The sequence below is a fragment of the Labrus bergylta genome, chromosome 6, assembly GCF_963930695.1.
Source record: "Labrus bergylta chromosome 6, fLabBer1.1, whole genome shotgun sequence".
In the NCBI taxonomy this organism is placed as follows: domain Eukaryota; kingdom Metazoa; phylum Chordata; class Actinopteri; order Labriformes; family Labridae; genus Labrus; species Labrus bergylta.
In genome coordinates, this window is record NC_089200.1 from 18306802 (window position 1) to 18450980 (window position 144179).

At 39.7% G+C, this 144179-nt stretch overlaps 5 protein-coding genes across 6 annotated transcripts; 4 read left to right on the top strand and 1 right to left on the bottom strand.

The window, feature by feature from the left end:
- Positions 1 to 2438: 2438 nt before the first annotated feature.
- On the top strand, positions 2439 to 50788 carry yjefn3 (YjeF N-terminal domain containing 3). Its single transcript, XM_020632138.3, has 6 exons — positions 2439 to 2827; positions 34247 to 34355; positions 42421 to 42531; positions 48048 to 48161; positions 49554 to 49704; positions 49988 to 50788. Exons 1-6 carry the CDS (start codon positions 2760 to 2762, stop codon positions 50182 to 50184), a joined length of 750 nt encoding a protein of 249 aa, XP_020487794.1. The 5' UTR covers positions 2439 to 2759; the 3' UTR covers positions 50185 to 50788.
- Positions 50789 to 53688: 2900 nt separating this feature from the next.
- cilp2 (cartilage intermediate layer protein 2) lies at positions 53689 to 72432 on the top strand. 2 transcript variants are annotated; one of them, XM_020632177.2, is made up of 9 exons: positions 53689 to 54464; positions 62000 to 62077; positions 63061 to 63330; positions 63537 to 63719; positions 64175 to 64330; positions 64410 to 64727; positions 65043 to 65151; positions 65400 to 65557; positions 67274 to 72432. In XM_020632177.2, exons 1-9 carry the CDS (start codon positions 54401 to 54403, stop codon positions 69679 to 69681), a joined length of 3744 nt encoding a protein of 1247 aa, XP_020487833.1. In that variant the 5' UTR covers positions 53689 to 54400; the 3' UTR covers positions 69682 to 72432. The 2 variants fall into 2 exon arrangements, with proteins under 2 accessions (XP_020487833.1, XP_065811979.1); XM_065955907.1 differs by lacking the exon at positions 53689 to 54464 and having other exon boundaries at positions 57839 to 63330.
- Positions 72433 to 73883: 1451 nt separating this feature from the next.
- si:ch211-212d10.2 (uncharacterized protein LOC557710 homolog) lies at positions 73884 to 78433 on the bottom strand. Its single transcript, XM_020632179.3, has 4 exons — positions 77689 to 78433; positions 77343 to 77458; positions 76489 to 76635; positions 73884 to 75398 (listed from the first exon to the last, which is right to left on the bottom strand). Exons 1-3 carry the CDS (start codon positions 77876 to 77878, stop codon positions 76537 to 76539), a joined length of 405 nt encoding a protein of 134 aa, XP_020487835.1. The 5' UTR covers positions 77879 to 78433; the 3' UTR covers positions 73884 to 75398; positions 76489 to 76536.
- Positions 78434 to 103741: 25308 nt separating this feature from the next.
- On the top strand, positions 103742 to 106179 carry LOC136179489 (granzyme E-like). Its single transcript, XM_065956347.1, has 5 exons — positions 103742 to 103878; positions 104495 to 104642; positions 104909 to 105041; positions 105138 to 105371; positions 105459 to 106179. The coding sequence occupies exons 1-5, from the start codon at positions 103821 to 103823 to the stop codon at positions 105609 to 105611; spliced, it is 726 nt and encodes a 241-aa protein (XP_065812419.1). The 5' UTR covers positions 103742 to 103820; the 3' UTR covers positions 105612 to 106179.
- Positions 106180 to 110755: 4576 nt separating this feature from the next.
- LOC109982729 (granzyme E) lies at positions 110756 to 112608 on the top strand. Its single transcript, XM_029277016.2, has 5 exons — positions 110756 to 110908; positions 111081 to 111240; positions 111405 to 111540; positions 111735 to 111962; positions 112045 to 112608. Exons 1-5 carry the CDS (start codon positions 110806 to 110808, stop codon positions 112210 to 112212), a joined length of 795 nt encoding a protein of 264 aa, XP_029132849.2. The 5' UTR covers positions 110756 to 110805; the 3' UTR covers positions 112213 to 112608.
- Positions 112609 to 144179: the final 31571 nt, after the last annotated feature.

Genomic DNA, 144179 nt, shown 5'->3' on the forward strand with positions numbered 1-144179 from the left:
TACTGGATTTATGTCAAGTAGTTGCCTTTGTTGCGTCTATCTGCTGCACACAGGCCTCTCGAAGTCAGAGTAGATTGATATTGATATTTTTCCAGGTCAGGGATCAAGCAAAGGAACTCAGGTGGAGTGGATTAAAACCACAAACAGCTCTTGACTCACACAATCTTGGATTCATTGCTAGGTTTACAATTCTCAAGTCTATTTTAAAACAAGTCTTGCTCACCAATATGTCCATAATATCCTTATACAAAATATTTCAGCATCCCAAATGTTCAAAGTAAAACATTCATAGGTCAACAGCTGCTTTGAGCTGTTGATAATTGGCAAGCTTAATTTTGCTTCTAGTGCTGCAACATGTTTGTCAAGCCTGAGTGTTTATTAGTCATAATTATTAGTTCTCAATGGATTGCTTGTTTTGAATTGCAACCGTTTATTAAATCCCCTAGGTGGCAGCATACACCAACAAAAAAACCCATTTTCCTTAAGTTTGTCCTACAGTTTTTCTCATTTACTTTGGCTCAGTTCTCAAATGAGAATTACTCTTTTCAAAACATTAAGTTCAAATCTTTGAACAGTTGGTTTGTTTTTCCACAATAGATCAGAATTTCTCATTCATTCAGGCAAATTTCACATGTTTTGGTACATGAGTGCTAAATATTTAGTACAATTGTCTACACATTTTCACAATAACCACTCCTACCTGCCTACTGATCAACACTGCTTGTTGATTCTCAGTGAAACTTTTAAACTCTTTACAACTATAAAACTTTATTTCATCTTTTGAGCCGTCACAAGCAAAATGGTTCATTAAGTTTTCAAAATGAGTCAGACATTTACTTTAACATTTTTAAAGGGAAATTCTGGTTTACAATCTGTTATTGGGATACATGCCAGAGCTGTTGGGGGGGGGGGGGGGGGGTGCTCAATGGCACATCTGCAGTACTCTGGAAGTGGCCTGTCACCTCTCCAGCTACCAGACCAACTTCCATATTTCAGTCTGCAACTGGGTATTGAGCTGTCGACCCTCAGGTTACCATCCCAAGTCCCTACAGACTCAGCTACTGCCGTCCCAGACATACATGTATATTTCATAAATGTCATAAGCGTAGAAATATCCAAACATGGGATGTTTGTGGTGTTTGCTAAATGAGCAAATAAGCAGCCAGCTAAAATACTTAACTAGGACATTCTTGGGTGTCACATAACTTTACATGAAAGACCAAAGGTAAATTTTCTGTATACAGTGTAACACAAGGTTACATTCCCAGTAAACTTTTACCTTATATTAAAATCTGATTCTAAAAAGCTCAGTATAATTGCACAGAGCAGTACGCAGTCAGTGTCATAAAAAATGAAGAAACAAATAGAGATTTTAATCATTTTTTGTCAAGGTTGACTAAAAAGAAGAAGAAAAGGCAGAAACATTTCAATATGGCTCAAACAATGAGAAAACTACTTTTCATTTTGGTGGCATTGACCAATTTACTGACACAACGACTCAGTTTTGAAACAGATGAAATGTTCTGAGTGACTTGTGACTTTTCACAAACAGCTGAGACAAATGTTCTTACAGTTAAGAGCACTTTAAGAATGTATTTGAAAAATGAGTCAAAATGATGGAGGAACAACTGTAAATTGTTTTTCAGGAATCGAATCTTCAATCTTTGTACATCTGTTTACAGGAATCTACATCCTTATCTATAATATAAGACCACAGACCTGTTCCTGTTAATTGAGTTGTAAGAAGTGGTCAGGAACTTTGTAGTCGAAGCCAACTGGAACAAAGACTAGAAAAGAGAGAGACCTTTAGAGAAGAAAGTGACTTATTGTTTCTCACCATGACCCACTTCTGAGCATTCTTTGGCTCCTGCAGGTGCTCCCCTGCTCTACATATCCGCCCTCTTTGTATGTGCATTATATTTACATTTTAATGATTGAGTGCTTTTCTCCCCCTATGCTTGCCCTAAATCCATATGGTGAGTATGCATGACTTCAACTCCTTTTTGGTGTCACTTTGGTTCTGTTCCATCTATTTGTGCTGGAGCTACAAATTGCTGCTGCAATGTAGCACCACTCAGCTCCTGTAGTGTTATTATCTCAGCTGTGGTCTTCAATTTACCTCCCACCATCATGTGAGAGGTGTTTTCAGAGGTTTGTGATTCAGAGAGCAGTCAAGTGTTTCACCATTGTAATGCATGCTCCAGATTCTACATCAAGCGATTTTTCTTTGTGCCACCAAGGATTATACGTGTGAATATGTGTGAATTTTAGAGGGGTGGTCGTGGTGGGGGTGCACCGTGAATGACTGAACAGCTCTGATCGCAGCAGCCTCAGCCAATCAGCCGGCAAGCACCCTGCCTGCTGATTCTTAATTGGCTGTCTTTCCTGGTGAGCTGCAGCTGATCCACGGAGCCAGATGGTTTTATCAGAGAGAGAGAGAGAGAGAGAGAGAGAGACGGCTCCACAGTGGGAGAGAGACATAGACGAGAGGCAGAGATACAGAGTGTGTAGCATCCAGTAATTACCTTCCACTATCTGAACCAATCAAGAGCCACAGACAGAGAGAGAGAGAGAGAGAGAGAGAGCAAGAGACATAGGGAGGAAGCCCATTTAGATTCTCAGTTTATTCCGAGGCACTGAGGTAGACAGTGTGCTTATTGAATCAGAGTGACACACAAGGAGCGGAAGTGCTTTCTTTCAAGCGGCACAGCTCATCCTTTCTCGTATTTGCCGAGTCCCGCTGGGTGAAAAAAATAAAGATGGACAAGATGAACCACAGCTCGGCTGAGGCAGAGGCTGAAACCATAGAACCACTGCGTTACCTCAGGTAGGCAACTGCTCACTCCTGTTGCATGTCATGCCCTCACTTCTATTCTATTAGATCTGTCTTCTGTTTCTTCTTCTTCATCCCAGCTGTCAGGCTCTTTAGCTTGTATTTTGATTAACAGCCTCACAAATTCACATAATCCTCTCAAAGTGAAGAACAGGGCAGGAAAGAGAGTCAGGCAGGAACATCTAGATCTTCTTGTAGGACCCAAGAGAAGTCCTCTCAAGGGGACTTGTAGTTTACATTCATCTCGCAGCCTGGTTGAATCTGAGCAAGCTGTTGGGAAAAAGACTCAGGGGAGGGAATGATAAGAGCTATTAATTGTTTAAGTCAACTTTCTTGCCAAATGCTCAATTCACACAAGTGATTATGACGATGGTAGTTAGGATGATGTCCTCAGATATACCTTGACCAACCCAGAGAAACTCCCTCTCTGCTTTGCCAGCCAGATCATTTGTCATTGCCCCTTAGACGCTTATGACTGAACTACAAATAAGAGTGTTTATTGAATTTCATGGCCCGAGTTAAATTAGGCTCTACGTATAACTTATCAAGCCAAGCATGTTAGGATTTTAAATCTCTGTGAATGAGATGTTTTATAATTTCGCTCTGTCGTGTGTGTGTGTGACCATGACTGCCTCTGTATCCCCAGACATTAAAATGTGAATTTAAAGGAAGAAAGAGGGTGGTACTTGTTAAGTGCCTGACGTAATATAAGTAAGCTGTTCTGAGAGCATCCAACCTTTTACACAGACACACACATCAACACAGCACATGTGCATATTGGTTACTTTATTTGGAACCACATTTGGTTTAAAATGACTGTGTCTGTTTTCCTGACATGCACACAGAATCAACAGCTTCTATCCACCGTGATGTAATTGTGACACATAAAATGCTGCGAAAAAGAGAACGTATCAAAAACACTCCAAGAGATAGCAGCTGCATACCTGTATTTCGCTAACTCAAGGTGCAAGGCTTCTTAAATGAGCGGTTTTATCACAGAACTAGAATCTCCGAATGAACCGTGGGAGGATGAGTTACATTTTGGGTATTACAGACACCGTGGCTCTAAGAAGGGACTACATGACATACATCTCTAATTCTGCAGCATCCACTTTTATCCCTTTCTTTTTTTTTTTTTTTCTTTTTTTTTTTAACCATCAGTCATGAGTTATGAGTGCAATGCTAAATCAGTCGAGTGCTGTAACATTTTGAGTAAGTCACATGTTACCTTTTATTTCTGTGAAGCACTAAATAATATGAAGGCTGGCACAGAGATACATATAGCCACAGGCTCATACAGTGGTACACAAAACAAACCCTTTAAAGACAGCATTCCATGTTCAAAAGAAAATCATGTGAATGCATAAACTATTTATGACTTGCTGACCTCGTCTCTGAGTATTTTGATGTACATTTGTTTTGTTGTCATTTAGAAGGAAACATTGCTGTTGGCTTTCTTCATTTAGAGCCGTTTAAACAGGATGATGCACTTAAATTAAACCAAACAGATGGTTATTGTTAATCAATGTCTGAGCCTGGCAGGGACTTAAGCATGTGGGAGTTCATATGGTGCCTTGAACTGAGCCAAAGATATATGAATGATAATGCATACTGTAGCTCTTCTAGTACTCCCCTGTGTCTACAATAACACACACTGATATTTATTTAAATGCAAGAACATGTGTTACTGCCTTTGCACTGGCTGCATTTACATTATTCTCCATGTGTGCTGAAATGTGAGCAGCAGAGGCGGGCAGATAAACCACCACCTGAGAGGCTTCACCCCGATCCTCCCACTCTCAGATCTGCAGCTTGATTGGCGCCAGTCAATTAAGGCAGTCAATTATATCCCCTATATACTGCTACATGGGTAACTGATTATACAACCACCATCAATACCAGAGCACATGTATATATGCATGTGTGCATGCATGTAAACACAAGTTACCTGTGTGACCTTGTGTGTAATTCATTTATGATTTATTCACTCTTTGAATTAACCTTGTGTTCATAATTATTTTAATATGATAGAATCCTGTGTATCATGTGACAATTAGATACATTTCTAACAACAAAAGTTTGCTGGGGATTTTGTGCACACAAAAAAAACTGTAAGAGAAAATTACAGTCTAGAAGAGTAAAATGATAAATACAAAAAAAACCAAACAGATAGATAGATAACATGAGCCCAGAGACACCCCCTGTGAAAAAGCTGTTCAATAATGTAACGAAGCAAAACATTTAAGAAATGGATTTGCTTGAGGCAAGAAGAAACCTCTTTAGCTGATGCTTGCAATTCTCATTATGTGAAAATCCTGTTGTTATAATACAATATGACAAAAACAGATGCTAAACACAACTTATGTCATACACTGCTGCAGATTAAACAAATAAGATGCATAAAATGCAATAAAGGAAATGAATAACTAATTCCTTATCAAAAAAAAAACATGCAACCCATACCTGGAAAACAAAAATTATTTCCACCATAACCTCGTAAATGTTAAGGCAGCCAAAAGAAGCTGATTAAAGTGCAGATGTTGTACAGCGGATGAAATGCCCGAGGAGGTTGATAACCTGTAAATGGTGAAATAGATTTTATAGGCGGGGGATGACTTGACCTTGTGTCAAGCATCATCCTTGCCTATTGCTTTTTAAATGTAAGATTATGCTCTAAAGGCTTGTCTGTATGATCTAGAAAGTTTACCCTCTCTGTTTCTAAAATATCAATGTTCCCTCTTGCCTTTATCACTTTTCTTTTGTTGTATTCACACCATTCTTTCAAATAACAGCAAATAAAGTCCTCCAACCTGCAAGAGAGGACTGAAAATATCTTCAAAGCCTGATTCATTTCAGAGACACTCTGAATTTAGAAACTGTACTTGGGGGCATTTTTTTCAGGAGTGACTCAACAAATAGTGTAACACCTGCCTGCACATTGTGTCACTTTTTGGAGTAAATCTTTTCAACCTTATACCTTCTTTCATGCTGTGTTGAATATAATTCGACACTTCACTCCATCTGCATCTTTCTTTCTGACATTGATCAATGTTTCGATTTCACTACTCTTTTCCACTGTTGCCCTGACACCTGAGTCCCCACCCAGCTGCACACAGAAATATTCCACTGCTGTGACATAGTTCAGTCTGTCATCTTTCCACCTGCTGGTCTGCCTTACCTGTCGATCTGACTTGCTACCAGAGTGTCAGGCTGTCTGACTTGAACTGCTCAGCCTTCATGTCTCTCCTGCCTTGGCAACGATGCATATTGGGCTTATTGTTATTCATTTGGCTTGCTTCCCTCCTTTCACTTCCCTGCCACCAATTCCCAAGTCTACAGCCCCCATTTTCCTGTGTGACAGCTCAGGCATTTATTTATAGGCCGAATTTAATGATCGGGGCAGAGAGGTGGACACAGAAACGGAGGATGGAGGGGGGAGATGATTCGCTAGCAGTGCAATGTTTGGCCATAATTTTTCTCCCTTAAAGTCAGACTACTTGTAAGAGTTCTCAATTTTGCTCAGTTTGAAAGGGGTGAGTGTGGGGGAGAGTGGGTGAGAAGGGAGGCAAAACAGGTTGAAGATTAAAACTGAGTTTCACGTTTCATGAAAAGACAAGAAAACTAGAGACAAGTTACTTTATGATGATAAATTGATAAATTATCAGGTGAGGTTGTGATTTATTTTACCTGAGATTTTATTGTTAATGAAGAACACAATTGCTCCCTCTCCCTCTTCCTGCATCTTATCCCATCTCTCCCCCTATCCCTTTCCAAACCCGGCGCAGTCTAGGCCTGTGAAGGCTGTTTCGTCATGAGCCGGGGATCCGGCCGAAGATTTCTGCCTTTTAATAAGGCAGTTTTTTCTTACCACTGTAACTTTTGCTGCTTTGCTAAAGTGCTCATGATGGATAGGCCGGATCTTTGTAACATAGCAATGAGTAAGGTCTTTTACCTGCTTTTTGTAACATAACAATGAGTAAGGTCTTTTTACCTGCTCTTTCGTAATGTTAACAGACAAAGAGTAAGGTATTTTACCTGCTTTTTGTAAAGTGTCTTGAGATAACACTTGTTATGAGTTGATGCTATACAAAAATAAATTGAATTGAATTGAATTGAATTGAATAGAATAGAGCCATCTGAGAAAGGCTGAGCCAAGACTGTGTCCTCCTCATTATGGCCTATTGAGAATTCTTTAAGGGGCTTCAGATGATATTAGAGGACATGAGAGAGAAAATGCTCCCTTAGATGCCACCATTTCACTTACAGAGGAGGAAACAAATATCCTAGCTTTGGCACAAGTTGGTTTTTAGAAGATTTTAATGAAACGATTCAGTTAAAATGTGTAAACTTTGATGGTTAATGTAATGTAAACTGTAAACTTCTCCATTGTTTATCATTTATTTTCAACTGTGCAATCTAACTCTAAACCGATCCACAATTTGTTCAATAATCCATGTGTGCACTGCTGATACTGAACTGGATAAGACTGTCTTTTATTGATCTTAATGTGAAATGATCTGTGCATGACTCTATGTGAGGGATTATGTTCAGTGAGCAGGTTGTAATCGTGGAATGGAACCTGACGGGGTGAGCAGGTTATGTCTCACACTCGTTATGTGTTTACTTCACGTGCCATCTTCAGTTTTGTAGATTTCTGTCGTGGCGTACAGTTTTAGCGTCTTCTTTCCTTTTTTCGTCCGTTGTAACACACCTTTCTATTCCTCCCACAGTGAAAAGACCATTAACATCAAATTAAAGAGGCTTCTTTCTGTGGACTGATATGATTACAGTTCATCAGCCGAGTCCCGAGCTAACTGTCTTCTCTTAGTAATGGTTTGTTCTTCTGTGATCTATCGAGGGATAGCACACTGTTGCTATGCGTTATTGGCCAATCACAATCAAGTTTGCTTTGTTATTTTGCTGTATGTCAAAGCACTTTGTACCTATACTTTTTAAGGTGCCAATGAAATATGGATGTCATCATTATTACTGTAATTGTTAAGTATTAAAAACAGTCAAGTAATAATGTTCTATACTGCACATTAAATTGTTGATTCTACATTACTCTGTGTGTAGTAATGACAGAACCCTCCACCTGATTCTAATTCTGTTTTAAGTAGATATTATAAATGGAGACACCCCAGTCAAAGAAAATTGGTTATGCTCCTGGAGCACAGTAAAAGGTTATTGCAGATTGCAATTGGGGGATAGAAGCTCAATACTGTCACAGAGCAGCAGTTTTAACAAGTTTGTGAGGTGTGTTTGTGTGTAGCCACATGCATGAAGGCGAATGAGAAGCAGAGAGAGACCATCTAGGATTCCATCTTGCAGAGCCAATTTGTGCTTTTCGAAGACAAGATGAAATAGGTACAGAACGTGTCAGTTATTAAGCTTCACCAATAGTTGTGTGTTGGTATGTGTGCTTGAGTGTGTTGTTGAGGGACACAGTAGAAGACTTTGATGTTGCAAGAGTAAGTGCTGTCTCCTGTCTTCTAAAAAGACAGCTTGGTTCGTCTTGTCCTTGAAAAATTGACCTTCCAGAAAATGTCCAAGCCCTCCCAGTCCTCCTTATACCTCGTCTTCAAGTGCCCCCTTCCCCCCTCCTCATCTCTTCTCTGTGACTAATCAGGCTACTATTGTTATTTAATGCACACACACACAAAAGGTGTTCAAAGTGCAGGGCTGCTCGGAGGGGTCCGTACTCCTTTCAGGTGTCTTAATGTAGACACAGAGCTAGAGCAGTATTCTTCATTGCTTTCAAAATGAAGCACAAATTGTGATTGAGACAGAATAACACACTTAGGTAAAGTGAGTATAAATGTTCTTTGGTGGGACTTGTCTGTTGGACAGTAACGGTGCTGTGAAAAATAATTTCCCCTCGGGGACAATAAAGTCTAAAGTCTATATGCAGAAAGGAGCAATTTCTGGACTCCAAAATGTGTTCGTTTTGAGATGCTCTTTGGAAAGGGACGAATGCTGTCATTAAACGTAACACAAATTCATAGGCAATCTCTGTTTAAACAGTTAACCCTGCCTGGCTTAACAATGTCATTATCAGTTAAAAACCTTGACTACCTGATGCAAGCTTGAAGCTGAAATCGAGAAGGAGTCTGTTTTTATGGTCTACACACAACCATATCATCACAATTAAGGCATTCCCACTGATTAAAAGAGAGGGCCTTGGAGGTTTTCTAGTGTGAGAGTTTGTCACTTTACACAGAAATGTGTGTAAGACCAATTCAATTAAGTATCAGATTGAACGGATGGCAGCTGAATACACAAGAAAAATCTGTTGAGAAAATTTGATCGGTTTTAAAATTCAATACTCTGCAAAATGTGAAGCTGGCTCATTGTACTTAGTGAGAAAGGTGATTCAATTTCTACGTTCAGAGCCCTTAGCCATTTCCAAAGTATGAGAAACTTGCAGTTATGACTCACAACACCATTATTACCATCATTATTATCACCATTATTAGAGACAGACCGTTATTTCATTTGGCAGCTCCACACTGTGCCTCAATCAACATTAATTAAACTGTTGTGCTGATTAAAATTGACCTTTTTAATTGATATCTTTACTATTTTGATTTATCGTTCTGCCCCTTCTCTGCTCTTTTTTTTTTCCAGTTTCATTTATGGCAAATCATTGTCTGTCACCTTTAAAAATAATATATTTATAAAAAACACACAAAAAAAAGCGCATACCATACCGATTTCATTGAAATCGTCAATTTAACTTCTTCAGCATAAATCAGTGGTTCTGTTCTGACCCCTTTTTTTTGCAAGACATCTCTCAGAACAACTGAAGTATTACACATCTGCATCATTCGATCATCTGTCTGCTCGTGTTGCTTGGGATTGATGTTGTTTACTCCTAAGCTCTCAGCAATGAAATTAGTGAAGGAAATGAACAATTAATGGCAGTATGAATGATGTGCACGAGGATCAAAATAAGATGTGCTTTTGAAAATGCGCAAGTAGCCTTATCCTTACAGCTCATTGTGGCGGCCATTTTAAATTCTTTAAAGTAATCAAGACAAATGGAACCAGAAAAACTAACACTGATTTTAAACTGTTGTTAGTCCACACACATGAAATATACTTTTGACAGTATCAAATAGAATAAACAGAAAGAGCAGAAAGTTACAGGTATTGCAGATTTGTAAGAAGTGCATGATGTAGGGAAGTGTGCGAGTTTGTTTAATAGGTGTAGATGATATTATTACCCAACTTAAATGCATGCAGACAGACCTTCTTGTCATGTTGTGATGGCATGTCACAGTTTGTTAAGCAAACATCATTTAGAAAGAAGGCAAGCACAAGAGAGCAGAGAGAAGAACTGCTGTTTTGTATGGCGCTTCTGTTGCTCTTGCTTTTCTGTTATCTTAACAATAAGATTCATCACTTGAACAACGTCCACTGTTATAAATTCTCCAGATATTACAGGCTTCATAAAAGTCTTCTATATGCTATTATCCAAGCAAAGTGACGGGCCTTTTGAATGAACGATTCCTTTCCATTTTCATGTCATTGTATTCACTTCAGCATGTGGTGTCCTATTCTGTGTGTCCTTTTGTCCCTATGTCATGAAAATAAATCAAGATCTCAAACACCTGGCTGGTGTGTCGCGGCAGCTATATGTATGCAGCATCGGAGTCCAAGACAAGTTTCCCTTAGGGGACAATAAAGTGTATCATGTTGTATTTAACATCTCTTAATAATATCTTCACTGTCATGCTTCTCAGAAAGTCATTAGTGTCCCATATCCAGCATGAGCTCCAGTCTTAATTTTGCAGAACTGATTATTCTAATGACACATTCAGTCATTCTTGTGAGTGGCTTAAGCACACAGGAATAATCTATCAGATCTTGTCAGGAGAGAGCGGACATAACCGTCAATCAGGAAGACTTATGTAGCTCAAACATTCCTTCATTCTGAGATTGTGGGGCAGCTTTAATCATCTTATATTCATCCGCTGTCAATTTGGTTTCATGAGTCCTTGAAAAAGGTCACAAGGAGCCATTATATGTAGAGCCATAGAGCGTACATTTATCTCGAGCTAATGTTTGCCGCTCATCCATCAGCACACCGTGTTTTGGCATCTTGGTTTTCAATATTTTTTCTTTTTTTTTTTTTTTTTTTTAGCCTCAAGTCAATAATTGACCTGTCATCACAGACTTGTCAATTTCAGTCATACTAGCATGTTGCCCTCTGTGTGCCCTACCAATTTCAGTTACTTGATCCCAACACCCTTCTGGACGCATGCTCCTCATTCCCCAATCATGCTTCTAATATGAACAGAGCATTCACAGCCTATACATTTGGGTTATATGTTGGTATAAAATAGCTTCATGCCAATAGTGCCAAATTCATTTTACAACCATAAGTCTCCTCTCAATTTCTCCTAAATGACCAGACGTGAAGACATGATACATTTCACGATTTTGCAAAGAAAGAAAATACCACGTTAATTTAAGTATTTAGACCCTTTAATATTTACCAAGTTGAAGCATCTTTGGCAATAATTATACTACCTATGCTTCTTCTCTGATACAACAGCAGAAGATTTACTCATGTGGTTCAGAGAAAATGTTGCTATCCACCTGCTGGAAAATGTGAAAAATAGTGTCTATTTTAATAATGCCCAAGAGAAAAACGAGGACTGCTTTGACCTGTAAGGAGGGAGTTTCAATACTTAAGCTATAGGCAACAAAAGTAACCTAGAGCTAGTTGACCAGTGGTGTTTCTTTAATGCTAATAACTGTTATGTAAATCAGTGGTTCTCAACTCGTCTAGACTCAGGAGCCACCACCAACTCCTCCTGAGTTTGAACCTCAGTCGGTACAAAACACATGACAGAAGCAAGAAACTGAACAAAACAAACATGTTTAAAAAGCGATTCACAGACTTTTTTACTCAAGCTTTTTTCCAGGCACACATTCACGGCCCACTGAACATTGATACACTGTATATGTGCATGATCTATAGTCTGATAGCAACTTTAGAAGTATACTAACTGTCTAAAGCTTGGCCCACGTTAAAATATTTAAAAATTGGAAAATATGTTTGTAATGTAGGAGACCACACACGTTTTGGTCCTATAGTGTGTGGCCCAAGTCAGCAAAATGCACTGACAGATTCCATTCACCAAAGTACAGACTCTCAAAACTGGAAATCTCTCAAAATTTCTCAAGATCGAATGCAACTTTAGGTTACCCACACACAATGGCTTATTAGATCTTAAATATGAATCATGTTTTGAATTTTGATTCAAACTCGGTGCAGCCATGGCAGCCTTCAGAGCAGATTGGATCAGTCTTCACAAACCGCACACCACAAGGAAATCTGACAAGATCTTAAGAACCATCCAAAAATTGCGACATTGCCGTCCCTCTTGCTTTCCACACATAAGACTGTTTTCCATACAGACAAACCCTGCTGATAGGTGACTCGTCAATACTACTTGGACTGCAAACACATAACAGAACACTTCTGGGACCAAAATCCAGTTCTATGCAGATTCTGCATTTTTATGTAAATCTGTGGGCCATAGGATTGATATCATTCTGGTGGTTAAAATGCTCATGTGTCTGTTAACAACAAATTAATAAACGTCTGGTAGAGCCCTCCAGTTCCGTTTGGCCTTGCGTGTTCTTCTTGTGGGTGACGCTTGGAAGAACGCCTAAAGAAGCTGATGAGGGGAGATTCTTGGCCAATAATTTTTCTCTTCTATTCAATTTCAGCTTCACCCTGAGCTGATGTAAATACAGAAATCATCAGAGTTTTGAAGTCTGAATAATTTTCAACAAGGCTCTTACTTTAGTGCAATCTGCTCCTTTACAATCGACGAGATCCTCAAATGACAGATACTGTATCTTCTCACACAACAGACTCTTCAGTTTAATTTCTCCTCCTCTAGGGGTTTGTTCTCTTTATCCTGGTGGGCGACTTGCTCACAGGGGTCACTGCTATTCTGAGATCGGAGGAATATTAGTAGAGAAAGTAGTGTTCTCATGGTGACAGAATGGGAGCGATGCCCATTAGCAACTCCCATTGCTCCCTTTTCTCAACTGGAAAATCGATGCAGGGAGTCGGAGAAAATCACCAAAATAAAAGGAGGAAAGGAGAAGAGAGAAGGAGGGGAGTAAAAAATAATATGGAGTGATTATAAGATCCAGAGGGGGTTGTTGTCCAGCTTTCACTTGTCTCTCAGTTATTACCACTTGTCACTCACATCTGTTCTGTGTCAGTTGTCATAGAAACGAAACCAAGTTACACCCTCAGAAAGGTGTCTGTCTGACTGAGACGCAGACAAGTGATCAGTTAAATACCTTTGGTGGAGGGGCGATGTAAAATTGTGGTTTTATATTCATCAAACTTTCATCGCAAGACACACTATTGGGCCATTTTTGTGATACAATTGTGCTATATCTATCTTTTGGGCAGTTCCTGTTTTGCATGGTTGAGAACGAAATTTGGCAGTAAAAAGCAAAAAAGCCAGAAGAAGCCTGCACTTGAAGGAAATCTCCTGTTCTGTTAATGCAATCCTGTTTTCTGATCTTAACAAAGGGACATTCTGTATTTGTCTGCTCATGTGTGTATTGTCTCCATGGGTGTGTTTTTTTTTAATTTTTTTTTTTTTTTTTTTATAAAGCCTGCAGCCAAGAAGGCTTTCCCAACTCTCAGTAATTGGGTTCACTGTCTCGCTCTGCAGAATCCTGATTGTGCCTCTGTTTTGTTTCCCATCCAAGGAACACTGTCACTAAATTCTGATTATGCAAATGACTCAGCTTGTCTTTTTAAATAGCTCTGTGTTGTTGTTTACCACGTCCTCCCTGTTCACTGATGGATTACAAAATCAAAATTGGCTTTAGAGAGATGAGACTGAGGCCAGCAAGTTTATTAGCTTCATGCTATTTTTAGCACATTTATTATATAAGGTACATGAAAAGAGTATCATCAAAAAATAGATTATTTGGTTATATAAGGCAAAGCTGCCCCCAAATCCTCCCTTTACTCACACCTGAACACAAGCCTCTACTGAGCATTTTGTCTTCTTTCCCTAACAACCAAGATTGTCTCTCAGCCCAGGCTTCCTATTTCAGGAGCTATTTTTCTTCCTCTTGTACTTATAATGAGACAATGAGTGGAGGTGCGGGAAGATTCTTCCCTCCTGGATGCTTTGATGGACAGACTCCCTGGTGGCCTGTGAGGCAGCAGGTTAATGGCGATGCTGAGAGAGGCATGCAGTGAAAGAGACAGCTACCTAGAGAGCTAAAGGAATCCACAGACAATTAGAGATATGTTTACACAGAGAGAGATGATCAAACACATCGAGGGGAAGGGGAGAGGGGAGAGGAAATGAGAGAAGCTAAGGTACTAAAAGTTGGACAGTATATGTTTTTTTGCCTTTTGTTTTTTTAAAGTTTGGTCCTTTACAGCTGTTTTCTCAGCTTAAACCCATCCAGTCTGCCTTTTCTCACTCTCAGTCTAAAATGAATGTCTGCTTTTTTTTCTGATTATTTCTGCAATGGTAACCAGGCAGAAACAGAGAGAGGCACAAGATCGATTTTTCTGTCAGCTCACTGTAATTAGTAAATAAAAACCCCAAAGGTCTGCCATTGTTGGAAAAGATAAACAGAGTGGGATGCTCTAAAATTGACTGAAGACTGAAGATGATTTCTAAAGACGCTTTGTGCAGAGCCAAGATGCCATTATTGTTTGACTTTCAGAATTGAATGAGGGGGAGGGAGAGAGGGGACAGATTTTGACACATTGTTAAGGGTACCATCGAAATATAATGGAAAGTCCGATCAAACTTTTACAACATAACAGAAATGAATGAATGCACATTACAATCCTTAAAGAAATATAATGAATTGGCCCCAGTGTGAAAGAAAATTGGCTTCACAAAAGGCACAGTCACCCAATTGGAAGTGAATGTTCATCCACTGTTCAGGCTTATTATTTATCATCTCATGCAGCGTGTGCACAGTGTGAAGTGAGGTCACAGACCAGGGACCCTGAAAGACAGTTTCAGTTGGGGCTGCTGAGAGAAGCCTATGATAATGTCATACTTTCTGCTGGGCAAATTTGTCTTTTGTTAATTCATTTGAATGTTGAGGATTATTAACAGTTAGAACAGCCTACAGCAGCTCAGACAGATCAGAAAAGATTGATTGAAAATGTATTGCCTTGACCATTATAGTTTTCGATAAACAGAACAGTAACTGACAATTTCCAAATAGTTTTTCCTAAGTCAGACGGGCACAAGCTTGACATGTGCTTGCAGTGAGCTCGGTCGAAAATAGACTCGCAGAAACGTAGTGGAGCGTAGTGGAGCTGCTCGCATGTGCCGGAGACGGTCAGCAGTGAAAACATAAGCATTGACAGAGGGTCAGTAAACGTCGACAGACTGTGGCGCTCAGGAAGTATGTGAAAATTAGTAGTTAGGATGAATAGCAAATGTTCTGACATATAAGCGCACTCAACAACGTTGAAGCTGTTAGGATAACATTAGCCTGAACCGAACAGAAATGTCTGCGTTCCGTCAGCCCTACTGTTGTGTTCAGTCATACGGCGAACGCATTACACCGTTTTATTTTTAATTTGAAAAAATCCATCCATCCATTTTCTTCCTCTTATCCGAAGTCGGTCGCAGTGGCAGCAGGCCCTCCCCTCTCCCCAGCAACACTTTCCAGCTCCTCCTGTGGGATTCCGAGGCATTCCCAGGCCAGACAGGATATATAATCCCTCCAGCGTATTCTGGGTCTGCTCCGGGGTCTCCTCCCAGTTGGGCATGCCTGGAAAACCTCTAAAGGGAGACGTCCAGGAGGCATCCCTTAACAGATGCCCAAACCACCTCAACTGGCTCCTTTTGATGCAAATGAGCAGCGGCTGTTTTGAAAACATCTTTGAGACAACTCACAAAGTAGAGATGCCTTAAATATAGAGCAGAGCCCTACCAACAAAACCTTTATCTCTTAAGAGCCACTGTTGCTCAAAGCAATTAAACACACTCTCAGTCTTACTGACCCTTTAGTGATATCAAGAACAGCAGTATTATTAATTTTCTTTTGCGTGACTTAATAAACTATCTTTATTAAATCCCACAACACTGGCTTATCTTATTACCATGACCTTGAAAGTGTCATGGAGGAAATTAAATTTTTCAGATGAAATTCATTAAATAAGAGCAAGGGGTCAGGAACTCTTCCTCCATCCTTCCTCATTGCTCCTCCGCTTTTAATTGAGCAATGCAACACGGGGAGCAATTACTGCTCATTGTAGCTTTTGTAAAATCTGAGTTCTGGGAAGTGAAGGCAGCAGGCAGTTACAGATTATGGTCACTAGGTGACCACATTAAATAACAGCAGTGTTACCCCACCAAATGCATTATGGTCTTTCTTCCTATGTATGCAGTAGCTACACGATCCAACTAGGGATTTACCAGAGTTGAGTGCACTGCTATCTGTGTGTAAAGTAGTAAAAAGCAGTAAGTAAACATAGACATCTTGTTAAATATTACTGTAGAATTACTTTAGACGTTTTGTCCAAATTTTGTTACGAAATGTTTTTTTTTAAAGCATTGCTGTTTGATGTTGTGGGATTTTAGGCGCCAGCCACCGAGTAACAGCATTTATGATAATTTGTAAAGGATGAAAAAAATTTGGAGAACGGGGTTTTCTAAGGGTTAGGTTTTCACACTGGTTTTATCTCAATCACCAGAGGGCGTCATCTAAAATTCTAATGGTTAAATGTCCAATGCACAGTTCTGACGTCTATGTTGCTGTTGACATGCAGCACATGTCACTGAAATCTGAAGTGAGAACAATTTTGTTACATTTCTTACATAAAAGTAAAAAAAAACAAAAAAAAAACAGCTGTACGTTTTATTTAATAAAACTTAGCCTTACTATGTTCAATTTTGTATATTTTGCAAAGAAAAGAAGAGAGAAAAGGTTCATTTTGACCAAAGTCCTGTGGTAAAGCTAGCTTGCGGTATAGCTAGCAATAGCACACATGTCACTCTGGGGCAAGTTGTCTTAGTGCTTTTGGGGCAAGTCGCCACATGTAATAATTTGCCCCAGTATACATAGAGCAACATTATCTCGCTGCAGCCCTGCAGAAGCGAACATTTCTAGCTGCTGAAGTTGATGGTTGCTATGCAATACATAAAGAACAATGTGCGTTGTTTTACTGCTTCACAAAGTATTATTAGTCGTGATTCAATTGGCCACAAAATGGTCAAAATAGTAAGGAGGGTGCTTAATAAGAATTGAATTAAAAAAAACATTATAATAAAATATCTTTTTGTGTGCAAACAGAGGGAAGAAAATGAATTAAGACGGAAGGGGAGCCAATTAAAATGGTCTGACAATGGCAGCACACCACCTGACATACTGTTAAGAGCAGTGAGTCAGATAAAGCTGGAAATGAAATTCATAAGAACTAGCAAAGACTTTAACATCAATTACAGAACTCTTACTCGCTACTGTCAAATTAGCAGAAATCGAAGCTCAGATGACAGTGCCAACATCAGTGGTAGTCTATGATCAGTCCAGGCAACTATTCCCTGCTGACTTTGAGATGCAACTGGTTCAGTATATCACTGAGTCAGCAGACTCTAAGAGAGGTCAAGAAACTGGCAGTTTGCTGTGGCGTGCCAATTAAAACTTCCTCCAAACTGGGCAGAATTGCCTATGACTCAGATTAGACACTGTTGCACTGTGTCACATGTCACTGACATTTAAACTATGAGGAGCAAGTTGGTTTGCTTCATTCATGTTGCAATTGATTATATTCATAGTTCAAGATGGGGTTCTTTGTGTGTAGTTTGGAACTTTTTTTTAGAGTGCATGTTGTTCTGCATCGATTTATCAATCGGCCTTGTCCAGGGTGGATTATTTGTTCATTCTTTATTTACTTACAGACATTGTTTTCACGCACTGACACTGATGAAGCCCTGTTATTGGAAACACATCATGCCCACCTGTCAATCATGTCAGCTACGCGCCTAACTATGAATAACGAGTATCGTTTTCAAAATCAAAATTTAGTCGTTTAATATTCACCCCCCGTACAGTGTGTTCCAGTGATGACAATAACTAATCAGAACTATTTGGTTTTTTGTACCAGGCTGTAAACATGTTCATTTAAAAAAACACTTTTTTGCCAGTCATTTGTATGTGACTTCTGGTGTTCCTGGAGCCAGCATCAAGCGGATATTCGAGGAACTGCAGGATTTTGCACTTTCAAGACCAGAGATTGCTGCTTGTTTGGAACATAGTCCCAACGATCCACAGACGACCGGGGGTGTTAACGACTCTTATGTGAGCATCCTTAATCATGATCCACAGAGTTCTAAATTTGCAGCTCCCTCAACCTTTTGGAGGAGAGTTGAAACGTCTTCAAGAACTTCAACTAAGTCCAGTTGCCTGTGGATCAAGCTTTGAAATTCAGACACACACGCTCACACACAGGGATGGATGCGAAATAATTCAGAAAATGGAACCTATTCCGGAAAAACAACATCTCGTATGAAAGTTTCGGAGTCAGTGTGCAAACATGATTGACACAATGAGATATTTTTATTTTTAAACGTGTGTAAATCTTTGGATGAAAAAAAGGACTTAAGTGTGTGACGGCCTTTCAAGAATAATAAATGATCAGGTGCAAACAGAATTCATGTATTTGATGGTAAGAGAGAAAGAGTATGTCTTCAGGCTTGTAAATCAGTGTTTGAGTGGGTGGAAATACATGCAGTGATGCATAAATATCCCTTATAATGAGTCTGTGTTTTTAGTGAGAGGAAATGGCCATATTAGATACATCTTAAAGCTTTGGTTGAAGCTCCCAATCACTGTTGAACATACCTTTTCCTGAACATTACCTTTAGCATAGTTTTGTTGAAGACGGAAAAGCAGATAAAACTAACCTTTATATAATATACTATAATGTTTATATCATGGAATTACCAGTTAAAATAAACATTTTGTTTTCATTTACATTTCCTTTTTCAAACTTGACATCAGCAGGTCTGTGCTCTGTTTAGGTGAGCCAGAGCTGTAGGAGAAGTTTTGTTTTGAATAATGATAATAATGAGTTTGGGCTTGATAGATTTGGTGAGGACATGGTTTTCTTCGATGATTTTTCCAGAAAAGTGGTACATAGGCAGAAACTAAAAATGCTTGTTTCTGGAAATAATAAGACTTTCAGAGTTTGCATGAATTCCTGATATAAATGTTGTCAGATTTCCTTTGGTGCTATACATTAAATGACTGTGTTACTTATCCTTCCCTTGAATCAAAAGTAAACATTACACCGACTGCTTATCATGGCGACACTGTCATTGGTCCACTTGATTTGGGTTAGAGTGGCCTTGCTGTAACTAAAAGTCTCCAGTGATACATTTTTGCTCATTGTTGGCTTTGCTCTCTTTAAGCGACTCCGCTTTTGCCTTTTCACTGTGTAAGCCTTTTTTTTGCTTCTTTCTTAAAAGATGAATAACTATATGCCATGATTTCCTCTGTTTTGTAAAAAGAGCACAGATCTACTGATGCTAGAATGCTGATACATTGGGATGGAAAAGCCCTTGGATGTTGCAGAAGAACACAGAGTTGATCACCATCTTGATCTTTGCTGCATTGCCCTATGCAACACCAAACTCACACCTATAACATTTAAATCTTCTTAGGTTTGCATTGTATAAAAAATGACTATGATTAAATTATTATTTACTGTATCATTACATAATTTAAACTCTTTTAGCGAGAATAATGCCCCATTAACCACTTTCTGATGTTACTGGTTGCATCTGCAGCCAATCAGAAGCTGTGTTCTTAACTTAGGCCTCTGGCGCACGCACACTAACCTCTAGGCTGCTAGCACCTAATATCAATAGGATTTAAAGCTAACGCTGTAAGCAATTTTTCAGCATCTCATGGCTGTTTACTGAAGTATTATTTACTTAAATATTTCATTTACCATTAAAAATTGGCCTTTTAGATCATATCCCTCTTTATCTAATTAATGCAGTTTGAAGCCTTTTTCCATGATTTAATATGCTGTACTGACATGAATTAAAATCTATTATTGAAATTCTATGGCTGAATGTCGCTGCAATTTTTGCCAGGTGGTTACGCAGGTATAAGCTGATGGAGTAAAGCTGGGTGGATGAAGGTTCCTGTGTGGGCAGCGATGACATAAGCTGACTCTGTGTGACACTCCTCCTCCACATCACACCTCTGCAGCAGGAGGCTCACACATCAGTGCCTCCCTCTCCTTCCCTGCTGCTCCCTTTTCACCTCCCAGTCATTTTAGGGATGGTGAGGAAGCCTGATCGTACGTGCACATGTGCAACTCCACACATTCAGAATATTTATGTCTCTAGATTGACACTGACACACACACACATACACACACAAGCAAATTCAACAAATCTCATACACTGCACCCTGCCAGGATCCCCAGGCTGCACAGCTTGTGTGACATTCTCTTAATGTATGGGAAATGCCACATGTGCATACATTACAGCAGTACATGTCAGTGTAAAAGCCGTTAGCAGCCTGAGGTAAATGCATGGACCTTTACCAGACAAACTTGTCAGTCAAGAAGGGATGACACCTGAGGCAAAAATATTAGCAGCTGGAAATTGAATAAACGTATTTGTAAATCGTGAAGCTGTCACTTGTGTAGGAGGGTTGTGTGTCAATAACACAACATCTCCATGCCACAGGAGCTGGCTAATTGTTGGTGTTAAATGGCACTTTACTGCAATTTAAAAGCTCCACGTTTGTTCTCCAGGTTTATCACAATGCCTGGCTGCTCTGCTCTCATTAAAAGGCATCTGGAGTATCGATCTCGCTCCACCGCCTTATTCACATCTCTCATCAAATTTTTCATTCAAAGAGTCTCTGAAGAATACTGTCTTCTACTACTCTGGACCTAGCCTTGACCTCTTTGTACACTTTACAACACCGCCAGCCACGTAAACACACCCTCACTTGTGTCAACTTAATTGCAAATATGAATGCATGCATACACACATGCCAGAGTAGCTGCGACAGGTCGGCCAAATGCCAGTTTAGGTATCTTGGCTCTTTGGTCCCTCTCATGCTTCCCCCCACTGCTATGCTCATGAATTATACACAGCCCACACATACAGTAATATGTGTTTTGGTCATGCAGGTGCTCTTTTGTGTGGATGCTGTTGTATCAGAAACTTAGTGCTTAGTGTCAAGCAAAGAGAAGGGTGGGAGAAACAGAGAGACAGTGACATTGTGTGTTTGACGCTCTCATTAATATGCCGTGTATGTACTGTGTGTGTTCTATATCTAATTGCCTTTCAGTTGACCCAATGGCCTTTTCCTTATGAAACTGTCTGCATAGTTTGGTGAGTGAATGAGAAATGAATCAGGAGATACACACACACACACGTGCACACACAAACAAGGATAATTTGGTACGGAGTGTGTGAACAATTTTACGTGAAGGGAGTTAAAAGGAAGGCTTGTAGAGTTTTCAGCATCACAGGAGCATTATTTCCTTTTTGTTCTTACTTCATCTCTACCTGAGTGTTTCCTTAACTTTGCCTGTGTTTACACAAAAAGAAATAGAGAAATATCATTTTTATTTCAATCAATAGGACCTTTTTGAGATATTTCCTGTGCTTGTAAATTTGCTAACAGACATCCAAACTGAGCCGAAAAAGTACCTTTTAGGGTCATGTATAAGAGGCCATAAACATATACAAAGTATATTTTTGAGGTTGATGGTGGAATATAAAAGAATTAAACAGAATCACTAGTCAATGATGTAGTTTTCAGAATGTTATAAGACAGCCCGACCTCTTTGTGAGTCCCCAGGGACTTTGTGTTGTCCTGTAGCGCTGAGGGAGAATGTGTCAGGGGAGAAGATGCAGAGTGGGAACAGACATGTCCTGCAGCTTCATAACATCTCAACATCACCCTAAGCTCTCTATTATTCCCTTCAGTACAAAAACAACATACAGTAGCAAACAGCTTATGAGCAACATGTTCTCCTCAAGATCAAATTTTCACTTCTGGTCTACTTCTCAATCAATACATTGCACTAAGACTAGTCTGGTGTTCTGGTTTGGATTTAGAGTTCTGCCTCTCATATGATCGTCTTACTTTAAAGGCCCTCACGTGGTTTACCTCGTATTTTTCTTACACACTTTCTAAGTGTGAATATTTTTTAATTAAAAGCAGTTCTGCTCTTGATGTCAACGATCAAAACTCTCCAAGAAGAAATGTGATTGGTCACCTTAGATAATGTTATTGTCCAATACTCAACCTTTTTAGCTCTGATGGTCTCTATCAACTCATGAGATCTTTTCAGCTACTAAGTACTCCTCTGTGTTTACAAAGCAGTTGGAAAAGGCTTGAAGTGTTGTGTGCAGTTAGTTAAGCAGAGCTGGTTTGACAGCACAGTATTTTTCAATATTGATTAAACAAAGTATTTTTTTAATGGAATATTGTAAGAACTCAGCCTTTGCTTTCGTTTCCCCATACACTGATAAGAATTCAAATTTAATTAATAATGAAAACCCTTGTGTAAAAAATTATAATTAAAAGGAGCTCTCATTAAAAACAAATCGAGAGCAAGGTTCAGACCTGATCAGCGGCAACTTCAGTGTTGTCATGTTGTGACCTGTTCTATGCCGTACCATTGCGGGTTACGATGTAAAACAGAGTTTAGAAAATCCTCCTGAAAGATGGTACTGGAAGCGCCTTATTTTTTTATTTCAAAGTAAAAGCAGGTTGGTATCCAAACATGAAGTAAAGTACCCTCAGCCTTAGACAGAACAAGTCTACAATTCACTTAGCAGAACAAAATACAAAGTGAAAAATGACAATGCTGTGGCATTAACCAGAGATCTTTAGACATCAGTGAGTCATTTTGTACAGGCCCTCCTATTGTTTCTCAGTGTGTTAAGAGTGTTATCCTTTCAAAACATAGAAATAAACACTGTATGTTTTAGAACAGGCACTTTAAAGCTGTCTCCTGCCTCTTAGTCATTGTTTGAGACCACACAATTTTAAAATATAAATCTTTATAAATCAAGATCATAAAGAACATTTCTTTACATTTATTTGATTCTCAATGCCATGACACTGGTAATAATTACTTCACATTGTTAAAATGGACTTAAAACTGATTTGAAATGCAATATACTATAATTATTTAACTATAATAACTATTTAAAGGTGCACTATGGAGTTTTGGTAGAGAAATGTGAAAGTTGAGGAAATTTACAGATTCTGTGGTAACTTCTACACACAAAAACTGTCCACAGAGGAAAATTTGGTCCCTGGAACAGTGTTTAAAGATAAAATGATACGCGAGAAGTTACAGTGGTGGGCCGCAACAGTGAAACTGTAACTCTCCTGCTTTTAAGCTCCAAACAGTGTTCAAGGGACCCATTTTTTACTTTGGATAAAGTTTGTGAATTTAGTTCAGAAAATATAGCAGATAATTGTTTATCTTCTCCAACTTTCAAATTTCACGACCAAATCTAGTGCACCTTAAATAAATTATAATAACTATTTAAATTCTGGATTTAAAACAAATATTGTTTGACAGCCCCAATATAAATATCAGACATTTTTCTCCAATATACAAATGTTTTATGGGGTTATGTACTTTTTAAACTGTTTAGTCAGGGTTGGCCTACTTTTGTGCAAAATGAGTACTGATTTTGGCAGTCCTAATATCCATTCTATCAATGCAAATAAATAGTTCAATGTGTATTCTGTGTCCTTTTCACATTTAATAATTTACTTTGAAAGCATTTTTCTTCCCCTCCCTTACATGTTGTCCTGTAACTAACCCGCTGTGACAGCTGGAGCCAAATGGGTATAATAGCAGAAGACAAAAGGCTTAATGGGATTCCCACCCTGAAATACAGCAAACATCATGTTATTCGCTTACAGCTGGATTCAGTGATCCTATCAATTTTGAGTTAATACTAGCCACATAATGATAGGTTATTGACTGGGATAAAACCCAGGGTCATGCTGCCATAGGAAAGCTTTGGGTTTAAAGGGATACTTCACCCGTTGAAACATGAATCTGTATTGACATTGGGTCATATATGTAGTAGAAATGTGAAATACATTTTGAAGTTGGTGCCTTCTTTGCCAAGAAAAGGCAGAAAGTGTCTTTTTGGCTCATGTGGATGAGAGACACCAAGTCCCAGAATGCACAGCACCGCAGGCCACTCCCACTAAGGTCAGGTTTACACACATATTTACTTCAACACATAAGGCCGTTTCCTCAACTGATTCCGAGATTTCTTCCAGAAGGAATTAGCATCTTGGAAATTCCTGGCAGAAATCAGACTCTATGTCTGTGTTCATAGGCAAACAGTGAGAGCACCGACACTACCAGTCCGCCCCAGCTTGAGCCGGCCCCGGCTCCTCATCCTCACAGCCGCAGACAGGCAGGCGGCCAGCTATATAGCCCTGAGACGATTGCTGCCGACAGGCCGATTTTGTTTCTCGGCTGCTGCGGACAGTGGCGGCCAGCGGCCAAAGCAGCCAAAGCACAAGGACGGCCTGTCGGCAGCAGCCATCTCGTCGCTATATGTATATTTTTTTGCCATTATCAGCTTTCTCCATAGAGCCTGTTAGCATAGCTTCCAAGCAATATGGCGGACGTTAAGTTTCGATTCTGGGAGTGAGTTCCCACCTACTGATCTGTGATTGGTCTGTAGCTTCAGTGTCGAAAATATGAGGAACTAACTGAGGAACTATGAGGAACCGCTAACCACAACAGCTTCCGATGACGCAAAAATCGTAATTTTGCGTCACTGGAAGCTCCTTTCAGACTCAAAAATACAAAGATTTCCCATCTCAGGGGAAAATGAGGAGGGGATGCACGACCATTCAAAAATACTACCAGGTTGTATGACTTAAAGGTGAAGTATCCCTTTAAGTCAACAGTCTAAGAGAAAAGTATTCATTAAGACGCATATTGTAGAGAAGGCTGGAGGGAGACTGTGCCCCTCATGGCAGGGTTTTATTAGTCTGACACAAGTGTTGCCAATGGCGGCACTGTAATTATGCTGTGTCACTTTCTCCTCCTCTGTTCTCCTTGTCTGCAACCTCTCCACCTCCCAATCTATCCTTTACTGTTTCGTTGAACTCTTTGTGTTTACAAAAGCTTGCGGTACTCTGTTAAAGAGTTCACATACTGGGTCGTTATTCCTTGTGGAACATTTTAAGTTCATCTTCTGTTTGCAAACCAAGCATTCGTTATCAGTTGTTTAAAACTGAACATGTCTACGATGGACAATTTAGTTCTAAAGCTTACCTTTGAGTTTGGGGTAAGTACCTGGAGGGTAAAGTAAAAACAAAGAGAAATGGATGCAATGGTTACTTTTGCTGTGGCTATAATTTTGCTACCAACATAGTTGGCAGTTATTACCAGTCAGAGGCCTGTGAGGGTTATACCCATGTCAGTATGCTTTAAATTTGTAGCTGGTATCGTGAGCCCTCTCCATAAAACTTGTAAACTGTCAAACAAGAAAGATGGGAAGTCAGGCTGGTGGTTAGCCACATCCAATTTAATCTCTGATCAATGTAGCACTCCTGCTCTGGCAAAATATGAAATCATACAAAATGTTCTGATAACCAAACAAAACAGACCTTTAAATATGTTTTAAGTGAATCTGATACACTCATGTGGCTTTAGGGATGATGTATATCCATTTAAGACCAAATAAATTCCAACAAATACAAAATATGTTGTTCTCAATGTACAGGATCTAAAGTGCTGATTCTTTGAATATATATAATCTAGTATACTTATCTATACCAGCACAGAACAATTATCTTCTGTCACATAGCAACAATAACACAAACCATCTCTACATTTATAATCTTTTTGTTATTTGTTTTTTAAATAAGTCACACATCAACTGTTTGGTTGCCTTGGTAACTGACTGCTTTTTCGCTGCTAATGGATGCTAAACAGCTTTTCAGGCTCTGGTTCTAAACTTCGTCTTGCTATAAAAGTAATTATAATAAGGAAAACAAAGATACAAAACTACATATAAAACAAGAACTGAATGACTTACAGAACAGTGAATCCAGCTTGTTCTGACAACAATAATGCATGTTCCCACATTCAATAATTGGCTATATTAGTGATTCAATTGATTGAAGCAACTCATGGACGGCACGAAACACTGGGATTTTTTTGATAACTTGTTTTTGTCAGTTGCTGTTCATTATATGTGATTAAGCTGCTGATAGAAAATTGCCTAATTCCTGTATTGAATGTATGATGATAGGGTTATTTCTAAAAAAGACAACAAGAGCGGTATTAAAACCATAACTCTGCCCCTTTCATTGAGTAATGGGTAAATATGTGCTCCACTTTCTCCTTGCCTGGGTGCCTACAGGCGATCACATGACAACTGAAACTCTGTTGCTATGGCTACAGGGTTGTCCATAAGGGGCACAGCATGGAAGGAAATTAGGTGACCTTTTTCTTGTATATGTTGAAATACTATCTGTTGGATCCAAAGAAACGTTATGGAGTTTTCATACTGAGCACAAAAGAAAACCATCATCATGAAGTGTAATCACTGCAGACAGATTTTAAAGTGTGTTATTATGCTGTCGAAGCAGCCATTCTTGGCATGATATGGGGTATACAGTATGTAGGCAGGCCTGGACAGTGTCAGAGCAGAGACACTGACTGATATACAACAAAAGCCAAGCCAAGCCCCTCTCTCCAAAGAACAACTAACTCTTAAAGCACATGGCAGCTGATACATGGTTATTATTAAACCTAAGGTCACTGAGTAGCACAGACAGGAGATCATGGCTGGCCAGCAGCCTTATATATTGCATTAGCCATGTTAGGTTGCCTGCAGTATACCTGGAGGACAAGACCCTGTCTCAGTGAAAAAGAATTGAATGTGACAACCTATGCCTCATTATGTGTTATGCTGCTGGAGTTAAAGCAGAGGTAGAGGTTGAAACTGGGTATGCTGGATTAAGGGCGCAACGACAAAAGATCACTGGGGGGAGAAAAGTAATGATATGACCTATTTTAATATCATACTGTATCCTTACCTTTAAAAGATATGTTAGAATTGTTTTAAATATCACACGTAATTATGTTTATAAAGTATATGTTCTATAATATTGCACATACCTACATCCATTATGGTCCTTTTATATACGTATATATTACTGCTATATAAATTTGACTATATTTTATATTCTAAATTATACATATATATGGCTACAATGTAGTTTTAGCAAAAGTGACTGTTATTGTCAGAACCATAAGACTAAACTTTGGACCAGTTTGGACCCAGTATGGCTGCAATCAATCAATCAATCAATCAATCAATCAATCAATCAATCAATCAGTCCATCAATCAGTCAGTCAGTCAGTCAGGGCGGGTAGTCTTGTGCATGACATTTGTTTGTGCTGTAATGCATGTGTGTGTTTTGTGTGCATATGCTCCTTCATCTTTTTTCTTCATCAATCCTTTTCCTTTTGTGATAACATGACATCTTAAATCGAGCAATATATAGACATGACTCAGGGATGGACATTTTCAGCTCACAAAAGCACTCACTCACAGGAAATAGAGACGAGCCGGTGAACCCCTGTGGATCAGATAAATATGATCCATGTTTCTTTGTAATGCCCGGGTACATGGCTTCTGTGGACAACATGAATGAGGGGCGCCAGTGATTTGGATCATCTGAAGAATGTCTGTCTCATTGTACCGGATATGAGGAACATGAGCGAACAGCTAAACCGATTAATCTTGATTTGAAAGAATGACGCTACCTGAGACCTTTGTATGGGTCTGAATGTGTCTCTGCGTACACACTTCATACAGCAAGCCCCAAATCATTTCCTGACGAGACTTGAAACAAAGTGAATCATGCCATCCTGATTTGATGAGAACTGAGCAGCATACGGAGGCTCACGCTGGGCAGTTAGATTGGAAGCATATGGAGGCACAGGGCCAGCTCCTCTCTGCCAGCTGAGCCTGTTTATGAGTCCATCCTGCTGCTGTGGCACCTGAGCCTCCTGCCCATCATCTAATTAAGCTGAGGGAAACATAATAGGTGTCTTTATGCTTCCTATCTGCCATCTATAAATGTGAGTCTGAATATTATCAGACATGTACAAACACCTTGTAAGGATTCAGGTGTGCTTGGGTTTTTTGGATTGCTTCGATAAGAAAATGCTGCTGCACATCTAGCCGGATGCAGCCAAAAATACATCATAACAAGAGCACTTCTACAGTCTCCCAAAAACCAGACTCACTTATCTACCAGACACTCAGACACAGTCTTATGGACTGTAAGGCTTTGGTTTTTCATTTAAAACACAACGGCTGGATTCTTGTGTTGTTTTGTTGATGTTATTGCATGCTCTTTTCTTCTGAAGACAAAAACAGCCTCGCAGTTTAATACTTTTCTTATCGAAAAATCCTCACCTGACGACTCCCTTGCTCTGCAGGAATTCCCATTGAAGTTATTTTAAATTTCACTCTCAATTTTACTAACAATAAAAACATCTCTCTTATCTTTTCTTTGAGCTTTTGGGGTCTGACCCAACTTGCTTCTTTCTGTTGCCCTCTCCCCTTGATTTTTCCCCTTTACATCATCTCTCAGCTGGATCCTGCAGGACTTCCCAGGCACACAGCAGGAGGTGTAACTAATGGCTGGAGGTGTCATCACATGTCACATGTTAAATTAGATGCAATCACTCACACAACATGGGAACGCCCATAGAAATCATGTCTTAATGGTAGGGGGGGCTATCACTAATCAACAACCAGATGAAAACATGTCCATCCTTCTCATGATTCTAGAATTTTGACAAAAAAACATTTTAGCTGGAACAAGACTGAGTATATATAATAATGCAATTTTCCCAGGGTAATAATGAAAAGTGATGTATGGAATGAAATAAATGACATTTATTGTTGTATAAAGCCACATGTCAGTCCTGTGATTTTTCTTTAAAGGACATTTCTTGAATCAAAACATGTGGTAAAAACAACAACTTAAAAAAACATCAGCTAAAAAACTAAAGAGATCAAATGAACCAGGGTGACTCATCTCCCATGGGCTCGCTCAGTGTCTGTTTCTCTCTCTCTCTCTTTCTCTCTCTGAGTGTCTCTTGTTGTCACCCTGCCTTCTGCCATCCCTCTGGTTCAGTGAAGTGCGAACCTTTATCAGAGCAGCGGTGATAGGAGGAGACAGAGGGTCGTGAAATTGGAGGGCAATGGCAACAAAGGGAGACAAAGGAAGAAAATGAAAAATGGTAAACTGGGTTGAATGATAAGGCCAGATCAGTGAAGTTTGGGATCACAGGGCCGAGCAGAGAAGCTGCACTGTGGCACAACAGAACCTCAAACACATCTCGGCATTGATGTTTCACAATGAAGCATCTTGTAGTTTGAGCCTGAGTGCAGTGATCCTGTGTGTTTGCATTTGTGATCCTTTATTTGTGATTAAACCGACACCGATAGAATTCACATTGCTGCTTTGTAATTGATATGAACTATTTTACATACGACACTGTAGTTTACATAACACTTAAAGCTGTCTTATAAGTTGTTACCTTATTTCAAGAATGTTTTTAATATGAATTAATGATGTATGTAGATAAACCAGACTTGCAGTGATGGTTTTTCAAATGAGATGTTAATGGAAACATTGATCTGATACATTGTAGTCTTGAATATCATGTTAAAGAAAATGTTCCACTCATTATGCTATTTACCCCTTTCTAAAACTAAAATAAAAAAATGAATTACTCTATGCTGCAGAGAGGCTTGCTTCACACGTTGATAGTTGGTACTAGAACAATAAATCAAGCAAACACAAAAGCTTTCAGTGCAGTTTATTTGGGCTGAATCAACACTGTCTTCCATTAACAACGACCGGCTGCAACCTAACAGGATTTAATATGCATGGAGGTATCACTAAACTGTATGAAAAGAGGACAACAGAAGAAAAATACTGGCCTCCTTCTTATTGACATAGCATTGGATTAAATACTTTATTTTTTCTTTATCATTAATAACTGCAGAGTGCTAGATGAGAGATGGTCTAGATAATGGAAACAAGACAAGAGAGAGGGGGGAAAGAGAAAAGGCCTGGGGAGCTAATAAACACTGTGAGGTTTTTCTCTCTCCCTCATGCACTCTCCAAGGCAAGAATCTGTTTTATTTCAATCAGTCTTTTATCTTACCATGCAATCACAATGGAAAGGTGGGGAAATAGGCAAAGTGAGGGGGGGGGAGGGGTAGGAAATGTGTCTATTTCCGTCTTTCAGTGTTAGAGGAATAGAAGCTCTCCTCTTTTTCTGTGGAGTATTCTTCGCTTACATATAACAAGGGTGTGTTATGCCTGCAGACTATACACAGTAACACATGGTGTAAACATGTATCATTGGAAAGCATTGCAGGCTAAAATGATCCTCTATTTGTCCTACACTCCTTTTAATTGCTTAATGTTGTATATCATATAAGAAATGGTTTGGTGTTCGTTGTTCGATTTTCTGCATTTGAGTTGTTGCATCCAGAATGTTCCTGTTAACTCTTGATAAATTGCGTTACTTTTTTTCAACAACATGCTGGTATAGAAACATTAAGGAACTGAAGAGGTAGTATTGATCATATTTTCATTCATCTGTGTTGAAATATGCATTTTAATGTATTCATAATGGCCATCTTCCTCAATATATCTTTTTTTTTTTTTATCCATGCTGTATCCTCTTGCATTATTTGCTACTGCAATGTCCCTGTATTCCCACTGGGGCCATTAAAGTTTCATTTTTACCATATCTCATGTGAAAGGTAAACAGACTAATTACGCAAGTTGATCACAGCTGAGCAGTGATACAGTGTAGGGGACATGCCACAGGAGCACATCAAAACCCAGCATGGGGAAATCAGCTCTCTCTCTGGGGAGAGGGTGCTGGCTTCTGCAAGTCTGTGGCTACAGGTGCAACAGAAGCAAATATTCATAAGGCCCTGTTTTCTCTGCAGATGCACTACATATGCTCCCACACTCACTCATTTGAAACAAGGACAGTAAATCTGTATATCTGTTTATATTTAAGATTCAAACTTTGACGCCTTACTGCACATTTATTCTTTATTTTTACTTACTCGTTTTTATTATTATCTTACTTTATCATTGATTTTATTGCTCGGGACTGGAGAACTGCATTTCGTTCCTTTCTCATGTACCCATGTTTCTGGAATGACAATAAATGAACCTTGAACCTTGAATCAAAACATCAATCTTTTTTTATTCCAGCTCTCACTGCCCACCATACCCACATGTAGGACTTCTTTATGGTTCCTGCTCTACCACATGGCCATTACAGCACAAACAGTTGCGACCTTCAACAGACCGAGGCTACACACTGTACATGTGAGCTCCAGGTACTGATAACGCTGATACTGCCTGTACCCTGCCACATGGCCCCTAATGACCACATCCAGAACATGAAGACAAATGGACACTGAAAACTAGATCGTCAACAGGGTTATCAAGTGGGTGCCTTCCTTTAACAGTTAGGCCCAAGACACCCTGGGGAGGCTTATCAGTATGCTCCTGTGTCCGGGAACCAGCCCACGTCATGCCACGTCCTTACTGAGCATCCTACCCACACGAGAAAGGAGGGAAGAGAAAAACTGAAAAAAAGAAATGAGACCGAAAGACGACAGGGAGGGCATAGTCAGGACCTGATTGGGCGAGCGGTCACCCCCACTGGGTTAAGTGCATGCTCTACCTTCTGCCAACAAGAGAGGAGAGAGAGAAAAAAAAGGTGATGACTGGCAAGTGGGCAGCCATCTGCCACAATCTGATCGACCCTTGAAGGATAAAGGGACACACAGAAAGACAGATATTTAATAAATGACTGCTTACAAAGAGTTTATTGATACATTATAATAGTTTATGTACCCACATGTTTGATTAAAACGTATATTAAACACCATTAGAGTTGTTGAACAGACATTATGGGAGTCTGTCCTGAAGGCTGTGTGCTGCTTCCGTGTGGTGAAGCCTTCTGGCAGCTGTCGAGAGCTGTACACCCACAACACTTTGTTCTGTCAGTACTGTTAAGGATCAATAGTAACAAGCTGTTCAGTAGAAGTGCTGTTACTGATAGTATTAGCCCGGGGCTCAGGGTTTATCCACTTTCTAGCGTTGTTGTTAGGAAGTGGATGAACTAGATCGTCAACAGGGTTATCAGGCAGATTTGGTATTTGAAATATATGAGATTGTCTTTCTCTTATCAAGGCAATGCTATAGATCGTTGTTATCTCGAAACAATTCTGTCAAAAAAGAAAGTCTTAAAGATGCTCTGGTGCTGCCATAAACCCTGTAGATGGCGTTGAACTTTCTAAAGATCACTTGTCACAGTGCTGCAGGAAACTTCCCTGAGGTGAGCCGTGGGTGACAGCTGCTGCCTCTCCACTGGCTCAGGTAAATGCCAATATGCCCCACTTGGATACAGAGGCTTGCTGAAACACAAACGCGCGCACACACACACACACACACACACACACACACACACACACACACACACACACACACACACACACACACACACACACACACACACACACACAGCAGCCTCTTAAAAGAGCCTAAAAGGGACCAAAGTAGGCAAAGCGGTAGTCTAACTGTCCCCACAGAGAATAGAAACAAATGACACAGAATTAATTTATGCTCGCATACATACAAAGACACCGGATAACACAATGATTAGGACAAAGTCATCCTCTGATTGTTCAGTTGAAACAGACCAATAAAAAACGTGGTGATTGTGTTTCTTCCAAGAAAATGGATAGAGCAAAAAAAACAATTGTGAGACAATGGCATAAAGCAGCATTATCACAACATAAAAGATGAAAATTCTTTGTTTTGTTTTTGTTTGTCTGTTCGTCTCTTTGCATGTCTAAATATGAAGTATTATTATTGAGTGTTTTTTTTCTTTCTGTGACACAGGAACAAAACAATCAATGCAACAAAAAGATCATGAAAAATGCGCACGCACACACACACACACACACACACACACACACACACACACACACACACACACACACACACACGTTCATTAAAACAGTTCGTGATCTTTTTGTAGAAGGTTTGCAGCTCAGCAGAGTGACCCTGTTGAGTCAGTGTTGATTAGAGGCACAATATTGAATTTGTGCATCGATCCTCTCTCATTGCTTTGATTGGTTTGCAATAGATCTATGCTCTAATTAAGAGGACACAAATATTGAATCCCATTTGAATAACTCCTTAACAGTAATTTTCCTCTGCTCAAGGGTCTTCTAGCATCTCTTAGAGATCTGTTCTTATTTCATCTGAAAATCATCTGGTTTCTTATTGAGCTGCACTACTGACTAGGACCACCAGGGGTCTGTAGAGTTAAAGGGATGTATTCCATGTTTCAAAACCAGAACCCAAATAAAGACGGCACCTCCTGTTTTCTGCTCTTTTCTTTGTTACAGGAAGTACATATGTGGCTCTTGCCATGGTCACTAAACCTCTAATGTGCTGTCCCATTGTCAACCCCACACACACACACACACACACACACACACACACACACACACACACGCGCGCTAAAGCAGCACCAACAGGCTCCTAAACAGCAGCTTTAGTTACACTGTCACCATGCAGAGAGCAGCCAGAGGACGCAAAGAGACATCATTTCAGAACAAAAGAAAATGAACATTATATCACTAATACATTTCTTAATGCAGAAAATAAGAAAGTATACATGCAGGCATAACCCAGTTTAGCAACTGTAAAGGTCACAGGTCAGTTCATCACCCACCTGTTGTGTTTTGAGTTTCATGAACATGCTTCCCAGAAGCTGTAAAGGTTTGTTATGAGTAGTCGTTGGCATGTAGAAAGTCTTTAAAATCAGGGGACACTCTTTCTACTTTAACAGACATGTGACAGCCACTTAAACACGTATGCACGTTAGCAGACCAATTTAGCAGTGTTGTAAATACCTCGTTGGCATTATAGGTCACCGGGTACCTCGAACAACTACTCTATTTTGTGTCATTTCTAGCTTAAAACCCCACTTTTACCTTGTGAATGCCTGCTGCATCCATAAGTGTAGGTCTGCTGTCAGTGTTGCATTTATGCATTACACTCAGACTGCAATAACATATTGATCAATGCATGAAAAGCTTTTAATTCTACTGGAGGGATAAATTATGAGTGAAGGCATTTAATGAGGCTTGGAGGATTTCTTTAATCATGCTCCATGAAAAGCTATTCTCATCCTGTTTTTTTCATTGGTGATGATAATATGATACCTCTCTTACTAACCATATGTTCTTCTGTATTTTTCAGTAAAGCGGAAGCAGCAGCTATTGAGACAGAGCTAGTGAAGGAATACAGGTTTGGACATCAGCAGCTGATAGAGATCTGGGGTCAAGCATGTGCCCTCGCAATCACTAAGGTCAGCAAATCTTTCTTTTTTTGTCCCTCTTTATGTTTTTTTTTTCTTTGCTTTCTTGTCTAGCATAATATACTACAATTATGGAGCAGGACACAGTCCAGGCCTTTTTCTCGTCTTTCTTGTTTGATTCATTCATAATCCTTCACCCTTTATATCCATTAACATATATTATCACAATAAACAAAAGCTGGGACAAATAACATCATTCCAGTATGTTTTTATTGCATTTATGTATTTATTGTGAAATGGGCCCCTAGCTTGAACATCCTGTTATGCTTTCAAAGCCCAGTTCTTTAGACCATTAAACCAGTAGCACTAAAAAATAAACAGAATTTGTAATGCACTGGGTATGTGTCTGTGTTTAGTCTGCATAGCTGTGCTGTAAAACTTACAGCCTTTTTTATTTTGCACATAGTTTGTGACTATGAGTAGAACATTTGAGGTTACACTTTTCAACATTGTTAAAGAAAATGTAAGCAGTTTCTTACCAATGAGTTAGGAACAAATGAGGACCTACTTGGAATTAGTATTATATTTTTTATAATCTTAAATTAATGAATAGTTTGAAGTATCTACAAATCAGGAAAACTGTCACAATATGGAACATAACATTATGAGCTGTACATACGGTAAGGAGCAATTAAGGTACAAGACTTGAAGAAAGTTAGCATGGGGACCAGAGGAATCAGTGAGGTCATGTTTTAGAGGGTCAGACACCCTCCAGTTAAGACAGATTTTCTGTTCTAAAAAAGCCAATCACAATCAGTTATTAAGATAAGAGTAAACCAAGTCTACTACCACTGATTTGGAAAAATGTTAAGGAATCAACACCACTATCATATCATGCCAACCAGTTGTTTCTTATAATGAAACAGAAGCCTGTTAAATTGGATCTCCAAACAGGCCCCCAGCCTAGTTTTTAACTGCCATGTTTTGTTGCTCATGTTGGTTGTAGCATCAAAAGGGTTTCCAGTCTGCTCTAATTAATTACCCCTCTCAAAGGCAAAATCACATTCATGAATTGATCTGGTGATGATAGGCTGGATGAAAGTGGTTTTTAAATCAAATTAACAGATAACTCTAAACTAATTATCTCAAACTTTTCAGTTATATATCAGGCTGTTCTTCAACAACTTAAAGGCTATTTATATACCATAAAGTGTTTGATACAATGTTATCTGATAAATATAATGATTCTTTATTGTTAAGGTTGTTCCTGTTTCAATAGTCACTAATTTCTCAATTACCGGTACTGTTCTTTACAAAACAGCAATTTAAATCTCAATTTTTTTTTTCAAATGGCCTGAACCAAACCACTACTTTGCAGATCCAATTAATAGCCTGCCCCTTTGTGTCACTCGCAAAACTTTTTCTCAAGGTCACTAAATTAATTCCTTTAAAAAAACTCCCTTTATTCTATTACATGTAACCTCAGTAATCACTATACACCTCCTGCTGTGACTGCTGGAATGTACAAGAGGTTGAAAAGTCACAGCTGCTGCTACTTTTAGTTTCCTCATTTGCATTTTCTTCCACACAAAATATAATATTTTAATTTTGAGGAACTTTCTGTGACATTTACTTCCAAACATTTGAGTGGCTCACCTCCGTGCAGAACACCTGAGCTCACTGGTCCACAGTGATCCACCGCCAAAGGCTCAAAACCACAACTCTTCTTCTCCATGCTCTGGACTGTGTCAAGCTGTGTGTGTGTGTGTGTGTGTGTGTGTGTGTGTGTTTGGAGGGCTGCTGGAAACACATGTGATTCCCTTTGACTTGACCACTGGCTTGGGTGAATGCCACACTGAGGAAACCTCAGCAGGCTCTTCAGCATGCTGTGATGAATAAGAGTCTGAACCAAAAGACACATAAAACTTTGTGTTGAAGGAGAGATGAGGAGACAAAGACAACGATGACGAAAGACAGAAGCGAAAACACATATAAGTGTTTTACAGGAAAAAGTTACCGAAACACATCCAGAAAAGTTATTACAACACCTTGACTAGCTCCCAGTTAAAAAAAACATTGAACAATCGTGAAAATAAAATAAAATTACATAGGCTATGTAAAGATGAAAAAATGCTAAAAGACATACAAGAAAGAAAGAGGAAACACTTTTTTGACAATGCGAACAAAATAAGATAGCTACAGTAGTAACAAACTTAAAAAAAAAAAATACTGACCTAAAGATAACTGTATGTCAAAAGTATTCAGTTTTTTTTATGGGAGCGGCTGAAACAATGTGTGAGCATGTAAAAATATAATCTCTTTTTTATTTTATATGGAAAGCTTTTTAGCAAAAAGTAGTTTTTTATTAATTAAAAAAAAAACATCTGTCTATTACATAACTCACTGTTTTAGCTCTGATTTTGGTCTCCACCTCTGATTTTCTTACTGGTAAAAGACACAACCTATTCACCTGCATTAACTAAGTGTATTGTTCTGTTGATATGCTTAACAGGTAGTGGATAGTGAGATTTCAGTCTTTGCCTCCTGTGTCTTAAAAGCACACAAACAGGAAAAGTTTAACTTAAAATAACTAAAGTGCTCCTCTAATGCTCACCAGAGATGTAGATCTGGCTGATTATAATCTGCAGGTTCAGCAAATATCTAACATTACACATTTTTATTATAAAAGTATAGCCAAATAAAAACACAGTGCTCAGTCTTTAAAATAATGGATTCAAAAGCATTGCCCTGGGTGAAACTGCACTTAAAATGAAATGAAACACAGAAAATTGTCAAACTAATCCTGTGGTTTTCTGGAACCTCACAGAGCATTTTAGTGTCTTTTAGCTCATTGTTTTGGTTTGTGGCCCAAAACCTTTGTCGGTCTCACCATGCTTACCAAATGTTTGTGAAATTTCCAGCTGCCATTAGAAGACGTTTTTGTAACCATGCAGCTCCAAATGGCAGACACACAAATGAGGTTACTCACTTATCAGGCATTTAGAAGCATTTTGCATCTGGAAAGTCAGACATTTCCCTCAGGAACTATTTGAGACCTTAACAGAGCTAAAAGCATCGTGAATATGAGGCTTACATTTGTTAAACTTGAACTAAATGATGATGCATCTGTGTCTATGAATGTGTGAAAAAGTGATTGTTTGCTCATGCATTTGTATAAACTTTATAAGGTGATAATAACTCATTGTTGTGTTTATAACTTGCTATATGCCCCCCCCCAACAATAACTGCACTTAAGTTTGTTTGGGTATGTCATTTGAATAATTAGTAGCTGTTTTAATTCTTTAATGTTCTTGTTAATAACCATAAATGTTCTGGTGATGCAACTTTGTGTTCTTTAACCAATTTAAGCTGTTACATTCTTTGGGGGTGAGAAACAGACAGAAAAAAAACTGCAGGGTGAAATGGAAACACTGGGAACAAGAGAAAGAAAAAAAAAAGGAAGAGGTGAAAGTGACAGCACAAGGATACTTTCCTTTTTCTCCCCTCAGAGTGTGTGATTAAACCCACCACATCCACTTCCCCTCTATTATCATCAGGCATCACTGGCCCCATGCCTGGCCCTCCACCGGCCGCCCCCAAACAGCATAGCCTTACTAGACAAACACGGACAGGACACCGTGGATGGCTGCTGCCCACAGCCGCCAGCAGCACCCCCATGGCTAACATGACATCACTGCTATTTAGGGAAAATTACAGTAGAAGGCGATGCAGACAGACTTTATTTCACTGCTAGTCTACTGCTTTTGGCTTCCAAGTGTACCGCACAAACAAGCATGTGCCCAGACTCACACAGACACACACACACACACCTCTGTTTGCCAGATAGATTATAGGTTTTCTGTAAGTAATCCTTCCAACAGCAGCAGCAACAGCCTCCAGGTCCAGACTATTTGCGTGTTTCTGTATCAGTCTGAGGCTTTTCAACACCTGAGCGGAGACAGGAGTCGTTTTTGTTACCCCACAGCAATAAATTAGTCTGTAGTTTACACGAGCCCCGGACCTCAGTTTGGTCTCCTAGTGCAAACATAAAAGGCTTCGTTTTTCTGTTCTATGTGAGAGTATTTGTGTTTTTAGGAGCCTGATAATGTTTTTTCAGTCTGTGCGTGTGTTTCAGGTTGATTGGAGGTGAAAGAACATGTGCCTTTAACATTTGTCTCATAGAGGTATTCCCTTGGAGACATTATTATAATCAAGATGGTGTGTGTGTGGGAGACTGTGTGTCTGGGTGTGTACTTGACTATGAGGGGGATCCTGGCAGTTACTTTTTGTTCTTTTTTTTTGGGTTACTTTTCTGAATTTGTTCCCTCTAAAGCTCACTTCCGAGAAGTGTTACAAAATATTTTGTCAATGCCAACATGTATAAATGTTTGTTTTCTAGCTAAAGCTGTATAAAACGCTTTAGAGTTGAAGTAACATGTCCACAGTAACGTTATAAAATGTCAAAAGTTGTGCAGAAGAACAGAGAAAAAGTAGCAGCTAGATCATAAACCTGTTGAACAGATGCATCAGATCATCTGTCTGCACTTGTAGAAACCTTTTTCACATCAAAACTATCATAAATATCTCAAACACTGGAAATGATTTGAACACGTTTATAAGCCGAAAACTGAGTCATAACAATAATATAACAAATAAATTGTGATGACATGTCATTTTTACCAAGGCGGTGTCAACTGTTGAATTTTTATTAAAACAAATGATTTTTTTGGAATACAAAGTATCGTTCACTGATAGATCAAGTTATTAAACTCAATGTGAAAGACGTGAAGCTATCATCACTTTTTAAAAAATCCATATCACTCTCATATGTTTGGGCCATTCTGAGACCATGTTTAGAATTACGTCAAAAACCACAGAAGAAGGTCACACTGGGAAGGTGTTTTTATTATGATGAACATAGCAGCTTTAAAACTCATTGTTGTTGAAAGGCGACTTTTTGGGTTAAAGAAACAGGCAATGACAAGGTACACAGGGGTTTGTTGGAACAAAATATGCAAATCCACTGTAAATGAAATGCTGGAAACAGATACACAGCCATTGTGTTGTATTTGCAGCAAGTTAGCTTTTAATGCGTTTGTTTTAGCAGCACATTTTTTTCCATACAGCTTGCCTTTGTTTTTTTTAATAAGGATGTATTTTTTAATCTGCATCTTTTCTAAATTTGCTGCCCTTTCTCATGATAGATTGGTTTGCATCACTGCAAGGCAAGTTTGTGTATATAATAACTTTGCATTCTGTTGTGTGCATTGTGTTTCCCCTTGTAGGCCACCATAGGTCCATCTCTTCACTTGCTCGTTGCCTTCAAATATTCAGGGCTATATTTCAAGGCTCCATATCAGAATAAATGACTTGTAAGAAGAGATATGTATCAGAGGGAAGTCAGATTATACAGGTTTTTCAAAACAGAGCTGGACGCAGTGTGAATTGATTTGACCTAAAGCTGCTTACCGTCAACAGAGTGTGGATCTAATGGTTTCTCCAGCAGCATGAAAATGACTCCCGCGCTAATGTTACTGAGCCTCTTGATGGTACTAAGCATTTTTAAAAAAGGTCATCATTAATCATTATGATGCAGATTTTTTTTATGTTGAGTATTCTAGTAAACATGGGACGGAAAAAGAGGGAGTAAACATGCAAGAAAACAAAATGAACCAGTTTTATTAAGTTATATTCACACTAGCAGCATGTTTATTGGAGAGCATTATTTAGATTTCTGCCAATGGCGGACAGTGAAACAAGCGGTGAATACAACACAGACATTTTATTTATCCCCTTATTAAGTTTTATGGCCGCCATGTTTACAAATGGAGCATATTTACACTTCCAGCAGACATTAGAATTCTGTTGGAGCTGTGTTTCTGTCCCTCCAGACAAAGTAAGTCCAACAATCTGAACTGCAAAACAAGATTAGCAGCATCGAAAACTGAAACACTATGTTTGCCTACTTCGTCTTTCCAGACCATTTTAGCGTTTAGCGTCCCAATGCAAATTATCTCAGTGAGATGTGTCATTAGCATCAGGTTTACACAGCAGGAAACGTACTAAGATCTTCTTTCTCATTATATGTAAAAAATGTTAAACGCTGTCCTGTTCTTCTGTCTTCAACTTGAAGTCTCTGTCTCCTTCCCACTCTGTCCCCTCTCACTCCTCTCTCCTCATAAAACTCTCCCGCTGTCTCATTGAGTGCCTGTGATGATTTCTCAGCTGAGCAGTTATGATTGAGATAACGGCTGCTGTCTCCTCTCCTGGATTCATCACCCCAGTTAATGCACTTTGAGGCTTGTTATATCCAATTATTCACTGTGCACGGGGGCTGATGCTCCACATTAACTTTCTCCTCAACTGAATGCATTAGTGTAAGTGGGAGTTCATTGATTTAATGTGCCGGAGCAAAAACTTTGCATGTGAAACGTTAACTTTACATGACTTGCTCTCCCTTCAAGATTTAGCACAAGAGTATTAAGTGGCATTACATAAAGCTTTGTTTTACTGCCTGCAAATGATGGTGTAATTATTTTGTAATGATGGTGTACTTAAATAGTACTGTTAAATAATTACTAGGATGAACTAAAACATTTATAGGGGAGCCAAAGACTTGTAATAAAGAGGTTACATCTTGGTGTTGCAAAATTACAGCTTACTGAAAATAATAATAGTGTATCATGATATGGATCTGAGGAAACACTAGAAATATTTTTTTCATTAAAGAGCTCTAAAAGTGTATGAGATATAATAATCTAACAACGAGAAAACATTACAGGGGCAGTAGACATCCCATAACTTTAGCTGGCATTACGTGCATGGTCATAGTGGGTGGCTGTGGCTCAATTGGTAGAGTCGTCGTCACTCAACTGTAAAGTTCAATCCTCAGCTCCTTCAGCAACATGTCTGATGTGTCCAAGGACAAGACACTTAACCCCCACTGCTTTGTCGACGGCGTATGAATGGAATTAATTACTTCTGATGGTCTAACTACATAGCAACCACTGCTATCAGTTTTTGATTGGGTAGGTGTGCCATGTGATATAAAAGCATTCTGAGTAGTCAAAGACGAGAAAAGGGTTATAAAAGCTCAAGTCCACCATTTACCACATTTAAAGTCTAACTCCTTGTATACGCCACTGTACTGTCTTTTTTAAAATACATAGAGTGAAAACATATTGAAGCATGGACTCTATGGAGCAGTGATAAATTAGACTTGTTTTGTTGTTACACCCTTTTATTGAGCTCTAATTTTCAGGAAAGTCTTTGTAAAATCTCCACACAGTTCAACTTTTTCTTCCATGTAATGCAACCACGCTGTGACCTTCATGATGATAAATGACCTTTGTGCTGCAAAGTTATATTCCAGAAACTGAACAAAAATCTCTAAGAGCATCAGCTTAATCCTTAATGCGGCATTGAGGGATTTTCCTTTGACAAATCCTGGAAAATGAAGGCAGACACCTCTGGGGCTTTCATTACAGATCATGACCAATGTACACATATGCACACACGCACACACTTTGCACACACAGCACTAACTGTTGAGGTGTTGGAGATGGAAGATTAGCCGCTCTAGCTGACAGTTCCGCAGGCACATACCTGTCCTGTTAAGAAGGTGCAGGCTGATTTACAAGGTAATGTTGTGCCAGTTAAGCAGGCTGATGCCAGCAGCTCTCTGCAGCTGGGGACGAGACGCGACGAGAAGTGTGTTACAAATAAGGAAGCATCTCAAGTCGAGGACACTGACATTTTTTCCACTGTTGCCGGGGTCTTTTCTGGTAGACAGACTAGACAATAAGCTGGAGCCATTTCCATCCTCGTCTGGCATGCCTGGCATGCTGCTGGCAGACACTCCAGAGTATTACAGAGAGGCAGAGGCACAGCTCAGTTGACCTGCTCTGACTAAGAGGCCTGAGTCTAAGGGATTAAAACAAATACTAACGAACATCCATCTTTCTTTTGCTGCCCTGCTACTATTGTTCTCTATCAATAACCCATTTTATTTTCTCCTCTGTATATCCCTTTTATCCCTATGTCTTATGTTTTATTTTGTTCTGTCACCAGGTCATGTTTCTAACTTCCTTTACCTTTTAATTTGTATTTCCACCAGGCCTACCCTCTCAGCTCTCTGGCAAAGAAGCAGCCAACGGTGCTGGTGATCTGTGGTCCGGATCAAAACGGCTCCATCGGCCTGGTGTGTGCCCGACACCTGCGCATGTTTGTAAGTAAACTTCTAGAAAACAACTTCCTAGCAGAGTAAATCCCTTGAGTAAGGTTGAACAAAATGAAATATTAGCCTCTGTGAACATATGTGTCACCATAGGAAAAAACAACAACCCTTAAAGCAAACTTAAAGTACACTCTGGACTCAAAGTGAATCCCCCAGGCTCTCCCCACTTTACTCAATTTCATTTCAGCTCCTGTAAACGGCTCAGAGTAGTTATCCCATTACTTTCCCTGCAAGGGCACTCAGACAGTCATGATATCATCGTATTGTTACTCTCGTTAAAGCTGTCTGCGTCTTTGATATGATGTCATGACCGTGATGTCTGCCCCTTTAGGCCGCAAACTGACTGACATCTCAGGACTAACTGTTTTAGAGGCTGGATCCATCCTTTCCATTACATCACAGATCATGACTTGAACTGACAGCCTTTCTCTTTTGCGCACATAGTTTATTTCACTGCTCAGTTCTGTGATCGTGCCTGCAGTCTATGACTTTATGCAAAGGGAAATATTGCATATGTGTTTTGGGGATCTTTGGTTTATAATGGAATTCATCGATATACTTTACCATATGTGTCTTGCATGGTAGATTTACAGTGCGTTCTGATGGTTCTGATTAAGGTTCTTCAAGGAGTTGAACTTTTGAGGCAAGGATTTGGTCAGAGGTGAGCTCGAACCAAAATGTTACACCGTTGTACAGCTTACATTAAGAAGAGAGAGACATTGTTAAAGTAGTAAATGAAGTAGGGACATTGTTGCCAGCTTCAAGTCCAAGGTGTGAATGAAAATGTACATTAACATAAATGTTCATCGAGCTTTTAAAGCAATATACAAACACACACAATGTTTCCCTTTTGTATCAAGAACACAGAGAATAAATGCATTTTCCCTTTAACAGCAACAAACAAATATACATAGTCATCTTAAGAAAACAAAAAAAAAATATATATTTATTATTTTCTTACAAATTTATTGTATAAAACACTTTGCTTTTGAGGCACAGATGGCCTAGCGGTTAGGTAGTGCCCCAGGTTCAAGTCCAACCTGTGGCCCCACTCTCTCTCTCCTGATTTCCTTCACACAAAACAAAACAAACAATCTCTTGTCAGACAGCAATGAAACATTGTCATACTCTGCTTGTGTGGCTCAGCTATAGCAGCAGTCAATGGTGTCAGCACACCACTGTTTAGCGTCGCTTAATAAACATGCTTGAATGACATTCCCATCTATATTATTGGCCATTGGTATATGGCAAATTGACTTGTATAGCCCTTTTCTAAGCTTCTCACAACTTAACATGCTTTTACAAGACATGTGACATTCATCCATCACACCCCACACACTGATGGCAGAGGCTGCTAGTGCCCAACGCGAGTGCACAACAGTACTCCTTCATTCACACGCATTCACACATCCCTGGCATAACAGCAGGAGCAATTTGGGATTCATTGTCTTGCCCAAGGAGACTTCAACATGTGAAGAATCATCTGAATGAGCTGAAGATCATACCACCAAATTTTTTGCTGAAAGATGACCGACTCTACCACTGAGCCACAGCCGCCCCAGTGCCAAGAATACAGAAAAAACAAACTGTATATTTTCAGTCTTCCTTGTTAATTTGCAAACATATTTACACAGTTTTATGTTCTTTTTTTCAAAGATATATTTTGGGCTTTTCGAAGTATATTAGAGTTACAGGAAGTTGGAAAGTTGGAAAGCAGGTAGAGAGAGAGTGGACAATGATATGAAGCGAAGAAGCCACAGGTCATATTTGAAGCCGGGCTGCCCTGTGTAATGTCTATACATGGCGTGCGGACTAGTCACTTGACCACCACCAACGCCCTAGTTTTATATCTTTTCAACTAACCTGTATGCATACCGCAAGTGACACGCTCCCCCTTCTGGAGAAACTCAGAAGTGGAAAATAATCCAAACAAATATTAATACCAAAGCAATGCACGGTTGAATTTATAATAAACCATAATGTTAAAGGAATTAACATTATAGCATGTAAAGCTTTTTAAAAGGACAAATACCAAAACATTTGAGAAAACGTTTTTCTTATTGTTTTAATGTTATTATACTTCTTTGAAACTTAATGCAATTTTTTTATATCCGTAGAAAAAACACAGTATATTCCAGTGCTCCATAATAAGCACCTAACTATCTATCTTTTTTGTTTCTAATGTTTTCAACATCTGCTCATTGTTTCCCTGTGAATCTGTCAGCGTTTTAGACACATTTACCTCCATCTTAAAATGTGCTATGTAAATTAAGTTTTATGATCAATATTTTCAAAGTGACTGCACTCTACATTTGGCCAATAGGGACAGCACTTGTCTGGGTTTGCTCTAACTTCAGAAACTCGAGTACTTATTTTGGACTGTGAATCACTCTCCTGGTGTAAGAGTGTATGTGTTTCATGGTGTGATGTGATCCCTGTCAGCAGGAAGACATGCAAGCGTACACGTGAGACACACAGACAGCCTTGAGTCCCTGATGTGGAACTGTGAATGTGATTAGACAGAGCATAGACATAAAAGATCAAGCCAGCTTGCTCCTTGCATCACTCCAAGATGTCCGTGTTCACAGACACACATCATAGGTTGTGTAGGACTCTGTCATGCATCTCTGATTGTTTCCACTGTTAGGTAATGGTGAAAAGCACAATGCCACATACCAGAAAACAGACATATCCCTTGATCAAATTTAATGTTGGATGAGAATAAAAAAGCAGGTCCTATGTGCATTAGTTCCAGTGTTTAGTTGGACATGAGGTTATCGTTGGCTCTCTACTTTGTGCTCTACAGGAAATCACTGCACAAAAAGTTTACATTTCTGAGACACATTATAATTTACATTTATAAAATTCAAATATTCTTCAGTATATCACTTTACAGCAAAGAAGTAATAACAATCAAATGTAGTAATTAAAAAAAAAAATCTGTAAAGTCTCCGACTTTATTTTCCTGCCTCATCCATTCATTGTAATGGACTGTGTAAAAAACTAAATAAGACAGGATACCATCGCTCTTAAGCAAAAGGAAGTTTAACCCTCTAGAATGCAAACGTTAGCTGCATGGCCTTGCTTTCTTCCTTTGCTTATTTTTGTTTCACGGCTCATTTCTATTCATGCTCAGTGACACTGGCGGTCATTTTGAGCTCTTTCTTAGTTTTCACACAGTGTGATGGTGTAACTGTTGATGACATCAAGGGCATCCAGGGGTCAATAGCTTACCCCCCTGAGGGACACACACACACACACACACACACACACACACACACACACACACATATTGGATTGGATTCTTGCTTAGTTTCTTATCCTGTACCCCGTGGAGTTCAGGACAGCAATGACATCAGAGAATCAGTGTCTATGACAGAATGATCGGTTAAGGATTCCCAGGGAGGAAGCAGTCTGATTAACCCACTGACTGCATATAAAGATGGACGATATGTCTCCATCTTCTCAGATTTCACAAAATTGAAGCCAATATACCCCCTCCACGGACACTGACATATTCCGCTGGTGATGTCATTTGGAGCCAGAGTTACGTAATTAGATTACATTATCAATGCCCTGCCTCAGATTTGACTTACCTGTAAAACAGGAAAGATCCCTCAGGTCAACAAAGCCTACAACAGATTATTTTTTTGACTGAAGCGTCATCTACAGTTATGAAAGGTTATACTGAAGTGTGTTTGTTAGTGTTCATTATCCTTTTCTCTCATCATTCCTCTCCTACTCTGTGGTGCACACAGTGCTGCAGTTGCTGCATTCATCAACAGAGCTGTCAATTATGTGTTATAGCTTTTTATTGCAACAAATAACTAAACTTGACGTCTAAAAAAGTAAACATTTCTGAGCTATCATTAATTGGGCATGATTAAAACTAACTCAATGACAGAAACCATGCTTGTGATTTTTTTTAAACTTTATTTATGTGAATTTCTGTTCATGGTTTGAACCATCTCCATTTGTTAACATAGAGAAGCATAGCCAGTAGGGGGAGCTCCGAATGTTTTGGCTTCACTTTTGCAGTGCTGTTATGATTCATCTTTTTAAACAGTCAATGGTTTGAAAGCACAGATCACATCCTATGCAAGGCAAAGAACAGTTCCTATACATGTATTTATTCACTTAAATGAGAAACCTATAGCAAAATAATAAGGCAAAATATGCAATCTATTATAAATTTGATATGAAACCCAAAGTAAAGGTCTACTCGTGTGGCATGGGCAAAGTGTTAGAACAACAAAGATGACAACTCTGTTCTGGAGGATTCACCAAAATTATCCATAACATAACCTGGTGGTGTTTGGCAACCTACAAGCACAAAGGAGGTTTAGGCTAACTTTTTACTTCAGCTTTCTTGTATTCTCACAATAAAAATCATTTTTTCTGCAACAGCAGTTCCTAGGACGATCCCAAAGGTCCCAGAATGCAGTTACTTCCTGCTGACAATCGCAAGCCTTTCCCAGATACTGTCTAGATTTCTGCTCCTCTCTGCTTCCTCTTTATGAGGGTAGTATTCTATCTTGAAGCAGACAGTAGAATATCACCTCTGATCACTTGACAAATATATATTCACATGGCTTGAACTGAAGGCCAAATGTACATTGAGGAGTCATACACTCAATCATATTAGTGATCACTGGTATTGCAGGATGTTGATGTTTTGTAACGTTTTCTCAATTTTTTGCTTCTTTCTCTTTCTACCCTAACCACCACATCCCTGCTGTGTCCTCCGTTGCCTCATCTTGACCCTAAGGGCGCGGTCACACTGGCCATCCGTACCATGCCCAAGCACGCTTCAACTCTAAAGTCCAGTTCGTTTGACCAGTGTGACCGCTCCGTATCGTGCTCAGGCACTGTACACTTCCTTGGCTCTGGAACACTTCGGAGAGATGTGCTTTGGCACGGTACACTTCATGCACGAGCACAAGCACGCGGGTACACACCGCTGACAGCCTTCATTATGGAGAAATCCAGAGTTTCATGGCTGTGTCTGACTAAAATGACTCAATGTAAGCCACAAAGTAGCTGTCATGTTCTCTGTGTTGTTCTCCGATGGGCAGCCGCGGACTCGCGTCTATTTTTAAAATGTTTTTATTTATGGCTGTGTCTGATAAAAATGGCTTAAATTAAGCCGCAAAGTCAGTAAAGTAGCTGTCATGCTCTCTGTGTTGTTCTCCAATGTGCAGACGCGGACTCAACTGCGCGTCTCTCTCTCTCTCTCTCTCTCTCTCTCTCTCTCGTCCGCCTGTTTGTCAACTGAGCACGCTTTTTAATAACATAAAGCATGCATGCGTTGTATTACAAAGTTATGTACAAGAGGTAATCGTGCTTAAGCACCGATAGTTCTGTGTAGTGACTATCGGCCAGCGTGGAAATGGCGCAGCGGGGGGCCAATCATGCTTGAGTACGGCACGGTACAGATGGCCAGTGTTACCGCGCCCTAAGCCCCCAACTCTTCACTGTTGTTTTTCTCTTTTCTTCATCTCACACAGGAATATGAGCCCACCATCTACCACCCTCAACGCTCCTCTCAAAGTCTACACCAGGACTTTACAGTTCAGTGTGAGAAGATGGACATCCCATTCCTCTCCTATCTCCCCACAGAGGTTGGCAGGACTTTTACATATTATCACATTTTACCATAGCTTCGGAAATTGTGCTGCTTTAATCGATCAATTAATTAACAGTATGCACTATTGATTAGTTTGTAACAGTGTCAGTTGCTTTGATAAAAAGTTGTTTACCATTTTGGGAAATAAGCTTTTTTTCTTAAGAGTTAGATCATAAAAAAGTCCATTGACTCTTTGTCATTGAAAAAGGCAAGAAGTGAGTTAGCATAGCTTAGCACAAAGACTGGAAACAGGGGGAAACTGCTAGCATAGTACGGTCAAAAGGTAACAAAGTCTGCCACCATCAAAGTCCGCCGCCAGCCCTCTTGAGTACACAGAATGTATATTCTGAAGCAAAGTACAAAAACTGAAGCATAAAAAAGGAAAATTTTGTATACTTAAGAGGATGCCGTGTTTTGTGTTGTTTTTTGTTTTTAACCAGCTGTTAAGCACTATTGTACAGGCAGCTAAATGTGTGTACCACTCGAGCCCAAGAAAAATCTAGCTAGGAGGACAAAAAAGTGTATCTTATGTTGGATTGTATCATACAATAACACAGTGGTGTCCAAACTTTTTTTCTTGCGGGCCAAAATTGTTGTGTTAGAATCGCTCGCGGGCCACAGGTTTTGTTTTATAAAATATAGTTGAAAAAATTGTAAGGCTTTGTAGATCAGAATCAAAAGGCTCGCTAAAGAAACCCTTTAATAAAAGGAAATCAAATATTTAGATTTCTTTTTGTTTTTTACTCAGAATCAAGCCTGTAACATGGTTCATTTTTTTTGGAAAAGCTTTCTGCATTTAGCTCAGGTCATTAAATGGTTAAACAACAGTCCGCTTGTTTGCAAAAACTTTGCATACGTTTTTTTTCATAGTTTACAAAACGGGCCGCAAAAAATCCCCTCAAGGGCCGCAAATGGCCCTCGGGCCGCACTTTGGACACCCCTGCAATAACACATGGTATTGAATCATATCATTTTTTATCGTGATATATTATGTTATCTTACCTTTCCATTTCTTTCTGTTTATATCATGTTGGAGCTTATAGCATCACAACTTGTCATTTCGTATTGTTTCATATTGCAGCTTCTCCAAATGTTTGCAGTTTTTATGCTTCGTTAAACTTATTGTAGCTTTAATGGAGAGACAAGGAAGTACAACCATTAACCACTGTTTTGTATCAATGAAAAAAGTTAGAAAATTACTTCTGATTTGGATCCCTCCCTTCAATAAATGGGATTGTTTGATTTGTTTGAGTTCTTATGCATTTACCAGCTTACATTCCCTCAAATTGGAAAGGTGATCCGAGGTGGTGTCTCATCTCATTCTCATGGATTTTTGTCTACAAGTAGTTAAACTCTGTTAATTAATGCTGAGATCTGTTGTGTTCAGGTGCAGCTCATAAACGATGCCTACAACCTAGTGATTGATGCCATGCTGGGCCCAGAGACAGAATGTGCCAACATTAAAGAGCCCTACTCTGGTATCCTGGTCACCCTTAAGCAAGTCAAGACCCCCATTGCTAGTGTGGATATGCCCTCAGGTAAGTGTTCATAAAACGTGTAGATATCAGGGTGGAGGCTCAAAAACACATGATAAATGGGCCTCCAGGCAGCTCCCTAGGAGCCTTGGCTCCCAAGCAGGAGTTTTCCAAGTCTGGAGGCACACGTGGAGAATAAATCTTACTCTACAGTCAGCTCAGTGTGAGCTCATCATACCCTGAATACACTACCTGCTGAGTTAGAGTCCAACAGGCAAAGAAATATCACAATCCTCCTCTCCTTAAATGCTTCTTTTTTTCCTCCCACCTTTTCTGTCTTTCCCAGGTTGGGACGTAGAGGAACCAAGTCAGGATGGGATTAACCCTGAAGTTCTCATCTCCCTTACAGCTCCAAAAAAGTGTGCTATGAGTTTCTCGGGGAAGCATTTCTTGGCCGGACGCTTCCTACCCTATGACATCCAGAAAAAATACGAGCTTAACCTCCCGGATTACCCTGGCACGGACTCTCTCATAGAGTTGTAACAAATGAGAAACATAAGAGTCACCGTGGCCTCTCCTCATTTCTAAGACTGTATGTTACATTTATCCTCTTGTTTTGTATTTTATAGATTGTTAATGTGATTTGATGTTAACATCTCAGTTATGTAAATCACGCTACACCTTAGCCAAATGTGCTGTTGAGCTACAGTAAAAGGATCATATTTAGAAACAACAGTTTCTGTCATGTCTACTGGGAAAATGGCATGAGGAGACTTTTGTGTCCGTCTACCTGTAAAAGCTGTAGCATAACTGTTTTCTGATTACTATGACAAAGACAGACATTTCTCTTCTTTTTTTACAGTCAGCAAAGAATGATGAATTTTCTTGGATGTCAACCACTGGAATCTTTTTTTCTTCTTCGAAACATTTTTTTTTAATGTTCATGTTCTGATGCTTTTATGTTTTCTTTTAAAACGTTCTACCAAGTGTGCTGCTGAGATGAATTAATGTAGGCTGGCAAATTTAGATTTTCTATTTCTGTGTTCTTGGTTTGTATGGTCAGCCTGCTATTCTGCATTCCATTTGTTTAAGTTACAGTAAGCAGAGAGTCCTAGTTGTAGAATAAAATTTTACTTTTAAAGAGGTGGTTCAGTTTCTTGTTTGTTTTTCTTGGCCTAGATCACTGATAAGTTTATGTGATACCAGCGACGGCTGCATGTAACAAAGAATTGGGTCAATTTTCGTGACACCCAACAAGAAATACAGACCAACATTGCAGTATTTATTCTAGCCTTTTGGCCTATTTTTCATTGTTTGTTTTTGGCTAGTAACTCTGCTCTCATCAAGCATATGGCCAGATGTTTTGGGCGAAAAAAGTTAGAAGAATCCTTTGTTCACAACATATTTATTAACCAGCAGACAAACAAAGTCAGCTGGAAAATGTCGTTAATCATATCGCTAAACCGCTAGACACATTAGTCAGAGATATACAGGACACTTTTGTCAGAGCTAAAAGGAAAATGATAAATGACTCACACAATCCTTGATGCGCCGGTCGCAGGTATGGCTCTCTGCCCTGTTATGCAAGTTTGTCTTACTTAGCTATCCTATCAACTAAAATAAAGAAGGTTGTTTTTATTATTTAAGGAGAATTAAAATGACCCTGGGTCTGGTAGTGGTAATGTTCTTGGATGTCTCTCTTAAGACACATCTGTTAGATGACAATGCCTACTCATTAGTCCAACTATAGGTGTTTTGAATGCAATTAGCTTTGTGCCTTAAAGATGAGCGCACACTGTTAATCCTGTTTATTGGTTCCCAACTGGATTTGATTTGGTAGGGAAAGCCATAAACAGGTGTGATGGAGCTGTAATCAGCTGTGGAGGGAGGCCTCTCATTATCGAGCTCGGGGCTGCAGGCTTCAGTGAGAATGACTAAGTGAGACTGCTGTGCTGTTTATGGATGAGGTAATGTGTATTTATATGAAGCACAGGAGCTTCTCCTGAATACTAATGCATTAATACCCCGTGTGTGTGCACATGTGTGAGTGGGTGTAGAAAGTCAGTGAAAAGGAATGTGGACCCGTTTTTTCACTCGGTGGTATTAAATCTGTCAGAGGAAAACTGACGAGGGTTGTAGAAATATGTCTGAGTGCTCAGCGGTCCTGTCTTTCATGCCTGTCCAATCCCGGTCAGGAAACAAAGACTTGTCACCACTCTGTCCTTTATGCTTTTCCTTTAAGCTGTTGAGTAATGAGCTTTGGAGATGTCGATGGCCTGGAGAATTGGACAATCATAACTGACAGTGGGGCTTGTTGTTATATCCAGTGAGAGATAGTCCTATATGGAGAAGTATTGTGTGCACAATGAGGCAGAAAGATTAATCTAGTGTTTATTTTGTACAATACACAAAAGCAATTGAAGAGTTTACAGAGCATTAGCTAAATTACAAAAAGGGTTCCAGCTCTTTTTCAATGTGATAAATATTTGTTTCTCAACCAAACAACCAATGGATGTTTCATGAATCGAAAAAAATATTTCAATAATTCACTTTCCATGTTTCAGATTTGACTGTTAAAGGTGAATGACCGTTTGAAATTGCAATGTTCATTTTCATTGGGATGAGGGCACAAGGTCTACTATAGGATACGTTTACCCGTTATAAGATAGGAGCTTTATTCAGCCCCACCACACAAAACACAGAATCAAATTTATAAAAAACATGATGAATGTTTGATCCCTCTAACTGTTTGAATAAGAGTTTTGTTTATGATCAGTTATGTGTACAATTAATCCACTGCAAATCATCCATCTAAACATTGTCTGACTCACAGGATACAGGCGGATTGGTGGCCTATTTCAGACTGCATGATAAGTTCTCATAATTTGTGTCGCTGCATGAATCAACAACCTTAAAGCTAAAAACCTTATGCTCAAAATAGTCTCCTTTCTCTACTTGTACACATCATGAAATGTTTTATGTGGCCTTGTTCATGCCAGGCCTTGCCTCATGTAAAAATGGTGCACCAAAAAAAGTTGTCGACCTGAACTGATGGTTTATGAAAGGACTGGAATTCCTCATAAGTGCCACGTGTCTCTGGGAATTTCTCGATTATCATTAGCAGATGTAATTATTTGAAAGATGTTGTTTGTTGATATCTTTGATTGCGATATATAAGGGACTAGGTCGAACTAGTTTTCAGCACTCACCAAGTTTAGAATTTATTAAAATCTGAGGAGTTATGAGAAGATGAAATGGAGGGAAAAGGTGAACAAGTTCTGCAACATATAAGTAGTTGTGAATTTGTTTGATGAAATAAAAGAACATTTATTATGAAACAGTTTAAGGAAAATGTCACTTTTGGACTTCTAACAACTCATCGACTTCTGACTTGTGACGTGGGGCCTTAACTTGACTTGACACTGCCTCTTTGTTAAACAAGCAGAATCCTTTGGCAAGCACTTTTAGTTCTTCCCAATGTGTGGTAGTTTACAAAATGTCAAAAAAAGTACCTAAAACTGCATTAAAGTACATTAGCTTCCCTCAGAACTTCCCTTTAAGAAAAGAAACAATGTTACAGTTTGTTTTTACTGTTATTCCCACCAACCTTCATCTAGATGGAAACATTCAGTCAGTGTTGGACTAATGCAATGAAATAATCTTTTCAAAATGGGTTATTTTATGTTTTATTTATTTAAAAAAAAAGCGTTCTTTCAAAAGTTTCTGTTTAACCCTTCCTTTTTTTTGTAACCTAGCCAAACAGCTGAACACAGGTAACATTTATCATTTACAGAGATTTTTAATAAGAAGTGTTAGTGCTTAATTGCAACAATTCAAGTGCTGCGAATGAGCCAGGGTACATTGCACCTCATAAGCACGTCTTGCGTCTGCGTTCCTAGTTTTTTCCTGAATGGTATGCCATATGACGCCACTTCCACTCTTTGGCAGCGCATCACCCCGCAATCAGTGACTCTAAGAAAGTTACAAAACTGAACCAGAAGTCGAACCAGAGGCAGAGCAGCATCTGGCACTGTCCTTTGTCTGGTCGCTAGACAGATAAAAAAAAAAAAAAACAGTTAGACAAAGACAAACACGGTTGGGCATGACATTTTAGAGACTATAAACCATAAAAACACATTTTGCCAACGTTTTAATGTGAAGATTGTCACTACAATAAATTATTAAAATAATTCCTTTAAAAGTGATTCATTCAAAAGTACTCCATGGACACACCTGCTCTTAGGATATAAACATCTACACAGAGAAACAAAGCGTAACAAATTAAATAAATGTGAAAGTATAGCTGCATAAAAGTCAGCACTTCAGAGGGTCTTGCGTTGACGTACAGGAAAACACCTTTTTTATTTTCAGCTTCCACATACACACATCCTCCCTCCCTCTCTGTGAGCTTCTCTCTCTCTCTTTCCCTCTGCCCCCTCCATATCCTTACCTTTTTTTTGGAAGATGATATGGGGGGACCCAGATGCTGCATTTCACTGGCCAATGGTGAGCAGAGAGGGGCTGGATTGGTGTGCACTCCCAATGCCCCTTCTTTTAAAAACGGCTCAGCTCCTGTCCTCCAACTCAACAACTCAACACTGCTCTGCTCGGACAGCAGCATCACACACCTGAGGGACTGAGGCGCCTGCTTTTTGAGCTCTAAAAGCTCTTTTTTTTTCTTGCATTTTATGTCAATTTGTGTAGAGAATCAGAGAGAGAGAGAGAGACAAATATCATCTATAATTGAAGGTGTGGGACCATGTTGGAATTAAAAAAGGTGGCACTCCTGCTGTCTTTCCTGGCTTCAGTGGCTCTGGGCCAAGGTAAGTGAGACTGAAATTCTTTGTTTCGCCTTCAGAATATATGACACCAGAACATCACAGGGAATGATTTTAAATAATGAGTTTTCGGCTTGGAGTTGCAACAATTTTTCCTCTTGTCATTATTAGTAATCACAAATAAAAGCAGGAGGCCACAGCACATGTGAATAAAGCTGCACAGTTTTTTTTTTTTATGCTGACCACATTTCCCTGAGGATGTCAGAGCAGGAGGACTCTCGAGGAAAAGTCTGGTGGTGAGCTCATATGATAAGAGTGTGTGTATTGTTGTGTGTTATTGTATAGACCACCACAGTAATTCTTAATCTGCGATGTTCAGTCACCAGTGTATTTCAGCACCAGGCTAATCAACAACACGTGGTGATAGAAAAGGAGGTTAAGAGGAGGAGGAGGAGGAGGAGGAGGAGGAGGAGGAAATCTTTACAGGGAAAACTCTTCATTTGGTGCCCATGTGGTCTAGTGTAATGATAGAGAAAACTTTGTTGATCTGTTGACGACAGGATAAGTGCTGTTGGTGACGCTAAGGCTTTGGAGCCACACATCTTTTATGTGTAAAGACAAACTGCAGCACAGTAGCAGCGACAATCAGCAAGCAGAAGGCCTGGTTTTTAGAAAAATGCAGCCATAGTGCGCTGACAAACCAACCAGCATTGATTTGAATTAAGATTTGAATCTCTACATTTTCAATATAATCCACAGTTTATTTTGTCATGAACTATCAGCCACACAAGCGCTGCACAAAATGATACTTTTAAGCTTGAAAATAAAATTCCCCACACCCTATATTTTTCTCCTATCATCCTTTGGAAGTAATCCTCCTGACAGACACAGATAGAATCACTTTTTACAAAGTTGTCCCTTTCTGTCCGCCTTACAGCTGCTCCCGATTAGCAGGAGCTGGCAGTTCATAAAAGCAAACGACAGTAAATACACCTTAATAGTCTCCATATCTTGTCGGATTTGGAGGCCGCAGAATCGTAAATGTCTCGCGCAGGCTCTGTGCCATTTACTGATGAGTTTATCAAAGACTGTTTTATTGGACAAAAAAAAAGGAGGTTAAAGTAGAAAATGGTGATTCAGATTGACTCACGCTGAACTGAAAATTGTGCCACAGCTGCAGCTGAATGCTGACCTTAAAATGGATTGTAAAATTTTATACTCTGGGCTGAGCTCCTTTAGCATTACATCCCCATCTTGCAGTGAGGTGGTGCATTTTTTTGTCCTCATTTCACCCTGAGAGGCAGTGCCAGCGGCCCTTAAAGATATAAACCCTGTCACCTTGGAAACAAGAGCTCGGCTCTTGTGCTCGGCTAAATGAGTGAATGGAATAAAAGAAGTGGTATGGTGCACAGGTAGAATGACTTTACCGTCCCCTGTCAAATTGGCCAGCATGTCACTCTTTCCTTTCTCATTTCTGATGCTAGTCTCAGCCCCTCACTGCTGCCCTATTTGCAACAGTGACGCCTGTATGTCTCCATCCTTCTGTTTGTCTTCATCTGTTCACTTACTATTTCCAACGTGTCTCCCTCAGGTATTTCTTCACACTCCCAGTTTTCCCTTTCCACACCTTTTTCTCGCCGCTCCCTTCCATCAAGTGCGCTCTCTTCGCCTTGTTCTCTGTCACTCTCTCCATACACCTTAGAGCTCACAGATTTACGAGCTGTTTGCCTATTTTGAAGGCGGCAGCTGTTGCCGAACGCTCAATGCAAGTCAGAGGGGAAAAGCTGCGACATTACCAACTCTTACCACAAGTCTGTTTTTCAGTTACTGTATAGTTACTGTATTTAGGCCTGTTTAACCTACTACAGAACTTGAAGTCTTCTCCTCTCTTGGTTTTTTTTGTTGTTGCATGATTACCTGGCAAAGCTAGATGGTGCGTGTGTGTTTGAGCAGCTGGAGGGATACTTCTCCAGATGCTGACCACTGTCTGCTCCAAACACAGAGCTGTCTGGCCAGCTGACATTAATGACTGTGACAGGGATAACTATGGATTAAATGAAAAGGCACAAATTCCCATTAATGAACACCACAAAAATCAAAGAAGATATTTCATTTTCCCCCGTGTATGTATGTGCCCATGTATATGTGGATGTACCAAAATGTAATTTATTGCAGGTCTACACTGCTGCTTTCAATTGGGAATTTCTAGCCCCAAGCTGTGTACCAGTACACAGGTGTAGAAGTTCATCTTAGGACCTCCAGATATTTTTCTTGCTGAAATTCAACGCTGCCCAACTGTGTTTTTAATAGCATCGAGGAGAACATACCAGAGAACACAAAGCCTTTGTAAATCTGTGAATGATGTGGTTTATTTGCATCATTAGTTAATGTCAGAGACCAAATTGTGGACTAAAAGTTTTAATGAACCACAGATGTTAAAGGAATCAGACTTGGATTTTTATTTTTATTAACAAGGAAAATCGGGTTAATGAAAGAGATAGACACAGGAAGAAAAAGCAGACTCACCTGCAGCACACTCTCCAGTGGAGAAACTATAGCCAAACACATAAACAACTTCCATCTGACATGGCAAACAGATAATCACATACACCGGCCGACACACACAAGTAAACACCCATGCATGCACTGCCATCACTGAATTCATGCGTGGAATACCTCTGTCTTTGTTCAATTTAAACAGGACTTCATCAACAAATAGTGCACAGCTTTGTTTTCTTAGGGAGCTTAACTTTGTCCAAAGGTTTACATAACTGTGTGGGGGGCTGGGTGTTTTCACATCTTCCTTGTCTTTTAAGGAACTGGCACATTATTAAATGAATGCAGACATGTCTCTTTGCCAACAAACATCTGCCACATTGTGCTTTAATCTGCCCATTCTGGGTGCAACTTCATAAAGTCGAATATTTCTCCTCCATCATCCTCTCTTCAGCAGCTTTTTATTAGACTCTGTGTAGTCAGAAAACCCCTACCAGGAAACTGAACCTGAGGGATGCCGTCCTTTGTAATGGGGCTGGTGATTATTAATAGTGGACTTGCTTTTGTGTTGCCTAGCTATAAGAAAACCTGCCTGTATGTCAAACGCAAGTACCTTGACGTTTGTTGTAAATCTAAAGATAGTGCTCTAAAATAAGATATTGCAGTTGTCACAACAGACTCAGAGTGGGTTAAGGACGACTAAGGGTGCTTTGTGGGATAAACAATAATCCAGTAGCTATATTTCAAACATGTTATTGACGTAGCCTGGCATTCAGGTGCTTAGGATATGGCTGGAACAGACTCTCTAAACTTCCGCAGATTAAGTTCCTTTATTATATTGGTGCAACGAGAATGTATCTTGTTACCTTGTCCATGGTTTATGAGGGTCACAGTGAGGCTGAAGGAGGTTTATTATAACCAGCACATGGTGGGGGTTCATGTCAAAGGTGGAACTGCATGAGAGAATTGATATGTTCTTATATGCATTTCATTACATTGGCTGTGAAAGGTTTATATAGTTCAAATGTTTGTGTGAGCAAAGCACCAAATCAATCCCACTACTGCCAAACAGTTCTCCAAAAAAACTACAAAAACTGTCCAGCACATACCCAAAATAACATAAACATTCTAGATTCATGGCTTTCTAAGAATCAGAACTCGGACAGGTTGAGGAGGAAGTCATGTGTGGGCATTTTAGAGCAACATTATAGAGGCTGAGTTTGACATAAGAATCAACAAATCAGTGAAACACCACCAGTTTTTCCTTTCTTTGTGGCAGACAGATTTCATCACAACCGTTTAATCATCTTAATCATATGTTGGAAAGAAGAGAAGAAGACCTGTACAAACCTTCACAAAAATCAAAAGACAAACTATGTATTTTTCCCCATGGAGGGATTTAGAGAGGGTTTCTTAACGTGTTTTTGCCGCTAAGAGAACTCACAGATACTGTTGAAAAAATGAGAAAAAGCACGACATGGCAACCTATAGTAGAATACTTTTATTTGAATAGTCCTCCTTATAATTAACCAAGCTTTTAGTCTCGTAACCATACCTTAATCATGTCTCTCTTACTTGCAGATTAACTTCACAATAAATGTTTCCAACAGTTTTTAAAGACACATACAAAGGATCTAGTACACAAACTCATCAGATCTGAAAATGCTTCAATGTGTTGTTCCAAAGAACATGGACCAACACTTTATGTTTATGGTTTAGTTAAGAAGAAAAATGTCCAAAAATCTTGGAAGTCTGTGAAAAATAAAGTTCTAAAGTCTGCAAAGCAAACAACAAAAAGTGCAAACAAAGCATCAGGACAAACAACATAGTTTAATATATAGGAGAGGGTTTCTGAGTTAACTTTTGCAGCTATAAAGTGGAAATCACAAGTTCTGACCTTGCTCTTTTGGCAGGAAAATTGTGTTATTTGCTCTTTGATGAGGTAAATTTCCTCACATACCAGCCATATGAAGCACTACCCCAATAAAATCTTGCAGCTTTTAAAATGAAAGAAAAAGTGTTAACATGCTGGTCAAAAAGCAGAATAAGCTCTGAGTCCGCCGCAGGAATCAGGCCAGTTTCTATCTGCCACAACTGAGGTCACTCCCTCTACAATTGCCTTCTGCTCTAGCTAATCTGAGTTTCCTCTTTTAACTTTTTAAAACCATTAGACACCTCATAAAACTCAAGACTGAGAATCATTCGCTATTTAGCTTTCATTTTACTAACATCTTGAAATGATAATCAGGAGTCAAATGGCTCTGCTGTAAATTCTCTTTGTTTAGGTGTGAATGAGAAAAAAAAGTGTTACGCAATAAAAGCAGGAAAAAAAAATAGCTTCGTAATTTCTTGGAAAGAAATGGTTCCACCTTTGAGGAGGGAAGGTAATTAATTAGCCACAAGTTTGGAAGTGAAAGTTGAATATATTACACACAAAAAAGGTGGTTTGTGTCCAGTCCCCATGTGCTTTCCTTCCAAGTTTAAAAAGAACCTCTCTTGTAGAATCTATTACTAAGTTTTATATCAACACATATTCTGTGAAGTGGCAGACAACTTTTTTTTTAAATGCAACCAGCCACAAAACAGGCTCACAATCCAGTAGACAAAAGAAGAAGAAGGGTGGAAAAACTATTTGATTTACTAAACGAAACCTGAAAGCAGAGCCACATCTGCCCAGCAGATCAGTGTGAAAGCATTTGCTTCTGTTTATCAAGTTATTCCAGTGTATCAGAGAGACAAAGCCTATGTGGAAACCTATCAATGCTTTTCTTTTTTTTTTTTAAGCCAGGGGCACAATAAAGCATTGCAAAGGTCGGACGACTGTCTGTATTTGACCCTAAAACTTATGTAATACATTTTTGGATAGTCTATCTTTGTTCTGTTGAGCTACTGCCCTGCTTTGCTAAATCTATCAAAAAATGTTCAGGGGTTGAAAAGAAATGTGCTGGCATGACAAGAAAGACTTGAAGTGAGCCGTAAAACCAGTGAGGACAGGGATTGATACTGGCCTTGTGCTGGGACTCTCTCCTCGTAAAATCAGCAGCATCTCTCTGAAAGTGCTAAGTGTGTGCACGTATAATGCACACAGACAGACAGACAGACACACGCTCGACGCACACGCGCAAACACACACACACACACACACACACATACGCTTGCATAAGATTATTTTTGTTTCTTTTATGCTCCGTGACATTTGTGTTTTCCGTGCAGCCTAAGTGACACTCAAAGATGAAATGTCAACTAAACAAGTGACGCTTTTGAAAACATAAAAAATTTGTTCTGTTGGAAAGTGAATCATTAGTCTTCAAAGCAGAGGGGAAAACAGGACATGGAGCCAAATTTACAATGAATGCTGGGTTGAATTATTTCTCTAATAAGTGCTTTCATGGTATGATCAAACATGCAAAAAATGATGATGATGATGTAAGAATGACTCAGTGATTAAGGCATGCTGTATGTGCGTACATTATAGTCATGTCATTAATCCATAAGAAAACTGCAAAAAAAATGTGTGTATGAAAGCATTTGTTCCTGTGTGTACACACTGTTGATGTGTATGTGCTCTGTCAAAAGGTGATGGAGCAGATTACATGACGCTGTCTGGCTCAGCTGTGGGCTAACAGATGACTTGGCATGCACTGATTTGTCACAGCTGGAGCTTGATTAGCATCCTCAGTGGCGGCAGCTTGTTGATAGATCAGGAGAAGAAGGGAGGACAGGGGGAGGACAAGCAGGGAGGAGGGTTAAGAAATGAGCTGAGGGATGAAGATATATGACAAAGAGCATTTGGGGGAGATGGATGAATGGAGAGGATGTTCCGTTGTTTGGAATAAGAACGAGGTGTTGCCGCCAAGTAGGAGATGGAGCAGTGACAAAATCTACAAAAAGACAAAGGGTAAAGGAGCAGATAGAGAAGTAAAGGGAAGAACAAGGAGAGAGAATGAGTGGCCTGTGGCTTAGATGAATAATGTTAAAAATATAGGGAATAAAAAATGCATGCAGGTAAACACATTTGCCAGCCCTTGCCTAACACTGAAGATATACTAGAGCCTTGTACAAAAAAAAACCTTGGACATAAAACAGTCTTTATCAATAAATAAGAGAGCGTTATCACCTCAATATTCCGTGTAAGAATGCAGTTAATGCTGTAGTCCTGGTCCAAGTCATCAGTGCTCGGGTCCAAGTCGAGTCACGAGTCAGGAAATCCTCAAAAATCAACAACTGAAAGTCTTGTCGTAGCGGCTGCCGTTACAGACATGACATGTTTAGCCTTGCCGTGGAAACACAAGATGTTACATCAAAACCGCTGCAGAAGGAAGCACGAACTGCTAATGAAAGCTGCTGTACTACTGCTGTATGTGCTGCTGTGATAAAGTAATGTAAATTATACGTGGATACATTAGCTCGTCAGTCAACATTATTCACTTCCTTAGGGCTGGTTCGTTCTTTGATCTTGACTTTGGTCAGCTCGAAGTTCATTTTCATCGGGGGTGGAGTAGCAGAGAGAATGACTCCCATGATCCCCCGCCAACCTTGATGTCATGTTTTGTTATTGTTGTGATTGAGAACCCCTTTGGCAGCAGTATTGACATACTGTTCATCGAAGAGGAAATAAGAAGAGAAATGCAGAGATCAAAAGATAAAAGCTGGATTTAATTTGCAACAAAAAAAACAAATATTTGTGAATTTCTTGTTTTTAATTACCAAAAAATGAAAATGCAAACTCCTGCGGGCTGTTTAAATAGCACAAACACATTGATCAGATTTCAGTGATGAAATGTTGCCTCCTTTTCTTTTAAGAGTCATCAAAATAACTTTTCAATAAGATGCCAAAAAGACATGAATATTAACATCATACACAAATGGAAGTTTTTTTTTTTTTGTTTTTTTTTCCACAACCTGTGGATTTGAATGGACTACCCCTGCTCTCTCTCACTCACAGCAACTGTATCTTCTTAAAGCTCTGTACTTTTGGATTCTAATCTATGTTCTTTAAAATATGTCTTTAAAAGTTTAAAACAGACGACTTTAGTGACTGATGATTTCTTTATAATCATATGTTTTTCTCTTTTTTTCTGTAGGATTTGCGAGAACCAGGAGTCAGTCAGACAGAAACAGAAGAGCAGCCATCAACGCCTTCACCGACACGCAGTCAACAGGTACTGAATCCATCAGCAGTGAGATTCAGAGCTGGCTTTGTTGCAAGGGCTTTATAACTGAAAAATGAAAGCTCAAGTGGAAGTTCAGAGGGAGAGATGTGTGGCAGAGAAGCACTGATTAAGATAAAGAGATGGGGGTATACTTGTGATTCAAGCACAACAGGATATTGAATATTAAAGCTTGATCTGCTTATTTGTCCCACTTATCGACATTGTTAGCTGTTGGAGTTTAAGCAGGATTAGTGAGGCACAACGTATGGTGACATTAAGGCACTTACAACCCATACTGTCCGAATGCAATAATATGCATTTCTCACCATTTCCACAATTGGTGAGGCATTTAAAAAAGCTATAAACACAGCCATGATACTCATACTTTGTGATACATGGTGACTAAACATCGAGATTTTATCACAACACCACAAAGCAGTTTCAAATAATCAGCATCCTGTGTGTTCTGATTTCTTGTTGCTGCGGCACAAAATTGAGAAAACCAACAAAAGATAACACTGTTTGTGTATGTGTATGGGTTGTTATCTAGAGTCCATTTATTACTTTCTCAACCAAGAATTGAATCAGTGTGTCCTTTTGTTTTTAATATCTCAAATTTCTCCTGAGGATATGCTCAGATTTCAAAACATGCAGCACACTAAAAATCTAGACAATATGTCTCATCAGTCAAGCTTGGAGGCCTGGAAAAAAACTGGACATTGCAGCGCTCCCTGGGGTGTATGAAGTCAGATTTAAATGGTGGTAGCAGACCTCGTTTTAAAGTTTGTAACCCATCCCAGCAGTTTTCCTGTCTCTTGCTTTTTCTTGGTACTGACCCATGTCTTCCCCCCGTGTAAAACCAGCTACAGCACGCCCAGCCCCCCCAACTCCCCTACTTTATCTCTTGATCAAAAGCTCAATTGTTTTCTTTCTGTTTGACTTTTTCTCTATCATTGTAACCCACCATTCTTCTCCCCTCGATGTTCTTCCAGGCGTGACAGAGTGGACGTCTTGGTTCAACATCGACCATCCAGGAGGGAATGGAGATTATGAGCGCTTGGAGGCCATTCGTTTCTACTACAGGGAAAGGGTCTGTTCCCGGCCCATAGCCATGGAGGCTCGGACCACAGACTGGGTGGCAGCTGCAGACACGGGAGAAGTGGTCCACTCTAGTCTGGAGAAGGGCTTCTGGTGCATCAACAAAGAACAGCCTCAGGGCCGCATCTGCTCCAACTATCATGTCCGCTTTCAGTGTCCCCCAGGTAGCTCGTCTGACAGCAAGTCAGGACTGTACAAGCTGTTACTTCATAAATATAAACATTCGATCACATGAATGAAAACATGCTAACACGTGCAAGTGAACACTGGATACATACAGTACATGTTATATGATGTGCTTTCTGTTAACATCACATGATGCCTGCGCCGCTCAGGATATCACACTCTGTCCTTCAATGTGTGTGTTTAGTGCAGAGTTACTGGACCGACTGGAGCGAGTGGGGTCCCTGTTCAACATCCGTCTGTGAGGATGTAGGCATCCAGGTCCGCCAGAGGAAATGTGTCAACACCCAGCCAATGCCTCTCCTGCTGGTGCCAGCATGTCAGGGGCATCATTCAGAAAGGAGGGAGTGCTCAAACCCTCCCTGTACAGGTGAAATTTACTCATATAGTTACACAATGTCATGTAATGTGAAAGAACAACCGGTTGGTGGGCATGTGAGCAATCCATACCCACAGAAACCAATGGGATACTTCCATTGCAAATTGTTGTCTGCTAACTTGAAAACACTGCGTTTAAGGCCAACCATTTGGATCAAATTGTTCATTTGTTACAGTTGAGGTTTTTCCATTAAAAACTGAAGTTAATCAGGAAGCTATCCTCCAGTAAAGAACGTCGGTAAAACAAAACCTTGTAATGGTAATTGCGACCGTACCTGATTACACTAATTGCAATCATAATTCTTCCAAATCCAGCTGTTTAATCAGCTTTCCACTTTGTTTGCCTGATATACTATTATAATCCCCATTTAGTCACAGTCGGTGAACTGTTTCTACCGTTTAAATGACATGCATACTCACATTATTCTTGTTTCTCTGTGTGAACAGCCAAGTGGAGTCCGTGGGGTAGGTGGGGAACGTGTTCAGTGACCTGCGGAGGAGGTCGCAGGATACGGAGGAGGACCTGTGTGAGAGACTCGGCGCCAGTTCATTGTGCTGGACGGCCTGTTGAAATACAGAAATGTGGGAAGGGTCAATGCCCAGGTATGCTGGTTTTGTGCTGTAAATGTTGTACTATCTCTGTTTTAACACTGTTTTAAAATTTCTGTCTTTCTCCCTAAAGCCAAATGTCAGATTGTATGCACCGAGGGCCGGCCCAGTGAGGACTGCAGCAGGTGTGTGTGTGAAGGCCATGTGCTGCATGGAGAGGTCCACACTGTGACTAATGTCCCTGTGGTAGGAGCATGGGTGGCTCTGGCCAACCAGCCTAAGGTGATCCGAGCGCGAACAGATGCCAAAGGTCGGTTCAGGCTTCCAGGAGTCTGCTCCTCCAGCTCTACCTTGATCTCCATCCGGAAAGAGAAGTTCGCCCCAATCACTGTGTCCACCTCCAGTAACACCACAGGGTTGTCTTGGGTACATGCTGTCCTCAAGTCTGCTGGTGAGTGCTAAAAACATCAGCCGTAAATCTTCCAGTAAAAAACAGGAGATTGATAAAACTACAACATAAACAGTCTGGTCTATTGTAAGAATTCCCACTGTCTGGAGCACTGTTGCATAGGGACCAAATAAAACCAAAACTTTACACAGCTTTACAGTAACTCTCACTACAATCATATTTCATAAGCCCTGAGACCAATGTGAGGATAAAGAGAAATGTTTGACTTATTTTTATGAGGTTCTAAAAACTATGCAACAACCATTAACATTACTCAGAGTAAAGACTTCAGAGTTTGCTCCTTTTTGCTTTCCACAGAGAAGCCGTACATTGTGAAGCACCCTGAGGACAAAGTACGTTATGAAGGAGCGCGGGTGCTGTTTTGCTGCAAGGCAACTGGATCACCAATACCTGACAAATACTACTGGTGAGATGAATGATAATGCTGGCACATTATCAAGAACACGTTAACACAAAAAAACAGCTAGCATCAATGTTCACTTTAACATTTTTCCATTTTAGGGTCTAGAAATTCAAATTTCACTTGCAGTATAAGATAATATAGGCATTTTTTATTTTATAATGTACATTTTAATGTAGCCTATATGTATATCTCTATAAGTATTAACAAAACACTTGATGTTTATTTTCTATGGCTCTGTGACTACTTTCAAGGTTCCACAATGGGACTTTGCTGGACAGGAAGGTGTACAAGTATGAAGAGGACCTTGTACTGCGTGACCTGAAGCTGGAGCAATCGGGACAGTACTACTGCAAAACCAGCAGCCCTGCAGGCAGCATCAAGTCCTCTCCAGCCCTCCTTACTGTGATTGGTATGTATAGTATTGGAGCTGGAGCTTGAAATAACCCTGTAACTTAGATTCTACCATTAGCTTAAGGTTTTACAGGAGGGAGCCAATCCCAGTTGACATTGGCCAGGTACGGGGTAAATCTTGGACATGTTTGTCACATGATTAAAAATGCTATTTGTGGAGCAATATTAATAACATTGATATACTTGAGAGTCGATTTTTTTTACACTTAGAAGCAGTAAGGCATTAAACCCTTAGACAGTGTTCTTGATCATTATTTACCAAATAAACTTATATAGCAAATGACAGGAAAGTGTTGAACTCCAAGTGTTGAAGAGCGAAAAAAAATGTGTTCTGGTGCCGAAAGTTTGTTCTCACAGTCATGAAGACAGACAAAAAAACTCCCTTCTTGTCAATGTCACAGTGATGTAATGTAAACTGTAATTCATCATCGTCAGCCTGTAGAGAAACTAATTCACAGTGATTATATTGAGTGGTACACAGGGATTATTTTTGAGAATGGCTGCAATCCCACTTCATTTGACAATGACGTATTAAGTCAAAGTTCTACACAGGCTTAAGCAAAACCACTGACAAAAAGCAAACAACCGCAATTCATTTGACTGAATAAAGAGCTGCTGCCTCTGACATTGAATACACACTTTACAAGGAATGTCAGCACTAAGCTCAAACTAAGTCATCCATGAGACATGGCCCTGCATTTAAATGATTCAAATCAAAACCACAGTGTCCTACATCTGAGGGAGAGAGAAATCCAGTAAAGAGGCTGTCATTAGGGGCGAAAAAACATTGCCTTAGAAAAAAATCGGAAAATAAAAATATATCAGGGCTGACATAATGTGGCTGCACTTGGAGCAGTACGTTTTTATTATGTTTACATTGGTTAAAGTTTCAACCAAACTGGGATTCTTTATTGTCTAAGATGGCTCTGGACACTGTAAAACCTCAGACCCCGATTTATCCACCCAGATGAAATCCAAGTTTGTCAATAAATCCTGTTTTTTCTCTCCCTCAGTCATAAAACTATGCTTTCCACATCCGTGTGGGAGGGCTACACATTGCTAATATCCTTCAAGAGCTTGTTTGCCAAGAAACATATTAACAAACAGGGTATTCATGGAAGATCACTAAAGCAATCTATCTCAAGTTTCTAACCAATCCCAGGACTCCGAAAGTAATTATTGCAGGAGACATTGTGTGTGCATTTCAACACCTGAGACTAAGAGCAGGATGAAAAAAAGGCTGTAATGCTTTAACTAAAAACAGTTTCTTCTTACATTCGTCAATATACAAAAAAAATATAATATATAATATATATTATAATGTTTACCACAATTTATGTGGGTGACAAATGGAAACATATTTTATAATCAAGGGAAACTTAAAAACATATTGCCATCCTATTCCACTCATTCATTGATTTACAATTACCTAGTACCACACAATCTTAAAATAAAAATGTAAAACATTGGACTTGCTTTCATATAAAGATAGGTTTTGTAAGAGAAAGTATTACTCAGCAGACCAGTCTTCAACATGGCTAGTCTGTGCTCATCTTTTAAAACCAAGGCAAGGACAAAATTAATCTTAATAGCTAACTGCCCAATATTTTGTGCACTCGGCACATTTTTTATGTTTTTATACAAGAATACTAATTCATCCTTTCTATGTGGCCTATCAACACTAGCTTAATGTAATATCTCATTTTATCCACAGCTAAAGGAACACCAGCATGTAATTCAACCCCTGAGACGCACTTTGTCAGACTGCCGCCAGACTGTGTTCAACCTGGGATTGACTCCATGTTCTACAACGCTGGCCGCTGCCCTCACAACAAATGTGCTGGCTCCCTAGACTTTGATATGCGCTGCAGAGATGGAGATGGGTTCTGCTGTGGGGTCCAAAGTATGGAAAGTCGTACAATTGACTGTGGGAGCTACAGCCTCCCTATCCGGGCTGTGACCCAATGCACCTGTCAGAAGTGTTTGCAGCCAACTGTTCTGGTTCGTGGCAGAGTGGTCACAGCTGACAATAATGAACCTCTGCGTTTTGGCCATATCTACATTGGTAAAGACAGGGTTGGCACTACTGGATACCAAGGAAGTTTCACCTTAAAAATTACTCCTGACACACAGCGATTAGTGGTGAACTTTGTTGACCCCACTGAAAAGTTTCTTGACACCCCTAAGGTGTTCATCTTTGATAGGAAAGGTGGTTCCATCTACCATGATGTAAAGGTAATGAGAAAGCAGACACCAATTGATATTAATGCAGGTGAGACCAACTCTATTTCCCTTGGTGAAATGATAGGGGAAGATCCCATTGGTCAATTGGTAATTCCTCCAAACTCTTTCCACAAGGACAATGGGGAAATATATGAGGGAACTGTGAAAGCCAGCGTCACATTCATTGACCCAAGAAATATCACTACTGCCGCTGCAGCCCCTGGTGATCTTAACTTTGTGGATAACGAGGGTGACATGCTTCCTTTGAGGACCTATGGCATGTTTTCTGTGGATTTCAGAGACGAGACCAACAAAGACGTTCTTGGAGCCGGAGCTGTTCAAGTCCTTCTTGACACACAGCATGTCAAAATGCAAGAGCACATTCCCAAAATGAAGCTGTGGTCTCTAAACCCAGACACAGGAGTCTGGGAAGAGGAGAGCGACTTCTCCTACACCACAACTACTGGTGGCCACGGACGGAGCAAACGAGAGGAGCGCACATTTCTTATAGGCAACATGGAGATCAGAGAACGTCGGCTTTTTAATTTAGATGTGCCTGAAAACAGACGTTGTTATGTTAAAGTCCGTGCCTACATGAGTGACAAGTTCCTATCTAGTGAACAGCTAGAGGGTGTTGTGATAAGTTTAATAAACTTGGAACCAAAACCAGGTTATTCCTCCAATCCTAGGGCATGGGGACGCTTTGACAGTGTCATAACTGGACCCAACGGAGCCTGTTTACCAGCTTTTTGTGATGCCCAAAGGCCTGATGCTTACACAGCTTATGTTACAGCAATGATGGGTGGAGAAGAACTGGAGGCAGCTCCTTCCTCCCCCAAGATGAATCCAAATATCATTGGAGTTTCTCAGCCATATCTCGATAAAATAGACTACCAGCGCTCCGACCATGATGATCCAGCTCTGAAGAAAACGGCCTTCAGAATCAACTTGGCAAAGCCTAATCAAAATAATCTAGATGAAACCAATGGGCCAATATATCCTTATCAGAGCTCAATAGCTTGTGAGAATGCTCCTGTTGATGCAAATCACTTCAGATTCTTCAGAGTTGAAAAGGACAAGTATGAATACAATGTTGTTCCTTTTGAGGAGAATGATTTAACAACCTGGACAGGGGACTACCTCTCCTGGTGGCCTAATCCCCAGGAGTTTAGAGCTTGCTTCATTAAGGTCAGGATTCAAGGACAGAAGGAAGTGATGGTCAGGTCAAAGAATCTTGGAGGAACACACAAGGAAACAACAGGCAAACTTTATGGCATAAGAGACATTCGCAGTACCAGGGACATGCGAGAAGCCAACACCTCAGCAGCCTGTGTGGAGTTCAAATGCAGCGGCATGTTGTTTGATCAAGCTGAGGTTGACAGATCCCTAATATCAGTCCTTCCACAGGGGAACTGTCGCAAGATAGGCACCAACAACCTCCTACAAGAGTATCTCATCAAACATCCACCAGTAGCTCAAAACAATGAATCCAATGCATTCACGATGCTAGCCCCTGTTGATCCTTTAGGACACAACTATGGCATCTACACAGTCACAGACCAGAATCCTAGGTTGGCCAAGGAAATTGCTATAGGCCGTTGCTTTGATGGAACATCAGATGGTTTCTCCAGAGAGATGAAGTCAGATTCTGGAGTGGCATTGACGTTCAGCTGCCCAGAGAGGAAAATTAACAGAGAAAGCCTTTTCCAACGTCTGCAAACCAACCCAGGTCAGACACTATCTCAGATGGCAAGGGACATGCGAGAATCTGAGGGTCTGCAGGTGCAGAGATCATCCACCCGGGTGGTGGCCTATCCTTCAGAGCAGCGGACCGGGAGTCGCAGAGTTAGCTCTACAACAAGGAGAAGAGTGTCTATGCGCACACAACAACGCCAATAGATGTGTCAGCAAGTAGGCTAAGATGATATAATGGATGGTTCATTGCATTGATGGAATTATTCAAGGATTCTATGCTATACAATTCTAGGACTTTAGTAAAGACTGTTCTGATGGCATCATGTTGAAGAAGTAAAAGTTTCCCATTAGTTGAGGAGTGTGAACTCCCTCCTGACTATGGAAACAAAAAAAACAAGGAAGACAGCATTTCAGCAAAATCAATGAATTGAAGAGATTCATTAGACTTTTATTTACTTGAAGGGTTTGGTATATCAATTTTCTCCCTCCCTCCTATTTTTTAAGAAATGCAATGACTGGCATTCATTTGATTAGCTGTGGTCACATTTTTTTGAGAAATATACTTTATTGATGTTGAGAATGGAAGTTTAATAGTTTTAATTCTGTGGCATTCCACTGTGGGTGTTTTGCTGACGTCTCTCTACACTTGGATAGAAATCAAACCTCCTTAAACTATAAATATTACGCTAGTCCCACAAAGAAATCATAATTGGCCGTTGCTTTCCACTGAACTTCTACGCAACATCAAAAAAGGAATCAACTTGAAATCCTTGTTGCAAGTACAGTGGACACTGAGCCCTTTTACAAACTGGGAAACTCTCTCAACCTATTAACCTCTCTCCTGGGTATGCCACAAAGGGAACAGAGGATGTTTTCAGTCACGCTTGTTAAAATGTTTTTTAAGCATGCCCTATTGCCAACTGTGAGTCAGCCACATGTCCTTCCACACCTACTTAAAAGTACAAGATCCAAACCTTTGCTTAGACAAGAATAGATTCTCATTGCTAAGAACTGGTTGTTTAAAATGAGAAAATTTGAGCGTACATAAGGTAGGACTTTGTCAACTGCACATTCCACATTAGCATCACGAAACAAAATGTTACTCAAAATGACATTTTTCTGAATATTTTTCTTTCACAGAAGCCATTACAAAGACTCAGACTTAGTGTCTGAATTAACCTTTTTGTATTATTGGGTAATATTTTGGGGTAATATTGTGAGCGGTCATAAGTGCAATAACTATGTAATTTAACTTAACAATTCTTAATGAAGCCTTGAAGACAAATTCAAAGTACATAGTAAGTGCTTCTGTTCATTTGAGCAAGAACTCCTTCAGTAAGCGTAGCTGAAAGTTTGGTCAAGGTGTTTGTACAAGATCTTGAATGAGACTTGTTTTGAGTTATTTTAAGCAAATAATTTAACAGCTCTGTAATCATTTTTCAATTCTCTTAACTGCATAGACTCTATAAACCTCTTTGTATATTGCTGCATGACTGTGTTGATTTTACAAATTGTACACCATAGCAATCTTTTCAACTCCAGAGAGCAATTGTAGGAAGAAGCTTCCATTGCTGATAAAAGCACCAAACTTGTTAATCTGCTAAACAGGAACTTGCAGGCCCATGGGAGAAGCCTTTCAAGCTAAGGTCATCCAAAGCCAAATGAAGGAGAAGGAACTATGCTGGGAAGTAAATATAAGCCTTCTATTGATAGGAAAGTAAATTTCATTTTCTCTTGAGTAGTCATACATTATACCCTAACTTCAACAAACTGCAATACATTTTTATTTTGACGATACAAAGTTAGTAAATAACCATACTGGGCCCAAAGGTATTATGGTTGAACAGATACACTTCCAAATTGGCATCCAGTCATTTATGAAGTTAACTCTAGACGTGTTTTTTCCAACATTTTCAATCCTAATGGACAAAAGATTTATTGTTTGTGAGCTCAAAATAGTGTGATGTTTATGTATAAATTAAAACCAGATATTTATAAAGCGACATTCATAATTGTACCCACTTCAAACAACAATCTCTTTCCAAAACGCACTTGGAGAGGCAAACTCCTGAAAACACTTGAAATAAAGTAATATGGTTTGACATCACATTGAACCTTCACTATTACCACCGAACTCTCCAATCACAGGCCTGTAGACAATTAGCAACAGATTAGTCCGGATCTCCAGATGAAAACAAACATAACCCTGCAGCAGATGTAGCATCCACCCGATAAAAAAAGACGATGATTGAATCCAGGTGTGGGAAGAGATAAGTCCTATAAAAATGCAATGGTGTGTGAGGTCAGCTGAGGAGGACCGACAGCTGTAGAGCAACTGGAGGAAATGTTAGACCAAAGACTTCAAGAGGCCGAGCAGGGGAGGGGATTATCCAGTGATGGATTTAATCATTTTTGGGGTACAGTGGAAAAAAGGAAGGGAAAATATTAGTGGTCTTTGGCCTAACAGTCAATCACTTAGAAAACATCAGGCTTCAAAAGTGGTTGCACATGGAAGAATGCAGGTTTTAGAGGAGAATGCTTTGACAGGAGAATTGGCTTATTCATAAGGAGAAGCCTTCAGAGGGGTTTGAAGGACAAGGTCACAATAATAGGCTGAGTAAACCATTATGTAAGGTTCAGCATGGGAAAGTAAGCTGGGATCTTTAACAGTTTCTCTGTCTTCTTGGGAAACTTCAAAGCAGATTAAACATCCTTTGCAATGTTTGGTTTAATCATTAATGAAAAGAATCAAATATAGTTTAAGCCTGAATTCAACACATAAAACACATAGCAAAGTCTCTTTTGTTTTAATATCGGTAAGAATATCAGTTGGGCTAGCCACTGACATAGCCCCTGTGAGGAACTTTCGGTTTGCGGTACCTCTCTGCTGATTTTGTCTTGTACATGTGCAAAAATGTTGTTTTTTTTTCATTAAAAAAATCTTATACTACTTTCTTTCAACAGTCAAATGTATTACTCATTTCAATTCTTTGTTTGAAGTCAAATGTAACCAAAGGTGTTTTCTACAGCATGCTGATAATCTCTTTGTCTGATACCTACACCGCAGCTACAGCAGTTTCACACATTAAAAACAAACCGACATCGGATTCAGCCTGTTAGCTTGGCTAAGCATAAAGACTGGAAACAGGGGAAATAACTTGTCAGGGTCCTCTGTAAACCCTGCAAGTAGAGAATGACATGGTGCTATTCTTCAGTGAAGATCACAGACTGTATAAAACATGGACGTCACCCACTGGTTTCGTAAGAGGGGTTTAAAGCCAATAATGATGGTCACCATATTGGAAATGCTGTCTCCACCTTACTTTCAATCAACCTAGAAACATGCAAAGAGTTGGAGGTTAGGTGAGCCTTAAGCCTCCCGGCAAACGGCTATAATGCACCTACCTGTCTGCCAAATCAGCCACACCCTTATCATGCAAGTTATTGCATAACTCTCAGCTTTAATTAATTCAAAACCGATAAGTCATCTAATTTGATTTTACCCCCATACGGTTTTCTCAAATAGAGATATTATCTATAAAAACTAAATGTGTTTATTGAACCAGGATGTAAACATGTTTAACATAGGTGCTAATGGAGCTTCCTGGGGTGTGCAGCCCTCCTCAAGTAGACACTCAAGGAACTGCAGCTTTCTTGCAGTTTTGCAGTTCTGCATTGGCTTTATTTTGGAACACTGGAGGTTTCCAAGTCAAGAAAATAATCTTTGCCAAACCATTTTGACACATTCCCCAAATAAAACCTCAACATGTCATTTTCAGATGTATTTAAAATAGCATTGCATACCTGTTTTTACTGTATAATGTAGCTTCATAACTATCACAAAGATGAGTGTTATCAATCTTAATTTGTTACATTTTCATTTACCAAAATATTGAACTACTCTTTTATTGAAAGAAATATACTGTTATGGTTTTAGCACTGCTGAGCTTCCAGTGAACGTTGGGGAGTGCATAAAATCCTAACTGACCTTATTTAACTTCAGGTAGAAATCACCAAAATAGTGTAAGATCGAATGGATTTCTTTTCTCTTTCGCACAGGTCTAAAGGAGAACATAATTTATTCGACCGTTATCCTGAACCCTTTCCGCCACTTCCTCGAGATATTTTTATTTTCCACTGTACTTAGGAAGTCAGCTGAGCTCCAGTAATATCAACACATGGATACAATCCTGCTTATTCTCTGTAAACACTTAACTATTGCATGGTGACGCTGATCGTTGGTTTCTCTCTGATTTACGTTGGTATGTGTAAATTGTGTATTTTACGAAATCTACTATAACTGTAGAAAAAAGGAACTGTAAATAAATCATTTTGTGTAAACCTCTTGATTCATATTCTTTTTCTTTTGGTCTTATATTTATGAAACAAACTTAAAACAAATATACTTAAGTCATAAAAACAGTTATTTATTTTGTGTCTGAAACAATGCAGGCAAATGTTCAGCTTTGCAAAAGTCACAACAATGAAAAGTGTTCAGAAAGTTAAGCAATGGCAGGTTACAACAAACTGATACATGAAGTGTGGTTTGCCAGTAAAGCAAGTCTAAGATGGTTTTAACATGGGGGGGGGGGAGAGAACAGCGCAGTCTGTTCAAGTCCTGTTGCGGATCAAATTATGGAAGTTGGTCTGGTTGCTGGAGAGGTGACAGGTAACTTTCCTGAGTACTGCTGAGGTGTCCTTGAGCAAGGTACTGAACCCCCAACAGCTTTGGCAACTCCCTATGTAGCAGTGTGTAGCAGCCCCGCTCTGACATCTCTCCTCTAATGCATGTGTTTACAAGTCCGGTTAGTGCATGTGTAATTTGAGCCTTTGTGTGTGAGAAGCATGACTCCCAATAACAGAGTGTAAACCAGAATGTCCCCTCTGGGATTAATAAAGTATGTACAAAAAAAGAAGAAAATGAAAAGAAAACAAACAACAGGGTTCCAGATGCTGGTTAGTTTGCACGCCTCATGTACAGAGGCTGCAGTCATCAAAGCAGGCGGCTGAGGTGCCCCACTCTTTTGCTCGACCTGATTTCTGACTCTGTCCACTGTCCTGTCTCTCCAATAAAGGCACACAAAACAGATGTTCAGAAAATAAAAATACAAACAACAAACTAATAACTCAATGCAAGCCAATTAAATAAGCATATTAAATACATTTAAGGAAACACATGGCAAAGACTCACATTTATGCTGAATGTTTTGTTGATATTTAAAAGTGAAAAAAACAACAACTGTGCAGAATTCTGAAGAATGGTTGCATTGACTTTTTAACCCAAACAAAATAGTGCATTTACAATGTGTATCACCATTACCCTCCAGGTGATGAGTTATAATGCACACAGCAAGCCCTCCTGTGCACATCACAGACATTTTTTTAGCCATTGGAATTATTGTTGTAATAAAGTTACACAACAGGGGGCACAGCAGAGAGCAAAATGAGAGTGCTGAGCCACACTGTCACTGACACCTTCAAGACCAGGCACTGTGCCTCTGCCAGGAGTGGAGCTGACAGAAAATATACAGAGTGACTGCCCTCACCACTAAGGAATAAAGAAAACATACACGCATCATTGCACACACACACACACACACACACACACACACACACACACACACACACACACACACACACACACACACACACACACACACACACACACACACACACACACACACACACACACACAAAAGTGGAAAAACACATTTTTCCTCAGTCAATGGTGCATTTCAGGTCGTGAACCCTCCTCCGGCGCCTCACTAACCGTGTCTTTTGGGTCCCATTGCGTCAGTAACAGACAAACCTGTCTGAGCACAGGCCAGGGATGGTGAGAAACGCTGATGGAGACGTCTTTATGCCGGGACTGCTACCAGTGGTAATTGCCGTGCCCTTCATGTGTGTTCTACTTGCTGGAACTGTAAGGTTTAAAAACATTTTAGAAATACAGAAAGGGCTTTTCTGGTGCGTGACATCACTGGAATAATTGCCCCAGAGGTTTCCAAAGGTTTTAACTCAACAAGGATGGCTGTGAGTTGTTTGGTTTGAGGCTTTATTGAAGACCAGGACGGGTTATTAATGAACATGACATCATTTTAGTTTAATTAGATATTAGCTGCTGAGCGAAGCCTTCATCACACTTCTCCAATAATAAATCTTTTACTGTAATAAGGGGATGTTTTTTATAAATGAAAAGGCTAACTGAATATTTCAATCCACATGTTGAAAGTATTTACCTCAAGTTTCCAAACAGACCACAAATGATGAGTAAAAAAACATGTTGAGTCAAAATAGCTCAGTTTTGTTACTCATGATCTGCTCATTGTTACTCATTTGCTTTATGCATGTTAAAGATAAGGAGTGCGTTATTGCATATATTGTAATGACTCCTCTACCTCTTATACGCCTCACAAAAACATGACTTGTTTGCAGATGCATACAAGTGAAATTAGAATGGAAAGGAATAAATTCTGAGAATAATGATACAAATTCAAGAAAGGTATTGAGGTTAACTACGGGCAGCTTTTAAAAAAAGATGTAATGACAAGCGCAGATATGACTGCTTGAATATAAAGTGTGACCTTATGTGTACTTTGATTGTCACTTTATGTAATTTCCACCAGAGATAACTATGCAATTTTCTTCAAGATCCTTTAGCAAATAAATAAAATGTTTTGGTTAGTTCTATAATATCAGCAGAAAGTAAAAAAATAAATAGTGTTTTGTTTCATATTTTCAAATCTGTTTGCTCTGAATTTAAGCAGTGAGCTTATATCTCTCCATGTTCACTGTGTGTGATGAAGTCTCTATCTGGGAAGCCAGCGAGAATAACTCAGAAACAATTTCATGATGTCATGTCTTCTCCGGACAATCCTCTTGTTATCGTCCTAAGTTCACAGCACTCAAAGGAGCAACAGTCTGTGAAAATAGCTGATAAGGCTTTGAAATGTTTCAGATGGCTTAGGTTCGTGGAACAAGTCTCAAAAATAGCCGGAGTTGGTTTGTTACCGTAGTTTTAAAATTGGCTGAAGGATGAATCATTCCCACTGAGGTTATTCAGCTCTTCTTGTCCGCAGGAAAAGGCTGTAAGGAAAGACGACTGGCGTGTTTCACATACACGTTCCCGTCCTCAAGCTTGACTTCATACACTTGTTGCTGTAAAAGTGAGAGGACAAAGACACAAAGAGATGAGAGCTGCAACAAACACACCACCACAAGCTTCAATGTAAAGAAGTTAGAACTCACACAGCACTTTAACCTGCCTATGTACAAGTAAGCTTACAATTAATGTTGGATTTAATGGCTTAAATATAAAGTACACACTCCCCCGTGAACTCGGAGACATTAGAACATTTGTTTTTTTTTATTCGTTTGCTTTAAAGTTAACTTCACAGAGATGCAAGAGAGAACAAGAGTTTATAAAATGATTAATGGAAAAAGATGAGATGTTTATTGAAAGTCAAGCTCTTGTTTAGACTGTTCATTGGCACATGTATCCTAACAATAGAACAGAAGAAAAATGTTTGATAGAACAAAAGGGGGAACATAATCCTAATTCGGACTGATGAGCTTTGATTCCTCATGCCATGTCAATCAGTCAGATGGCCAACATCTAATACTAGAGGATGATTTATCCACATATCACTGCCAATATTCTCCTCAACTCCCGGCAAGTAAAGCCTCTGTCCCTTGGTATAGTGGGATTTTCCAGGTTTGATCATATTCATTGATTATATTGCAGCATCTATGTTTCAGGAATGTTTCTATTGTGTAATTTATGCATGCAGAGCACAAGACAAATCTGAAATGTCTTGCTAAAAACAACGTTTTCTTAAACAAGGCATGCATATTTTATTACTGACCTGTAAGGAGGTCCCAGACTTCCCTGTTCTGAGGTTAAAGTCATAATCGTGCCAGGGGCAGAAGACCTGCAGGACACCATCAGCCTCCTCAATGTCCCCTTCACACAGAGGTCCGCCTGGGAGACACAGGAAACTATTCATCATTACTTAAATAAAGGTTATTTTCCCTCTCTAAACAATCTGACTCGATATATTCATTAGAAGAAAATGTCAATGAGAGTCTTGAATAAAACGTGAAATTGATGAATAGCTGTTTTTAAAAGAAACAGATGGGATGTATTGTGCAGAATTGTGCCATTAGAGATCTGAACAAGGATTAATTTGGGAGGATAGGTTGATGCTTTACCGGAATGGGAACAGCGAGCATCCATTGCGAAGAACTCCCCCCTCACGTAGAAGAGGCAGACATCTGAGCCGTAGCCGAGGGAGGAGTACATAAGCCGGCAGCGCTGCTTGGAAAGCACCGAGGTCGGGCCTATGAGTCTCCATGCAGCCTCGTCCGTGGTTCCCTCTTCGTCTCCGGAGCCAGAAGCCATAAGGACCGGCGTTATGAGCTGGTTTTCTAATTTGCGCTGCTACAGAGCTGCTTTTTTCCGCCGGTGAAAATGGATTTGGCACTTCTCACTGTGAAAATATTCCATATTTAACAGCAGGCCGAGTTACGACGGTCAGCCCTGCCGACCGAGCTGCCTCCGCCGACCGAGATGCATCCTGCCAGCTGGGGCACAGACACGCCGTGCAGCGGGCTAAAAGCTCCAGTTAATTTAAGATGCAAAGACTTTCACAGATAAGAAGCGGCGCAGATATGCCTCACAGACTGCTACAGCTTTTGCTGTTTTCCGTTCAAAACATGTTTTTACAGCTGTTGTAAATAGAAAATCCCCACGATCAAGCAGCTGCCAGAACAAGGATGTAGGCTACAACACTTTATATTTTAAACCTTAGCAAAGAGCTTGGTATCATCTACAGCCTACACATCATTAGCCTGAATAAGCAAGGAGCCAGACATCCTGTTTCAAACCCTTTTTTGATAAGTCCTTTTTTGTGAATAAATTCACTGTTCAAAAACCTGCTTCTGTAGTCTTCCTAGTTGTGGGAAATAAGCCTGTTATGTAGCCTAGTAAACTAACCTCAGCCTACATTGTTCAAAACATTTCTTAACTAGGCTATCAGTGATAAAGCCTGTTATTGTCTTTTCATGAATAATCTTTGTCTTCCAGACAGGTAGCCTGGTTGGCTAAAAGGTTTAGTTTTAAAAGTGCAGTTTAAAAGATTACAATAATCTCTCCGTATACCAAAGTGTTGTTGAGAATATGCTTTTACTTTGTGATATCTCTGTCTGCAAAAAAAAGTTCCATCTGCAATGCATTAATTGGCTAAATTAAAATTAATAATCCATATAAAAATTCACTTTTAAAGTAAAATAGGCTACATCCAAAACCGAATGCCCTTCTGTTCGCCCATTTACCCGAGTAGCACCTTTTTGTGAATAAGTTGGCCAGCTGTCTTTGATCAAACAAGATTAATAATTAATAAATGGCACCAAAGAAGTCAAGCTTTGTGCCTCTACAAATTTGTCCAATTGGCAAATTGGGAAAACAAAATTAGCCTATACATATGATCTGCTTTTCTTCCACTTTTATTCACCTTGGCTCCAGCACTTTTTTGTGCCAGTAATAATGCTGCTGGCAATTTAGCGTAAAAGTAATGTGAGTTACAGTCTAGACTGGAGTGATACATAACAGAGGCCACTTGTTCTGATTCCTCACTTTGAGAGACTGAGTCATGTAAGGCATCCTGTTTGAGCACAGGGGAGAGCACCGTGGCGTGAAAACTTTTCATGAGTAGGAACAAAAAATGATACTGCCTTTTGTCAGAAGTTGGATCTCAGCAATACTAAATGTTAAGGAAAAATCACTGAAGAATAAATAAAGCAAGAATAAAGAAACATGAGCTAAGTGACCTAATTCTCTAGTTTTGTGCTAAGCTAACAGCCTTAGCTGATTGACAGAACAACAAAACAAGTGACTGTCCTGAACAGTATTGTGATGTTTTTTGTGTTTGTAGAGATTTCCAATTGTCAACAACTGAACATTTTTGTAATAAGCTAACAGTAGGCACAAATCATAGTGTTACTTATCCCAAGTTTAAATGACGTAGGCCTACTGTCACATCAGGCAAGTGTTAAACAGTATAGCATTATACTGTTGCATTGCTCTAGAAATACCTGAGAGAAAAACAGTAATAAACAGACAGGAGTGTTTTGGCATGATGATGAGTACAGGTAGGCTTTGATCATCACGCCTTCGCTCATACAGTGTTGAGGAAACCCCAAAGTTGTTTATTTTCAGCACTGTTGCCAACTATTACTTATGACAGGATTTAGCACTGCGGCTATGAAAAGGTTCCTCAAGGATTTCAGCCAAGACAGTATAGAGAAGTGGACAGTCTGCAGGTTTGAGGTGGCACTGACAAACTGACAGTCATCATCCACAGCTCTGCTTTGGCCTGCTGAAAGGTGAGAAAACTGCAAAGAATGCAAATTAGTTCCAAATGATCTGAGTTTTTTTTATATAGAGAAGAAAAATAAAGAAATCAAAATGATATATTGTGGAAAATTTGAATCAGTAGTCTGGGTGGGATTAATAAACAAAGGTGCAGGCAGTGAGAAACAGCCAAAATGATCACAGGAGGATAAGGCTGTCTATAAATTTCTCTGACTTCTCATTGCAATACTCAGACCACTGGACAGTGTAACTATTTGCATGAGGCGAAATTTGGTGTAGAGAAATCTGGCTTCAATGAGACATTAGACTGTGACTGGAGCCCAAACTCATCCATCATTAGCCTCGTCTTGTCCACAACCCAGCAACCACCCTCTAAAGTCTCCTAATTCATCCGCCAAGGGTGGTTGGAAGACCGGCTCTACAGCCAACATGGTTTTCATTAGCTAAGCAAATGCTTTGGCCAATCTTACAACACCACTACCTGCTTGCTTTGCTCCTTGTTCAACAAGATGATGTCATTCAAGTGCTTCTTGTCTAAAATCCTGATATGAGGACAGCAGGATTTAATGCTCTAAATGGAGCTCATAAAGGATAACACTATTGTTACGCTATAACTGTGGACCGTTAATGGCCATAATGTCCTTGTGTCGCTTCAAATGCTAATCCAGACTCAACTTTGATGTTTTGAGGATAGGAAACTGAACCCACCACTGACTCCGTGGCCCGGTCCCAATGTCTGCCCTCAGAGACCTGCGTTCCCAATAACTCCCTAGGCTCTGTGGTGTCTCATGTGAAAACGATAAGTGGTTGAAGGCCCTGTCATAAACGTTAGAGCACTCTTATATAAGTCTACAATGATGTTGGCCTTGCAAAAATAAGTTACCCACAATTCTAAGCTCTTTAATGTAAAATAATGGGATGTACAGGGGCAGCAGGTTTCTGCTATGTAAGCATTGAAGCAACTGTCTTTCCCCTTGCTAAACAACAACTTCTACTCCTTTCTTCAAAATCTGTCAGTGGGAGTTTTCAAAAGAAACATTTATTTACAACTGTCAATGCTCCTTCACAATTTAACACATAGTGTGAGCACTCTATTTGTGAGCTTTGGCTGTGTGTTGTTAACAGTTCAATCGTATGTATGCCCTGCCTAAGATTGAGAAATCTAAATAAAGGTAGCCAATGTCCATACCCAATCTTGTAAAAACATTTAATATTAAATAAAGCAAGTAATAAAAGTAATACAGCCTAATCTCTCTGGTGAAGAAAACTGACTTAAACCCTCCATTTCTGTTAGGGATAACACAGAGGTAACCCCACTCTGTCTGCTCCTGATCTCATAAAGGTTCTATGATGTTTAAATCTGGTTACATGGGAGGCCATGCAAGGATGCTATGTTTAATAGTGTTTCTGAGACTATACTCTTTGATTTGTTTAGCAGTGTTTATGGGCACATCAGGACCTTGGAAAACCGAATCATGGTTCGTGAACAGTGTCTGCACCTCCAGGGCCTATTAAAAAGTCTCTCAGAAATCAGATCTAATTACATGGCATGCCTGTTCACACCATTACAGATCCACAATATTAAACTGCTGGCAGGAGTCAAGGTAGACTAAAGGCATCCTTTGCTTTTTCCAAACATAAAGCTGCATGAGTGAAGGAAAAAGGGTGAATGGCAAGATGACTCATTTGACCAACGTTTCAGCTGAAGTAGGGGAATATGCAGAGAACAGAACAATGAGCAGACCTCTTACTGCTTATTGGCACTCCGCTTTTAACGTGACTCCTGTGTAGCCTGATTCATTTCTGTGATTTTTAAACTTCAGGGTCAGTTATGTATAATGAATACTGTTCAATTTCACTGCCAGTCATACAAGGTTATTTGTGGGGATAAAAAGTCAAGTTATTAATCTTGATAAATGGCCTTGTTTGCTTCTTTTGTGATTTAAGTTTGAGAATTTAATCATATTGCTGTGACTGATGGTGCTGAAATGTGAGTGAATGTAGACACTTCCTACTCTTTCCTGTCTACATTTGAATTATTTTCTTAACTTGACAACATATAGCAACTTCTGTCAACATCCTTAATATTTCTTGTAATGGTAATTCAATCATGTTTAATGGTTAGTGATGACATTTAGATGCAGCATGCTTTTCTGCTCACACGCAAAGTGTGATTCAAAGTGTATTGTGCAGTGTTATTATGTACATATGCAATGAAGCAACAATAGGGCAATACTAGGAACAGAGGGCAAGATTCGGAACAATTTGCAAAGGGGCAAGACTCAGTTAAGTACACCTTATTTGACCCACAAGTATATCTAACCTTAGGTGTTTTTCTCCAGCCTATTTGTATAGAAAATACATCATTTCATTGTACCCATGAGAGCTCCTCTGTAGTCTGCCATACGCCCCCACACCTCCACAGCATACATGTCTGCAAGAGTGATCAGACTATGCTACATTCCTTCCCTCATGTCCTCCAACCTGATTTAATCCAGACACAACACATCTTGTTCTTCAATGTTCCCAGCATAGTAGATGGACTGCTAGGGGAGGCATCTCGAGAAGAGAAGAGACAGGCTTGATCGAAACTATGAATGCAAAGGTGTTGTTGTCATGACATGCCTGTAAGGTGATTGTTTTACACTGTAACATGTGTTTTTTTCTCCTTTATTTAACGAGGTAATTAACCAATTGAGATCAAGATCTCTTTCAATAGGTGACCCGTCATAATAAATATTACAAGAATCATGTTGGATTATGGTGATTAAAGGAAATACAGTCAGTTCTGGGTATTCAATAAGCACGTTTTAGAGTCCACAGCCATGCTGGTAGCTATGTGAGAAGTGCTTTTAGCCAATGCTAATGCATATTGACATGGTTGCAATTGCAATGCTTCCATGCAGATGTTGAGGAGATGTTATGTTAACCATGCTCAGAGTCAAACATGTTAGCAAGCTTACTGTATAAATTATATTTAGCAGAAAACAGAAAGTACTATTTAGGCATGAAATGGATGCTAATCATTTTACAGACCCTAAAAAATAGTGGACAAAGCCTGATGGCGTTCACCATACTGGTATTGCTGACTCAATTTAAATTTCTGTCAACTTAACGACGAGCAAAGAGCTGGAGTGGAGGCAGGTTTTAAGCCTCCTGACAAACAGCTATACCTTGCCGGCCCGTCAGTCGGTTCAGCTGTCCTTCAGAAAATCAAAACGGATGAGTTATCAATACATTCACTGGTCATTACCAACAGAACTATCAACCACATTTAAAAGTCACTGGGTCATCAAAAGTTTTTGTCAACACCTGTATCTGCACCAAATATTTTGGAAATCCAGCAAATGATTGTGTAGATATTGGACTTTAAATCATAATGTCAAGCTGTTGTTTGAGGAAATGTCCAGGGATCACCAGCGGTATTAAGGTTCATCGTCTTGGGATTATGATGTCTGTATAATTTAATGGCTATCTAGCAAATCGTTTTTTGAGATGTTTAAGTGTAGAACTGAGTTATGGAGCAGACAGAGAGGACCATCCCTAGAGCCATGAAGCTAGCGTGGCTAATTAAAAACTAGGAGCACTCTGTTGGTCCAGACTCTAGAGATTTAAGGTGATTACTGTAAGCTGCAGTGTAATTTAAAGAGTCAGACAGGGGGTAGTAAACATCTATTTACTACATTTCTTTAATATAAGATACTTTCATTACTTTTGGTATTGCAGCAAAATTCCCCCTGCAGCAAATTGTTTTCATCATAGAGCACCATTAAAGAGTACTAAAAAAGTTATTTCCTAATGTGTTGACTCTTGTTTTCATTCAATTTAAAATAAAGGTTTTCTATCAGTAAAAAATGTCCTCTTCCTGAGGAAATCTATTTAAAAATCTCTGATGTAATCACCATGTAACAAAAATACCCACATTAGACCTCTTGGTAAAGGCCAAACATGAATTTCTATTCAGTGTGCCCTTATAAGTGAACCTGAAAGAAAGAAATGTATGTGACTGAATAGACACCATCTTTAGGTCCTGTATCCAGGTCTCACAAATATCTTCATGGCCTGAGGAAGTGGGTTGACAAGTCAGTAGGAATAAAGTCAGCCACATATTTGCTTTCTGTGTCTTTCTGTATTGACTGCAGATGATGAAGAGCAGACATATTAAGTGAAAGGAAGAGTGTGTTACAGTTTGAGTTGAGATAAATGGTAAGACTACCTAGGTTGGAGTGAGCAGCAATGACAAAGGGCACAATGTTTTGCAAGATGATATTAAAGAGCTTTTCTAAGGCAACATCATCCAGCATTTTGCATTTTATCAGAATTGAGCTGTCAGTAAGTTGTCCAGTCTCTTGTTTCTGCCGCCTGAAGACTCAAAAGGCCTTACTTGTTTTGAAATGAAAAGTGGAATTGTACATCGACCACATACACATTATGAACTTTATAATATGTATTAATAATCTGTTAAGAGACACAAACGAGGAGAACAGCAAGAGACCCAAGATTTAAGCCCTGTGGGACTCCACACAATAGTGAAAAGGACTCAGAAACAGTTTCATTTGAGTAAAGTGTTGTTTTCACAACCCAGACTGAAATTTACCATATATATTGCATATTTCCAATGCAGCAGGATGTCAATAGAAAATGGGAATGAGAGTGAAGATATTTAAAAATTATAAAGAGTTGAGAAGGGTGAGGTTTTTTGGGATTAATGTCTTTGAAGAGCAAGCATAGTCTGGCATCTGCAAAAAAAAGAAAGAAAGCAATTACTGTTGAGCTTTGAGGCTTGGGAGCCAAGTTGAAACAGAGGCAGTGACTGTTCATATTCAACACTGATGGATCGACTTTAGCAATATTTTGGCTTCACTAGGATGATTGCCTTCAATTTGTTGTACAAATGTACTTTGTGAACTGGTCTTTACAGCTATTTGTTGATTTAGCTTAAAAAAAAAAAAAGAAAAGAAAAAAGAAAAGACAACATTATATGCTGCTGTCTGCAAAACATTTTTCACGGGAAGCACAAATCCACTACAGTCCGACCAGTGATAGCATAAAGTTGAGGATGTGATAAAAAAAAAAATAGTTAGCTCGGGACCTGTTAGAGACAGAAAAATAGAGAGCAACTGTTACTGGAACATTACATTTGAAAGTGGCCAATCGAGAAAGGTTAAATCATTTCCCCTCAATTGCCATCTGCAGATTTTATCCCTGACTCAAACTCTAATATTTTTCCTCCAAAGGATTCTTCAAGCCTCACTGATCTGCATATGTCACATAACAGCACTCTTAAAAAGACATACTGTACTCCCTGGCCCTTGAAAGCAAATAGGACATTTTATGAAGAGTGTAACAGTCTGGAAAAAAGATAGATATGGGACTGGATAATGGAGGCCAATTGTATCTCATAAAGTAAGCGAAAGAAATCATTTTCATGTGTGTTGGGTCTTTTCTTTTTGAGACGTAGGGTCTTTTTTGTAAGACATATACCAGGGTGTAAGCTTGACAGATATATACCTCCATGTTAGTTTATCCAAGAAATCAATTGAAGTGCAGAAACCAAATTCAGCAACCATATATCAATCCTGTTATTCCATTGGGGGGATCATGTATTGGCCTAAGAGACAATGATCACTATAACAACACTAAACCGGACATGTCTACCAATCAAATGTTTAAAGTCACAATAAATGTAAGGATTCATGGAAAGAAGACTCAGCTCTATAAAACTTCATTTAATAGACCATGAAAGGAAAGATGAAAACAGTGTCGGCCAACAGTTTTTACCACATCATAGACTCTCTGTCCAGTCTGCCTCGATTGGGTTGAGGGCAGGCAGGACTCATGCACGAAAAATTGATTTCTAAGTGCGGACTGGTCCATCTGGGAAAGTGAACACTTTGGAAAAAAATCCCTTAGTGAGCGACACTCAACATCTTAGCAGATGCTTAATGTTTTGCGGCATATAGGTTAAAATGGAAAACATTATTTCTACATAAATCACATTCCATCAGCAACTCATCTTGCTGAAAAAATACTTACAGCACATGTTTAACAAAATGACTCTTAAAACAAAAATCAGTTATTGATAATGTAGTAGAAGACAATGTTCTTTGTAATAAAGACATAAATACGTTGTTCAACAAGTCTAACAATTATTGGTTACTTAAAGACGTTGTTACGGCTGTATGTGTCCCTATACTGTTTGTCCCTTCTCCCTTTCTGTTCTACAGCCCAGGTGAAGCCACTAATTGCACAACGAGGTACACCTGGCCTCAGAGCGTAAAAGGCCAGTGCTGGCTGCAGAAAGAGAGGCCTTTTGGAACAGGCATTTGGAGTTGACACTGCTGTGCTTCTCAGTCAGGGATTGTCTGTTGTCTTTTGTTAAGTTGCTTTCTAATTTGATCTCTGTTATCATTAAGTTTGAGTAATTGTAATAAATCCCTTTGTTTTGACTTTTGTTAAGGTGTTTAGTGTCTTTTAATGGGTCAATGTGTGGATTGTTGTTAGCCCCATAGGGCCGCCTTATGGTGGGGCGTAACAGACCTATAGATTTTGTATCTTTAACCTATATTTATCCAGTCCCTTGAGAACCAAATCATTTTCTGGGGGATACATGACCGAGTCAGCATACCAGGTAGAGTCTAATTTAAACAACAGTAAAACACAAAAGATTCTAAAACCAAGACAAGTAATCAAGTACATAACTGAATCCAACTTTTACAGGGCCTTTAGAGCAATAGTTCATAACAGCAATTTTGAGCCCAGACAATTTGATTGAACATAATTACAATATCAAAGAAATAAATACTGCATGTTTTTAGTGGAGACATTATTATTATATCATGCAATTAAGTTATAAACTCCTACAGGTTAAATAAAATAACATTTGTGAATCCATTCACTAATCAGCGGCCCCCAGAGAGGTGCCAGCAGGAATCAGATGTACATCATAGCTCCTTACGATGTGAAACAACAGTGGCTTCGTGCATTCTCCTTTCCAAGGCTGAGCCCAGCCATCCCGAGGAACACACTTGTTTCAGAAACTTCATCTGCAATCAAATTTTTTTCTTCAAGACCCAAAGCTCATGAACGTAGACAAGTTCTAGAGCGGAGACCGTCAGTGAAAGCTTTGCCATCCGGATGGGGTCTCCTGTCACACATGACTGTTCAGTGCCGGCCTTCATGTCTGCTGACATTTCACCAACCTGTCTTTCTATCTTGTGATACCCTTTCTAATGAAAAAAACCCCAACGTAATTGATGTTCAATGCAGTTATTAGCCAATAACTCTGGCCAGGACACTCTTGAGATTCTTTATCTCCATGAGGTTTTTCTGGTTAAATACAATTTAAATAAAAATCGCAGGAGGAAGCAATCCACTTTTTTCTGGCAGAGATCCATGGCCTCAGACTTGGAGGTGGTGACTTTATTCAGACCACGTCACAGTCGGCTGTATACTGCCCTTGTTTCATCTGAGTGTTATGGTTTGACAGAGCTGCAACATCTGCACACAGCAAAGATGCAATTCTCAGGTTTTAAATCATAAACTCTGCTCCCCCAGGCTGCATGTTGAGTTCCTGTACCTGAAATTCCAAAATGATTATGCAGTCGATGATTATAGGTAGACCTGGCAGAGGCCAAGCAGCCACTGGGAAGATGTATGACTTATTACATGTGCACACAGCTCTTGATTTTCATATAACTTTTATTAACATTTTAACCCGTTCCTTCTATGTGACCTTAAAGTCTTAATATGCGATTTTTTGATCCAGCAGATGTCGCCCTTGAGCACCAGCAAGAAACCAAAACAACTCGTGCTGCATTTTTGTGTTGGCATGCTAATGCTAGCTATCTTTATTATGCTCGTATCTTCACACTGCATGTAAATTTACCCGGAATGACCGCGATCTAGAAATGCTTACGTGACATTCAATTGAGCAGTGAGTACACTATGTTATTCTTCTTTTCTCTAGTCCATCAATTAAACAACTTTTATATGCAAGGTGATGAGCCGGCCGGCTGTCCTGGCGATGTAAACAAAGTGAAGGTACGGCTAGGAAATCTCGGAAAACATCACAGACAGTGGGATTTGGGTGTTGTAGACAGTCATGACTCACAGAGTTATTTTCAGAGGATATTCTTGATATTTTTGATTTCTATTACATTTAAGTGTGAAAAAATCACATATAAAGCCTTTAAGGGACAAATGTTGTGAAAGCCATATTCATGTTTTTGGGTCAAGCTGTAAATCATATTCATTATTGTGCCACTGGGTGTTGCTGTCCTATTGCTTAGGGCACAGGTATATAGGTACGTCACTTGTCAAGGTACAGGAGGTGTTTGACCTTGGAAGGGCATATGGTTTTTGACTGCTGTGGCGGCAGGCAGCATGGAGAATCCGCAACTTCACTTTGCATGGTGCTGCAATAAAAGGGATTGTATTATGCTGCAAACCAAAGACACGCCTGCAGAAATGTTATTGAAACAACATACAGCAAACGGTACTGCATTGACTTACATACTACAGTACAGCGCGTCTGCCAGGTCACTCCTGGGAGTCAAAACACATCGGCAGCTTTAGTATTGGACTAAGCCTCTATTTATGTGCTACCTCATAATTACAGTTTACTGCAGCATTGTTACCTCTGAATATATAATAGTTCTATGCTTAAATGTCCATTTGACATAATCAGATAAATAGATAAATATATATATTAAAAACAAAATATGTAATCATTGTCACAGCATGTGTACTGTATGATCAGCTATTTTACGTAGTCAAATGTTAATTGTCATCGTTTGTCAAAGTATTTCTATAAAATCTTATAGCTTCTGCTTCAACAGCAATTAGTCTGTAGGCTGTCTTTATTTCAGAAAGGGTATCCGCAACTTTTATAGCTAAAATCTCTTGCAAGCCATGTTCCCTTTGCAATACTAACAAATCACTTTTCACAGAGTTCCTAGTGTGAAAAGTGTGCATCTGCAAAGATCACAGACATGCATCTCTAAGGACTTGTTAGGAAAGAAAGTTGCACCGAATAACTCAGTGTTCCAGAGAAAATTCCATTGGTCATTTGGATCAAATTCCTAAAGGTTTTCTACTTGAATATATTCTTTAAAAGCCAAAGACCTATACTACAATGATTTTGAACAAAGCTGGATTAATACATTACAGGAGTGTTTGGTTGGACTCGGCTTAGGACCCCTATCATTTGTGTGTGAATCAGATTCAAGTGCCTGTCATGTTGAGTGAGCAAATACGGAACATACCAGCTTCATTATATTTTCCCCTAAGCCCTAAAAATAACACCAAAAGTTTAAAGCTTTGGTGAGGAACTTTTGGTTTGTGCCTTATCGCTTTTTTGATTTAGTTCTGTACCTTTTTGAGTCGTGTTTTCTGGTTAAAATCTATTTTTTTCTTTTTTTAACAGGCAAAGGTATCACTCACTGTAAATCTTTGTGATGTTTCTCCAATGGGCTGTTCTTCTCTTTGTCTGACACCTACCTGCTTTAGCTATTTCAAGCAATAAATATATCTATAAAGAAATAATCTATCCTCACGCTGATTGTCTCATTGACTTTTGAATCTCATAAAGAGGCATCAATACATGTTTCACTCTGTTTTATTGCAAGCCTAAAACTTCTTACTGGAGCTTTAAATGAAATGGTAAATGGACTTAAGATTGTAGAGCTAATGGCAGGTAGTCAATGTACAGTGTCTACTGAGCCACAGTATTAAAACACTCAAACTGAATTGATCTAAGAAAACCTATCCACTATCCACTATATCTACTGAAAATGAAAGATCTTCAAACTGTATTTGATACTGGTCATTGCTGATCCTCCTTTTTTAACACATGTTCTTTTAGTTCTGCATGTCTCTACACCCAGTTTCAAACATGAGGATATAATTTTTTCTCATTCCACTTCCCCTATAGCTCTCACGTGCAAAGAAACCATACTCTACCAGTCAAAAACTTTATCTCACAGTCAACAAAACTGGTTTTAATCTCTGTCTAAAAGGCAACCCTGTCTAAATACACCATGACTGATTGGACAAAATGGTTACTACTAAACAACCATCCATTCATTGCATAATAAAGTTTGGGTAACTTGTTGGAGCTGCAGTTTTGTTTTGCCACACCTCACTAACATCTGGGTCAAACATCTGCCCAAACCTTGGATACCTGTTGTCTCCCACATGTTCCCATAATTCTCTTCGGATCTGGCAAATATAATAAGTTGCACTTGCTAAAAACTAGGTCTTCCCTTTGAGTTTGAACTGGGTGCCTTAAAGTGGAACATTAAATGAGTTGCAGGGTGTCTTTCCAGTCAGAAATATAGATAGCCAAAGTCCAGTGATTGTCCAATTTGATACTTAATAAGAAACTGGAGGGAAAAGATCCAGTCATTAAGGCAATCTTGCATAAATCATTGAAGAAACGCCTAAAAATTAATGTAATCAGAACTCAATATTCTGCTGATTCACAATCCAGGCAGAGGAAATGGTTTTTGGATATTAATCTATTCTTCTCATAAACTACAAAGCAGATGCAGAAGCTTTTCAAACAGATGTTAAACAGGTTTTTATGATCTGTTTGCTGTTGTTGCTAGAGTACCACATCAAATCATAGATAATTGAAGCAGCTGCTCTGATACTCATGACCTTGTTACTGGCCCTAATATATATACTTAATTCTTTAACTTTTCTAGTTTTATTTATCTGAAGGTTTGGGGAGGTAAAGTGTGAAAGAATAGTGATGGAAAAGACGTTCAGATGAGGAAAACATTCAAATGACTTCAACAAATGTGTATAACGTGAAATATCCAGTTCATCCAAGTTAAAAACTAATTCTTGCATGGTAGCATGGCAAGCGGTATTTATTGCACATAGTTGTTGCAGTTATAAATATTTTTGAAGAGGTGAATTCAAGCTGCTCTTTCGCTCCAAATACCATCCCTCAAATCTGGCTGCTATTCTTTTTCCAAGGGCATAACTGTGTGTGCAGCTAAAATACTTCTGCAGCAGTCTAGGCAACATTTTGACCCTGTTATTATTTCATAGTTTGCAAGAACTTTGCAGCAGCCTTTTCCCCAAACATATAACAGAGATTCAGTAGTAGAATGGTTGCAGTTCTGAGTGAGAGCTACTATAGATTCAATATTCTCATATTGTAAAAAACCATCACCACTTCCAGATGTGTAAAAAGTGTTCAGAATGATGTCTACATTATTTGTGTTTGACATTGCTGATATTGCATTTGACCCTGACACTATCCTGCCTTATTTCACAATTTGTTTTTCCCAGATCATGGTTTGCTTGTAATTTAGAAACCTAGACTGGGACCTACTTGGACTGCCTCTGAAAGCCAGAAGTTTGAGTCATGAATCATCAAGGCAAAACAGGTCATTGTTCACCCTGAAAGCATGTGTAACTAAAGAAGTATTCTAGGCTAAGTTTTTGTCCCAATATGTCTTTTTTTAAATGTCTGTACAACCATATTGGGATAGCCACTCTTCCCAAGACCCTCTAATTGTCATATCAAACAATCCTCCAGTTGCCCTGAGACTATCCATCCTTTACCCATCACCTGACTGCACCGTCCACCATTACTCTTGTTCTTACTTACATCTTCTACTCTGCATTTGCCTGGCCTTTCCAGACCACTAAAGGCTATGCTCAGACTGAAGGCAACTGTGGCCTAAATCATAATTTTGCATTTATGTTGACAGATGTAGAAAAAACGTCCTTGGCCCTGGCCCGGTTGGAAAAGGTGTGCTGCGGAATGGTACAGTTGCTCATGCATGAGTACAAGCACTGGAACACAACGAGGACATGACATGTCGATCCCTGCTTTGAGTAATGAGCTCTAGGCTAATCAGGCTTCTCTATACCTCTATGTTCTCTTCCTGACATCTCTCTGCAGACTCTCCTTTCTGTTTCCCCTTTTCTCATTGTGTGGTGTGGATGGAGGGTCTCTTCGCTGGGTGCTTGTCCTTTGATTGTGTACGGTTTTCTTGTGTCTTTTTGTAAAAAAAATTTACTATTTTTTGGGTTGTTGTTTTTTGTAAAGCACTTTTTTACTCGATTTTGAAAAGTGCCATATAAATAAACCCCTTTCAATTGTTTTTCATTATTTTAATTATTGTGGTTGTTTTAATTTGTGTCATAATCCTCTTTCCTGGCTGCGACTTTGCAACAAACACCTCTGCACAGAAGTAGCAGACATTGCTCCCCTGACTAGAATGATTTTTCTTCTATTTCTGGTTATCAGGATCCTGTACTTACTAACATGCTGGCATTCACTGCAAATAAGATTAGATTAGATTAGATGTTTATTGCCATTTGCACAGGTAAAGGACAGTACAGGTACATTGGAATTTTTGTGAATTTTTGTGCTTTTCCCTGAGTCAGCTCCACAAAAAAATAAAAGTATACAGTATATACAATAGGATAGCAGTATAAAAATGAGAGTAGAAAAAAATAAACAAGTTGTAGTAACAACTAAGAAAAAAAATAAAAAAATAAACAAAGCAAAGATAATACAAACATTACAAAGGGAAACACTGTACAATGAAATAAACATATAAATATGTTACTAGATAATAAGCCCTACACGCTGACTTTTATTGTCTCCATGGTGATGTGCTGACTGGGATGTGTCCTCGAATTCGGTTTTATTTGAGCGTTAAAGGACATATCCTAATCTAATAATACTGCTACATGTAGATTTTTTTCAGTGGTGCTTGATGCCATCTAGGGCAGCTATAATAATGACACAACATATCTCCTAGAATTTACAAATGGCAAAAATCTTGCCTGAAAGGGAATATACCAAATGTCGTAATTGACCAGGACGTGATTGAGTGACTGGTCAATTCCTTTGTTTGAGCGGAACATCTGCACCTGCTGCTTATCCTTGCTGTAATCTCTATCTATGGTCCTGTAACTTGCTTCTGCTCCCGGTGCTGTTTATCTTGTTGACTATCCCCGTCTAGATTCAGTTCCAATTCTTTGCTACCTTACATTTAAATAAGCCATGAATGACCCAGACAAATGGAGTCAGGGCTAGGTCAGTACACGGCATATGCGACAGTGAAAATGGCAGCTATTAACTGCTGTTTAATCAGACAGTGATTGAACTGCTTATGTCACGCTACTCAAGTTCAAAACCATAAAGGAAAAGAGAACACGCTTTGTTTAAAACAGCACAAAAAAGCTAAAACAAATAGAAAAAATGAAAATAAATTAGCTTACCATTGCATGTTTCTGAGGTTCATTACAATGGTGAGTAATATTGTTGCAAGATCGACCTTCAGTTAAACATTAAAGAAATCAGAGCACATTAGCGGTACAATGGGTGGTCTCTGACAATGAGCCATGCCTAATTTTCACTGCAAAAACAATACATAAAAGGACAGGCAAAGCATATACCGCACACACTCATACACGGTTTGCACAAATGTGTACACACAAACACACACTAATCCTGTTTCTATTGGATCACAGCTGACAGAAATCTTACGATAAGAAGTGCTCGTCTGTTTTTCCCATTGAAAAAAAAACAAAAACCTTTAATGACAAACACAGACTGTCTGACTCTTCTTCCACCCCAAGGCAAGTCGCTCCAAAGATACACACTCTATTGTTCTCACTCTTATCCTCTTTATCCAACTCCTCTCTGTCCACTGTGTACTCAAATACCTGCATTTTATTTCCCCAATGACTGCCAAATACCCAGAATACCAGTTTCCTTTTCCATCTGTTGGGACCAAATTTATTCAAGGTTTTCTGTGAAAAAGAAATAGGCATTGGGAAGCTTGGCCCGAAAAGACACATTCACACAGCAGTACAAATATTGTTGTTTTTCACAATCAGATAACAGTGGATATTTTTCACAAACTGTATGTTTATCAAATCCCCACAGTGAGAAAAAAAAAAAATGTGTTAATAAGAAGCAGAGTTCAAGAGTGTGATCTGATCTGTATCGCCTTGTGAAATAAAACACATCCGACATGGTGGGAACGTTTTTAATCTTGGATCAAACAAACCCAAATTTTCGTGTTATTCTTATGTGTACACCAGATTATGAGGTAGCCATGTAAAACAACTGATAAATTACATTTTGGAATTCACTTCAGCCCCCCAAAGCAAAATGGAGAATGAGTCATGGAAGCCTAATCACTATTTTTTTTACCTAGAGCTTAAACTTTTGACATTAAAGTTGACCTTCATAATTATACTGGCGTTATAACCAATAATTAAATTAAAAAAAAAAAAATCTTGGATGGATACTGTTGAAAAGCCTTTGTAATGGATACAATGACCCAATTTGACATTGTCAGACCAAACTAGTATTAACTTCCACATCTGGCACTTCGATTATCTCTCCATGCTACTGCAGCTAATGGGAACGTCAAAATATCGGCTTACCATTCCTATCAGACCCCTCTATGAAAAAGGCTGATGTATTGGTCCTCTGTTACCTACTAAAAGACCTCTTTTGCACCACAGTGAAAACCTATACAGCAGCATTTCAAAGGTCTGTTTTTGTTTCCACACCGTTTGTCCGACACATTTCTCTTTCAGAAGCTCTCTCCGTGGTCGAAACATTGAATCTGTGCATTCAGACAGAGTGATGAGGAGACACTGCACACTACCATTATTCTGTATAATGGTATTCTGTGGACACGTGTGTATGCATAAATGTGTGTTTTTGTGTGTATGCATGTATGTATGTGTGTGTGTGTGTGTGTGTGTGTGTGAGAGAGAGAGAGAGAGGGGGAGATGGATGTTGTCATCTATCATATATCTTGATTTACAGTGGCTCTGTATTAACCCGGCTTTGCTTACTCCAAAAGACCCATGAAAGGACCCCCTATTTGGTTCTTTGTTAAAAAAAATAGTCACAGTTGTTGAATTCAATAACTGTTAACTTGTTTAACTTCACCCCTGAAGAGTGATGGTCCAAATGTAGCATGGACAAGGCCTTGCGTGTTAAATTGGTGTAACAGATCTTCTAGAAATAAAAAAATTTAAATGCTCGAAGTTCCTTTTCAGACCCTCTAGAGCAAAAGTGGAGGTTGACGATTAAACAAGACATTTGTCTGTGCAAATATAAGCTGCCAATAATAGCATGTATGTCAAACCAACTTTGTGTTACTCTCTCATTACTTTCCTACATTTTGTGAAATTACACTGAATGCATAACAGCAGATAAATGTTGCTTCCTGGATGTCACGTAACTGAATTAGTTGATGTTACTGAGAAACTAGTCATCAGTAGTTATTAGGAACTTGGAGGCAGAAAGGCTGTGATGTTGAGTTGGGTACCTTTTAAAATGACCAGCAATCATGAGGCTGAATGACAACTTTTTAAAAGCCAGCTGCAAACACATATGGTCAATTAAAATGGTCTAATATTTGCTTACATTTCACTTCTCTGCAATTCAAGCAACAGTCAAATATATGCTTCATCTGCCCTTCACGTCCCTTTGCACTGCTCTGCTCTAATCTATATTCAATTAGCCGACCATTGACTGGTGAAGTTGCAGCCTCAAACAATAGATAAAGAAATGTGTTTGGTTAACCCCTTTTAGCAAAAACCACATTCAGGACAGGTAATTTCATTTTGGGCATGGTAACTCATCTGCAATCCTGCATGTTTAACCACAACTTTACCCTACAACATAAATATATCTGAGATCTCATTGAGCTCTTTGTTTAACCAAGTGAGCCCTAGCCGGGATTTCAAATGATATTTGGTTTAAACCAAGTTGAAATGAGCTAACATAAATGTTTCAAAAACTCAATTTTATTTCATAATTTTGATAGCTTGTTTATTTTAGCATTGAAACATTGATGGGAATGATGATTGTAGCTGTATTTGTCAAAAGTAATTTTGCAGCAAAGGGGGAAATCCTGTCACGTTAAGATGTTAATTAAACCGACTGTAATTTTCATTCTAAAATATAAATACGGCACTTTATGGGCTGTTTGATGTTAAAAAGAAGGTGAAGTTATTCTCCACAGAAGACCACTGCGCATACCCTGACTACCTGGACAGAAAGAAGCCTGGGGGCTGATGTAGTTATTTCATAGCTGACAGAATCCAAGTTTTACCAAAATGTTGGTCGCTGATGGTGCAGCGCATTGGACTAGAATGCAGGGTGTTGATAGTTTGAGACCACGTGTACTGTATACTATCTTTAGACGCTATAAATATGAGATGCATCTTGAAAATTTGTGTTTATGAATTAATGAGGAATCGTGTGACAGATTGTTGATTGTGTGATTTCCTGCTTAAAATCAGACATTCAGTCAACGTCTCCAAATACTTGGTGGAAGAACTTTCACTTTTGAAAGACTTTTAAACGTCTTTTCTAAAGAACAATGCTTGCTGGAAACCTGTAGATAATCGAACACACCTAATTTTGGAGCTGCTTATATTGCCTTCTTTAAACCAACCATTGGAATTTATATAAACATCCCTGCTTGCATGACACAGATGAAACAATCTGCCTGTAAATATTGTCATACCAAGCCCTAATGTCAATAGTTGGCGGTAAGAAATTAGAGGACTGCTTTTGTCGACCTCTGTATTTGGAAGCCTTTAAGTTTAGAAATAACTAGTGATTTTATACCATTTCCTCATTTTGACAGGTCCTCATTTTCGGGGCCTGATTAATAGTATAACTTAAAACGCGTAAGCTTTTAGCGAACGGTTTCACCTTTCTAACTGTTTAGTTTGGAATGCTTCGTTTTTCACCAAACTAAAAAGGGGGTCAAAGACGAACATTCCCATCCTCTTATTAGACCCGTTTAAATTTGATACATCTACATATGAATCCCATGTCTACAGTGGATAGACACCATATGGTTTTTGGATTGAAATGGTTTAAGCGGAACAGAAAAACACCCATAGCGCTGACATAATTTATGTTGCTGAAGCCCTAGTCCAATGATTAGAATCTTTTTCCTCTCCTTCTTTTTACTGACCCTGTTCCTTAAGTAGATTTTGCGAGGTCACCTGCAGTTTTCATTGTGACATCAAGTCATTAACCGTCTCTCTGTTCATATTTTTATTGTTCGGATCATACGGTGTTAGTATGTGCTTACACAATCACACTGCCCAACTGTGATATGTGAACTGCAGGCAGGATATGAAGGAAGGGCCCTTGATGCAGCGTTTATGTGGGTGAGACCTTCCAGTAGGCTCATTGCATGAGATAAAAACAAACACAGCAAAGCAGCTCATGTGCTGGAGATCTGCTGCCTGAGAATAACAAAAACATTCTTTACAGAACACTTTCAAACAAGGACGCGCAACATCAATCAACATAAGATCATATAGGTTTGAATCATAAGATCTCATATCCTGAAGCTTTGGTCCGTTTGGTCGGACAAATCTCTGATGGGAAGCCAACGTTTGCATCAGGAGACTTTTCAGAGAAATCAGAGTCTATGGTAGGAAAATGAGCTTTCTTAAATTCCTTTTATTTCATCCAATGTGTCCAACAGAGAGATGGTGGAAGTGTGAACTTTTAGATGTATACAAATACATTTACCCATGTCTTTTACAGCGTCAACCTGAGTAATCTAATATTAAACGATTTAATGAAAGAAGCTATAGGGAATTTCCAGCACCTTGTTGTGATTTTCAAGGCTAAACATTGGTATTTTCACCTTAGAGGTATTTTAACCTACAGCTGACCAGTTACTGTATCTGTGTTTTCACAAATTGTCCCAAACTTGCAGGGGATGAGCACACACACATACACACACACATGCAATTTTTCACCCTGACTTCACACAGACATTTTCCTGCCAGCCTTTTAATAAAACTTGGGAAATTATGGGATGAGCGACTGTGAGAATGCAGCAGGAAATATTCAGGAAAATGCAACACCAGTGAGCCAGCAGTGGGTGATGACGTTTCCATCACAAGTTAAGTGCACGATAAGGGCAATCTTTGTACATGTTATGAAGCTGCTTCATACACTTTTCTGCTTGCCAGTTTAATATTTTCACCTTGTGCCCTGATACTGTGGATACATCCAATTAGATGTAAAACTGATATACCCAGAATCCTGAAACCCTCCTTGGCTGTCCTTTTTTTTTTTTTACTTTTCAGTAGTGCATGTGTGAAAACAGCTACTGTATTTTAAGATGAAATAAAATGAGACTCATGAATGATGCTTACAAACAATATAACAGTTGCACTGTTCACATAAACATTTTCTCTGAGAGAGAGTAGAGAAAGACAGGTCATTTAAGGCAAAATCAAAAGACTCCTATATTTCTCTGCTCCTTCTCCGCTGTCTCTGGACAGTTTTCTGGATGCTTTCATTGTGCAATGTCTGACAGACTTCATTTGAACAGCACATATCTCACTTCAGCATAGTGTAAATAGTCAAAGCTTTTATTGGATTCACAGGTGCATCTGTGAATGCTATCTTCTTTCTTCTAATAGACTCTGTCCAGGCTCAGTCTGTTGGTGTAGCGTCTCCATCTGTGAAAATACTTTTTCATTTAGAAAACTGAAAAACTGTGTGAATAATTATGAGAGCAGAGTACTTAAAAAGACTGTTAGCCATTATTCTCATCTGTTTGCCAGCTTTGATGCGTTATTAAGTATTGAATAGTGTCCTTGTAATGAGTATTTTAATGGAATAAAAAGATCATTATTATTGAGCACAACTTTAAACAATGTGCTTTAACACAGGATGTATGCATTATTGCTAATGCACCAATGAAGATGTTCAGTGCAAGGAACTTCTCATTACAGATTGCATCAAAATCTTATCAACCATGGGTTTCGTGCATTTGCTCTGAAGTTTCCTGTTCGCTAGAAATGACTGACAACATCAGCAGATGACCTCAAAGATAACGTGTTGAATGTGTTCAATCAGCTCTCATGGGATCCTGTAGACATTTTTTTTCATAAAGTTTCATAACTTTAACCAATAATGTTCAGGTAGGATAATAAACTTCAATCATCAATTCAATTTTGAAGTGCTGTCTCTAACATTACATATGGAAACTATTTTGTTTGCAGTGATATAACCAGATGGTCAGTGTTATTTTCATTCATTGATCATCTGGCTTTTTAATGATCGTGTCCCAATTTTTTAGTCAAAACATAGAAGTAATTTGATTTATACACTGATGTTGACTCAGTACAGTAAATGACATAAAATAATTGTACAGGAAAGAAGATATTCTTTTCCTTTGCATCAAAATGTAAACAGGCAAGGAAATGGGGAAAGGAGAGATGTGTTATGAATGAGTCAGTATCTTTTTTTAAATGCAAACAAGTACGGTAACTTGAATTAACTTGAACATAAAAAGTACATTTGTTATAATTTGGTGGAGAATTAAATTGATTTTGTACCCAAAACTAATAAAGAATAATAATGATTAATAGGATTTTCTGGAAGTAGATCAAAAGGATTCTTTTGAGATCAGAAGAAGCTTTTCTTACTAAAGGGATTAGCTAAGATTGTGTGTTTGTGTTTGTGTGTGTGCGTGTGTATGTGTGTTTACTGAGCCCATTTGGGAATGCTGTCTTACTCTGCTGTCTGGGAAAAGTCTTATTTCTCCTGACAGGGGTGACGTCTTCCCATCATTGACGCTGAGTTACAGTCTTGGAATTTAGACTCGTCCTGTCCTTTCTTGTGGACAGGAAGAGCTTCTATTTGTCGGATGAAATCCCCAGAAGGGTTGCAACACATTGCTTACTGGAAACATTTACACACATAAACAGGTTGAACCCTCTGAACGATGTTTTCTCAAAAGTTGTTTTATTTGCTTGCCCTGCATGGGATTCAATATTGATTCATGTTTTTCTTTAAGTAAATTTTAATGTAAGCTTAGAATGTCTATTAGAAGTCAAAGATTCTTCTTGGTTTCAATAGTAAAACAGATGTGTAAGTGCATGAATGATCTACAAAAGCATCAACTTTTGTAAGTATGAGAAATTGACCCTTAGATTTCAGCATGAGGCTCATTTTGAAAATATGGTCAGATTAAGAAAAGAATGATTATAAAGCAGAGCATTCTTTCGGTGGTTGCTCAGGTGCAGCACCAGGTAAGTTTGAGTTGGTGTGTTCATTGTATATATTACATAAGTCACTTGTAATGCTTTGGAATTATGCACTTGAGACTTCCACCAACAATTCTAATATAATTATAATATGTTTTTTTAGGATCAATTTTTTGTGTTTGTGCATGTAAACAAAATGTTCCTATATCATGTTCCTATGATCTGTAGGTGAACCTGCGGAAGGATCATTACCGGTTAAGATCCCCGCACCCGAGGCCGCGTGGCCCCTCGGTGCTGGCGGCGGATCGTCACTCAAAACTCTGTTCCTATATATGGCACAGTGGGCCTACCTTGATACGTCACGTCCGGTTGAGTGAACGCTGGCGCTGCTCTCCGGTTCCTCTGACTGTTTTTGCTGATCTACGGACCTTTTTGCATTTGCTGTATTCTTCCCTGGACATACTTCCAAAAGATCAGATTACCCGGTGAGTTAATTTGGATTGGTAGCCTATTAGCTTACCTGTTGCGTGCAGGGCTCCCACTCCTCACCTGGGCTGCTTCTGCTGCCAGAGCCCTTATCCAGTCCATCATCGGCAACAATGTGGATTAATAAAATGTTTGTATGGTCCGTGCTCGTCTGGACTGCCCTGTCCTTGGTCTTCAACCCAAGGGCAGCGGTACTCCATTACACAGCCGCTGAGCTCCTGCAACTACGCTTCCACCTGACAATAACCTCTATGAACAGTTCCAGTCTGGTTTCCGCCCCCTCCATAGCACAGAGACAGCATTGGTAAAAATCACCAACGACCTCCTCATGGCAGCTGATTCCGGACTTCTAACCATCCTCATCCTCCTTGATCTAAGTGCAGCCTTCGACACCATCTCCCATCACACACTCCTTGACAGACTTGCCTCCATCGGAATCACTGACACACCCTTGCACTGGTTTTCATCCTATCTCTCTGGTCGTACTCAGTTCACTCAACTCGGAACCTTCAAATCCCAACCATTTCCAGTCACCACCGGTGTTCCTCAGGGTTCTGTCCTGGGCCCCCTTCTGTTCATCGTCTATCTCCTTCCTCTTGGCCATATCTTCCGTAAGTATAACATCCAGTTCCATTGCTGTGCGGATGACACCCAGCTCTATCTGTCCACCAAACCCACCTCCTCCCTCCCGCCCACTTCCCTGACTGATTGCCTGCAAGAAATCAAATCCTGGTTCACCTTCAACTTCCTCAAATTAAACAGTGACAAAACCGAGCTTCTCCTCATCGGCACCAAATCAACAATCTCCAAACTTGACAGTTTTTCTCTGGCTATTGACCACTCCTCAGTTTCCCCTTCCCCTCAGGTTAAGAGTCTGGGTGTCATCCTTGACAGCACACTATCATTCCAAGCTCACATCAATAATGTCACCCGGTCTGCTTATTTCCATCTACGTAACATTAATCGCCTCCGCCCGTCCCTCACTCCCAGCAGTACTGCCATCCTCGTCAACACCCTGGTTACATCCTGCATTGACTACTGCAACTCCCTTCTCTTTGGTCTCCCTCTCAAGTCCATCCACAAACTTCAACTGGTCCAGAATTCTGCCGCTCGCATCATCACCAGAACGCCCTCTGTTAATCACATCACCCCTGTCCTACAGCAGCTTCATTGGCTCCCGGTTAAACATCGCATCACCTTCAAAATTCTGCTTCTCACCTTCAAGGCCATCCACAACCTCGCTCCGCTTTACATCTCTGAACTCCTGCACATCAACATACCTACCCGCACTCTCAGGTCTTCTTCTTCCATTCAACTCACTGCACCACCCGCCCGCCTGTCCACCATGGGGTCCAGGGCCTTCAGCCGCTCTGCCCCCCACCTCTGGAACTCCCTCCCACCACAAATCCGTAATATCGACACTCTCTCCATTTTCAAATCTCATCTCAAAACACATCTTTTTAAACTGGCATATTCAGTCTGATCATTCTCCACCCGTTCTCGTAACTCCTTTACATCCTGTACATTTGTGTTTTTTTTAATGTTAATTTTATCGTTGTGTTGTTACTTTGTTGTTTTTTATCTAACAGGAGGAGGTAGGAGAAGCCGTGTTTCCGCGGACTTTGAATTTTTGCACATAGATGTGCCTAAACATGCACAGGACACTTGGAAAACACACTAAAGGGCATATAAAACCAGAAAAAGCATAATATGGGACCTTTAAAGTACAAAAATAAAGTCCATAAAACAAAGGGAGATATGAACTAAGTGACTATTATAATATGCAAAATTGATTCTTTGTTGCACAGAGTCAGCTTATATAAGAAAATGCTTGAACACAGTCAGTGTTATATCAGCTTGTCTCCTTCAGACTATAAATATCTGTTGCCATATGTGATTTTGTTGAACCATGTTTGATCCATCATTGCTAATCTAGGAATGTCTGTTTCACTGTCTTGTGGCTTTTATGATCACCGATGTCCTTTCTTCATAATAAACATGTAATATATGCTGTGATTGATGTGTTTTATCACTCTTATTACATTCCCTATTTCCGTGTTCCTGTGCCCGATGGCTAAACCAGCCCATCTCCTCAGCCCCAGGGTCCCTATAAAAGTGACGGGCTAACAGTAAAGGCCGCGTTATACAGAGCAAGTTCCTCTCTGTGATTCCCATTACTGCCTTGGACTCCAGGAGCTCACATCCCAAAAACCTGTTCATACTTTTTCATCTCATCCAACCACAATTCCTCCTTTGGCTCTATACTTCAGCACATGAAAACTCTATTGTGCATCATTCAAAACAACAACATTAAAGTTTTCTGACTTAAATATAAAGAGAGACATACTTGAGTCTAGACTGATGAAGCTATGTAACAGATATCAGCACTGTGGTTGGTCGGCAGCATACTTTTAGACTTAAGCATGCTGTAGAAAAGTTGAGCCGGTTATAACCACAACTTTATCTTGGTTTTGTAAACTCTTTATATTTCTAACCCAGCTTTATTAAGAACTTTTTTCACAGTCATTGTTCTGAGCTAGGAAGCAGCTTCCCTTTGGCAATGCCTCAAAAGTTTCTTTTCCTTTATTTTTGCCAAACTGAAACAAAATCAGTCTGCAGAGCCCACAAGCTTTATACATGTTAGGATTTTCCTTCGATTTATGTTATGAATACATTTTTCTAATAAATATAATATTTCATTTCCTAACAGAAGAACATTTACCAAAATGGCTTTTACTGGTTAATGAAAAAACAGTCGGCCGATTGATCTCCTTTCTCTTCTTCTGAATCCTAATAACTATTTCATTCTTCTGGTAGCTCAGGGTCACGTTGTCCTCTCATTTTCATGCACCAGACACGTTTAAAACTATTCGTTTTTGAAGCAGTCGTGTGACATCATAACATAAGAAAAATGTTACCTTTGGAGCTGTGTGACAGGCAGAGAGACTCCTCTGAGAAAGCCAAGGATCTGGACATGAAATGGCATTACAGAGTAGAAGGATCAAAGGAACAACTATTAACAATCACACATAGGTCTGAGTTATGCCCAGGCTTATTTGACTCACTCACAACTGAACCTGTGGTTACCAATGTATGAACAAGGTGTCGTTTCATGTGGTATTCATTTATTGAAACGGGAACTTACCCCACATATTTAATACCTATTTCTTTCCTTATGAACAATGTTATTCTTCTACATTCTAATGTTCATCCCAGCTCAAAGATATCATAACTTAACATATTAGGTGTCTTTATATCATGAATCACTATTACCCTGAAAATGAATGTTTTCATACTCTGAAGATGATTGAGTGCTCCTCCTTGTATGTGGTCAGAAGTCACACAGTTTGAATAGAAGACAAACACTTCCTTCTTCCTGGTACAAGAATGTATATAAAGACTGATACTCTCAACAATGTGTGCCAACTTAGACTAAACTCTCACCATGAATATCCACGCTGGACTGGCAGCCCTGATGCTTGTGCTGACTCTTGGTGGTCAAGGTAAGTTTGGCAGCAAATTCACAAGAGGTAAAAATAGATTTTCTTTCAGTTTGATATAGAATTTACTTCAGAAAACAGAACTCCTACACTTTCACTTTTAAACATTGTGAATAATGCTTTGTATAAGCCATGCATTTTAATTTGGTTGTTTATGGTCCAACTCTCTTCGTTTGGTTTTTAAGAATATATTAGTAGAATTGTTTTAATTTCTGTGGTCTGGGAGAACAGTATTTCTTCTCATATATATATATATTTGCAAATACACAAGGACCTAACAAATGAACCATATCATCTCTCCCTGTGCATGTGTTGGTTCTTTCTGGGTACTCCAGCATTCTTATGAGGAATTGCTCGTACAGTAGGTGTGATTGGATGTGAATGGTCTCTGTCTCTAAGTGTCAACCCTGTGATTGAAGGTCGACCTGTCACAAGTGCACACTGCCTGTCGCCAAATGACAGCTGTGATCAGCACTGTACATATTAATTATATTATTATTATTATGATTTTTTTATTTAAACTATTTCTTCAGTCAGTTATATATCATGTGAAATATCTTGGATATCAATAAGTGATGAATGCTCAGTTCAGTTTTTTATTCATCAATATTTTCTATAGTTCACACAGGAAGAATCATTGGAGGACGTGTGGCGAAAGCACATAGCAGGCCGTACATGGCACTTGTGAAGCATGGCTCTGAGGAATACTGCGGAGGATTTCTTCTAAATGAGGATTTTGTCATGACAGCAGCCCACTGCCAAGACAGGTCACATTAATACACCTTGTTACACAAGTGATAGTAGAATTTCAAGAAACTCTGGAGCCCCTGCATTCATTTCTCATCCTACAACAACATAAACCCACAACTTAATGATAATGATTAATGATACCTATAGGGCAACAATATGATATAAGATGCTTTAACAAATCATTGCATGAATTCAAGTTCCTTAAATGTTATGTTTTTGCACAAAAGATACAAACAAATCATTTATTCTGAGATATGTTCTGCATTCTTTCTTTTCCTTTTAGCTCGTACACAGTCCTATTAGGACTTCACAATGCCTTTAATCAACATGAGGTACAGAGTGTATCTGTGAAACAATCATTCCCACATAAAGACTACAACAAAACAGATTATAGCCATGACATAATGCTTCTTAAGGTAAGATAACCCTTCTAGTTAAAATCAAAAAGTTGCTATTTAATGATTGATGGTTACATATGTTAAAGATGTTTTAATCTCTTCCGGCCACTCAAGCTGAGCTCCAAGGTAAAATTCAACGATCATGTGGCACCCATTTCTATGGCGGCTCAAAGTAAGGATCTGCCAAACGCTCTGCCAAAGTCCTGTTCAGTCTCAGGCTGGGGAAGAAACAAGAGCAGCGAATATTTGTCTGTGGTACTCAAGGAAGCCAATGTCACCCTGATTCAAAATAAGAACTGTGAAAAGCAAAACCTGTACTGCTCTGAAGGAGAGCCGAGACCAGCTGAGGTATACGCACATTTTTGTTACATACCATGGACCAACATTAGTCAATCATCACAGTAACAGCCATCACTGTATTTTATGTACTTCCAGGGAGATTCTGGGGGACCATTGGTCTGTGAGGATGGGAAAGCATACGGGGTGGTGTCCACTGAATCCAAACCTTTCGATGGCCAAGTGATCGTTTCTTACACAAAGATTTCTAACTATGGGAGCTGGATCAATGCAAACCTGAAAAATGCATGAAAAACTTCTTAAACATAAAAGATTAGATTTTTTCCAAAAATATTCACCAAATTAAAAATGTATAGTTCATACATTTACATTTGAAGATTGTGATACCAAAATCATGACTTAAAAAAAATCTGCTTGTGTTATGGAAACCAATATTTTCTTTAATGTTCTTTAATAATCTCAATGAAGTGTTTTACCTAGTTTGGCCTATAGATAAAGTAAAATGTTTTGCCTTCATGCTACAACTTTTTTTTTTGCTACAAGAGAAGATAATTATACAACTAATAAGCCAATCATGGAACACAGATTTAAACCAGAAATGTAAGAGACTCAATGCTGTTTAAAGATGTAATATACAGTGTATAACAATTACAATGCATATCATTCTGCACCTATATGGCAAATTATATACTGTAGGTTGAATATGTCATTTATATGTGTATTTCTCTTCCCTGACTTGATGGAAGATCCTCAGTATTTTTTAAAAATCTTTTTCAAAATGTAGCTCTTGCTCTGTCATTGAACGTGCTCTGCATCGCTGTACTCTGTCTGAGAATGCATTAAACCAACACAAATACAACACTGCCCCCTTGTGATATAAATGAACTGTTGCAGCTGAAGGTTAAGTATTCGCGTCATGAGGAACTAAATAGAGCTGAAGCTCTTCTCTCTGATTTAAACAACTCATTACCAAGCCATTTGTATATACGACCATTTTCCTCTACTTTTTAGTGTTTGAAGTTTGGAGTAGACACTGGCGGTGTCTACTACTGTAGGCATGTTTAAACTGAACAACCCTGAAATTATGCCGTGGTAAAACTAATGGGCTAAAGTAAATTTGGACCTCTTTAAATCAATCAATCAATCAATCAATATTTATTTGTATAGCACCAATTCACAACAAATGTTATTTCAAGGCACTTTATGTAAGAGCAGGTAAAAGACCTTGGTCTTTGTTATATTATCTACAAATGCCTAACATTAATCTATTATGAGTGCTAAGCAACATATAGCAAAGTCAGTGGCCTCGTTAAGAGGCAGAAACCTCGAGCAGAATCAGACTCATGATGAACAGGCATCCGTTTGAAATGTGCTGGGCTTGGAAAGTGGGTTAGAGGGAGATACAGGAAGAAGGAGGAGGAGGGAGACATACAGAGCAGCAACAACAACTATGAATAACATAGATTTATAGCTACATTGTAAGCAATAATGGTAAAGAAAGGTGTAGTATTAGCGTGAACAGCTAATTATGATAATAGACCAATCAGTCTAACATTAAGAGTAGTAACTGGAATGATGATGAAATGGGGAGGACTGATTATGTAAAGGTTGAGGTTGAAGTTTAAAAGACACCATCTTTCTTTAGAAAATGACCTCTCTTATTTATCTTTCAGTCATCTACACATATTGCATAACATCTTCATTTGTTTTACATTTCAGACACAGGTAAACATTTTTATCGAGATTAACTAATTCAAAACATTATTTAGTAGCAACGGTGTAATGTTGGTGTTCCAGTGTGTGATTTTAAATAGTGCTACAGTGTTATAGTATGGTATGTAGGAATTTGATAATGTTAGATTTATATATTAGGTCAGCTATGAAGCCTCGAAGCGAATTACAGTTGCCATTTTTGCAAATTGCGCAACAGTGCCATAACAAAGTTCAAAGCTTTGTACTTTTTGTACATTCAGTCCCCTGGAGTGTAAACTTGATGTGCGTGGCAGAATCATGTGACTCTTCCCCAGTAGTGGTACCACAAATATTATGTCATCAGATACCACACATATGTTTAGCCCTGCCTGTTGGCAATTTCATATTAATACTGTTTCGCCGCTGTAATGCCTCTGTTACTACCTTGGATGTCGGCTCAGGGACGGGACAACTTTGACCTATGACTGTGTGATACACTGAGGCATAAGGGGTGTTAAAGTACCAGTTTTGAGACACCCTTTTGTCTCAGCATGCTAAGTCTCTTTAGTGAATCTAATCAGGAGCAAGTCAATAAATAGTGGCAAATTGTCTTTGGAAAAGGCTTTCTAAGGCCATAGGGATGACTTTCCCAGGCTCTCTATATTTAAGCTGTAATACAGCTGAGTAAAGGGGTTTAGGGTAGAGACTGGGATTGGGCCCATATATTATTTGACTTCAAAGAGAAACCCAAACTTTTCTGACACCAAACATATTTGATCTTTACTTCCCAAAGTCCAGCCAAACACAAGCACTCCATAAATGCACATTTCAGGGATATTATACAAAGCAAACCACACAACCCAATGTATCCCTTTTTATTGACTGAGCACTGGACTGTATGCTTTGATATACACTCTGATATACACTCTAAGCAATGTATCATCTACTGGCTTGGTATTTCTCACACCATAGCGCTTCACTTCCACATATACATATAGAGACTAAAAAGTCAGCACAATAAATGTCCTTCAAAGTATGTTTATCTGGGTAGAGCATCAGCGTACAGATCAACAACGGACACGTTTCAGCACAAGGCCTTCTTAATCTTTATCCTCCCCAGCTCGCATGGCTTCCTGTTACTCTCTGTCAACCACAAAAATCTCACCTCCCCCCTTCCTTTTAATGATCGTGAGGTCTGCAAAAAAGTTTATACACAAGCTATTTCATGCAGCCTAGATTGTATCAAGATGTTCATCAGATAAAGATTGGGTCATGTAATCAAGAATCTTCATGAAAACAGCTGCAACTTGAGTTGAAGCAGCAAACACAACCCAAGCAACTTCTATCTCTTACCCAGATATCCAGACATGTAGCCACTGACTAGCTGTAAATTGCCACCGGTCTCTGCACTGAACAGCACAATATCCTTGCAAATACAGCTTTCTGTAGCCACTGTGTTGCCTGATGCTACTAATAGTAATATGAGCAAATTAACACAGATAGTTTAGGTTCTTTTTTTCTTTTTAGAAAAGTTAGAGTCTCTTTTTTTTATATAAATCCTCCATTATCTAAACTGTTTTAACCATTCGGGTCACGGGGAGGTCGAGTATCGACTCCAGCTGTCATTAGGCGAGAGGCCGGGTATACAGGCCTGAACTGGTCTCCAGCAACCCAGTCTCATGTCAAAATGTGTAATTCCTATGTTGGTCCACAGCTCAAAACATAGTAGTTTCACAATAATGGCTCTAAAATTGTGACATGTCTACGTTTCTTTTTGTCTATTCTTTTGTATAGGCATACCTCAGGTCACGTGACTGCCCAGCCCCTTTTGTTGCTGAGGTATAAGCCTTCAAACATGCCCTTGGGTCAAGGTTCAAAGGGCATTATTTCAAAACAGGGGTCATGTTGAAACCTTTCCAACGATGTATGTCGTTCAGCTCTAAGCCAAAAACTTAAATATTCTCATTTCATAGGCAAGGGGTCTTGCAGTCATACTTTCATAGAGCTCTTTCAAAGCCCAGTACATAAAATGTTTTTATTTTTATTTATTTATTTTTATTTAAATTTTGTTTGTTTGTTTTTTTGTTTTGGTGTAAGTATATCATAAAATCTGGGGAACTATGTGCTTGGAGGACAGCCTTAAGTGCTTGGTTTAGAATTATGGCTAAAAGTAAAAATCTCTTATGCTCTTGTCCATATTAATTCATCCTAGTACTTTTTTTTATTCTTCTTTCCTTATAGAAGAGTTAATCTAATTTGTCATCATTCCTTGTTTTAATATTCAGTTTAATGTCTTTCACAGAGCAACAGGCTTGAACAGGGCACGATTGCGCATGTCAGCAGCACACTGGCTTAGATTCCTGGGCAGTCACGTGACCTGAGGTATGCCTGTACAAAAGAATAGACAAAAGGAAACGTACACATGTCACAATTTTAGAGCCCTTATTGTGAAACTACTATGTTTTGAGCTGTGGACCAACATAGTTATTACACATTTTGACATGAGACTGGGTTGTCTCCAGCCACACTCACATTTACACCTACGGGCAATTTAGAGTCACCAATTAACCTAATGATCATGCCTTTGGACTCTGGGAGGAAGCCAGAGTACCTGGTGAGAACCAACGCATGGACAGGGGGAACATGCAAACTCCACTCAGAGAATCTTGCTTGCTGTGAGGCAACAGCACTAACCATTGCACCACTGTGCAGCCTCTATATAAACATAAAGTAAATATAATTATAAAATAAATCCTCTTTATTAATGTTTAGCCTCATCTACTTTACTTTTGTATATACCCATCCATTTTGTATTATTTAATTGCTACTGGTGATGATCTATACATTAAACACATATCTGTAGCCTACACACATATCTGAACATATTCATAGTATGGATACACATCGATAGGCTACATAATCCTATTTTTAGATACTGCTTTATTCTTGTTGCTATATTTCTAACTATTTTCCTATTTATTTTCTTTATATACTGTATATGTTCTTTTATTGCATATATAATTGACATTTGCTCATTTAAAAAAAGAAGACCATTCTTTTTTTTTCAGGGCCTTTACCACATACACATGTTTAAAAAGTTGAGGGAAAAAAAGCATCCAAAATGTAACGCATATCTTTAAGAAGAACCCTTTTTAATGCATATTGAGAAGCATTTGTCCATGACTGTTTGAACTTCAAAAATCATGCACTTTTATGTTTACTCTAAATGTTTCCCTTCTGTTGGCTATAATCAGAACATCAGAAGTGTATGGGTACAGTTTGAAAGTGTTTGTATACCCAGTGATTTAAGGTCAGTGCTCTGCATTTCTTCATTATAATATAACTACCTCAGAGCGTTGATACATCGTTTCATAACAAGGCTGAGTTTCAAGAGGTTAAATCAAATGAATCCTACTGTTCTGATGTTTTGGGGATGAGCTGAGATATTGAGATTTTACTTACTGCAAACTGTTTTTAATTCTGCATTCTGATTTAGCAGACAGAGATGTTTTTATAACTGGCTTAGAGATCACAACACACATGTCTTATTCAAAATGAGAATATTACACTGTGGGTTCTTTTGAAATCTGAGAAAGCCCTCGTGAAAAAAAAAAAAACAGTATTCTTTTTAATACTAGTTCCAAGAAAATTCAATCTTGAGATTCTCAGAATGAGATGGAGAAATCGTTCATATGAATTTGGTTCAAACAGCCTCATGTGCATGTGCATATAAGATAAACACTTCCTTTTCCTTCTGATAAAAGGAAGCATTCAAAGACTGTACGTGTCAGTGATGTGTGTCATTGCTCCTCAGGAACTTGACTCGACTGATCTCACCATGACTATCAACTTTAAACTGGTGATACTGATACTTGCACTGAATCTCAGTGGTCAAGGTTAGTTTTATTTTTAATGCAATGTATATTGTAGTGTTTAACACATTGTACTATAACATGCAGTTGATCCCTATATTAAAAAAGTTCAGCAAGTGAGAGAAAGTAAAAGGGTATATATCTCATTATTTGTTTAATTTCTTTGGTCAGCTGAGTTTAATGCAGTGTTTCTCAGTTCATACAGGTGAAATCATTGGTGGTAAACCGGTTGCACTGCACGGCAGGCCATACATGGTGCTGGTGGAGACACATATGCAGATTGGAAAACCATCATACTGTGGTGGCTTCATTCTGAACGCAGAATTTGTGATGACTGCTGCACATTGCCAACCCAAGTAAGTCTAAAACTGCATGTTTACAAAGTTAGAATCCTGAATTTCTGATCCAAACAACAACTAAAGGTCATTCATTAAGAATGGAATTATGCAAAACTAAGCATTTACATATATATTTTTTTTTTTGATAGAACCCCATAGTTATTTTTATATTTTTGCTCTAGTCATTTCAGGTCCCACACAGTCTGGCTTGGATTTAACAACTACGGTAACAGAAAGATGAGCATACCTGTGGAGAAACCATTTCCACATAACGACTTCAATGCAACTGATTGCAGAAATGACATGATGCTACTCAAAGTAAAAAGAAAAACTGTTATATTAACATACCTGTATACATCAATAATGATGGTTTTGGCTTCTTTCCCCATCTGCATGTTTTTTTTTTTTCAATTAATATTTAGGGCCTCTATTGAAAACTTTGTTATGAGAACTACATTTCTTTACTGAGACATGTTTTCAAGTTTCACATGTTTCTCTCTCTGTTCTTACAGTTAAGCTCCAAGGTCAATTTTAGCCAAGATGCACGTCCTATTGCGCTGGCAGGTGAAGACAACGCCTTGCTGCCAACATCATGTTCAGTCTCCGGCTGGGGAAGCACAAACTCGAGTGACAAACGTATGTCTCATGTACTCATGGAAGCCAATGTCACAATCATTGCCAGTGAGGAGTGTCCTAAGGAAAACTCCTACTGCTCTAAGGGGGAGACTGGACCATATGAAGTACGTACAATTTTATGACATGAAACAGACAAACTTGTGGTGATGAATTCCCTGTTTTAACAATCATGCTGTGTATATACAGGGAGACTCTGGGGGTCCATTGGTCTGTGAAGATGGGAAGGCATACGGAGTTGTGTCTACCGGTCAGGAATCTGGTCAGCTCCTCCGTAGCTACACTAAGATTCCTGATTACAGAAGCTGGATCGACAAGATCATGGCGAATCCTGAAAACGCTTTAATACTTGGCTGATCTAATTACAACATGTGAATATATCTGTTTGTGTAACAGTGGGGAGCTAGAAGTTGAGTCTGTTACAATTAAATGAGATGACCAACATTTTTATTTTTTTTATTTTACATATGTTGAATGAGTCTTACTCAGTTGCTTTGAAAATATTTTATCAAAATTAGCTCAGCTTTTATAATTAAATATCTGTTGAGACTTCCTGTTGTTTGGTAGATGTGATCTCCTGCTATGCAACATTATATGGTTAAATACATTACTGCTTTGTTCATCTTTTTTCTTTTTAATCTTGTCAAAATAACGGTTTCATTTAAGTTTGTTTTGTCATGACTTTTAAAACAAGGAACTGTTGCTCTCTTTCCATGATCTCTAATAATGAAATAAAATCAACAAAAAAGACAACACTGCCTCCTAGTGAATAAAATGCATTAGTTTATCAAGAACGGGTTCACTTTTCAGTCCATGGTCTGAAACTCTGACCATGGACTGTTTGCCTTTTGTTGAACAGACTATGTGATTGCATTTTAGGAATATTTGACACTGGACTTGCTGCTAATGTTGGACTATTTCCATTACACATGTATTCTCAACAATTAAGCACATTTACTGTACTCCAAACTCCTGAATATGAGACACTGAATCAAGCTTTCAAACTTTACGACCAAACTATATTAAGTTGTAAGTCTGTGTCTGTCTGTCTGTGTGTGTGTGTGTGTGTGTGTGTGTGTGTGTGTGTGTGTGTGTGTGTGTGTGTGTGTGTATGTGTGTGTGTGTATGTGTGCGCACATCTGATTTGCATTGAGAAGTCTTGGTTTTGATCAAAAGGCAAACTAAGAGCAGTTTGCTTCATTACACTGTACCTCTCTCTTCCCATTAATTTACCTGTGATAAATATTCTTCGACTTATTGTCATTAAAGTGAAATTTGGCATTTTTTGCTCACATTTTGAAAAACCTATTATTTTTGTTTTTTGTTTGCTGAATATTGCATTTCTCAGGCAGTTTAATTTTACACCTTATAATTCAACAATATTTGATTCAAATATATTGTTTCCCTTGTCAGCCATGTAGCCTCCTATAATATCACAATCCCTGGCACAGCATCTGCATGTGGTGGTCAAAGGCTGAGATGAATAATAATATCAGTATGGGCAAATAAAGACTCTTGATCCTGAAACAAATGGTTTCATAACTGAACTGTATCCAAACTTTCTCCACAGTTAAGCAGTAGAACATGATGTTTAAGAACAAGATTACCATGCTTCTGACGCTTTTTATCACTAAGTGAAAATAGCCACTACAGCTTCTAATGCGTGTCTATTATATAACTTCTTAAATGGACGAGTTTAAGAGGAAGTTGAATATTTGCCGCATTATTAAATGAGGACAAGTGCTTTTTAAGTTTCCTAAAGAGTTACAGTTGTATAACAAGGTATGTTGAGGACTTTTCAAATATGATCATAGCTGCATATTAACAGTGGAAACCCTACATAAAAACCTACTTTAGTTACCTCACAGTGACGCTTACGTTAACTGTTATGTATAAGGAAGCTGTAGTGGATCTCCATATCATCTCTGACTAAAAATCTCATATAAGAGAAACAAAATGAACAAAAGCCAGAGAAAAGAGACACTAGGAGCTAGTTGCTGCCGTTTCCTTGTTTTAAACATTATGTCTGTAATGTTGTCATCATAAGTGCCATTTATTAAAAAAAAAGATGACAGCTTGTTTATATTGCTGTCATGTGCGGCCTACTCATCTACCAGCAGTTCAATATCCTGATTTGAAGCTGCTATTGCATGTTAATCCCTTTAACTTTTGATGCTAAATGTTAATTTTTCTACTGAAATTATATCATTTATTTGACACAGATTTAAATCTTGCCACGTTTACTGCACTTAAAGGTGTTAGCAGTAATTCCTGAACATTACATTTTTAGGGGTTGGTTGAGCACTGTTTGATTATTTTAGACCAATCAAATTTCTCCAAAAGGATGCAGTCACACTATATATATATATTGGTGTTTGCTAACAGAGTCAAAATGTGTCAATTTAACAGTGTCAGAGGCTGCAGACAGGCCCCAGAAGTCACATACACAACTATTCAAATAGCCTGTTTTTATAGCAAAAATAAACATGTTTGAAGCCTGGTACAAAAAATGATATCAGTCTGATTATTTATTGTCATTATGGTCACACACTGTAAGGGGGTTGGATTTTTTTTATGAGCCATTTGCTTTGATTTTCAAAACGATTCGTGTAAATAAACAGTTAGGGTTGATTGACCCTAACCGTGCCCGCCTTTCAATCAGGCAGTTTGTACTGTAGCAGTTTGCCAGGAGGCTTAAAACCTACCTAAGCTCCAGCTCTCTGCTTGTCGACAGGTTGACTGAAACTTAGGCTGAGACAGGATTCCGAGCATGGCGACCACCATTGATGGGACTCCAAAGCCTCCTGCAGTAACTAATGGGTGACGCCATTCAAGTTTCGTCCATTAATATTAACGGCCTATGAGCTAATAGTAAAAAAGGAAGATGTTCTAAATGAAACTTGTTAGTCAATACATTAGCCAAAAAGTAAATGGAATTGTTTAAACTTGTACTCTGCAACATCATATACTTGTAATGGGACTATTAGCCACACCAAGCTCTGAGAAATCAATCAATCAATATACCAATCTTTACTTGTATAACCCCAATTCATAGCAAATGTGTTTTCAAGACAAACGAGAAGGTCTAGCCTTTTTAATTTTGTTTACAAAGACCCAACATGAATCCACAATGAGCACAGCACCAAGCAACATTTTGCAAAATTACAGTGGCAGAGACAGAAACAGAACCAGACTCCTGTTGAACAGCCATCTGCTGAAACTGTGTTAGGGTTGAGAGGGGATAGAGTGTGTAGAATTAGCCGTAACATCAGTAAGTATGATAGACTGATCAATCTAATATTAACATTAGCAACTATAATGCTAATGAAACAGGGATGACTGATTATGATAATTGTAGAAGTTGAAGTTGAGCAGCTCTAAGACTCACTTTAACATTTATATTAATGACAATAGAAGTAAGGCTGATAGTCATAGCTCTTAGAAAGAATAGTTCACTCTACCAGACAGATTATAAAAACACAGAGACAGTTGGTAAAGACAACAGTGTTCATGAGCTGTCTATGTCATGTTTATGTTTAGTTTTTGTTTAGTTTTCTTTTTTTTTTTCTTTTATTCCTTTTTTTACACAAAGTGCTGAAAGTTTTATGAAACAGACAAAACAGTTGAAGAGAAGTTTAATGTCAGTATGAGAAAGTTGGACAGAAGCCATTTGGCAATCTGTGCCTTGAAGCTACAGAAAACAATGTGTAAATTACAGTAAGCGTACAGTGCAGTGCTTGATGCTATAATACTTTTGTCCTCTAGATGGCAGTGCTGGTATTTGACAGGACTGTTTGATGTTGCGTTATTTTCCAGCCTTGAGTTGTTTGGTTGTTAGGGAAAATTATACATAATGTGTTGATTCTTATTCGAGAGCAGAGCAAATATTAACAATTCAATAATAGTGGGTATGGAGTAGGAGGGAAATTTGCAAAAAAAAAAAATAGGATGAGTAAGAGTTTAAAGTGAACTAAGTGTAAAGGGAAGAGTGACAAGAGATTAAAGCTACTTTTCAGCAAAAGATGAGTAAAGTATGAGAGGGATTATTTATTGTTTCTGCTATTTACAGCTACTTATCAGGAACTAAATCATTTAAACTTGCAAGAAGGGGTTTTAAAAATGTAATCCTAGACGCAAATGTGCTGGTGAAGTCAATTGTGATTAGAAAGTAAAGACCACAGTCAGTCACAGTCAGATTAAAAATAGCAGTAGATATTGCTGCAGTTAGCACTCTAACTTCTGAACTACCCTTTCTCTACCTCAGCACCTCCTACACACGAGTGCACCTCATGGCTTCCTGTGCAACACCACAGTTTTCCATTGCTGTATGATCAGGTCTAAAAGGCTTCACTGTTTACTTTAGTCAGGTGAGAACAGAGCCTCCAGAAATTAGATTATTTGTATATATTGTACAGTCTTTTAATGCAAAGCACAGAAAAACAATGGAATATTTGAGTACACTTGATGATTTAATATGTCAGATATCTTTCCTAATTAAGACATTAATCAGGGAGCAAACAAGCTGAAATCAGGAAACAGCCAGTTATTTAAAAAAATCAGATTTTAATTTACAGATAAAGAATGTTGTGCATGCAACACTTATTTTTGTATAGCCCAAAAATGTATATACATTTCATTTTTTGTTTTATTATTTTTGCTATGTCATTTGTACAATCCATATTGTTATGACAGAAGGGGGCACTGTAGGCAAACCTTCCTAGGCTTCCTGATGTAAGTACTGTAGAAGTCTGGACCAGTACCTCCTCCTGAGAGGCTCATTGACTGCAGCCTACAGTATAAGTGCTGTGTCCTGCACTTGACTCTGTGTTTGTAGTTGATTGCTATTCTGCAGCTTTGCAGAGGCTTAAGGATATGATGCCTGAGTGATTGAATGTGATGCACCTTTTGTTTACCTCAGACCATTTTTAAGTTGTTATTATTTAATTCAATGCATATGTTAATAACATCATACATTATTCAATCATATCCACATGACGGGGAATGGTGTAATTAGCTAAGTCTACCCAGAATCAGGATAATGAGGATCACATTCATATCAGAGCTCAGTCTTGAACGGGAAGATAATGATGCAAAAAGATGCCCATGTGCCTTTAAGAGGCAAGATCACATTGTTATTCTGGGTTTGTCCACAGGCCGACTGTGGAGGTGGACAGATAGTTGTTCTGAGGGTGGTGTGTGGGGGAGAGAGAGAAGGTGTGGGAGGGGCGAGTGTAGGCGTCTCCAGGGACCAGTATGGATTAAAGCGAGAGAGAGACAGACAGAGGTAGAGAGAGCGAGAGAGACAGAGAGAGAGAGAGAGAGAGAGAAAGAGAGAGGGACTGTGATGAGGATAAGATGTCCTTTGGATGCATCCCGTGTTTTACAGCTCCGTCCAAGGAGGCCGAGATTGATCCTGTGTGCCCCTGTTCTCTGGAATGGGGTTGCAGGCTGAACACTCAAGGCTAAGCTGCCCATTAACGAGCCAATAATTTGTGTCATTATGTGAAAGCTGCAGCTGGTTCCACCGATGCACTGCTTCTCACATGTCAGGTCTGAAGATTTGAAAGGAGTCTTATAGCACTGCTCATTATAAAGATGGCCTCTCATCCCAGCTTCCATTCTTTGTCTCTGAAACATGCATGGCAGAAAAGGCTTGGCCTGGATAGCTTATTTATTTCCTCCCCAGATCCCTTCTTCCTCTTTTTCCTTTTTTTTGAAACACAGCATGCTCAATATAAAATCAATGTATTAAGTGTTCTCGAGTATGCAGAGTGACGTGCTGCCATTCCCACTCCATGCCTTTGGCTGTGATTACAGCTAATTTGAATGATTGAAATGCTTCCATAGTGGAGCCGGAGTGAGTGAAGTGAAGGGCTCACACAGATGAAGGGGGAGGAGGCGAGAAAGGCTTGGCTCTACTCCAGGTGGAGGAGGTGAGTCATTCCGCACATAGATAGACAGTCTATCATTGTGTGTGTGTGCGTATGTGTGCACGTGTATGTTTCCCAAATTGTTGTTGAGGGAATAGAATAGTGCTTTGAGCAGTGGAGGCATACAGAATGAATACCACTGTTTGCTTTGTGCATCTCTGTGTGTTAGATTGTGTGTGCAGATTACAGTGTTATTTTTGGTTAATCTGTGTATTTCACAAATAAAGTGACTTTTTCTGTGATCTTTGGGTCAGCTCAGACAATTCCAAAGGTGGGCATACATTAAATTTTGCTCAGACACGTCAACATTAGTGCAAACAAGAGTTTCAGTAGACTAAGAGATTATTTGATGACTTCTGGTAAATGTGCATGTGTAAAATCTTACTTTTGTATTTTTTATTTAGCTGTCAAATAACCAAAATATTTATATATTTTAATGCATTATAACAGTTGATGTCTGAACTGAACATTGTCGGTCCAAAGTTGCAACCATTGCAATTCTTAAACATGTTTTTATATTTGAGTATTAGCATACTTTAAATCAGCATGAAGTTCAACACCTAGCTTTTGTTTACGTTTGCAGAAGCATGAGGACAGTTTTTTTAAGGCCACCCGACTCCGCCACTTAAGGTGGGTGTCAGATTCATGTGGTTTCAGCATCAAACAAACTCACTGAAAGTAACAGCACAAGGTTCTTGCATGTTTTAGAAACAAGATCTACTGGCATGTTTGTGTGATGACTTGTTTTTGTTTTCAAAGGTGTGGACCTCTTGTTGAAATGCATAAGAAAAGGGGAAGATTATAATTATGTTAACACACTAAGACACACAAACACTCACCCCACTGTAAATGTTTAGACACATTCAAGTGTCATTGTCAGATTTGCTTTTGAGAGTCTAACCTTCTTCTGGCCATTACTGACAACAGTTTTGCTAGAGTCAGAGGGGGTTTGTGGATGACTGCTAGCAATTTGTTGGTGTAATCTATCAATGAAGAGTGTATACAAAGAGGACATTCTGTTCTAGACAAAGCAAGCAAACAAGCATACAACTCTGCTACCTTCTTCCACCCCCGCCTGCCCGCCTGCCCGCTGCACCGCAGCCCACCAGGCTGTCTCTTCCTAATAATTCTGCCAGACTCTGATAGTCTCTGTCTGTCTGTCTGTCTGTCTGTCTGTCTACATGTCTGTCTGTCTGTCTGTCTGTCCATCTCAATCTATCCATCCACTCCACCAACGCCTTAGAGGAAGCACAAATAAAAAGTTGTTGTCATGGAAACCAGCAGTGCCTATCCTTCTCTCCCCTCATCACTCGGCTCAACACCCAAACTTGTAGACACATTATCGTGTCCACACTCATACACACGCACGCACCCACACACACACACACACACACACTCACACACACAAGCTATCTTGCGTTTACTCTACAAACACTCGAGAAACGACTTCAAGAGACCATGCAGGAAAAGGATGTCCGACTCTTCGGAAGAGGAAGACTGAGTGAGGATTAAAAAAAACCATGAAGAGAAATCATAAAAACTGCAAAAGCAATACAGCTCTCTACATTCATAAATAATATTTGTAAGATGCTCAGATAAGGAAATCATGACATGACATTCTCTTATCAAATCAGAAGAGCTATCTTAAAAAGCATTAATGTTTGTTTTTAATGCTAGGACAAAAAAAGACAGATGGGGAATAATGTGAAGATAGACTGGGGGAAGACATGAAGAAAGACAGTTGAACTTAGGGCTGTTGTGTCGAGCAATTTAAACTGTGGGGGTCATGCTTTAATGGCAAAGCTTAAATGGCCAAACAAAAAACTATTTTGCAAAAATATATCCATTCATTCATTTTTATCTTCTGCTAAATCTCAGAGAAAGAAGGATTTGTCCAAAAATAACTTCAAAATATGTTGCTGTTACAGAGATGATATTGGTGGTTAGTTGTTGTTATCACTTTCGCTTCTACAGAAAAATAGGACTCTTTCGCAGGCAGATACCAATGTTTCCAGTCTTGTTTAGCCAGATCTTGGTAGGTAACCTGCTATGTATACATTTATAACTGAAACTTAAAGGTGCTTACATTTAGCCCCAGAACAACAGAAAAGCTATTTGATAACAGGAACAAACAGTATATAACCTTCATTGGCAAGCTGCCAGTTTAAGTGCAGTTTACACATGTAGGAGCAGCTGGTGGACTGCTTCTGCTGCTGCCGTTGTTGTTGTTGTTGTCGTCCCCGCGGTGACAATGTGGTCCTGAGGAGGCCAGCTTTGCTTGTCACCTCCTAGGAAAGCACAGACATGCACACAAGCAAATGCACTAACACACAATGAGCAGTAACACAGGTTGCCGTGGGTGTGTCCCCAGCTGCTCGTATGGGGCTGACGCACTTCCACTAACGCCCCCCTGCCCGTGCACCCAGGGGAGGGCAAAATCTGCAAATCTCCATTCATTCAAGGTGAGACGCAGATGACATGACAAGTTGCTACCATGACAACGGCTGGTTGGGTAAAGCCGTGCGGCAGGAGCCTACATGTTGGCTGATAATGAAATGGCCCTTCCTTTCTTCTTTTCTCCCTCGTCACTGGAACAGAAGACAAACAGGACAACTGTCATAGACACAGTGTCCTTGTTTTGTATGATCTACCATTACAATCTTTCCTATGGTATTCCTGGTCCAGTGTCTAACCTTAACAATAATTATATATTGCTCATTGCAGGTGTTTCATCTGAAATTTGACCTCAACCCTTCCGGTTTTTGGGATAAGCTCTATGCATTGTTGTCTTCAGGATCAGACATAGTTTAATTTGAGTGTGAGCTTGCCAAAGAGTGATGAGCCTGCACGTCCCAACTCTGTCCTGATGTGATGCATGAATTGGGCATGATTGGCATGTGGTGAGAGAAAATAAGCCAAAAAGAAAACAGAGGAACAAAGTGTTTGTCAAATGAGTCTATCACCCCCCGAAGCAGCTAATGTATTTGATATGATAATTATGTGTATTTGTTTTCCAGCTACTTGTTACACTAATTAGACTTTAACAAGCTAATTAAGGGAGAGGTCTGCATGTGAGAGACACTTTGTTGTCATGTTTATGCTGTTTAAAGTTCTACATTTCTTTTGAATTGATTGTTAAATATGTGCTTGCAGTGTTTAATGAACGTGGCTGATCTTTATTAAATCTGATTTGACTCTAAACAGGTGAAACTAGGTGTAATTCAATCTCAAGAAATATACCTATGTTTTAGTAACAAACCAATTTAACCATTTTTTTAATATATATATAGATCTTTTTTTCTTCCATACAGAATATTTACCCTGCTCTAAATATTGCCTGCAGATAACTAAATACATACCTAGTGACATTCAACAGGAGTCACAACCCCCTCATCTGCATGTCCATTGTCAGCATCCTCCATGGCCTATAATGAGAACGTGCACGCCCAGGCCATTATAAATAGTACGTATCCTGGTTAAATGCAACACCTCTCTTGCTATCCGGGCTGTGTGATTCACTGTGTGTTCTCTCTGTTCTCATAGATGAGTTAGATGACCGACAGGGGGGGAGGGAAGAGATATGGACCGTGATGGAACATTGGACCACTATTTTGTGTGCATGTGTGTGCGACGCGTGTAGGCTGTGTCACATGCTTACTGTAAGTGGTAAATTGTACAAAGAGTGAAAAAAAAAAGAGTGGCGATATTGAAAGTGCCCAGCTGAAGTGTTAAATTTGCCAGCCCACTTTTGAGCCCACTTTGAGAAAAATCAGGCCTACTTGAAGGAGGGAGGAGAGAATTTTCTTCAGAGTGAACTGTAATAGTACATCTGTTTTATGTGTTGCCATGAGTCTGTATGTGTGTGTGTGTGTGCGTGTGTGTGTGTAATAGGTACACGTGCCTATTTGTGTGCAGGGACAGGTGCAGCTACATTAAGAACAGAGGATCCTTGTTATCACGCTGCTGGTATTTTCCTTCTGTGCATGCATACTGTACATCGTCTTCCCATTGGCCATGATGAACATCCTGATTGAGTGATGGACACCTATTTAATTGCTCCCCGCTGTCTGTTGTTTATGCACCAGCAAGGTAGGAGGGAGACGAAAGAGCTAGTAGACATACTGAACATTTACCATGGCTCTTTTTATGCTGCCTGCTTGTTTAGCTACTAATTATTTATACAGCTATCACTTGGAATCGGCAATGTGCTTGTTTGTGTTTGTGTGTTTGTGTTTGTGTGTGTGTGTGTGTGTGTGTGTGTGTGTGTGTGTGTGTGTGTCCATGTCTGTGATTTGTTGTGCACACCAGCTCCCAGTGGCCATGTGGGTGTGTGGTGGGTAGCTCAGAGTTACATTAATAGCCAAAGGGCAGGCAGGCAGGGAAGGAGGACATAGACAGGAAGGGGAAATACAGTTTGCTGGTCGCCCACCGCTTCCTGTGTGTCTCCTACACTCGCAGCCCACGGACCAGAGCTGCTTCTAAAACCAGTTTATGTGTTCGCAGTGCAGTAGAGATAAGGCAGAAGCAAAGGTAAACACGGTGACAAAAGAGTGAGGAATGCGACTCACAAAACAGCGATGGGTTTGTCACTGTAGGAAAGTTATGCAAGTTACTGGATATGGCCTACCCACACTGCCCTGCCCTTTATTTTAAGTCTTGCCAAGTTCATGAAGTGTGGCAATCTGTAAGTGTTATAATGGCAGAGCAACAGCAGATGACACATCCGTCTTTAAATGCTGAGCTGTCCTCCTTTTTTCACCCGATTACCACACAATCAAAGTCCTATATCACCCTTCACAAGAAACATAATTTAATAAAACTTTAACCCAGTTTTACCATCAAACTGAGAGAGGAGTCAACAAAGCAAACTCACCTCAGAGAAAACAAGGTGGATTGCGGTACCAAGACACATCCAGCAGAGGTCCTTCTCTCATTAAGTGTTCTTAGTGTCTGTCCCGTCTAGCCGAGGGAATCAGCAGTGAAAAGAAACACGACTATTCAATGTGTCCACTATTTTAGCTGTATCATTGTAGTAGATACTTTCATAATAACATTGCACAAAGGTTCATCTTTAGTTGAGAATAATGACAATTTTTTTTTTTACATTTGAGGGACTCCACAATACAAAGCAGTCACCCACTGCTGTTGAAAGATTGGTTTGGCTGATAAGAAGCCCCTGGTTTGCACACATACTGTGCTCTGGTATGAGGCAAACCCCCCTACCCTTCTGGGATCCCACATCCCCATTGAACTTTCCACCCACTCACAGAGGAATGTGAAGAGCAGGGAGTGTGTGTGTGTGTGTGTGTGTGTGTGTGTGTGGGGGGGGGGGGGGGGGGGGGGGAAGAAAAGAAATGAAAAGATTAGTGCAGACTCGATTTTTAGAGTGCAATGGTAATAAAAGGCCATGGTGGTAGAACTCATCATCATGGGAGTGTTTTGTCGGGAATTAGATAATGTGGGAGCAGGGACCGGAATGCTATGGCAAAAGCTAGAAATGACACATCATGCAGGGAAGGCCATTTCAGGGGACTGTTTGCTGGAGCGTTTTCTCCAAAGTGCAAAAGATTGGCATCAGGTTACACATTGTCGCATGAAAATGCACTGACATATATAATTATTTAAATACAAAGCATGACCTCAAAGTCCCTGTCATATCATTTATATGATGCGCCTTTGTATTTAAGTGTGATTGTATGTGTTTGTGATATGTCTAGCTATTGTCGCAAGAGTAAAAAACCTGTTTGTGCCACATGACATCACACACCCTCAGGCGCTTGTTTCACATTGTTTTTGCCGACAGAGTCTAGTAAACAAGTTGCTGTCCTTCTATTTTTCTCTCTTAGCAGACTTTCTCCGAGGACCCTAGCGCTGATTTAAGCAGGTGCCACGGTATGCCTCTCATTGAATTAGGAATTCCACAGCGTAAAGTGGGGGCATTGTTGATGAAAGGTTAGAGCTGTTTCAAATTCTCCCACTAAATGAAAAGGCCCTCTCTCCAGCGGTTGTACAAAAAGAGGGATGACATTTCAGTTGCATCAGCTGTATATCTAGAGTGTCTGCAGCAAAATGCCAAAACGATCAAAGCCAAATAGGGAGGATAATACACACAGAGAACACCTAGGTACTCTTTGTTAGGTTATCTACCCACAGACCTTAGTCAGAGCTTGTATAAAGTCATTACACCCCTTGATAATTCTGTGAATAGTCTCCATTTAATGATAAACATTTACATGGTGGCAGTGAAAGGGGTTTATCAGGTCTTTGCATTAGGGATTAAGGTTCTGTGGCTGAATTAGTGTCTGTTCAGGGCAGAATGGAGGATTGGAAACTCAGTGGGTGGAACATGAGGAGATTTCATAAGAGGAGGCAGGTGGTGGTGACACAAGACATGAAAGCTCTCTCTCTCTTCTTCAGGATAGAAATCGCCACATCTCGCTCTTTCTATCTTTTCTTCTCTTGCCTACCTCCACACACATCTTTTTGACATGTCGCAGATATGAATGGACATCTGGAGGATGAATAAGGTCGACTAGACAGAAAATGTTGCATTTTCAAAGATGCCTCAAAAGCCCAGGGTCAATTACTGATTATTTATATACATACAGTATATATATATATATATATATATATATATATATATATATATATATATATATATATATATATATATATATATATATATATATATATATATATATACATATGGGACCACATAACAAAAAGACTCTAATGACACTTTTCATAAATAACCTATTTAGACCAACCTCTTTGTAAGAGTAATTAGAGACCTTGCAGTAGCCCACGATGATAAGCTATTTGCAAACAGAAATAAAGCAAATGGGAAAATGGAGAATTGTAGCAATACCAATTATAATAGTCATATGACTAATATCAATATTTAACAACATTTAAGATGATCTTCTATTTGTTTAACCTTTTATTTAGGCTAAGTCATCAGTTTTGTCCCATAAGACTGTAGATTTATTTTACAATGGAGACGTGCCAGATTGACAGCAACACATATTTTTAAAATGAATAAAGATAGTCCCCTTTCACACATGCACTGCATTCTTGAAAATTTCCCCCAAAATTTCCAGGGTTTAGCTGTTTCTGCGAATGCAAAATAAATAAAAAATATGCAACCTGTCCCTCTCTCTTTTGCCAAACGTTTTTTCTACCAGACTCCTTAACAAATGTGTGCAAAAAGACAGGGTGAGGCGATGTGAGTGTGCAGCTGGAGATATTCAGGAAAATGAAAGGGGTTGGTCCAAGGTGATGACGTTCATATCATGCGTCTGGTAAGAAACCAGTGGGATGTGGAGCCGCTTCATTGTCTTTTCTGCTTGCTAGTTTGTTCTTTTCTACTCTTTTCTTTAATACATCCTTTACAAGTAGCAAAAACTGCCATCATAGCATTGTACTCTGCCATTGAATATCCTTTATATTTCCTTACATATGATCCCCAAAACCAGTCCGGCAGGGTAAATCTCCTGCTGTGAGTGACATGTGTGAAGCAAAACCAGGGAAAATGTCAGACATCCTTGCCTCAAAAGATTTTTCTAGAGATTCAAAAACATTCAGGGTAAGTTTTACAGTCTAAAACCAGAACCCGTTTGTTCATCATTTAACTGTTAACTGCAGGGTTGAGCATGCCCATAGCAGCAGGCAGAAACAACCCCCATGTGAGGATGTGCAAGTTTGGATCATTGTTCTCTGTTCAGGTCAGTGGATAGCAAACAACAACTTATTTTTGTTGTGTGTTGCTTAAAACAGCAGACATGCAATCTGCTTACCTCACCAACAATAAGCAAATAGTATCTTATGTGACTCAAGCACTTCATGTTTGCTCCTCTTTTCAACCAGTCACACCCCACAAAATGGAGTCATCAGGCTAGAGGTCCAGTCATATATAAGGATTATCAGCGGAACATGATGTCGAAAGGTAAACTTCAACTCGCCCAGCAGGCAGACAGGGCTGGGAGGCTATACGCAAACAGAATGGATGTATTTGCTTTTCATGTGAAAATCAATGGGCCCAGACAGATGGCGGTTTGTTTCCTCACTATTTACTCCCCAGCTCCTTGACAAATGTCCTCACCGCCCCTCCTGAGCTGACACTGCACAGGTAAGCAGAGAGTCATCTTTTCCTTTCCCACCCCAAACGGATGACAGATGTGCAAGCTCCCGCCTTGCTCCTTTCTCTCCTCTAAAGACGCGTCCATTCCTTAATGTTGACCTAGCTACGGCAAACAGACTCAAACTTACTTCAAAGGAAAACGTTTACTGGTTGAATAAGCTACTCCATCAGATTAACATTTTTTATCTTTATCTTTGTCAGAAACATTGGACACGTTCACAAAGAATACTGGGAATGTTCCATCATCAACAAACACAAGGCCTTTATTCAGACACTATGTATGATGAGTCATTGAAGACAGACAGTGTCTACGGTCCATTACAACCAAAGAAAGATAGTGACAAATACATGATGAGCCAGCTATATCTGGAGAGTCTTATCTTGGAGAAACAGTTGACTTGACCTTGAACATGCGTAAAGTGCTAAAAGGAGGAGGAAAAAAAATGCATTATCGCCTTTATGACTCAAATATTACAACAAATCGATTATGCATTCATGCAAGATTGGTAACATCTTATCATTCCAGGCAAAAAATAATAATGTTTATTAATATCTGCACTCCCACTCTGAAGCCATTTTCCCTGGACAAAAATTTAAAATTGTCTTTACTGGAATCTGTTTCAACTGGGAGTGTTTGTGTGAATAATTTCTCTGGTTTTTAGTCAGAACAAACTGCAACTATAGAGGCAGGAATGATCCTCACTGGAATCAGAACGAGGTCTGCACTGCTAAATCTGTGGGTTTTAATAGAGCCTCATGTGGAAACAGACTATCTTTCTGCTGCTTGGGGAGATATTTTTAGTTAGACAGTGGCACTTCTGCTTCAATACAACAAGACATTTTTTAAAATACATTTTTATGATACGGAGTCTTTTCTGATACTTTTAATACCATAATAAAGGAGGATATTTCACCATTGTTTCTCTGTATTTTGCAAGAGAAGGAGAGATGAGAAATGTAGAGGGGGTGGGTGCAATTGAAAGCCAGCATTCCAGCAATACCAGAGTGGAGAAGAGGTCTTCCTCTGTAGAGAGCATCGGGTGGAGGTGTGGGTGTTGCGGTGGCGGTAGTGCAGGGGCGTAGTAGAGTTAAAGAGCAGAGAGCGGTTCCTGATTCCACAACCCTGAGCTCACCACCTTTGTGCTTGTGCCGCCAGCCACTCCTTTTTTTCTCCTTCACACCATTCTTCATCCTTCTCCTCCCACTCCACCCCCTCCTCCCCCTCCACCATGTCTCTCCATCTGAGGTGTTAACTCTTTGTTGGGCACTTCCAGAGCGGTTGGCATTGGATGTGGGTTTTCATGGAAGCTTTGGGAAGAGGTGGGCATGCTGCTATGGATCTTTACTGGAAGTGAAGGCGTGAGTGCTGGGAGAAGTTGGAATGATTCACTGCACAAATGTCTTTTTTTTTCATCACTTTTCAACACCAAATAAAGCCACCTGGCAATTATGACCTGGTATGACGTATGTGTGAGCACACACACACACACACACACACACACACACACACACACACACACACACACACACACACACACACACACACACACACACACACACACACACACACACACACACACACACACACAGACGTGCACACACACACAAATACGCATGCAGTACAGGATCAATCAATAAGAAAATACTTAACAAATAAAATAACATGGTAGACTGAGGAGCAGCATCAGATTGGTCACGCCTGTCTGTAACCCATAAGCACTGGGTTTAGTCAAGCTACGCTAAATCAAGAATGTCAGCTACATGAGCTTTAAAAACAATGGCAGATTAGTGATAAAGCCATCTGTTACTGTGTCATCCCATTTTGTGTCTAAAGCTTGTCCACAATGGAGCATTTTTACAGCAAATAATAAGACTCATTAAGCCAGAATGACAGGTGAAGACAAGAATGGAACACAGACAGAACAAATATCTCATTGAGGAGAAAAAACATCTTAATATGGATGGGTTGAGAAGAGGAGGGTGGGTTGGTAAAGTCTTGCAAAACACACTAGAACGGGCTGCAGGCTCATAGGAACCTGTAATCACACTACTTTTACACACCACAGAAGTGTGTGAGCCTGGATGTGTGTGTGTGTGTGTGAGCATGACATTACACAATACAAACCGCAGACAGTGACATTTGAATGTGCTGACTGTCCTTTGGTAGGGAACGCACAGGTGACGTGTATGCGGTGGAAAAAGATGACCTTATGATAGATCACCTGTTAATGCTCCCTCCTGTCTCTCTCACACTCTTAACTTCGCTCTCTCTCTCTCTCTCTCTCTCTCTCTCCCTCTTTCTCTCTCGGTCTCTCCAGCCCTGTCGCTGTCCTTTTTCTCGTTCCACTCCACCCCACCCCCTTCCCACCCTTACCTTGTTCTTTCTCTGGCTCTGTTTAATAAAATAAACATAGCTCACATGGCTACATATTGTCCTCTGTCTGCTGGGAGCTATAAAAAGATCCACATTTATTTTTCAATGAATCTGGGCCGCGCCTCCCCCCCTCCTGCTTTGCACTTTGCAGGATCAGGTGGTATATGATTAAGGGCGCTATTACAGTTAGGCAGCTCTTGACTTTCCTCCATAACCTCTGCTGGCATAATGTACTCAAATGGGTTTGAGTTCCATTTGAACTTCCAACTCACCTGCCATCCTAATGAGAAATGTCCACCTTTAGAGAGCTTATGGAAGTGTAATTAGTGGAGGGGAAAGTCAGGGGGGTCCTAGAATGTAAAGACATAACCATGGCACATTTGTGTAGCCTAGTTTAAAAGATGGAATACTTTCTATTTCTAAACTTTCTATTAATGCCAATATGTTATTTATTCCTATTTTTATTTATTTCACTAGCGAGACAGAAAAAAGAAGATGGTAAAAGAACTTGGTTTTTTTGTGCATCTGTGCTAGCTTCTGTGGTGTCTGGTTGTTGGGCCGCTGTGGTCCACACATAGAATCGAGGATGTCAATGTAAACACAGTCAGTCAGCGCAAAGGAATGTGTGAGGCACGCATGAAGCCCTGGTGACAGTGTCTAAATGGAAGAAAGGAGGGGAAGGAAAAAAGAAGGGAAAAGGGGTTCAAATGGAACAGGGAAGAAGAGAGTGGGTTAAGAGAAAATTAAGTGAAGAAGAAACACAAGATGGTGTGAGAAGTCGAGAAAAAGAGTGGGAGAGGAAACAGATTTTGAGGAGAAAAGAGGAGGTTGAGAAAAAGCTTGAGGAGAGGACGACAAAAAAGTTGGAGATTGGAAAAGAGGAGGAGGAGACAAAGAAATGAAGAGATGAGGACCAAAGTAAGAAGTGGGAGGGAAAGAGGCCAGAAGAGTGGGAGGAAGACGAGGGAGGGAAGGGGACCTCACCCTGCAGTCAAAGATGAAGAAAGGGAGGAGGAGGAGGAGGAATGGAGAGATAGAAGAAAAAAGGGGGGTGAGGGTACAGGGGAGGGTCAGTGAAGGGCAGGCGGTTGTAGATCATCCATTCAGAGTCGGGTGGCGTGAGGAAGGAAAAGCCATGAGCAACTTCAAAGGCCTTGGGGGGCCTTGACAGAGAGTAGGGTTAGAGCTCTGTAATCCAAAGAGAGGTTAGAGGCCTGCAACTCCGGTTCCTGGCGCTGCTGAAACTAATTTAACCAGAGGGCCCCCAGAGGCCCCTACAGAGGGGCCGGGTCGTAACCGGAGGAGCTGTTAGTGACAAAGTGCAGCAGGCAGAAAGAGGCTCAAACACACACACAACAAGCAGACACTTGAAATGGCCCTCACCTACAGAACAAACACACACAGGTTTGTCTCATACAAATGCATGCATGCTTTGATTACATGTGCTTGATCATGCATATTTATAAAACCAGATGTTTTCCTTCTTAAGGGGAATCTGCAGAGGTCTGTTGTTAATAATGCAGTGCAATGTGTATGTTCTCAGTTCTTTCTTGATCTATATTATCATCTACACGACCTCTAAGTTTAACTTGTGTTTCCTTGAGCTAAATGTCCATGCAGGCTTGCAGATGCCTCTCGTTCCTTACTAAGTCTAATTGACGTTCAGGCGAGAAGGGAGGGGGCATGTCACATAGCAGATCATCCAGCAACACACTATTCACATTCAGGAAAAAGTTGAGGTTTTATGTTCAAGCAATTATGTTTTACAATCACCCACACTGAATTCCTTCTTTGCTGACATATATGGAATTACTGTACTGGCTCCCAACCAGCCGAAATGACAGAAAACCGTTAAATCCGAACAGGCTCTGTGAAAGAAGACACTCTTGTGATGAAGCTCCGGCACCCGATCTTCTCCTTTCAATGAACTGAATGTCAACGGCAGAGTCCAAGTGTAGACGCTTTGAATAAGAACATCACCAGCCGCAGCCTACATATTGAATGCACAAAAAAGATTTGACATCTGGCGAGAGCTGTATGAGGACTGAAATGCGTGTGGGTGCAGAGAATGAATACATACATATATTCCTTTTATGTTTTTAATGATGTACGTGTTCTGTTCTTGTACACCGACATGTGCATGAGTTTGGTGTGTGTATGTGTGTGTGCATGTGTTTTTGAGCGTGTATGACGGGAAGCCGTAGCGGATGAGTCATCCAGTATTAATCATAAAGAAATGCTCGGATCTCATTCACATCCTTGCCTGACCGCCCATATGAAGCTGACCATATACTGTGTGTGTAAACTGGCTGGATATTGGGTACACCGTGCTAAAATGAAAACAAGATAAAAGGGAATGTAATGAGTTGACTCACAGGCGTAGTCATGTAGGAAAAATCTGCTTCATGTTGTCTTAAAGGAGTTTAAAGGGATTATGAACAAGGTAGGCAGCACAGAGGCTGTGGGTGTATGGAGTTTTATACAATGAGAACACAGGAAGTACAATTAAAAACTGCAGGTATAAGTGCTTAGAGCTATACATGACAGAGAAAGTGTTCGTATGAGCGTGTGTGTGAAGATGTGTGAACTCACGAGTGTGTGTGTGTGGGCTGCTGGCCCCTCTGCTCTGAGTGGGCTGCGGGTGTTGGTTTGATTATAGTGTCTCTGAGCCAGGAACTTTAAGCACTTCTGTCTGTCACAGCCATGAAACAAAGAATAACATATGTGTACACACAGAGATCGATAACATGGCTTTGCATGTTATATTACATACATGTTTGAGTCTTTCTTTACTCTCTTAGCTTTGACGGGAATCACATTTCATGGGTAAATCGGGTAATTCCAAACATACTCATTCTAAACATGCTGAGTCAAAAGCTTTGATTACTGAATACTGTAGGCCAATAACCAGCTTAATCAAAAGTTGGATATACTTTGTCAATTATTCTGTTTACAGTCAACACTCTACCACATTTGCCAGCTGTCAATCAAAGCAGACAGCAACATTTCTGATAATTCCCCAAGGACCATTTTTTTCCTTTAATAGTAAAACTTTTGAATAAAATGAAATAAAATGCACGCGCATAGTGTGAGGCAGCTCATAAACCCAGTGAGAGCTTCAGTCATATAGCACAATTAAAGTTTTAATTCAGTATAAAAAAATATATGAAAAGTTATTTATCCTGTACATTATATTATCAAATGGGTAGTGCATACTGGAAATGTAGGAGAAAGAAAGTAAAGACTTGCCCAAACTAACTCAGTGGAATAAAAACAAGGGAAGGCATGGATTGAGATGAAAAAGTAAGTCGTCTGCATATTATGTCAAAATTTTGCAAAGAAAATCATATTACATGGATATACTCTAACTTTTAGCCAAAGTGTTTGCATTCATGAAGCTATTTCAAAAGCATGCATTTTTTAGAATAATTAAAGGAATTTGTAGGAGACGTGTTAGAAAATTAACTTTTGATACATTTACCAGGAACCCGTCAGTTATTGTGAGAATTAAATCTGTTAATGCTGCTAAATATCTGACTATCAAAAGCAGTATCGAAGCTGTGAAAGCCTGGGTCGGATATTTTATTGGTCTCTAGAAAGCTAAATTATGATCCTTATTGCGCTTGTGATTTTAGTAATGCCCAAAGGGGTGATAGGGGGATATTATTTTAGGGGTTCTGAAAAACAATGATGTTTGTTAAGTAAAATCTGACTTGGTTGAGGTCTTAACAAGAAATGTCTGCCATATAACAGTCTTAAGTCTTAACATATAGGCCTACAACCAATGTTGCTTTGTTGTACACGTAGGTATTCTTATTGTGTGATTGATGGCTTGCAATTTTCACCACAGGTTAGCTCAGCTAAACACACTTTGGGAGAAACCATCTAATGAATTTTACAAAGAAGTACTCCTCTGAAAGGAATCAATAGGGAAACGTCGACCTCATTTTAGTGATGCACACACAGCACAAAAGAGCAGCCTGAGGTGAAAATAAGTGTTTACCTAGGGAAATGGAAATGCTAAAAAAACTGATCATGGTGGTAGATATGGCATAATGAGCATTCCCCTGGAGGAGATTAAGGTGGACATGATAGATCCCACACTCCTCTATTCTACGCTAATGGAGAGAAGTTGGCCTCTCTTTGAAAAGTGCAGCGCTCACCGAGACACCCAAAGGTCCTGGGTGACCTAGTTTGTAAGTCCCTGTGGGGGGTTTTAGTAGTTCTTCTCACAGACTCGCCTCACATGTGAGCTCTGTTTTTAGATAGTAACTTCCTCTATGACTCTAGCACTGATGTTCCCTTCGCTCTGCATCTCTGGCTTCCACCACCTCCTGTCTACTGCTGCACGTTCTGTCCCTTTTCTCTGTGCAGGTAACAGGAGCTGAGCTGCAAATGCAACCATGTTATATGTGTGTTTGTGTGTTTATATGTGGGTTTCCACATGCATATCAGGTCTCTGCTTAAGCTATGCATCATTCTAAGAACTGTCTTTGGTGGGAGAGAGTTGAGGTCATAGCAGGTGAATGTGTCTATAAGTGTCTGTGTGTGTGTGTCACCAATGAGATCATTGGATGGTGGCTGCGGGGGCTAGAATGTTGCTGTGGGGAGGACTTTCACGATGAGGGAACACCATCTCTTGTAATAAAACGTGACTAGTTTTGTTATCTGTCCCTTCTCTCTGCTCTGTCCCTTTTTGTGTTACTGCATGGTCACGGATATGCACTGACGTCACAAAGTTCAACACATCTTCACAGCAAGACAGTACCCAAGACTGTATTTATTTTTATTTTTTTTAATTAAGGCTAAGAGTTGATTTGACTTAGAGGCTGATAGCTTTGTAGATGTTTTGGCTCCACGTTAGTTACATCCAGTTACTGACATTAAGCAATCTTTTTTATTTATCGTTTTGAATTTGCTTGCTTGATGACGAGCTGGATGGGCATGTTTCAGCAAACAACATGTTCATTTCGCCCACCTCCTGAGATGATGTCCATGCTTGTTTCAGTCTATGATACACTTGTGTTGTGGCCGTTACCCCTCGGGTCAACATGGCTACTCTGGAGACAACATGTTCTTACAAGTCCTTTAATACAGACACACATAGGGGAATTAAGTTGCTATAAACATACATACATTACATGCTTATTAAATGTCTTTATTTATCTTCATCTGCTATCATAAGTGCATTCATTTACATGCTGGCTTGACAATGAATGTTAGGATGCATAGTATCACCAGCTAATTGGCTATGGTTTCTGGGGTATATTATTCATGCACAAACACAGTGGTGACTGTAGTGCAGATTTGTGTAGTCTTTGACAAATAGGTGCTACATGCAACACATTGTCTTCCATGAGAAATGCAGAGGTGAAAGTGTGAGTGGGTAGAGGCAGCTGTCATTTGTGGGATGTGATGAATGACAGATAGTGGGGGGGCTTTATCCCACAGCCTGTCGTGACTCCTATCCTGACCCGTCCAATGACCAGGAGAGTGGGAGGATGAGAGAGAAAGGAAGACAGATACACTGAGAAAGAGACAGCCTGATGTGGAGGAAGGAAAAAGGGACGAGAGAAGGAAAGAAAAAAAACGTGGGTCGACCTGTTTTAATTTCTCTCGGCGGTGAAACGAAGGACACGGCAGGAGGGGTAGGTGGGTGTCAAGAGTGGGACTAGAGCATCATCTATTTGTCATCTATCTTTCTCACTCTTATCCCGCTATCTTTTCCCCCCTCCATTTCCCTCTTTCCACGCCTCTGTCCTGCTTTTTGTAGCTTCTCGTGGGAGTATAGCGAAGGCAAATAAACAGAGGAGATTGTTTATTTCTGCCAGTGGGGAATAACAGTGCATTATTAACCTTGTATTACCTTGCCTTGGGTTACCTCAACCCACTAATTTATTACTGAGAACATAGTGTAATGATTTCTTCTACTCTGGATGTGTCTGCATGACACAGTGGCTGTGTCAGAGGAGCAGAACCTCCTCCATCCCTCAACACGCCAAATGAACACTCGGAACGAATGCGCGCACAAACACATGCCCAAACGTTCAGGGTTGTACATGCACATTCAGACAGACATCAGAGCTAATATCCATAGACACAATTACAGGCAGCAACACACACTTAGATGCACAAAGTAGATACATGTCCCTACGGGTACAGAGGAAAAGGCAGAAACACACACACACACACACACACACACACACTTACACACATAGACTATTTGCTTCCAGTGCCAGATGTGCCACCCACACACAAACACACAAGGCCTCATCGTTTGTCCTCAACAATCACAGGAAGTCTGCCCGTGCTGCTTCTGATCTCCCACTGAATGATGCTCGCCACTAAATAAAGGACCCTCACCGCCATACAGAGCACAGAAATACAATAAAAACATTCTTCTGTCATTTTAAGTTGTTTGTAGTGTCGAACGCCTTCCCGTTTAATCAAAAGACACTTGGTGAAAAACAGTGGAGCAGCAAACGAGCAAATGGCTCTCAAGGGTTTGTAATGCATCTCATATTCCAATTGAAGGTTTTTTTACCTTACATAAAAAAACGTGATTTCTAGATTATTGTTTTGATTATTTTAGGTTAATGTTCAAACTTTACCTGTTCAACTGTTAACTATTTTTGTGACTATTTTTGAGAAATCCGGTTTTGTCCGGTTTGAGAAATCCAGTTTTGTCAGTCAGATTTATGCAACTCTGAACTAAGCAATACACATGAACCCTGCCTGTCTTTGCTATGAAGAAAAGGCCTTTCAGAGACAGACTGGAGCATGAAAAAACTTAAAACCTTGTGACCCGTAAGAAAATCTGGAAGTCAATTTGGTTTATGTGATAACCTCACAGATTTTTGGTTTGGATAAATCTCCTTTTGATAACTACTAAACTAACCTTAATGCTTATGTAGATTCAAGTTTCTACCTCAGACTTTCTTCTTAGCAAAAATTAATCATTTTCTAACAACTTTTTTTTGTAGTATTGACATGAATAGTCTTGTTTCTTGAAATAGCCCAGTAGAACCATAGTTTAAAAAAAAATCACATTATTGCATGGCCAACACAGCCGATGAGTGGCTTATATGTTTTAGGCGTTAGAATCTTGTATCTCTGTTTTTCTTAAAAGATAAACTAATATATATTTTTTGTATTTAGACAATCCATCCTCCTCCAGTTTTTGCTTCTGATTTACATTCCCTCCTCCTCATCACATCAGAGCCAAAAACGTTGTAACCAACTAACCCTGCAAGTCAAGTGTTTCTAAAAACATTAGTAAACTACCCTGCCCACACAGTCTTTTTGCAACTTCCCAAATTAAAAATGACTGTGAGGAAAAATCAGACATGCCATCTATGCGACCAGGAAGATGACAAAGATGACAGAGTTTGAGGATCATTTGGGCCCCAGTGAGTTCAGTGAGAGAGACTGCGTAGTATGCAAAGTTGGCTGGCTGGAAATGTTTAAAAAAAGATAACACCAAGTGGAGACACAGTGGTATGCCTGACATCCCGATATACACACACACACACACGCGCACGCACACACACACACGCGCACACACACGCGCACACACACGCGCACGCACGCACGCACGCACGCACGCACGCACGCACACACACACACACACACACACACACACACACACACACAGGCATGGTTGGGTTTGTACCTCTTCACACACAGACAGCTTCATAGAGAGGTGATAATTAGCTCATGCTGGATGCTGGTTGACCCAACACATCAATGTTCAAAAGCATGAGCCGCCTGTTTGTCTCACAGCAAGGGCTTTTGTTACATGTGTGCTGTCAGATAGGTGCATGTTTGCATGTGCTTGTGCATGTGTGCCCGTTGTTTTTTTTCTTCTCCCAGCCCCTGTGAGATTTGCACCTCCATCCGCATGGTGTCTCCTCTCCTCTGACCCAGTCTGGAGGTGGCGCAGCTGAAGCAGCGCGGCTGTGCCTCGTGGGGAATTCACTGAGTAACAGCACAGGCTGCCGGGCACGAAGCTGCTGTCCACCCTGCTAGAACACAGACAAGCAGAGGCTCCCACACACACTGGGTGCAAACAAAGAGGCATACAGCTACATGTGCCGATCCTTTCCACCCCCTCTTCCCTTTCTCCTCCACACATAGATGGGGAAAGAGAGGAGAGGGAGGCAGCATTGATTTTTGCTTTATCGTTTCAGAAAACCTGTTTTCTTGGAGAAATCTGCCGCTGAATTATTAATATCTTCATTCAATTTTGATGCCATTCTCTTGTTCGAAAACTACGAGTTCCTGAGTGAGGAGGCCCTGCATAACCTCCCGAGCACATACTGGTAGTACTGCAGGTCCACCATCACTGCATCCTGACACATACACACGCGCACACGTACACGCACGCACACACACACACACACACACACACACACACACACACACACACACACACACACACACACACACACACACACACACACACACACACACACACACACACACACACACACACTGTCTGTCTGTCTGTCTGTCTGTCTTTCACCTCCTGGCACTCCCTCCTCACTCTTTCTGGCTTGTGTGGGAGTGTGTGTGTGTGTGTGCATATGTGCTTGAGAAATCGGAGAAAAAGAGATATAGAGAAGGAGAATTAGATCATGTAATGAGAGCTGCTGGCAGTGTGACTAAATTGGCTAACTATAGCTAACAACATTACACACTGTCCATCTGGGGCTTAGCCTGTCCTCCCTCTGCTCTTCTTTGTATAGCAGCAAAATCAGCCATGTAAAGGGCTCCCTATCTCCAGTCCAGGGCCTTCCTCTTGGGAATAAAATGTAGAGCAAGCAGAAAATAGTGGACAGTAAGGAGAAGTTTAGCGGGCTGGATGGAAATTTGTTAAGCTTGGATAGAGGAAAACTAAATGCTTCAGAGATTTGCAGCATCACTGCCTCCATCAATATTAACACAGCTGCTAAAATGTCAAGTTTAAATTTTAATGTTAATCGAAAGATTCCAATCCAGCAATCCTATACTCATTTGGCAATTACCATCCATGTATAGATTCATTCTTAGCCATTCATCTCCACATGCTTTTCCGTACTCTTGATCTCTAATGGAAGCAGACTATGATGAGTAAAGTCTGTGAAATCCTCCACCCTCTGCAGCACCTTCCTGCTATCTCTGAGTCCACAACTGGCAGCTCGCCTGGGTAGAAGGCCAGCGCCAGGCAATCTGTGCTCCTGCACCTATGCTGACCTGGCAGCTGCTGGACACCATGTGTGACCAAGAATGTGGGCACTGGGCAGATGCTATGAAGGAGGCGGATGGAGGGATGTTTCACAGAAAGAGAGGGAGAAACAAGTTGAAACAGAAGGGCAGCAGGTGCTCTCTGGCTGAGTTAAAAGTCAGGACTGTTTTCGGCCTACAAAAAAAGTAGCACTAACTTTAACACGACCACTGCATGGAAAACTTGAACTGAGACTGTGCGTGTAAGTTATTCTTTGACTGCATAGAAGCAGAAGTGAATGCTGAATGCTTTATTGTGAGAGGGTGTTTTTATATTAGATGTGTGATTTTTAAAATGATAGACTGAGGTGCAGAGGGTCAGCGTAAGTGTATGGGGATATAGTGGAGGTGAGTAGAGCAAAGAAGAGAAAGAAAGTAAAAGAAGAGAAAAGAATGAAAGAGGGGATAATGGCCAAGCAGTAATAGCACGAGGCTCCCAGGCAAAGATGAAATATTTGCAATTCCACCAGGTCCCAGGGCTGCAGGCTCTCACTCCATTTGTATGGAAATGAGTTTGTCTTTCTTTTTCTGAGAGCTGAGAAGACCAAAGGGAAGGAGAGAGCGAGCAATGGAGACAGGGATGGAGGGAAGGTGGGCAAACTGACTGACTGTCAGAGATATTGTGATTCCTGCCAATGCTTTAGGAAGGCTGGGGCCCTGGTCTTTTCTCTGCGGCACATATGGATAAAATAAATCTATGTGTTTATGACAGACTGATCTATGCGCTGGTCTCAATGGAGGCCAGTTTGCTTGTTGTAAAACCCTTTGTCTGTTATTGACATTTCTTTCTCTATCTCTCTCTCCACTCGCCCCTTTTTATTCCTATCAGTGCCATCCTCCAGTCCAGGCCCACAGCTGGGACTACTCTGATCCTGGACTCAGGCCTGCTTTCTGCCAGATAATTGGCAGATGTTGTGGAAGGGCCTATGTTTTACTATTTTCAGCTGCTCCTGTGCGTCTGCATGTGTGTACAGTATGAGCGTCTATGTTTGAATATTTGTTGAGTTATTCTGCCACACAGGCATTACGGACAGCTGCTCCTCTATGCAAACCAGGGTGAGTAGGGAGACGACATCTCATCTATGACACCCTCCACATCTCTGTGTCTATATGCCCCCCCCCCCTTCCCTTGCCTTTCTCCCCCCCCTCTTCCCTCCCTCCCTTCCTTTCTGAGTCACAGCCGCCAGCCACAAGTCTGCGTAGGTCTGAGTCATGCCTCAGCTCTCGTGAGATGGGCCCTGCTGTCTGTGAAACCACAGACATGAGATATGAAAAATGGGAAATGAGAGAACAAACAGACACACAGGCTCAGTTGCACAAACACTCACACATACACACCCACACAAAACACACACACACAGAATGATATTTTTGTGCAAGAGGAGCATTCTGGGATGAATAAGCTTGGAGCCAGACTGGAGCACCTGTTTCTCACAACCAATGTAAGCTGTTGAAAGTGTTTGAGCTTTGTGGGACACACGTCTGAAGCAGTTACAGGGAAGCTAAGTTTTGTTTCAGTAACTGCTGAACAAACTTTTTTAACTGATCAACTTTTTCTGAACAGCAGCCAATGTAAAGACAGGTGAGATAGGATAACAAACAAAAGTAGAAAATATGTATAATAATTAAAAGTAAATACCTGTATGAGCACCCCAAGTATATAGGCCATAGGTCTAGGCTGGTGCAAGTGCTGGAGTTGGTTCAACTTGCAAATCGTCTAAGAACCAGTTTGCTTTTCATGACATCACCGCATCACTAAATACGTCTCGGATTTTCCAGCAACACTTGCTCGCCGTCTTCAAGCATAACGGCAACAATGGAGGACTACAATGTGTCGTTTCAAGTACAGTATAGCTCATAAGTTTGCAAACCTACATCGGCACAACAACACAACAAATCCAAAGAAAATGTTTTCGCTCCTCAGAATTACTAAACATCAAAGTTTTGAGTGTTTTCATTTTGGTCATGATAACCCCGCCCCCAGACCCTGTCTTACAGTAAGGTGTTGGTGATACTCTGGAACCAGTTTTTCTGTCCGAGAGCCAGTTATTTGGCAGTCGAGACAAAATAACTTGTTCCAGATTAGGCACTGGCTCCAACCAGCCCTAGACCTGACTTGGTGGAAAAGGTTTAAATGAGAACTCACTTAGAGCAACTTAATAAATATGATATAAACAGCATAATCAAACAAATTATTTCTCTATGTATGGTTAGCATTTAACAAAGGAAACTAAGGTTTTTTTTTATTGTATCAGATTTTATTTTAGTGTTGAACAATGCTGTCTCATTTAGCAGATAGCAGAGATAATCATTCCCATGATTCCCTGCCAGCCTCGATGTCATCTGTTGTTATTGTTTTGATTTAAAGCCCCCTGGTGGCAGAATTTACATACTGTGTGTTTAATTGACTTACTGCTAAATTCCACCAGATGCGTGTGCGGTCCGGCCCTGCTCCACTACGGCAGCTCCGTCCCTGCTCGGGCAGTCCAGAGCCCTCTGCAGCCGGTATGCCAGGCTTCTATCTTTGTCTGATGCTGGAGCATGGAGCATCAAGGGGTAGCTTGTCTTGCCATCTTCAAGGATTCATTCAGGATTTTCCTTAATATTTCCTGTCACACAGTCAATTTACTAGGGGGATGGCAGGAAAGTCTCTGAGTAAAGTCAGAATTGCATTTCTAACAACGGCTGAGGAAACTCTAGAAAATAAACGCCTAGAAATTGATTACGTTTCTTTCCATTGTTTTTTATTTACCTGTTCATGCACGAACGTTGGCCGCTGGGAAAATAGGGGTGTAGTGTCTTTAACACTGACATGCGGAAAAAGGAGATGGAAGAGACCACTCTGTGATCAATGGGTGACCCACTCCAACTCCTAAACTGCTCTCCTTTCACATGCTTGGTCTCAGACTCCTTCTGTTGGGTCCAAACTTGTTTTTTTCAGGAGCCTGTACACACTGTAAGGGAACAGTATGTAATCTGTAGTATGTCTGATGACTTCATCTGTTGTTTTTGATGTTTCAAATTGTCTGGTACAGAAACATGGGCACAATGTACTCCCAGACTAGAAAGCAGTGTTCTGCAGTGTTATGTTGATGATGACTCACTGCTGTTATAACACCCTCAGCATATCTCTTTAGCTCCCACTGAGACCCACTATTTGTAAGAGTGCATTTTGTTTGCATGATTCTATGTGTGTTCAAGCCAAAAGTAAGAATGATGCTGAAAATTGTCTTATGGATTGAAATGGTGTGTTTTGTACCTAATACCAGAGTCAGAGGTATTGGTATAAAAGCAAAGCAAAGACTAGAAGGCTGTAAACCACACAGCTGCTTCTGTGCATACTAAAATCTTTATAGTAGAAATTGAGGAAGGCTTTCAAACCCAGGATCAAAGAACTTTACCTTTGTGATTAAAATGCAGAGCATCTCCACTTTCTGATGCCATGCTCTGCTCATTTCTAGCATAAGAGGATTAGTGAAGTGACTTGTTAAACCGCAAACCAAACTGCAACAAAACCACAATCAGTAAGGACCAAAACCTAGTTTAAAATGTGAAGAGAGGTATCCATGTATGACATCATAAATGTGTGGGACCTTTAGTTTCATTCTTTGAAGTCTGAAATGCTACGTTTCATCACTGATTTTTTTAAAGAAAAGGATGAAATTGCAGATGAAAGATGTATGCTATATTTATATCCTCATACACATCCACATGTCCCTCTCCCTTGCAGAGGCAATCTCCAAATGCAAAATTAGCACCCACCACTTGCCAAGTAAGAAATTGTTGCAAACAATTTAATGACACATAACATAATTTAGCGACTATACAGAAATACCAAATAAAACCATCAGTCATTTAATAGCATTTTCATGAATGGTCCTTGCTGTCTTTTGATACAACAGTTGTACTGTAAGCACATATAATCATACAAATTCAGTATCTTCAGGAACTGGACGACATTTTGGTAGTGGAAACCTTCTGGTTCACATTTGCTGTACTGGCCCCGACTGTATACAGGAAATGGTATGTGTTCAGCGCAAAAGAGGTGGAGAGCAAACGGATGCAATCCCGCTCATCTAACAACTATTTAGCTTTAATTATTATTATTATCCACATACACACACACTCAAGCATGCACACTGAGACACAACCACTGTTCCACCTCGCCGGCTCCGACGTTACATATTGCCAGCTCGTTCCTCCCATTACGCTTCTAATACTTTAAAAGGTGGATCAGGGTTGCCCCACCAGTCCATGTGCATTACATGCTGCATGCAAGTGTATCAGGAATGTAAGTATGCCTCCTTAAAATGGCAGCCTGTAAAATGTCTCAAAAAAATGACATCTGCATGCAAGTGCAGCCAACAATCCTCTCTTACACCTCGTCTCTCAACACTCCATGCATGCTGCTTAAGTTGCTAGTCGGTTAACAAACAACCCACAGAAAAGGAAGTCTTGGCAAGAAGTCCTTGATTACTCACCAGACCAGGTTCTAGACTGCTTTGATTGGGGGAGCATTAAGTAATGTGATTGGTCACTTACTGCCAGACTTGTTACTTGGGCACTAAATAAGTGTTCTTTAGGATTGTAAACTATAAGCTGACATGTTTTGTGTTATCTAAAAACATCTAATTCTGAGATGAAGTGGAATGATTTGGTGGTACAGTCGAGCATTTGGGCCCCACCCTGCCCATGCCTAGAGCTGGGCCTGACTGGAAGACCTAAAAAGTTGCACAATGCTCACAGTGGTGTAAACTTTCATTAGACGACAATCGATGGGTCCTGAGATTAATGATATTTTTCTTTTCCCTGTGCAAGTCTGCATCAGCTGCCTCTACCAGCCTGCGGCCTCCGTCCACCATCCTGAGCATTCCCTCAATTGTCCTGAACTCTCTGTCCAAAGACTTAAGGCGATGGTCAAGAGCTTCTGATCCCTGGAGGTGAGAGTTCACACAGGGGCAGCATTTCCAGGAGTCATAGGTCAAAGCTGAGTGGGTCAAGTGAGATTGAATGTGCCCGCCTTGTTGCCAGGAGCCACTAAGGTCAGCTTGGCCCAGTTCATTCTGTGACCCTGGCTGTTCAATAGAGCCTAGCCTTCATCAATAGGACTCTGATTCGTCATTACATTTTTTTAATTTGTGGCCGGCGCTTATTATTCCCTTGAAGATAGAGGCATGGCTGTGCAGATGCACACGTTACTCCCTGGGATTGATTTTGGATGGCAATCATCTTGACCTGCTGGCAGGGTGCTGGCTAGGAATTTGTGCCTGTCAATAGTGAACAATGGTTGCTGATTTGCTGCAGTTTCCAGTATAATCTTTCCAGTTAAACTACATAGCTCATCAGCTGGTTCAGGAGGCCAATTACAGATTTGCATGGGTAGACATTTTCCAAAAAATCCTTTGCCTTTTCAAACTGCATCAAAGTAGAGCTTGCTTTCACAGCCAAGCTTTTCCTTGTATCAACAGTATGTTTCTTAATCTATTTAAATGTGGTTGAAGGCTTAGAGTTTCTATAATTAAGCTAATTTCTGATTGGCATCCATTCTCAGTCCATCACAAGCAGTTCAAACTCCCTCAGAAAAGATTGGAAGTCATCTGTATTTCATGGGATTTTTCTAGCTGTCCTGCAGACTCACCTGCACACACACAAAGACACACCTACATGTAGACAAACACAACAGTGATGCTACATGACGTGGTTAGCTTTGGCACAGACAAGGGAAGGAAGGAGAGGCAGGAAAAGCGAGGACAGAATGTGGGAGTGTAAATTTGTCGGCAGTAAAACAAGACAGCTATCAAAAATGGTTACAACAGTTTGTATATCAGAACATTTATGAAAACTAAAGAAAAACACAAAGCATTAATGGTAACTTTTTTTCATTAATGAGTCACTGAAGACTGCAGTAAAAAAAAAAAAAGCTTCCACTTAATTTTCTTCTTTAAAAAAACATGTCTTTTGGCATCTTAGATACAGTCCCACACACTGCTGTGGACATTTCCCCTTTTTTAAAATCATCGTTCATTTATACTTTTTTCCTTCTCTACCACTCTGCCTGTCACTGCGCGGTGTGTAGGCAGCATTGTGATAGGAATAGATGTTCCCCCTAAGCGAGACCTGCAAGAGCCATTTGAAAAAATCAGCTTAATGGAGAACAGTAGGTAAGGAGTGGGCAGCTAGTACTTTCTTTCCTAGCCATTTTCTTCTATTATCTCTCTGCTGCTCCCACTATCTGTCATTTTCTCCAGATCTCTGTCTTCTGAGCACTTCTTCCTCCGTTCTCGTTCCCTCTCTCTGTGCCCTCATTTTCAACCCGGTCCTCAACTCGAGCTTGTCTTCCTCCACTCCAAATGTTTCTCTCTCTCAGGTGGCACATCCCCCCCCCCCCCCCAACACCACCACCTCTTCCTCACCTGCCACACTCCCTCCCAGCCTGCCCTTTCTCTGTCTATATCTGTGTCTATCTCGCACTCTCCACCCCCTCTCTTTGCTATATTTTTCTTTCACTTTTCTTTCTTTTATCTGGGCGCACATTCCTCTCCTCCCACACTTGAAATTCTCACTAAATGATTCCAAGTGTCTGGGCCCTGTGCCTCTCTGAGCAGGCAGCACAGCC

What these genes read in the sequence shown, in the direction of transcription:
- si:ch211-212d10.2 (XM_020632179.3), bottom strand. Translation starts at nt 77,878, where the DNA reads ATGGCTTCTGGCTCCGGAGACGAAGAGGGAACCACGGACGAGGCTGCA. An exon ending in TGCTCGCTGTTCCCATTCCG is followed by an intron (nt 77,459 to 77,688) that starts GTAAAGCATCAA and finishes TGTGTCTCCCAG; the next exon opens with GCGGACCTCTGTGTGAAGGG. An exon ending in AGTCTGGGACCTCCTTACAG is followed by an intron (nt 76,636 to 77,342) that starts GTCAGTAATAAA and finishes TCACTTTTACAG; the next exon opens with CAACAAGTGTATGAAGTCAA.
- LOC109982729 (XM_029277016.2), top strand. Translation starts at nt 110,806, where the DNA reads ATGTGTGTCATTGCTCCTCAGGAACTTGACTCGACTGATCTCACCATG. An exon ending in GCTGCACATTGCCAACCCAA is followed by an intron (nt 111,241 to 111,404) that starts GTAAGTCTAAAA and finishes TTTTTGCTCTAG; the next exon opens with TCATTTCAGGTCCCACACAG. An exon ending in GGGAGACTGGACCATATGAA is followed by an intron (nt 111,963 to 112,044) that starts GTACGTACAATT and finishes GTGTATATACAG; the next exon opens with GGAGACTCTGGGGGTCCATT.
- cilp2 (XM_065955907.1), top strand. Translation starts at nt 62,907, where the DNA reads ATGTCTTCCCCCCGTGTAAAACCAGCTACAGCACGCCCAGCCCCCCCA. An exon ending in CCGCTTTCAGTGTCCCCCAG is followed by an intron (nt 63,331 to 63,536) that starts GTAGCTCGTCTG and finishes GTGTGTGTTTAG; the next exon opens with TGCAGAGTTACTGGACCGAC. An exon ending in TGCTGTCCTCAAGTCTGCTG is followed by an intron (nt 64,728 to 65,042) that starts GTGAGTGCTAAA and finishes TGCTTTCCACAG; the next exon opens with AGAAGCCGTACATTGTGAAG.
- yjefn3 (XM_020632138.3), top strand. Translation starts at nt 2,760, where the DNA reads ATGGACAAGATGAACCACAGCTCGGCTGAGGCAGAGGCTGAAACCATA. An exon ending in GAACCACTGCGTTACCTCAG is followed by an intron (nt 2,828 to 34,246) that starts GTAGGCAACTGC and finishes TGTATTTTTCAG; the next exon opens with TAAAGCGGAAGCAGCAGCTA. An exon ending in TAGTGTGGATATGCCCTCAG is followed by an intron (nt 49,705 to 49,987) that starts GTAAGTGTTCAT and finishes TGTCTTTCCCAG; the next exon opens with GTTGGGACGTAGAGGAACCA.
- LOC136179489 (XM_065956347.1), top strand. Translation starts at nt 103,821, where the DNA reads ATGAATATCCACGCTGGACTGGCAGCCCTGATGCTTGTGCTGACTCTT. An exon ending in GCTGACTCTTGGTGGTCAAG is followed by an intron (nt 103,879 to 104,494) that starts GTAAGTTTGGCA and finishes TATTTTCTATAG; the next exon opens with TTCACACAGGAAGAATCATT. An exon ending in GAGAGCCGAGACCAGCTGAG is followed by an intron (nt 105,372 to 105,458) that starts GTATACGCACAT and finishes ATGTACTTCCAG; the next exon opens with GGAGATTCTGGGGGACCATT.